Below are 130,898 nucleotides of genomic sequence, written 5' to 3'. Positions count from 1 at the left end.
GCCTCAAGGTTCGACGTGTTGTGTATTCAGAGATGCTCTTCTTCATACCTCGGTTGTAATGAGTGGTTATTTGAGTTACTGTTGCCTTTCTATCAGCTCGAACCAGTCTGGCCATTCTCCTCTGACCTCTGGCATCAACAAAGCATTTTCGCCCGCAGAACTGCCGCTCACTGGATATTTTCTCTTTTTTGGACCATTCTCTGTAAACCCTAGAGATGGTTGTGCGTGAAAATCCCAGTAGATCAGCAGTTTCTGAAATACTCAGGCCAGCCCGTCTGGCACCAACAACCATGCCACGTTCAAAGTCACTTAAACCACCTCTCTTCCCCATTCTGATGCTTGGTTTGAACTGCAGCAGATCGTCTTGACCATGTCTACATGCCCAAATGCATTGAGTTGCTGCCATGTGATTGGCTGATTAGAAATTTGCGTTAACGAGCAGTTGGACAGGTGTGCCTAATAAAGTGGCCGGTGAGTGTGTATATATATATATATATATATATATATATATATAGCATCGGTCAATTAAAAAAAACTAAATCGCTTTTTTCTTAAGACTGAAGCTTGTAATAATGGATATTTAAATGTAAAATCATGGAATGAATGTAGACTCAGCATAAAGGAAGTATATTTAATTGGATAGGATTAGGAACGAGTATATTAGAAGGACAGTTCAGGTTGGACAGTTTGGAGTCAAAGCAAGAGAGGCAAGATTGAGATGGTTTGGACATGTGTGGAGGAGAGATGCTGGGTATATTGGGAGAAGATGCTGAATATGGAGCTGCCAGGGAAGAGGAAAAGAGGAAGGTCAAAGAGGAGGTTTATGAATGTGGTGAGGGAGGACATGCAGGTGGCTGGTGTGACAGAGGAAGATGCAGAGGAAAGGAAGAGATAGAAACGGATGATCCGCTGTGGCGACCCCTAAGACCCAATTTATACTCCAAATGTCGGCTAGCAGACAGATGTCTCGGCAATTTTGACATCATGAGAGACACTTTTTGTGTCTCCCAGGGCTGTCGTGTACACAACACATTTTCTTATGTCGCAGACTCATGCACATTATGTCGCTTAGCTGTGATTGGATAGTTGGATTGAAGGGACGAGGTGTTCGAGCGTTGCCATGGTTTTGCTTGAGAGCGTTGTTTACAACACAGCGTGTTACGCGAAACGTTTCCATAGATACCAGGAGACAGTCAGCGACATTGCGACAAGCATAAATGCAACAACTCGAGAGACACTTTTTTGTCTGCCGGGAGACATTTGTCTGCTAGCCGACATCTGGAGCATAAATTGGGCTTAACAGAAGCAGCCAAAAGTAGTAGTAGACTTGTTTAATAGCATATTTTTATCTTTGAACACAGATTCTCTCATGTGAACTACAGATTTCCAATAAAACCAGTGTAATTTAGGAGTGTAATTTCCCCACGGGGCTCTATAAAGTATCTCAAAATTTAAAAAAAAAAGACTGTCAGCTTGAAAGACTTCTTTTTCTTTTCTTTTTTTTAGATAGTAATAGAGAGAGACAGGAAAGACAGGGGAGAGAAAGGGGATGACATGCAGCAAAGGGCCAGATCCAAACCAAGACCGCTGCGGTAAGGACTCAGCTTAACGTGGTACGCACTCTACCAGGTGAGCCACCGGGGCACCCCAAAATGCATATTTTTTTATATGCAGTTACAGAAATAATAACAAAACCCAGGCCTATATGTTAAAGTACCAGTTGAGTTTCAAAGCCATCAAAATTAGATATCAGCTTAGAAGGCAATAATTTCTTGTATGCGCAAATATAAATGATAATTAACAACAAAAAATGTGTTCCATGTTCAAGTGCCAGTTGAATTTAAAGTGTCGTGAATTCACGATGTTCATTATGTCTTCATTACGTGTTCATGCCCCAATTTCACAGCATAGAATATCTAATATTCTCCATGAGGGGATGATGGCTGGAACAAATAAAGCCAGATCATTCAAGTGTTCATGCCAGTGTCTTCCTACTTAATTCCTGTAAGTTTGCCAGATCCTCACTTTGTGCTTTTTTTCAGTTTATTTATTTATTTATCTATTTATTTTATTTTGCTGTCTGTCTGCCCCACATGTACCGTAGCCTGAATTAGATAGCTTGTGTGTGAACCCAACCCGTGAGAAAACGGTGACAATGGTTATGCACTAACAGCCCAGCGAGGAGCAGAGTGGAGAATAAAAGAGCTTTCCATATGCCAACAAGCAGGAGGGAGAGCGCACAACCAAATGCATCCATATGCCTGTGAAGCCTCGCACAGCCACCACTTCCTAGTAAACAACGCAGTTGCATTAATTATTTTAACGAGTTGAACATTTCAAATTAATTGCAAAAAGTAATGTGTTAATTTTGACAACACTAATATATAATATGAAATGCAATGTTGTCTCAAATCACATTGCATAAGTGTGTGTGTGTCTGTGTGTGTGTGTGTGTGTGTGTGTGTGTGTGAGATGATGATGTGGATGATAGCCCTATAAACCAAAGGTACCGAGACAAGAAGGAAGAGTAAGTAGGTGCATGTATCTCCAGGGGTGGCACATATAACTGCCTAATAGACGATAATAGGCTAATACACGAAGGCCATCACCATAGGTGGTAATGCTAATTGTTGTTCAGTGAACTAGTTCATTGTGATATAATGTGATTGGTGGGATGTAAGAAGAAATAATGTTTAAGATAATCTCAGCAATGGTTAAGCATTTTATACTCCACTATAAAGTGCACCAACCAATTTGAGGTGGACCTGGGTACAGATTAGAACCCGGATTGTTTTTTTTATTTGTTTTTATTTTTTGGGATTTTTTCTCCCCAGTTATACCTGGCCAATTACCCCACTCTACCGAGCTGTTCCGGTTGTTGCTCCACCCCCTCTGCTGATACGGGCGGCTGCAGACTACCACATGACTCCTCCAACACATGTGGAGTTGCCAGCCACTTCTTTTCACCTGACAGTGAGAAGTTTCACCAGGGGAATGTAGCACATGGGAGGATCACACTATTCCCCCCAGTTCCCTCTCTCTCCCGAACAGGCACCCTGACCAACCAGAGGAGGCACTAGTGCAGCGACCAGGACACACACCCACATCCAGATTTCCAACCGCAGACATGGCCAATTGTGTCTGTAGGGATGCCCGACCAAGCCGGAGGTAACACGGGGATTCGAACCGGCTACACTACCTAGATGCCCCAGAACCCAGAGTGTTAATGTGGTCAATTTACCAGTCAACTAAAATAACAAGTTATCACATGTTTCTTATCAGCCATTCACAGTGCTATCTTGGATTAAGGGCAGACGTGGGAACTTATTTAGTGACACATTGTAAACTAGTTTTAAGTTTGAGTGTATGAACAGTTTCCGTCTTGAATAAATTCATGTAGGTCCAATAAATTATTTTTAAAGCCCTTCACATGTTGGCCCCGTCCTACATATCAGACCTCTTGTGCTCCCATCCCACTTGTAGGTCACTCATCTCCTCCAACCAGTTGCTGCTGTCTAGTCCACAGTCTTGATTAAAGCTGTAGGGTGATTGTATTTGTCATGTGTGTTGTGGTTTGTCCTAATTACATAAACTGTTCTCTTTGTCCACACTTATTTATTTATGATGCTTCTCAGCACTTAAGTCAACATTAAATTGACTTGACGAGTAAATGCAGAAAACAGCAATAAATAGAGATAGGTACCTCTCGAACAGTGTTGATTTAGTGCTTCATAATAATTGTGAAAACATCGAAAAATCGTTCTTCATTCAACAGTTCCTTAATCTTTTCAGTTTACCGATGCAACATTGCATTGGCAACACCACCCACCAACACATTGTTGGTGGGTGTCAGACTCCATCAAGGTTGTCCTTTGTCTCCAATTCTGTTTGTGATATGCATGGACAGGATCTCAAGGCACAGCCAAGGTGAGGAGTGTGTCCATTTTGGGATTCTCAGAATTGCATCTCTTCTCTTCACAGATAATGTGGTTTTGTTGGCTTCATCAGAACACAACCTCCAGCATGCATTGGGGCGGTTTGCAGCTGAATGTGAAATGGCCGGGATGAGAGTCAACACCTCCAAGTCTGAGGCCAAGGTTCTCTACCGGAAGATGGGGGATTGCTCCCTCCGGTTTGGGAAAGAGTTGTTGCCTCAAGTGAAGGAGTTCAAGTATCTCGGGGTCTTGTTCACAAGTGAGGGTAGCACAGAGTGGGAGATTGACAAGTGAATTGGTGCAGCATCAGCAGTAATGTGGACATTGTATCGGACTGTTGTGGTGAAGAGTGAGCTGAGCCGGAAGGCAAAGCTCTCAATTTACCAGTCAATCTTCGTTCCAACCCTCACCTATGGTCACGAGTTTTGGGTAGTGACCAAAAGGATGAGATCACAGATACAAGTGGCTGAAATTAGTTTCCTCCATAGGGTGTCTGGGCTCAGCCTTAGAGTGAGGGTGAGGAGGTTGGGCATCCGGATGGAGCTCGGAGTAGAGCCGCTGCTTCTTTGTGTTGAAAGGAGCCAGTTAAGATGTTCACACATCTGATTAGGATGCCTCCTGGGCACCTTCCTTTGGAGGTTTTCCTGGCATGTCCAACTGGGAGGAGACCCTGGGGTAGACCCAGAACTCACTGGAGGGACTACATATCCAATCTGGCCTGGGAATGACTTGGGATCCCCCAGGAAGAGCTGGAGGGCATTGCTGGGGAAAGTGGCATCTGGAGTGCCCTACTTAGCTTGCTGCCACCGCAATCCGACCCCAGAGAAGCGGCTGATGATGACGACATGAGATGAGACAATCAATGAATGCCTCACATTAACACATGCACTCATACACTGGCGGTGGTGTCAACCATGCACAGTGACGACCACCTCGCTGGGGGCAGCTGGGGGTTAGGTGTCTTACTCCAGGACACCTCAACATTTTTTGCAAGGAGGAGCTGAGGATCGAACCAGCAACCCTGCAGTTTCTAGTCCTGCTCTACCTCTGAGCCACTGTCGCCCCTTAGGGGCACTGAGACCTAGTATACCTCTGAACATGCATTGTCAGTGTGGGTGCCTGAATAGTTTTCCATCAACACTACATAAGGCAAGGATAGAGCTAATCAGTTAATCAGTTTTCACTCTGAATAAATTTATAACTGACAGTAATCTTGATTTCCTATGTCTTACTGAAACCTGGCATAAGCCCCTGGATTCACATATATTGATTAACCTCATCTTGAGGGGCAGGGAGGTGATGTTGCTGCTATTTACAGGAGAGACATTAAAACAACCACCATTTACATTCTTGCCACTCATTCTTTAGAACACTTTGCCTTCAAACTCTCTAGTACCACTCCTTTGGTCACTGCGGTTATCTACCCCCCCCCCCAAGCCAAAACCCTCCTCTCGGAGTTCTCTGATTTTCTGACCCAGCTGTGTGCCATATCACCTTCCATTCTCCTCCTGGTTGATTTAATATCCACATTTATGACACTGACTGTAAATATGCCATGGAATTCCTGGGACTGTTAAAATGCTTCAACTCCACACAACATACCAACTTCCTCACTCACAGCCATGGTCACATTCTGGATTTGGTCTGCTCCACTGGTCTCACAATACATCAACTCTCCAGCCTCAACCTTAACATCTCTGACCACTTGGCAGTCACTATGCACATTGAAATCCCTATCGCCATTGCAAAAGTCAAATGCAAAATATCCTTCAGAAATCTCAAATCTATCTCCCCCTCAGCTCTTTCTGCCTCTGTTGCCAGTATAATGTCCCCTCCCCTGCTGTCTGATAATCCCAGTGATCATGTCTAACATAATGACACATTCTCCGCCTGTCTTGATCAGCTGGCCCCCATTAAAACTAAAACAGTCTCATTCACACACTTAACTCCGGGGTGAACTCAGCTCCATCAAATGAACCCCTGTAAGCGCCACCTCAAAAGACTGTAAGAAAACTGATTTAACAGTGCCTCTCTAAGCCTACACAGACAACCATCAACAATATAAAGACACTCTCATCACAACCCTGTCCACCTGCTACTCGCACCTCATACATTCTGGCTCCACCAACCCCAAGGCTGTCTTTCCACAATAAACAAACTTCTTAAACCCAGTGACAATACCTCCAATTCCTTCACAGTTTCTTTTTTTTCCCAAACTAAAATTGACACTATATACAGCAACCTGGCCACCTCATTTTTGATAGCAACCTCTCCTTTCAACACCACATCAATCAAATCACCAAAACTGCATTTTTCCACCTAAAAAAACATAGCTCATCCCCGCCCATCACTTGCCTTCTCTGCTACTGAAACCTTGATCCATACCTTCATCACATCCAGAATTGATTACTGCAACAACATTCGCTACAGCTCATCATCCAAAGTCCAGAAGAAAACTCCACTACATCCAGAACTCTGCTGCTTGCCTGCTGACCCAATCCTACTTCGGTGATCACTTTACCCCTGTCCTCCAGAACCTCCTCTGGCTCTCTGTCCCACAATGCATTCAATTCAAAGTCCTTCCCCTTACTCAAAAAGCCCTCCATAACCGACCTGCTCCACTACCATCCTTCTGTCTCCACCACACAGGACCAAGCACCAGACCTGGAGCGACAGAGCCTTCTCCATAGCTGCCCCCTCCCTCTGGAACTCCCTCCCCAAACACATCAGAGACTGTACTGATCTGTCCATGTTCAAATCATTAATCAAAAATCACCTCTTCAGAATTGCTTTTAATGTGTGATTAATGTTGTGTGTTAAGCATCTTTGAGTATTTTGAAAAGTGCTATATAAATAAAATGTATTATTATTATTGTTGTTGTTGTTGTTATTATTGTTAAGTATGACTTGAGATGGCAACCAGTCCTTCCCTTTCTCTCATTTTCTAGTACAACACAATTTGGGTGCAGCTGATCAGCCAATTAGAGCTGACATAACAGCGTAACAGTTTAGTACAGAATATTTACCTCTGTCACTAATGCAATGTCAAGATGCCCTCTGAACTGTGTATGTAGTCCTTGTGATGTATTGAACGGGACACATACACACTGCATCAATCATCATCTTCCAGGGAGGTGCACAGCCGTAGTTCAATGTCTGCCACCAAAGACTTTGATAAACTTGGGGGAGCTTACCTAACTAGTACAATGATTTCTCTTTTTCCAAAGAGTACTACCCCTAATTCCTATAATAGTTTTTTTAGGGCTTTATGTTGTTGTGTTTTATTTGGCTATTATGGTCTTGCCATTATTTGAGCGCTTGCCTTAATTGCTTGTGTAGTTTGATAAGTTGGTTAAGTGTTACCTAGATATATGATCATATTGATCATCTATCTGTATGACTAGACATACCTACACTCGCAATAAATACTTAAAAGCCTAAATATCTTGGGGCATCCAGATAGCGGGATCTATTCTGCCCTGTGTTACCTCAGGCTTGGTCGGGCGTCCCTACAGACACAATTGGCATGTCTGCGGGTGGGAAGCCGGATGTGGGTATGTGTCCCGGTCGCTGCACTAGTGCCTCCTCTGGTCAGTCGGGGCACCTGTCACTATGTCCCCCTGGCGAAACTCTTCACTGTCAGGTAAAAAGAAGCAGCTGGCGAGTCTATATATTGCAGGAGGCATGTGGTAGTCTGTAGGCAGAGGGGGTGGAGCAGCAACCGGGACGGCTCAGAAAAGTGGGGTAATTGGCCAGATACTGTTGGGAAGAAAAGGGGGGACCGCCCCAAAAAAAGTCTAAATATCTTGAAAAAAAATGGATAAAAGCACAGTCACTATTATTATTATCAACAAACGCAAGTCTAATATGATAGAAGGCTAGTACCACATCAATGTCTTCATATTTAATGAAATGCTTGGTGGCACACCTTAGCAATGCAAACCAGTCTTTAGGTCACTGCCATCCAAATATTTAGCACAGAAGTTTCCAGTCTCGGAAAAGCATCATATGACTTGATGTTAAAGAACATCTCACCCCCCCCTTATTTTTCCACAAAGTCAAGTCAAAGAGTAGTTACTGAGTCTGCCTCCCTGATCAGCTTGTCCTGTTTATTTGCATCTTAATTAAAGACTAAACCCACGCCCCGAGGCGCCACACATGCCCTCTCATGTCTTAAACTCTCCTTAGTCTTTCCTGTATTTGCCATACATCGGTTATTGTTAGGAACCTGAATAAACTAATTGCCATGCTTGTATTATCCTGTTAGGCACCTGATAGCAACCAAGGCCTAAGCCACCAGCAGAGGGTTTCATGGCTTGATGGGGTTTCTCTATAATTTGTTTGGTGGCTTTAGACGAAGTTGCCTGCCCCATATAAATGTTGCATCATAATAATCAATGCAGATATATATGTAATGTAAATGAAGCTTCTTCTTCTTCCTCTTCTTCACTTTCACTCCAGAAGAAGAAGAAGAATATAAAGCTGATGGATTGTGTGGGATTCTAGTTGTTGTCAAAAAGATGGTTTAGTTGCAAGTTGTGCATAACAATGGAAAACGAGTAACATTTTCCATCAGCTTCTCAAAAAGAAGAGTGTGTTTTGGCCCAAGTCTTCATGGAATCAAGTCAGTTATGAGGAAGATGCAGACATACAATAGCAGAAGATATTCTCTTTCTACATGGAGCAAAAAACACAATGTGTCAAGGCATCATCAATAAAACTTTAATGCTGTATTCAGCTCACACTAAATGGATTTAAAACTCCTTTAAAAGAACTGATCATGCCCTTTCAGTCACTAAATACCATTACCTGGCTTTCTTCTTCAGAACCAAGAGAACATTTGTTAGTATTGTATCAGCTCAGACCTACAACCCTGATTGATCCAGGCTCCCTAATGTTCTCCTGTGAAGAGAGCAGTCAATCTAAACATAAATTATCAAAAAATTAAGTTTCCTTTATTAATCTCCAATTGGAAATGTATTTACTGAAAATTAACCCATCCAAGCTGTGATCTGTCTAGCTAGGAGCAGTGGGCTGCCACCTTCATGCTGCGCCTGGGGACCAACTCCAGTTCTTTTACCATTGTCTCGGTCAGGGGCACAGACAGGAGTATAAACGCTAACATGCATGTTTCTTTTGATGGTGGGGGAAACCGGAGCACCCCGAGAAAACCCACCACATACATGGACAGAACATGCAAACTCCACACAGAGGACGACCTGGGATGACCCTCCAAGGTTGGACAACCCCGGGGTTCGAACCCAGGACCTTCTTGCTGTGAGGCGACAGTGCTAACCACTGGGCCACCGTGCCATGGTTAGCGCCATATGCTGTGCCCATATATGCATCTAATGTAAAAACACAGACAAGTTTCAAGTCCTAGAGGAAATTGCCATTGTTCAGAATCAACACAGATCACTGGTTGTCATTCACTGAGGCGGTCCATTGCTGTTCCGTGGGATGGGGAGAAGTTAGCCATACATACAGTGGTGTCTGGTGAGGGAACTTAGGGGTTATATTTGACAGCAAACTTCAAGTTTATTTATGAAAAGTATGTTTACACTTATTCTTGTAATAAAATGCTTGTTTTGCTGGCTCAACACACAAGCGGGAAATAAAAGTATTTAGTATGAAGAGAAATCAAAGTGCAAGAACCAGAGAATATCTGTACAATGGTAAGGTGACGTGCAATGGTATTGCAAACAGTAAACTTGTACAAATGGCAGATTGTGCAGTTGATAACAGTAACTATAATGAGCAGGTACCGTAACAGTGAAAAGTGCAGACAGCAGATGGTGCAGTCGGTGAGAGCAACCATAAAACCACAAGTGTAGAAATGATTTCCACAGCGGCCACATTGACATGAAATAGTAGGATAAACACAGGTGTTACCAATGACGCTAATTAAGGTTCAGGTCCAGCCTTCCCAGTGAGCCAACATGCACAATAGCAGCACTCCGACTCTTTTTGACCTGAATGGAATACAACCTTAATTAGTATGATTAGTAATACCTGTGTTTACCTTACTACTTCATGTCAATATGTGGAAAAAGGTCTATAGTAAGCAGCAAATGTGTGCAAATAGCAGTCTTATGGCTTGGAGGTAGAACTTATCATGAAGTTGAAACATGAAGTCACTGATAGAGCACAAAAGCGAATGAAGCACCCTGGGTCTGATGGGACGATCGGGTATTCACAAAATCAACATCTTCCATAATGAAAGGTGAAGTATTCTCTGTGAAAGGAACATCTTCATCTTCCACAGCTCAAGGAGACTGGTTCACTGGGGAGTCTACAAACTTTAAACCCTGTCTGATGCAGAGATGCCAGTGTGGGCTTTTAACTTCTGGAAGCGCTCTTCCTTAGGGTTCACAGCCTACAGAAACTCCAAGACATCCAGGACTGTGCAGCCAGGATCCTGGTGAGAGTGTCTAAATATAAATGTATTACACATACATCCCATACACAGTGTACTGGCTCCCTGTGTCCTTCAGGATGGAATTCAAAATTCTTCTTCTGGTATTTCAATGCATCCATGGACTTGAATGCCACCACCTGGAGGGAGTGCACTACCCGCAGACCTCCTACTGTGACCACAGATAAATCTACTGCCAACACATCTGTTCCTCTGGATCAAAAGTCAGCTTAAAGGGAAATTGGGCCTTCTGTTCAGTAGCAACTCATATTCTGTAACATGTTTCCTGGTCATATGAGAGCAACACAGATTCTTGCCTCGTAAAAAAAAGGCCTGGAAACTTTCCTGGAAGGCTTTTCCTTTTTTTCGGGGGGGGGGGGGTTAACTCAACCCCCATCCCCACCCAATTTTAGCTACTCCCAACTCCTATTGTAGTTTTTTACAGTCCTTTAGGCCTACTTCACAGTATGTGTTTTTTATGTGATTTTGTCTTTTAATAAAAAGTGAAAAATCAAATGTGTTACTCTTATTTTTCTTATTCCTTTTTAGAAAGCCACTTTATTATTTCTAGAAAGCCACTTTATTTTGTCATTGTATTCCTACAATGAATTTGTTCTCTGCTCTTAACCCATCCTATTGTATAGGAACAGGAGTATTAACCCTAACATGCATCATGTCTTTTTGATGGTGGGAGGAAACCCATGCAGACATGGGGAGAACATGCAAACTCCACACAGAAAGGACCTGGGATGGCCTGGGGTTCAAACCCAGGACCTTCTTGCCGTGAGTCAACAGTGCTTTTTGCTTCCACGTTTCAAGGTTCACAAGTCAAAGGGTGCCAACACTGGCATAACAGACATGGCTCACAGTCAAGTACAGCAATCAACACAGAAATGTTACAGAGGGGCATATTGTTCTTGTTCTCCACCAGGGACAAACACAAAAGAAGCTCGAGTTGCTTTTGTTTTTGGGTTTGTTTTTTTTTTTAAATCTCATACCTGAAATGTCTGTTCAGAGCAGCAGTGAAGTTGTAACATATACTATATTTACAGCACAAAGCTGTAAAAAAAAAAAAATCTCGACTTCAAATATGAAAAAAAACATTTCTCTTATGCTGTCTTTATGCTTGCTCAATAATCCAGGTAAGGTGAAGTTGCAATTGGTGATGGGGTACATTTGATTGTTGATGTTTACTGTCAACCAACACATGCTGATCCGTACTTAAGGTTTGACTCTCATCATCCACTGGAGCACAAACTAGGAGTCATCAGGACACTCAAGCTGACAACATCCCACTAACACAGCGGCTGGGGAAGAGGAGAAATCCCACATTAAACAGGCCTTGGTTAAGTGTGGTTATCCTAGATGGGTGTTTGTCAAAGCCAGGAAGACGCCCAAATAGTGCACCAGCCGATCAAAGAGAGGAGGACACCAGCTACCTAAGTATAAACCAGTGGTGATTCCGTATGTGGCAGGAGTTTCAGAACAGTTGAGACGCGTATTTTCCAAACACCACGTCTAAGTTATCCAAAGGAGTTGAATCAAGTGCAACTGGACTCTTCAACTCCTTTGGATAACCATTATCTGGATGAATGAGAACATTCACAGACATGTCACATCTAAGTTGCTTTCAAACCCCAAAACACTGCGCCAGAAATTGGTGCACCCCAAGGATCGGGTCCCCCAGCACAAACAGAGCAATATAGTGTACCTGTGAAGTGCCAGGAGGATTGCAGTGACTTGTACATCGGGGAAACCAAACAGACACTGGCTAAGAGGATGGCACAACACAGAAGAGCTAACACGTCAGTCCAGGACTCTGCAGTCTACATCCATCTACAGGCCAGTGGCCACTCTTTCAAGGATGAGGATGTGCACATCCTTGATAGGGAGGAACACTGGCTTGAACGGGGAGTAAAAGAGGCCATCAATGTTAAAGGGAACGACCAGCCCTGAACCGGGGGGGGGGGGGGCTAAGAGTACATCTATTGCCATCTTACAATGCTGTGATTGTAATCAATTGTAACCAATCCTATGTGAATAGTACACATGGCCATTGTAACTCTAGCTAATGGTCACGGGAATTTGCATATGAAACTGATCGTTGGTTTTGGTCGTTATGCCACTGTATAACTAAATCTGCCTTACCAGGATGGATGCACTGTTCCATCCATTCATTCATTCTTTTGCTATACCTGCATGTTCAAATAAAGGGTCATGCGGGCTGGAGCCTCTCCCAGCAGGTTAGGGCAGACGGTAGGGAGTCAGCCACTCCATCACAGAGTCCTCATATACAATTACTCACTCTCCCCTTTGGACCTATGAGCAATTTAGAGTATATTGTTCGCCTGACAGCTTTGGATTCTGAGTAGAAAGCCACTCGAACACGGAGAACATACAAATTATACAAAGAAGGACTGTAATCAAACTCAGCATATCCTTATGCTGATAAATGAAATTATTCAAAAGGTTTCATGAAATAAGAGCTCATTGTTGTTTTTTTCCTTCCATCAAATCCACATTTCTATTCCTGTTACACTGTTCTAGGTTTTAGCCCACTGTGTTCTACTTTTAGCTACTTGGATTTTTTCAAACATTGTTTACCCTCGTTCATTTAAATTCACCAAAAATATTTTGAATCATCACACACTTGCCCAAATAATTCAACAATGCTTATGCAAAAACAATAGACAGTTTTGCAAACTGTTCAGGCTTTCAGAAAGTTTGGATCTGCCCTACCATAGATCGCAGTGTTGGCAGTCTCTAGCTCACTTCATCTTACTTTATGAAGAAATGTATCACAGCAAAAATCTATTACATCAATAGAATAACATTTACACAGAGGCAACGTGACAAACGTGAATTTGAGAAGCAAGCAAGTTACAAACACTCTTACAGAGACCAAGCCAGGAGTATGGCTGGTATAGAAAAAAATATAGATGGAAATAATGATTTATTCAATGTTTTGTGGTAAATGGTCACAAGAAATTTTAGTTAATGGTTTAATCCATTCTGTATTTTTTTATAATTTGCACATGACAGCATTCCCCAAATCTAATAATGTATATGTTTATGCTTCTGATCAGTGCCATTATTCCATTTTTAGCCCATATTGGCTGATAAAACAGCCAATATCTGACTCTAATCATGAAATGCGTAGTTAAGACTTGATGAATGCAGATATGAAGACATGAAAACACCCCTCAGGATGGTTAGGTAATGGAAAACAAGCCTTTGATTGGAAATGAGCTGTGACAAGTCTGTCAGCTCTATCGCTGGCCAATGTTTGGTGTAATCATTCGAAAGGACATCTCGTTCCAAAGGATATCTGTTGTGAGCTCTCTTGGTGCTTTTATATCGTCAGACTATGCATGACGGCTAGCATTTGATTTGTCGTTAAAGCTGGCACAATAGTTCACATGCAGACGTCGTTCATTCGCCTTCAGCTGTGTAAGTCACATACAGCCGTCCTAATCTGAGCTTCCCTGAGCTCTCTGAAAGAAGTCTGACAAATGGAAAATTCTTCTGTGGAATGTCATCACCACCCATCGCTGTTTTCTCCATTTGATGTAACTATGATTTTTTTCCCTCCTCCAGAGTGCACTTTCCACAATCACATCCAGTGAATCTCTCCTGCTGTTAGTCATTACCCAACAGTCATGAACGTCTCCCCACTGCAGCAGCTATATGAACCGTGCGTGGGGCTGCTGCTGCCGTGATCAAAACAGTTTTGGAGGAAGATATAGAGTAGTAAATGGAAACATAAGGAGGAAAAGCTTTCTTTTTGCACGAAGATAGAGAATTCTCGAATGAAAGCGATGCCATGTTTCCAGCAGACTCAAGAGGACCTGCAGGTATGCTGTGCTAGTAATGTTTAGAAGCTTTACCGTTGAGAAGAAGTTACAATGAGTGTAGTTACTGACGTGCTTAACTTGATCACATGGAGAGTACCAATGTCCTCTCTCTGGGACTCCAAACTGCACTGCCTCCTCTTCATTTTCTGCCTCCATGTGACAGCATGGCCAGCTGGTAAGTGAAAATACATCTTCATTGTACATCTGTTTTGTTTAGCTTTGTTTTTTTGTTTGTTTTTTTGCTGTTCTTGAATAATATTGGGGATAATCTTTTTATTTCTTAACCTGTTCTGAGATTGTTGCCATCTTTTAAACTAGAGCTCATTATGGTGGTTTTATAGTGCTGACTAATCTGACTGCTATGTCATTGAAATGAGTCATAATCCCCTCACTTCTGCTGTTTGATATTTGTCTATGAAAGCTGTCTTTGAAAAGCTAGAATGTTTACATATGACTACCAATAACACAGTTTATCAGTATACAGCACTCACCGCTTACTCTAAAACACGATCTCAGAGGAATATGTATATTCAAAAAACAACCAGGGAGGACACATGCAAAACTTCATTGTATATCCATCAAAGGAGTCAATCTATGGAACAACTGTACAAAAGAAATTAAGATGTGTACATCAATAAGTAAGTTTAAACAATATATTGAATAGATATAGGTTGGATGAACAAAAGAGGTGGACTGGAGTAGCATGATTTGATACATGCCTTGTTTGACTTGTACCGTTTTGTTTATTTTGATCTCTATGCATTGACATTTCTTTTCTTTTTTTCCCCACTTTTGTTTTGTCTTGAAAGTTTTGTTTTGGTTTGATTTGATTGATAAAGTATAAGAAAGGGGTAGGACCAGAAAAGTTCTTTACTTCATCCTACGCCCTTTTCAAACATGGCCCAGTTATTACTTGTGTTGTTACAGAGTTTTATTTTGTTATTTTAGCATATTCGAAATAAAAGAAACGAAACGAAATTCTGGCCAATCCCCTGAAAGCATGTCATGCAAAGCACAGTTTATGAATAAAGCTGTTAGAACCAGCATATGAGAAACTTTTACACTTGATTTAACACAGTATTCCAATACTAGATGGGTGAAACCTACCGTGGACGTTTAAACTCTGGATGCAATGCATTTTCTCGTTTTGTAAACACACACACACACACACACACACACAAACTCCTTTGGACCTCTTGGCCTTTGGTTTGCACTGCTGATTTTGGTAACTTTAATACTGTGGAAGAATTTTTCTACAGCAAAAATAATTCTCAAAGTCAGCACTTGTCGAGTGAAAAGTTCGGTTTGCTTTAATTTTGCAGTTGCGGGCAAGGGAGACCAGTGGCATAGCTACAGTGGTTCTGATGGGCTGGCTCTCCAAATATAGAGAAGCAATGCTTTTCACACAGTGAATACCAATACACATAGGATATAGTTTAAATTCACTGAGTTGTATCAGTTCCATTCACAATTGAATGATAGACTTCCAAGCTCCAACAGCAAAGTGAAAACAATGTAAATGAATTATCATTGAATACCGTTGTGTTTGGCCTGGCACATGGACCAGTGTGCTTTGCAGAAACAGGAGAAGCTGGCATAAAGGCGAGCATCTCACAGGCTGGGATACACACTCCTCCAGGGAGTACTTATATCAAGTGACACATAACTCAGTAAAGCTCAAATTAAGTAAGCAGTTATGTAAAGTGAGTATTCAGAAACTCGATACCTCCTTGTTGGGAGGAAAGCCTTTTATCATAACAAAAGGGTAAAAAAATATGCTTCCATGATACTAACATGGTGTGATGCATGCATTATATTGCATTGTACGTGTGGTTGAACGTTTGTAAACATTTTACCCATGTTACCATCCTCTGGAGCAATTATAAGATGCACACTGGGAAATTGGGAATGGGTTCAAGTACATATTTATTTCTGTTTTTGTGCAAAACTCTACTCAGTTATTAAAAAAAAAAAAATATATATATATATATATATATATAATATAATGCATTGGCGATGTAAATGCCATCGATGCACATTAGTTTATAGATTTATCCACTATCTCTCCTTTATTTCAACTCCTCAGAAGAGAGAGGAAACAATTGCCCAAGTTCTGAGTGGAGCAGTATGTGTCGGCCATGTTGTGAATATCACCTGATCAAGTGTAGATGTCCTGCACAAGGGTCCCAGGTGGGCTACACTGTTCCCTGCTGCCGCAATGCTCTAGATGAGTGTGATCCCTGCATCATCCACCCAGGTATGACCCTGTCATGGTCAACTCAGATACTCCTCCAAATAACTATTGTAAAATGTAAAACATTTTGCAGCGGCTCTCATTTCAACCATCTATCAATACATATGGGAAGGGGTGGTATGGAAGAAACTTTGTGCTAAGTTACAATCATCTCAATCCAAAACGCAACACTACCTCATATTATAACCGGAGGGGTTGACTGAAATAGGTGTCAGCAGCTAGGATCTTTGACACGGTCACTTTGCTCACCCTCATCTCTTTTCTTTCTCCTTACCAGGCTGTAGCCTGTTTGAAAATTGCAAAAGTTGTCACAATGGAACATGGCAAACCAATGATGACTTCTTCATCAGAGGGAGATTTTGCACAGACTGTAGACAAGGGTGGAGTGGAGGGGACTGCAGATGTGAGTTGCATATTTTTGATTTGGACATTTCAGTAGACATGGAATAATATTCTTAATCCATCATTGTTTCATCTTAAAATATTGATTATGTAGGAAAATGTGAAACTCCGATAATTATGGGATGTTATGAAATGAAATCTTAAACATATTGTGAGATAAGTTATATAACTTATGGATCAGTGAGATTGTGTTAATTGAGGTTGATTGTACATATACTCATATACTCTGTAAAATGGTTCTACATTTCAGTTTAAGGAAGATGCAAGTTTTGTTTTGCACAGCTTTACTCTCAAAATGTAGAGCACATCCAAAGTATTCGACTTACAGATGACATGTCAATTAAATTGCAAATAGAATTTTGCAACTGTAATTTTGAGTGACACAAAAAGACAAATCGCAGCATCCCCAACACTTGTTGCTTTGGAGGATATTTGATTCTCTTTCATCTATTCATACTCATTCCTTAAACCCTAATTCTAACTTTGGTCCTAACTACTTAACAACAACCTCTATCCTAAGTTTAGTCTAACACAAAAAAAAATGTAAATTTAACCTCCAGTCCTGATGTGCCGAGGTCATAATTCCCAAACTTTGCAGGATTTCGAATGTCCTTCTCCTCTCATTCTCATTTGGTCTTCCACATACACACTCACTTCAATCACACATAAAGTAAATAAATAAAATAATTAATTTCTAGGAAGTTGTCTATCCTTTTGGATTTGAATTGCTGATCCCAACTTGAAACAGAAAAACAATTCCTCTATGCTCATTTGCAATGAACATTTCTTTAACAGGACTGTGCATTTGCTGTGTCTAACTAAATGTGACTAATTCTCTTGTTGTCAGCATGTGGTGGGGTTATTCAGCGGGCCCAGGGTCACATTGCCTTGGAAAGTTACCCAACAAATGCCCGATGTGAATGGAGAGTACAAGTGCAGCAGGGCCACAGCATTGAACTACGGTGGGTCCTTCTTTGAAAACCATATTTATTGAGCCAAATATTTTACCTGGAATAAAAAACGATGTTCCAACAAGTCATGAAGATTAATTCGACATGCAGATGTCAGTTTTCTGTCTCCATCTCTTCCTTCAGAGCTCAAAATAGTGCCAGTGTCTTAACCGAGTACAAAGTCAAGAGCAGTGGGTATACTGGATGTGAATATGTAGTCTTGTGTGTGACATGAAATTCCCAGGTATACCCTTTTTGTAAAAAAAGAAAAGAAAAAAAAAGCTGCTTTTGCAGGTCTGTTTTTGGTAGACTACGGTTTGAATGCAAGTTTAATATCCATCCATCCATTGTCTATACACCCAATTCAGCCCCCCCCCCTTTTCCGACCTAGTTGTACTTGGCCAATCACCCCACTCTTCCGTGCCATCCTGGTCGCTGCTCCACTCCCACATGTCTCCTCCGAGACATGTGGAGTCACCAGCCACTTCTTTTCACCTGACAGTGAGGACTTTTGCCAGGGGGACGTAGCACGTGGGAAGAGCACACTAATCCCGCCAGCCCCCCCCCCCCCCGAACAGGCGCCCAGAGGCGGCGCTAGTTCAGCGACCAGGACAAATACCCACATCTGGCTTCCCACCTGCAGACATGGCTAATTGTGTCAGTAGGGATGCCTGACCAAGCCGGAGGTAACACAGGGATTGCCGGTTCGAATCCCCGTATTAGTAGTCAACGGAATATACTACTATACCACCCGGACCCCCCCCCCCCTATTCAGGGTTGCAGTGGGCTGGAGCCTACCCCAGCATACATTACGAAAATGGCCTGGACAGGTCACCAGTCCATAACAGAGCCCAACTCGCATACCATTCACACCAATTAACAATTTAGAGACTCTTATTCATCTAACATGCATGTCTTTGGTGGGAAGAAACCAGAAGGCAAGGCATATTTACAGCTGAAATAGTTGGTTCTAGCAACCACAGCAACTTTTTTTCATTTAGAGAGAATCTGTCATTATTCAGTGTGCCCTTAACTTTAATTCTGTACACAAGGCATCTGGGTGGCATGGTGGTCTATTCCATTGCCTACCATCACGAGGATTGCAGATTGAGTCTCGATGTTACCTCCAGCTTGGTCGGGCGTCCCTACAGACACAATTGGCCGTGTCTGCGGGTGGGACGCCAGATGTGGGTATGTGTCCTGGTCGCTGCACTAGCGCCTCCTTTGGTCAGTCGGGGCACCTGTTCGGGGGGGAGGGGGAACTGGGGGAAATAGTGTGATCCTCCCGCGCACTACGTCCCCCTGGCGAAACTCCTCACTGTCAGGTGAAAAGAGGCGGCTAGTGACTCCATATGTATCGGAGGAGGCATGTGGTAGTCTGCAGCCCTCCCCGGATCAGAAGGAGTGGAGCAGTGACCAGGACAGCTCGGAAGAGTGGGGTAATTGGCCAAGTGTAACTGGGGAGAAAAAAATCCAAAAAAAAAATGTTTTTCTCTACACTAGCCAGTAGGGCATGCTGCTGGGGTGGCAGTGGAGAAAGCAATGGAATGGTGAGCAGTTAGCAGCCAGACAAGTTCATGGCCGAGGGAACGTGATTCATGCAGGGGGTGCTGGTGAGAAATTGGTGTGTGTGCGTGTGTGACCAAATTAAGCCGAAAATGAAACTGAGGAAAGGCCAAGGGTTATGCTGACTGCTTGCAAATGGTTTATAAATGAGGTATGGGCTGGTGCCCAATTAACACTGCACTACTGGGGTTTCTAAAAACTTCCTTTTCCTTCTCTCCTCATTTAACCCCCCCCCCCACCCATAGCATTGTGAATGGCAAGTTGCAGTCTGTGGCTAAATGTGAATATCCCTTCAGAAAGATAAAAACATGTTTTTGACACTTCTCTCCTCCACAGCTAAGGCTGGATTAGTACCCCCAGGGGCCCCTGGGCACTGAAGCTCACCCCCCCACACACACACATACACCACGTCCCAGCTATTAAACCCAACCTTAATTATTTTGAGCTTCCAGTCAAGCTGGCATGTCAAATCCACCAGACCATAATGACACACCTATTAGTCAAAGGCTGAATAACCAGTCCAGCTAAGCAGGTATGCCCACACAGTTCGATAGACCAAGTACTGCCACTTCACTCACAAATCACAAGACAAGGAAACAATGGATTAAATCATCCCAAGGCAGTGTATGACTCTAGACTATGGCAATATTTGTGTTAATGGAAAACCACCCAAGCAGACAGCACACCAGTTGCTACTGATAAATAATAATGTGACCGACTAGATAATAGGCTTACAATGTCATCCTAATGTAATCACACAGTACAGCTGAATGCAGGTTTCAAAATAAGGCTCAATGAGCTAGGCAACTTCACACAGAAATGCAAAAACTATCATATGATGGATTTGAAAAACTGACTCCAATACAATATAGCAGCATCACATCACAGTGATGCAATACATGTTATGCAAACAGCATGTCAAATAAACTCACCCACACAATATACAGCAACAAACAATCACAACAGATACTACTCAACGCAGACAACATAATCAAATGGCTCTTACCTTTAAAAGTTCTTCTTTCTTGACTTTTTCTTTGCAAACTCTGGGAGCAAGTCCTCAAAATCCAGCTCCCTCCCTCCCTTCTCCCGTTTATTTTCGTTTTCCCCATCTTGTTGTACCCCTAGCAGAGGCAGTGTGTCGCTGCTGGAGCTAAATACTTCCAGGCTAACGTTCTCGTTGCTAGCTAGCTGAGGCTGTACCGATGTCAGACGCTTCCAAGTTATCGCTACCACTTACTAGCTCGACATCCTCCATCGTAATGCCCCGTTCTTAACTTTGTTTCGCTTTTTAGAAGAAAAAAAAAACTCTGCTCATTCGAGGGGCTTTTTTTTGGTGGCCGCTTCTTTCACTTCCTTTTCCTTTCTTTTCTTTGGGTTAACGCCGTCCATTTTCTGCTGCTTGGATATTTTTCCCGCACACTTCTCTCTGATACAACCGGACTGATAGCGGCTCATGTAAAAAATAATTCCACTGTTTTTAACCTTGACCTGGCTTAAGAAAAAATTAACTTGATTGATTGATTGATTGATTGATCCTGAATCTGTGCAATGTAAGCCACCTGCTCTCTATGCCCACCCCCCTTGACCGGCGGCCAATCTCTATACAGTGTATTGCCGCTTGCTCACCAGTCACCACTTACTTCCCCAGCCATCTCAGCAACATAATGCAGCGTATTCGGGGTGTAGCACAGGAACCACAGCCGTGACGCAAACCCGTGTCTCCCAACCCGCAAGCGACAACGTTAACCAGTCGACTAAAGGGTCCGACCCGTCAGCCAGCCGCCAACGTATCTACTTATCCGTGCACGTTACAATACCCCCCTCCTTCGGGAAGCGCGTCCCCGCGCTTAAACAGATCCGCTCCTTCACGCCTCTGGGCACATACGCTTCCGATGGCCTTATGATCTCACCATCCCACTCCTAACACCAATATAGCGTATCCGGGGGGCAACCACAAGAACTGCCGCAGCCGGGACGCGAACCCGTAGCTCCCGCACCGCGGGAGACATCGCTGACCGCTCGACTAAAGAGGCAGACCAGTTAGCCAGTGGCCAACGTGTCTACTTATCCGTGCACGTTACAATAATAATCAATCATCCATCCATTCATCCACCCATCCATTATCTTAACCGCTTATCCTGCTCTCAGGGTCGAGAGACTTAATTTTCTTGTAAACAACTTTTATTTCATTAATAATTATCAAGAGAATGGGCAAAGCTTTGTGTCATAAATCTGTGGAGCCCCACATTAAAAAAAAACCACAAAAAAAAACCAAACAACAAACAAAAACGCATACATTGTTTTTTCTCCCATGGCGGAGGGCCCTTTTACGTTTACGGGTTCCTGGGCACATGCCCAGGTAGCCCGTATGGTAGATCCGACGTAGTTCACCCCCCCCCAAAAAAAAAAAAACACAGGCAAAATCACGCCTGCACATAAAGGCCACGGGCACATATACTGGTAATGGAAGATTAACTTTTGCTACTGGATAACGTTGCTCGACTCTGAAACTGTAGTGGTTTGGCATATGGACTGGCTTCACAACAATGTGTCTAGTTCAAATTCAAACTGAAGCTCTTTATTTAATCTGGCGCCTCATCACTGTACAGAGGTGGTCCAGATTCGTTTTTAACGTAGGGTTGACAGGGCTGAAGCGAGTAAATGGATACTGCAGCATTGACAGTCAAATACAAACCAGATAGGAGAATGAAAGACAAGTAAACTCGATTGATTGAATTCAAATGGAAGGATAAGGAAATTATGACACATTATCGTATGTGCATACCAAATAACACAAGAAAAAAATCTCATTAATTAGCACCACACAGTTCTATTAATGATTCAACATTTGCCATTATTAATCAATATATTAAGACATAATCCTTAACCTTTTTCATTCCTATATAGTCAATGGTTAAAAAAGTTTGCTTCCTTTATCAGGGAAAATAACTTACAGTGATACACTGGCTACTGTGATTTTCTACCGTTGATCACTGTGATTTTCCACCAACCAGTAATTTATTTCCCATAATACACCCTAACCCTTCAATTACCTTGGAGATTTCATCTAACCCAGTGCATTTCAACTATAGCTCTTGCATTACTTTATGTAAAAACAACACCCAAGTAATTGAAAAAATAAATAAATAACAGAGTACAAAAATATTCTTCTAATGGTTTTGTTACAGGTTCCCAATGTTGAGTTTGGAGGCTGACCACAACTGTCACTATGACTATGTTGAAGTGCGTGATGGTGCCAGTTTGAGCTCTCCAGTCATTGGTCGATTCTGCGGTGAGCAGGTGCCTCCTCTACTAAAAAGCTCGGGGAACATGCTGCACATCCTGTTTGTCTCAGATGGCTACAACAACTTTAATGGCTTTGTTTTTACTTTCCAGGGTAATTCAGGCAGGTACCAATTTTCTCTCTTTTGGGAGTGACACATTAATGTTCATAATATTTTTTTCAAGATTCTGTTTTAACTTTTTACTGAGAACACACACACACACACACACACACACACTGTTGTGTGTGTGTGTGTGTGTGTGTGTGTATACAGTGTATTCTCAAGGCATAACTGTTACATAAATGTTCTCTTTCATCACGTTTTCTCAAAAAAGATGTATTTAACTGCATTTATTTCTCTCTTTTAGAACATATGTACATCTATATATATTGGTATATCTAGCAATATTTGGATATTTGGAATAAGATTATAACATATACAGTATGGCCAAATATATATGGACGACCCTTCTAATGAGTGGATTTGGCTATTTCAACCACATCCATTTGTTGGTAGATGCATAAAATCAAGTATACAGCCATGCAGTCTCTATAGACAAACATTTTCTGTAGAATGAGTCATACTGAAGAGCTCAGTGACTTTCAACGTGGCAATGTCATAGGATGCCATCTTTCCAACAAGTCAGTTCATCCAATTTCTGCCATGCAAGATCTACCCCAGTCAACTGTAAGTCTGTTATTGTGAAGTGGAAATGTCTCAGAGCAGCAACAGCTCAGCCATGAAGCAGTAGGCCACACAAGCTCACAGAATGGGACCACCAAGTGCTGCAGCATGTAAAAATCGTTTGTCCTCAGCTGCAACACTCACTAACTGAGCTCCAGACAGCCTCTGAAAGCTACTTCAGCACAAGAACTGTTTATCAGGAGCTTCATGAAATGGGTTTCCATGGCTGAGCAGCTGCACACAAGCCTAAGATCACCATGTGCAATGCCAAGTGTCTGCTAGAGTGGTGTGACGCACACTGCTATTGGACTCTGGAGCAGTGGAAACATGTTCTCTGGAGTGATTAATCACACTTCACTATCTGGCAGTCTGACAGATGAATCTGGGTTTGGCAGACATCAGGAGAATGCTACCTGCCCGAATGCATAGCCTCAACTTTAAAGTTTGGTGGGGAATTAATAATGGTCTATTTTTTTTCATGGTTTGGGCTAGGCCCCTTAGTTCAAGTGAAGGAAAATGTTAATGCTATATTATACAATGACATCCTAGAGAATTGTGTGCTTCCAAATTGGGCAACAATTTGGGGAAGGCCCTTTAATGTTTGATCATGACAATGACCCTGTGCACAAAACGAGGTTCAGAGGCATGGTTTGCCAAGTCTGGTGTGGAGGAACTTGACTGGCCTACGCAGAGCCCTGACCTCAACCCCTTCCAACACCTTTGGGATGAACTGATACGCCGACTGAGTGCCAGGCCTTCTCCCCAACATTGGTGCCTGACCTCACATTAAAATAATCTAGTGGAAAACAGACGAGTGGAGGCTGTTAGAGCAGCAAAGGGGAGAACTAGCATCAAATTAATGCCTATGCTTTTGGAATGAGATGTTCAACAAACAATATATGGGTGTGATGTTCAGATGTCCATATATTTTTGGCCATGTAGTGTATAAGTACATATATCTGCATCTAAATCTCTATCTACCTATCTATCTATTGAGCCATCTTTCTGTGTATTGTTCAAAAGTATGCCGTTTGGCCCTGACTTTGCCCTCTCTCAATCCAGTGTGCAGTCCCTCCCCCTGTTTGCACCATGGTACCTGCATCATGGACCCACTTCACTCCTTCCACTGTGTTTGCGTGGCTGGATACACGGGGCATCGATGTGAGAAGAGTGGTGGGTAATAAGCTTTGCTTTTATGCTGTATTCATGGCCGTGGGCAGGAACAAGATTCGTGCGGGGGCTGCTGGTGAGAACCTAATGTGTGCCGACTGCAGAGACCTTTGGGAACATGAGTATACCCTCAAAGTTGCAAAACCTGATTGAAAACAAGTTTTTCCCCTCTTTTACTCTATAGAAAAAAAATCAAATTACAACACACATACCAAACAAATAGGGAAATAAAACATTTCACAAACCCATCAAACTCTACAGAATCAAACATTACAACACAGGTCGACAAAACAGAAAATAGTGAGGTAACCTGTAGGCCTTGGCATGGCTTCCAGCCTACAGACCCCCCCAACCAAATCAAAGAAATTAAAAAATACACAAACCACACACAGTATATTGTTTAACTAAAATCCAACATTACAGTGACCTATTGATTTTTCCTCATAACCATCTTTGGTAAATTGATGCGACTGCTTACACAGTTTTACAACAGCTTCTAACAGGGCTTTGGAAAATTATCTTCAGGTATGTTTCACTCAACTTAGCTCAGTTAGCTAAACCAGTATTTGGAAGTGTCAATGAAAATTAAAGTTAAAAGTTATTACTTGAAATTTCATATGTTTCCAAAAATGGTTGATTGCATCACCGAGCTACTTTCTGGTTCAATTTGCAGGAATGACCATTCTTCTTACCGTACTTAGTAGTAGCCATCAATAAACTATCTGGCCAGTACAATTGACAGATAATATGAAATTATGTGCACAGTCTGATTGAGGGACTAGGGTTATACGGACAGGTTTTTAAAAGATTGTATTCCATGGCCCCATGAAAACATACCTCCACGGAAAATGGGAAAGGATTTCATTTCGGAACCACAGATGCTAAAGAAACATTGAAAGCATTACAGATATTCATTCATTCATTCATCTTCAGCCGCTTCTCTGGGGACGGGTCACGGTGGCATCAAGCTAAGTAGGGCACTCCAGACATCCCTCCCCCCAGCAATGCCCTCTGGCTCCCTCCTGGGGGATCCCAAGACGTTCTCAGGCCAGATTGGATATGTAGTCCCTCCAGCGAGTTCTGGATCTACACCAGGGTCTCCTCCCAGTTGGCTGTGCCCAGAAAACCTCTAAAGGAAGGGACCCAGGGGCATCCTAATTAGATGCCCGAACCACCTCAACTGACTCCTTTTGATATGAAGGAGCAGTGGCTCTATTCCGTGCTCCCTCCAGATGTCCGAGCTCCTCACCCTGTATCTAAGGCTGAGCCCAGACACCCTATGGAGGAAATTCATTTCACCCGCTTCTATCCGTGATCTCACCCTTTTGGTCACTACCCAAAGCTCATGACCATTGGTGAGGGTTGGAACAAAGATTGACTGGTAAATTGAGAGCTTTTCCTTCTGGCTCAGCTGCTTCTTCACCACAATGGTCCAGTACAACATCTGCATTACTGCTGATGCTGTACCAATCTGCCTGTCAATCTCACGCTCCATACTACCCTCACTCATGAACAAGACCCCGAGATACTTGAACTCCTTCACTTGAGGCAACAACTCATCCCCAACCCGGAGGGAGCAATTCACCATTTCTTGACAGAGAACCATGGCCTCAGACATGGAGGGGCTAACATTTCACACTCAGCTGCAAACCGCCCCAGTGTGCGCTAGAGGTCGCACTCTGATGAAGCAACCAAAACCACATCATCTGCAAAGAGCAAAGATGCAATTCTGAGGTTCCCAAAATGGACACTCGTCACCTTGGCTATGCCTTGAGATCCTGTCCATGAATATCACAAACAGAACCGGAGACCAGGAACAACCTTGGCGGAGTCCGGATGGCTTGTAGCAACTGCCCCGGGGTACATGGTCATAAGCCTTTTCCAAGTCCACAAAACCCATGTAGACTGGCTGGTCAAACTCCCATGCCCCCCTCAGCACTTCCACAAGGGTAAAGAGCTGGTCTGTTATTCCACGGCCAGGATATAATCCCAATTGTTCCTCCTGGATCCGAGGTTCGACAGTCGGTCAGAGGCTCCTCTGTAGCACCCTAGAATAGACTTCCCAGGGAGGCTGAACAATGTGATGTCCCGATAATTGAAGCACATCCTCTAGTCCCCCTTTTTAAATATGGGAACCACCACCCCAGTCTGCCACTCCACAGGTACTGTCCCCGACCTCCACGTGACACTGAAGAGGTATGTCAGCCAAGACAGCCCAACAATATCCAGAGCCTTCAGCATCTCAGGGCGAATCTCATCCACACCCGGCACCTTGCCAATGAGGGGTTTCTTAGCTACCTCAGAGACGCCAGAGATATGGATGGGGCTTCCTCTGAGTCTTCAGACTCTTCCTCCTCCACTGATGACATGTTAGCCAGGTTCAGGAGCTCCTCAAAGTGTTCTTTCCACCGCTCGACAACACCCCCAGTCCGTGTCAATAGTCCCCCCCCCCAGCTGAACACAGTCTGAGTCAACCACTGATTCCCCTTCCTGAGTCGCTGGATGGCTTGCCAGAACTTCCTTGAGGCCAACCGAAAGTCCTCCTCCATAGCCTCGCTGAACTCCACCCACACCCAAGTTTTTGCTTCTGTGACCACTGAAGCCGCAGCCCTTCTGGCCTCTCAGTACCTGTCTGCTGCTTTGGAGAAGCGATCAACCACAGTGAGGATGGTGGTATTACCTCTGAGAGAGGCAGTCCACTAACAAAGTCCACAGATACTATGTCTGGCCAGGGGTGGTGTGGCACAGGTAGAGAATGGAAGAGATCCATAGAGGGACGCTTGGAAGACTTGGAACAGGCAGCCACATATGCCTCACCTACTTTCTCATGGCCGGCCACCAGAAGCGTTGACAGATGAAGAGGGTGCGTTTAATTCCAGGATGACAGAGAGGTATGGGCCCAGTGAATGAACTGCGAACGGAGCACAGAAGGCACAAACAATCGATTTGGGGACCTGGGGACCCCCCCCCCCAAGGACCAGAGCAGTCTTTTAAGGCCACTTTAACCCTGGTTTCTATCACCCATGTGACTGCTCCCAAGTAACAGGTAGCAGGAAGGATGGCAGAACTGGCCTTGGGTTCATACTCAGGGAAAATAGTCTGGAAAGATCATCTGACTTAACATTTTTAGACCCAGGGCAATATGATGGAGAAATTAAACCTATTGAATAGAGCCCACCTAGCTTGTTGGGCGTTGAGTCTTGGCAGATTTCAGGGACTCAAGGTTCTTGTGATTAGTCCAGACAAGAAACGGTTGCTCTGCCCCCTCTAGCCAGTGTCTCAACTCTTCCAAGGCTATCTTGATGGATAGTAGTGCCCCGTCTCCCACATCATAATTTATTTCTGCTGGGGAAAGTTATTTTTTTATTTATCTATTTTTTTATTTTTTTATTGTTTTTAGACAGAAAGGCACAAGGGTGTAGTCTTTTGTCTTTAAACAGACCTCAGAGAGGATGGCTCCGACTCCCAGATCAACCTCCATCACGAACTGGAGACCCGGATCAGGAAAGGAGAGAACAGGGGCGGTGGTGAACACCGTCTTAAGTCTCTGAAAGGCGGTTTCAGCCTTTGAATTCTAGGAAAACGGAGACTTGGCAGAAGTTAGGGCATGCAATGGAACAGCAATAGTACTGAAGTTTCTGATGAACTTCCTGTAGAAGTTAGCAAAACCCAAAAACCTTTGTTCCTCCTTTCTTTCGTGATTCACTGCGCAAACCTTCTCCGGTTCCATTTTCACCTCCCCCTCAGACACAATGAACCCCAAAAATGACAGTGGAAACATGAAATTCACACTTCTCAGTTAACGTAAAGCTGATTGTCCAGCAGGCACTGGATCACCTGTCACACATGTCTCTCATGGGGGACTTTATCAGGGGAGAAGATGAGAATATCGTCCAGATACAAACAAAAAATTGGTTAACATGTCTCAAAGAATGTCATTAACAGCCTGATAAACAGCTGGAGCATTAGTCAAACCAAAAGGCATTACAAGATACACAGTGACCACTAGGAGTGTTAAATGCAGTCTTCCATTCATTCCCCCCACCCCCCGATTCTAACCCCAAGTTATAAGCATTGCGTAAATCTAGTTTAGTAAATACTTTAGCTCCTTTAAGGAGCTCAAAACCAGAGGAAATCAGAGGGAGGGAGTACCTGTTCTGTTCTTAATGGTGATGTCTTTGAGACCCCGGTAGTCATTGCAGGGTCTTGTCTTTTTCCCACGAAAAAGAAACCAGCCTCTGCTGGCGAGGAGGAAGGCTGGATAATCCCAGCACCGAATACTCTGTCATGGCCTGTGTCTATGGACCAGCAAGAGAGTACAGTCGGCCCTTGGGAGGGGTGGTGCCAGGCAGAAGATATATGGCACAGTCATAAGGTCGATATGGAGGTAGAGACTTTGCCTTCTACTTGTTAAAGACCTTTAAATCCCAGTAGCATGAGGGAACGCCGGAAAGATCAGGGAAATCAGTCTCTTGATCTTTACTCCCAACATGAGGTGGAGCTGAAGAGTAGCTGGGGAAAACAATATCTCAGGAATTTTTGTAACGGGTCTTAGATGGCACATTACTGTCTGTTGGAATTCAGGTGGTGCTGCTTTGCTGTGTATCGCTGTAGGGGCGTTGTGCCCCGGATGTTGCTCTCAGGGCCAGGGTCCACCTGTGAGCGTCTTGGGCTCATGCATTTTACCATTCCAGCAGACAATGCTGTGGACAATGTTCAAGCCAGGCCCCTGACAAAGCACACGCTGGTTAGCAAATACCAAGATGTTTTCATTGCCCCAGTTGACTCTGTGCCAAGTGAGGTGCATTTTGAGTTGGATGCAGCGATTCGGCTAGTCCAGAGTGCACCTCGCAATGTTCCAGTCGCTATGCATAAAGCAGTGAAGGCACGGCTCGACCATTATGAAGTGGAGGGCCATATTACTCCAGTTACAGAGCCAACAGACTGAATTAGCAATATGGTGATTGTTAAGCGACCTGACAAGCTGTGGATATGCATTGATCCAAAGCACCTCGACCAAGCGCTGAGGCGATCACATTACATCATGCCAATGCGAGAGGATGTACTCTAGAAGCTCCCTAAGGCAAGGGTTTTCACTCTCATGGATGCCAGTGATGCCTCCCTTCAATGCAAGCTTAATGAGCCCACTAGCTACCTGACCACTTTTTTGATGCCCTGGGGTCCAAAATGCTGGTTGACGCTTCCCTCTGATGTCTGTGTCCACAGAAGTGTACCAACGGAAAAAGCACAAGCTGCTGGGTTCAAAGCTGACGACATTCTCATCATGGACTTCGGCGAAACAGATGAAGAGGCAGACCGAGACCATGATACCAAGCTGCTGGCCCTAATGGGCCGATGCAGGCAGATCAAGCTGTGACTTAGCTTAAAAAAATGCTCACATTCAAAGTGCCAGAGGTCTTCTTTCATGGGCACATCCTGTCAGTAAAATCCTAAGTGTTAATTTAACTCAGAGTGTACAAATGGACCCGAAAGGACCCATTTGTACACTCGGAGTTGTGGAAATGCCACCCCCATCAGATATGAAGGATGTGCAGTGGTTTGTTGGATGCGTCTCCTACCTGGCCAAATTCCTGCCACGGCTTTCGGAGGTCTGCGAGCCATTGAGAAGACTCATGGACAAGGACACAGTCTAGCACTGGCCTCCAAAGCATGATGCAACAGTGAAAGAGATAAAACAGCTGGTGACAACAACGCCTGTGTTGTGCTACTATGACATGACATGCAAAGGCTGTCACTATACAGAGTGATTCAAGCCAGCATGGCCTGGGCTGCTGCCTGATGCAGGAGGGTCGCCCTGTCGCATTCGCTTAGACGACCCACACACCAACAGAGCAAAATTATGCTCAAATCGAAAAGGAGTGCCTCAGCATTATGTTTGCATGCCAGCATTTTCACCATTATCTGTATGGACTCGACATCATTACAGCAGAGACCGATCACAAGCCCCTCATCACCATATTCAGCAAAACCCTTCTGAGTGCCCCGAAGCGTCTGCAGAGCATGCTACTGGCTCTGCAAAGCTACAACCGCAGGGTGGTGTATAAGCCGGGGCCAGAGATGCACATGAGTGATACCCTCAACAGGGCCAGTGTCAAACACACATGCAGGGTCCATGCACAACCAGCACGCTGTCTGTAGTTTAGAGACGGAGCTGCTGGATGTGGAGCTCAACCAGGCTGACTACCTCAATGTCACAGACCAGTGACTTGTAGAGATCCGGCAGCACACTGACAAAGACGAGCAACTCCAGGCTGTGAAATCTGTGACTCTGTGCAGCTGGCCTGAACACAGAGATGAAATTTCACTGGCAGCAAGGGAATATTGGGCATTTAAGGAGGCGCTCAGTATTCAAAATGGGGTACTATTCAAAGGTTAAAGAGTCATCATCCCCAGATCACTTCACCCTGAAATGTTGGCACAAGTGCACTCTCATCACATAAGAACCAAGGCCTGTTACAGACAAGCACGTGACACACTGTACTAGCCGGGGATGCGGAGGGAAATCAAGGACTTTGTAGGCAAATGCACTGTCTGCAAAAAATATGCCATTGAGCAACAGAGGGAGACAATGATGTCCTATGAGCTGCCAACACACCCCTGGCAGATTATAAGCCTAGATCTCTTCCAGCATGGTGGCAAAGATTTCCTCTTGCTAGTCGACCATTATTCTAATTTCTGGGAAATTGACCTTCTTCCAGACCTCTCAGCTGAGACCACAATAAAACACTGCAGGGCTCAGGTTGCTCACTATAGTCAGCCTTACCAGGTCATCTCTGATAATGGGCCCCAATTCTCATGCCACCAATTCCAGCGGTTTGCTGCAGACTGGGAGTTTGAACACATCACCTCCTCACCATGCCATCCCAAAGCTAATGGTAAGGCTGAGGCTGCTGTGAAGACAGCCAAAAACTTGTGCAAGAAAGCCCTCTGTGAGGGCAGTGATGCCTGGAAGGCAATCCTGCAGTGGCATAACACACCAACAGAGGGTATGGACAGCAGTCCGGCCCAGTGCCTGATGTCAAGGCGTTTGAAGACCGAGTTGCCTGTGGTCTACAGGCTACTGGAGCCATGTGTGGTGACCTGGGTACTGGACCAGCTGCGTCACAGACAGGTCTCCAATGTGGTCTATGGCAAATCAGCAAGGGACCTACCTGAACTCACGGTAGGCGAAGCATTCTGGATGAAGCTGCTACCAGGAGACCGAACAGGCATCTGGAGACACGGATTCTGTGTACAGAAGGTCGCTCCACGGTCCTATCTGGTAGAAGTAGAGGGATCATTGTACCGCCAAAACAGAGTTGACATGCGGGTGGCAGAGCCAGCACTGCCGCAGAACCCAGGAACTCATCTGGAAAGCATGCCACAGGCCCACACCCCCGAAGAGACTAGAGGGGAAAAAAAAGACAAAATGAAGAGACTGGCTTAACCCCCTCCATCCCTGCGTGCCATGCCAGCCCAGAGATGCTGAGCGAAGAGCCGAGTGGTCACAGAGAATGCGCTGCTCAGAGTTGTTCTGACGTTTTGCCTGCCCATTCTCCTGCAAATACCCTAGCAAGGCCCTTTACGCAGTTGCGGTCTGGACGGCTGTCCCGGGCACCTGTTAGGCTTAATTTGTAGTTGAGTCGGACTGTTACACCAATATTGTTGTTTTAAAAAAAAGGAGGGGGGACAAGTTTGTTTAATACTGACAACAGCATTTTTTTTAAATAATCTTGTCAGCATAATTTTTTTTAGATTGATTTGTAATATTTGTCCTGTTCAGTAATGGAGGGCTAAGTACGTAGTACACAACTACATAAGTACAGTTTAGTTCTGGAACTTAATGAACTTATTTCAGAAAAGGAAAATGTTACAGGTCTGAGATGGCACGTTACTGCCATCTGTTGGAATTCAGGTGGTGCTGCTTTGCCGGCTGGGTATCGCTGTAGGGGCGTTGTGCCCAGGATGTTGAGTCCGAGCCCGATAAAAAGAGTACGTTTGCACTCATGACTTTGCTCGTCATTTTAACACCGAAACAATTTTCAAACAGGAGCAGTCTCTTCCTTCAGGGAGCCGCAGTGAGAACAATCCCCTCCCAATTCAAAATCTTACCAGTAGACCAATTAATCTGAGGTTTGTGAAAGACCAGCCAGCGGTGCCCCAAAATCAAGGGATGTTGGGGAGCTTGATAGAGGTGAAAACTTAAGTTCAGTGTGAGCATCATCAAAATGTGAGACTAATGGGAGGTGTTACATGGGTGATCCTGCACAATAATCTGCCGTCCATAGGATCAGATAGAGGCTGAGGAGACAGGTTCAATCTTTGGGCGAGTTTAATGTCCATAAAGTTGGCGTCGGCCCCGGAATCCGCCAGGACTGGCTGATTAAGAGTGAGGAAGGCAGATATGGGCCACTGACGGAAGCGAGCGAAAAAAACTTGGAAAGTAGGGAGGTTTGACACACCACCTTGTTCCGTCTCTTGTGTGCCTCCTCTCCTTACTGGGCAGCTGACTAGAAAGTGTCCCAGTTGAGCACTATAGACTCAGCGTCCCTCATCCATCCGCCGCTGTCGCTCCTCAGCCGACAGCCTCATTCTCCCGATCTGCATCGGCTCCTTAACCGAGGAGGCTCAGAAACCTGGGTCTCGGAGGAACGCCTCCAGGAGGACGGTGGATGACTGGGAAAGCCGCTGAGGAGGAGATGCACTGGTGTTGACCCGGTACCTCGCCTTGTCACGTTCAGACAAGTCTTCGGTCGATCTTAGTAGTAAGGGCAATGAGTGCATAGAGCTCAACAGGCAGGTCCAGGGGAGCCAGTTGATCCTTCAGGACTTCAGAAAGACCGTTAAAGAAACCATCAGAGAGCAGATTGATTCCAGCCGCTGTCGGCTGCGAAACTCTATGGCATAGTCTGTAACACGTCGCTTACCCTGCCTTAAGGCGACGAGGGACCTGGGAGCCTCCCGACCTGGCGATGTAGCCTGAAATATCTGGGTAAGTCTTAATAACAGCTAGTGAGTTACAAACCGCTGAACCCCGGCTCCACTCCGCTATGGCCCAGGGCTCCGCTCTGCCCGTGAGAAGCAATGCAATCTTGGCTCTTTCAGAGTGGAATGAAAGGGCTTGAAATTCAAAATGTAACTCATTTTGTGTCGAAAAGGCTCTGCAGTCTCCGGAGAATCGCTCTGGTTTGGACAAGTGGATGGTGGCGGCACAGGAAGAGCAGGATCTGTACTCACTCCAACCCTGGAGCCAACAGCTTTATCATTGAAAGCAGGAAGTGTGTGTGCATCTTTTGCATCTGGTTGGCTAAAAAAGGTCATCTGGACACGCAGACAATAAACTCTTGTCGGTCTGTCAGTTGAAGTTGTAGCACACTTATCTGCTCCTCTTGGTGATGAATCCGCTGTCCTCGAGCTTGCAGAGCAGTACGAACCGGGTCTGAGTCTGTGGAGTCCATATTGTGGCCAGTTCGCACTATCGGCCTCACAATGACGAAGGACCCACACAGCAGACTGGCACAGGTAGTCAAAGTTCCAAAAAATGGTTAATCAGGCTGAAGGGTGGGTACACGGGATACAATCAGATCAGGCAGAGGTATCAAAAACTTCAGGCAAAAGGCAGAGTCACAAAAAACAGGCAATGGTCAAAACATTCACTGGGAAGACAAGAATATAATGCTGTGACGCTCACACGGCGCTAAAGACGAACTGCAAACATCAGGGAGCAAACACGTCGCTTAAAATACACACATGGGGGAGACGATGACACAAGTGTGGAACACATTGGGGGGGGGGGGTAGAGGGAATCTTGACAGGAAGAGACATCTAGGATCGGGAGCAGGTCATGGCACGTGGAGCCTTGACAGCGTGGGAAAGCCGAAATGATGGTCACACTTCATGCTTGGGAATTTTTGAATTAACATGACAGCATTAGAAAGAGGGAAGAGCCTAGTAGGAATGCCATTAGAAGAGTGTAAATGGGGCAAATGTAAAACGTATGATCTTTTTTGTTGACTTTTCACATAAGGTTAATTTCCAAAGAATGGAGCAGACGTGTGTTTGTTTTGACATTTGCTGTTGGTACATCAACTTTTCAATCTTTCACAACCAGAGAGTTTCTCGACAGCTCCAATAACCGGGACCCAAGCCTGCGAGCCTCCAGAGGAGCCGGCGAATGGACATTTCCTGCCAGTATATGGAGTGGAAAACCAGCTCATATCTGTGAACTATTTGTGTCACCCACCTTACAAACTGATTGGCAGCCAACAGCGGATCTGTCTGACTAATGCTACATGGAGTGGCTCAGTACCCACTTGTGTTAAAGGTGTGTTTCCTTCTTTTTACTATATAAAATGTTTACATTTCCATTGTTCCTCCATCCATTCAATAATGAACCTACAGTATGAGCATATCTGTTTTGTTAAAGTGCCTTTATGCAAGCTCATCATATCTTTCTATGTCTTCTTTGTCCAATCCATCATGTTTATTCTCTCTCCACTCCCAGTCACTCTATTTTTTTTCTTGCTGTGCTCTACCTACTTTCTCACTATGCTCTCTTTCTCTCTCACTCTCTCTCTCTCTCTCTCTCTCTCTCTCTCTCTCTCTCTCTCTCTCTCTCTCTCTCTCTCTCTCTCTCTCTCTCTCTCTCTCTCTCTCTCTCTCTCTCTCACACACACACACACACACACTCACACAGTCAACAGGAAGGACAAAGTAAGCAGGAGGCGTTGTGCCCCACTACCAAAAGTGCCTAATGGCTACTACAAACCTGCTGCTGCCCCAGCTGGAGGTGACACGATTGAATTCTTCTGTAAAAACTCTTACATCCTGAGTGGAAACCACCTCAGCACTTGCCTTTTAAATGGATCCTGGAATAGCAGGCCACCACAGTGTGTGAGAGGTACCGGCTTGAAAAAAACTTGGATAACTTGGTTTGGGGAAATGCTGTGAGGCACAAATTATCTCAGTTTCTATTGAAAAGCTTTGCGGACCCTATGAAAGTCCAGGAATAGTTCATGTAGTAGTAAGGAGTACTAAGTCTTATCTGATCTGATCTGATCTGGGAAATGAGTGACATGATGAATGACATAGTTAATCAGGACATTTGCTTGTTAATATACATTAGTAATGGGTTTGTGGTGTCTAAAATAAACTACTCGACTCTTTAATTTTGTATTTCTTACTCACTAACTTCATTATTTGCCTCCAATTATTAACGAGAAGCTGATCATATTACTGTAACAACTAACTGATAATCAGCTGGTCGCTTTGCTTCTACAGCCTGTCAAGAGCCAAAAGTATCTGACCTTGTGAAGCAGACGGTTGTGAAGCCTCACCCGTTATTAAGGTATGCACCTGCAAAAGTCTGATGGCGTGTTTTTGTTTCTTCAATATTATTGAAACAGCTACCCAGTGAATCTTAACAAATCAAGATATGATATTGAGCTTAGACCCACATGGTGCAAGACATCAGTGTGTACGTCGATGCATGTGTAAAGAGCAATACATGTAATTAGTATCTCTCCACCACAGGGAAAGACCAGACCTAAGACCCAGGCATGAATTATATGATTTTCTGGCACCAAATTTTAATCCACTTACATTAGATAAGCAGCCTGAAAGAGAGGAGGCTGCTTTAGAGGAATTGTCTCGTGGGTTTCATCATCTCTACACCAGCATTGAATACAAGTGTGCCTCTCCACTCTATCAACACAATGGCAGTCCCAGACGCACTTGTCTGAAGACTGGCAGGTGGAGTGGACGCCATGTCTCCTGTTCACCAGGTGAGGGCAGCAGTGTTCCAGCTTCAACTTGCTAGCGACGTAGTTGTAGGGCTGTGTAAATTGCTTGTCGAATGAAAATTTGCACGCAGGTTCAGTGATGATTTGTGTCCTGTCCATGTCCAACAACGTGGCACTGTAACGCCTAGTGCAAATACAACAATAGAAAATACAAACAAAAACATTTAAAAATGAAATATTTAAAACTCGATTTAATGTGCATTATTCTTCAGAAGAGACCAGATTTTAATGTTTTAGTCTAATACTCTCTCTGCTCTTTTCTTCTCTCTTTGATGAATCGTCAACTCCTCGCTGACTTCACTACAGTGTGTGGTAAAGTTTCAAATTTTAGTGCACAGAATCTTACAGAGACTCATTGGCCGTGGCACGCAGCTGTATATATCCGCTCACCTTCTGCTCCCGGTGACAATGCCCAGAGAGATCATGTCTTGGCCTTCTCAGACAAGCAGGGGGCCACAGAGGAGTCAGCGTTCTGGTACTTGGCCTGCAGTGGGGCCCTAGTCACCCAGCGTGCTGTTGTGGTTGCAGCTCACTGTGTAGCAGAGCAGGACAAGCAGCACCCGCTTAATCCGGCTCATGTGAAGGTAGTCTTGGGCAGACAATACCAAACCTCCCAGGATCAGACAAAAGACCTGCAACGCCTGAGGGTATGGCACTTTCCAACAATCCAATGCCCTATTTTCTAGAAATGAATGCCAAAAAACATGAAGATGTATCTTACATGCTTAGAGCGGCAAAACATTGTAAAATGCAAAACCTGGAACACATTTTTAATTACTGGTTGTACATCATGTCCTGAGTGTTTTCACACCTTTGAAAACGAATATTCAAACTATAAAGGATATAGCTTATTGGTTGGTAAATGGGTTGAACTTGCAATTCCGCTGTGCTGCTCAATGGGGGTAATGACAAGTGATATACAAACTGAGCTGAAATTGCTTTACTCCAGAGGAGGATGCCAAAATCAAAATCAATCTATCCTCATCGCTCCGTGAGTGCTATTGCCTATGATGAAGTTGTTTGCTAAATCAAAAGTGCTCTCCAGAGTCATTCTACTCATATGGGAAGTGTTTTGTTATGGCCAAAGTACAGTACATGTCACTTGGGTGCTTCTGTCCCAAACAAGAGCAATTTATAAAACTGCAAGTGCAAGCATTATTTCCCCCGCTTTGGTAGGACCAAAGGCAGTGTAAAACTCTTATTTTTACTAAAGCAAAATCTATTAAGGAGGTTATTTGATGCTACAGTAGAGACTCTTCATTAAACAATTCTCACCTTCTGGCAGATTGTTGTTTAGATAAAATGACTACAGTTAATCATGAAATATGGGTGCTGGACGGTCCACTTGGGGCATTATGTTTTACACTTTAAGCTTTGTTAAAATCCCACCTAACTTAGGCACAAATATATGTGACATAATATAAATATCTGAGCTTGCTGCATACTTGATTGATCTTGTAATATGCTCCAATAGCCTCTGTAGAGGATGCCTTACTTGCAAGACAAGATCGAGCTTTCTCAAACAATTACTTTTTACCAAGCTATGGCTGCAATTGTCCTCAACATGACAGGTTTTGGCATCTCTAACGTCCCCCTTTTTTTTGCCCCTCTAGGTTTCAAATATTTTGGTGCATCCCAATTACTATTCCTCACTGGACTCAGATCTGGCTGTGCTTAAACTTTTGGACAAGGCTAAAATAAGTGAGAACGTGCTGCCAGTGTGTCTACCCAAAATGCAAGGTGGAGAGATCACAGCCCAGGAGGCCTATGTTGCAAACTGGATGGCAGTATATCACCATGAGCACCCAACCCACTACCTATATCAAGGAGAGACAGAACTTGTTGAGTTGGGTGATGTTACTCATTGTGAAAGACAACTTGCTCAAAGAGGAATTCATACCGGAGTTTTTACTGACAATGTAATGTGTGTTATCCGCAAACCTGCTGGTGCCGACATCCCTTGCCCGACTGTTATCTCTGGCATTACAACCATACCATCTGTTTCTCCCTCACAAACACCTGCCACCAGACTTACCAATAACCACCAAGCCCCAAGCACCGTCTGGGAATTGCTTGGTTTGGAGAGTTTCAGCTATGAGCAAAGGACCTGCCATCCAGAAACTTACACAGGTCAGACACGGGTAGTCAACTTCCGAGACTGGATAGAGGAAAACATGAAATAGCTGTCTACATCAATAATGCAGCAGAAACCATATTTTCAGCTTTTATCATCTCAATGGGTCCTCTATTTCTGACTGCAGTCAGTTTGCACAAGAAGGATCTGGGGTCTCAGTGATGCTGGAATTTATTAAGGGAGGTGGCCCCAGTCTTGCGTTTCCCTGCTGGTACGTCTTCCATGGCTTCGATATGATGTTTGAACACACCAGTTATCCTCGTTTTACACTTGCTATACATGTTGTACTCTGTGTGTTTGTACCATGTGTACTGTGGTGTAAAGCATATCTACAGAAATTATTTTCTGGGGGGGGGGGCAGGCGGGGGGAGGGCATTAAATCCATCTAATCTAACCTTGAGAATTAAGATACTGCATTTTCTTTGATTTTCTGCTGTCGCACACTGGCCAAAATTGAAAGGGATTTTAATCTTTCATGTTTTAGTAAACAAATTATGATGAGCATCATCATCAATAATTTTTTTTTGTACAGCACTTAACCAGCTCTTAAGGACACTTAACTGAGTAAATGTGCAGTGCAACAAAGTTGAAGAGAGCCCTAAGAGAAAAGGACAATAGCCAGACGTAATGCAAAATCAACAGATCAATAAAAACATTACAATAATAAGCAATTGAATGACCATGTCAAAACAATCTATTTGACTGAACACTAGGAATAAGAGAGGTTAAAAAGGAATGGTTTTATTAGTTTTGATGTAAAACCAACACAGAAAGGTCAATCACCATGAGTGTAATTGATAATAATAACGGCGATAACAATAATATAATATTTAGCATCAACTGCTTGCAGGGTCATCCAGTCCTTTAACAAGGTGATATGTATCTATGCCTCGTGTCAACAGGAATCTGCTAATTTACTAAATCCCTAACAGCTCCAAGGGCAATGTTGATCCCTCACTCTCACCTCCTTGGCAGGGATTAGACCGGGAGAATTTCCCTACAGTTATCAAATAAGTATCACATTCTTATATTCATTATTTAGAAAATATTAGAGAGCCAAGTGTAGAAGAGAACTTTCTGCAAAGTAAAATGCACACTATACATACAGGCATGAATAACTGTCTGGATTAATCTATGGAAAATCCTTGACACCTTATCTATTTCCCCTATTTAGTTTCCCTTCGTGATGAGTAAGAGATGTGGATGAAGTTTAAACAGGAGATAGGTCAAAGAATGATTTTTAAGTTTTGAGAAAATCTGAGACCATAAATGTGCAGAGGTAGTACAAATCAATATTGGCTGGATGTGCAAAATGATGTATAAACTCATGAAACACGTTTCAGATATGTATGGGGGACTGTTTATAGATTTGCAACCCAATTATTTCAGGTTTCAACTTGAACATCATGTTAAGATATGCAAAGGGAAGATTATTCAGCATGCAAAAAAATGTCTTTATGTATGCATTTCAAAGCTGTACATGCGTGCACATGCATGGATGTACTCTGTGTACAAGACTGCATGTTCATCTGTCACTCAAAGTAAATATGTACATGTGGCTATGGTGCGTTCGCATGTGAGGTCATGTGTTCGTGAGTTTCCCTGCAGACTGTCCAACGTGTGCTGTCATTGAGAGACACTCTGAGAGGATTTACTAAAGTTAGCACCTACTCCTGAGACGCCGACACCCACTGTGTTCACCCTCAGCTTTGCTCACGACACCTTTTAAGCCTGGCCAATGAAACAATGCATGGGACACTGCTGAGTCTCGGCAGCTTGCAGACTGCTAGACAGTTGGTAAATGGCAGCCCAAGGTGTTTATTGCTTGAGTAACAAATAATAACTTCTCACTCGCAGAAGTTGAAGGGACTACTATCTACAGAAGACAAGAAATTGAATTGGCAATACGTTGGCAATTTTATTGCACACCTCAAAATAAAAATAAATGGTAATCAATACAATATAATAAGCCTCTGTTAATGATGCAAATGCATGTGAAATTGGTGTTGTTCATATTTGCTTGTGAACATGGCTTATTGCCCTGCAGCTGGTTTCCATTGTGATTAAGTATAAGGTTCCACCTTGGTGTATAAAGTATTGATACTTAAAACAGTTAGCTTGTTAATCTGTTGCTATCTAACTGAGAGAACACCCCCCCCCCACAACCTGCTTCATACCTGAGAGGAGGTGTCGCCTTTGGATGTCTTTGTGTACTTTTGTGTATGTGGGAGTGGAGGGAAGCTTGTGTGTGTGGTGTGTTACTGTGTTTGGGTTTGCAGGGCGGAGGTGAAAGGATTTTCATCCCTTACAGTAGCAGATGAGAGGAGGAACCTGCTACGAGAGCATTTTTTTCTTTCAACACACATTTTAATATAATCACAGAGAATTGCAGCAAACATTTATGCTGTTTTGATCTGAAGGAGAGCAATCTTTTTTTTTCCCCAAGTAAGAAAAAAAATCGAGAAGAAAAGACATCCACTGGTGAGCAATGTTTGATTAATATGATAAATATAACCATCAGGGATAATCACACGATGAACTTAATACTTGTTCAAAAATAGTTTTTCTTTTTCTTTTTTTAGTGTATTTTAGCTGCATAGACATAGGTACGTGTAATTTTGAATTTGAAGCAGTGCAATCTAACTCTTAAAGTAAGGTTCTTTATACTGAAACTGTGCTGCAGTTTTTTTTGGGGGGGTTTTTTGGCGGGGAAGGAATTTCTACATAAACTTTGACTGTCTTGAGGAGGGTTGCCTGTTAATCTCAATGGGAAGAATGACAGCGGTGTTTGTTCAGCGTTGCTCGTGTTGAACCGTTACATTTCTACTGGTGCTGTGGTCCCTCCCAGCAAACAAAAGAACGCCTCCGGCACGTCCCCTAAAGGTCCTCTCCGAACGTCCAATAAATGCCATTGTGTAGGGTTTTCATTATGTCATTTTCACGCTATTTTCACGATGTTTCATTGACGTCGGGGACGTTACTGCGAGACGTTCGTCCCACAATAACATCCCGTGACGTCCCGGGGACGTTTAGTAGACTTTCCCCTTACGTCCCTGTAATGTCCTCGGGACCCACAATAACGTCCCCGTGACATCCCGGGGACGTCTGGAGGACTTTCCCCTAACGTCCCTGTAATGTCCTTGGGACGTTCCCGCGATAACGTCCCCGTGACGTAATGAAAATGCTACACAATGACATTTATCGGACATTCGGAGAGGACCTTTAGGGGACATGCTGGGGACGTTTTTGTTTGCTGGGATGTCACGGGTCATGGCATGGTTGGTGGGGTTCTTGGTTATAAACTCTCTCTTCCAATAATAATAATAATAATAATAATAATAATAATTATTATTATTATTATTATTATTATTATTATTATTATTAAGGGCGGCACATTGGCGCAGGGTTAGCGCGGTCGCCTCACAGTAAGAAGGTCCTGGGTTCGAGCCTCGGGGTAGTCCAACCTTGGGGGTCATCCTGTGTGGAGTTTGCATGTTCTACCCGTGTCTGCGTGGGTAGAACATGGGGGTTCCGGTTTCCCCCCACAGTCTAAAGACATGTAAGTCAGGTGTATCGGCCATACTACATTTTCCCTAGGAATGAATGTGGGTGGGTGTGTATGTCGGCCCTGTGTGACAGTCTGGAGGCCTGTCCAGAGTGTCTCCCCGCTTGCCGCCCAATGACTGCTGGGATAGGCTCCAGCATCCCCGTGACCCTGAGAGCAGGAGAAGCGGTTCGGAAAATGAATGGAATGAAATGGGTTATTATTATTATTATTATTATTATAAAATCTGCGAAGAATTCAACATCAACACAAAAGAAAAATGGTACGAGCACGAGCCCCAAACAGGAACGGAAAAAGATGACATCACAATCTTATGGGACATGCCAATACAGACAGAAAGTGAGATAAAGGCCAACAGACCAGACATCCTCACCAAGGACAAAAAAGAAAAAAGCTGCCTACTCATCGACATGTCCATCCCGACTGAAAGGAACACCTCAGTAAAAGTAACTGAAAAACTGTTGAAATATAAAGACCTTGAAATCGAGATTGAACAAATGTGGGGAATGAAAACCACAACAATATCAGTAGTGATAGGAGCCCTGGGACTTGTAAAAAAAGGGGTGGAGAAATACACTCAATGGATCCCGGGTAACATCAGAATACAAGAACTACAGAAGATCGCACTACTTGGAACATCTCATATCCTAAGAAAGGCACTATCCATCAAATAGACTTCTACCTTATTCTAACCCTAGGCCCAAGGAATGGGCCCGGTTATTATGTTGTATTATGGCATGAAGTTAAAGGAAATTTGTATAATAATAATAATAACTTTATTTATATAGCACTTTTCTAAAACAACATCAAAAGTGCTTCACAAAGAAATAAAACCGGACAAGGCAAACATAACAGTAAGACCAAATCAGTAAGAGTATGAATAAAAACAGTAAATAAAGGCCCAGTGATAGCCTGGCGGCCTGTCCAGGGTGTCTCCTCGCCTGCTGCCCAATGACTGCTGGGACAGGCTCCAGCATCCCCGCGACCCTGAGAGCAGGATAAGCGGTTTGGATAATGGATGGATGGATGTATAAACAAATAAATAAAAACAAATTTCAAATGTAAAAGCGTTCAATAAGACAAAACTCGTCTCATGTATTATCACAGTTTGATCTTTTACTGACTGGCGCAGTGAATACATGTGTGTACATTTTAACCATACTCGTCACTTGATTCTCCTGTGCTGAAGGTTCACGGCTCAAGCCGGGTGATTAGCAGAATGTCTGCTAGCACACGTCATCATTGGACAGATAATTCAGGCAGGTATACTTGGGTCGACCAGGCTACATTTTGTGTTTGCATCCCGCACATAGACAAGGTTTGAAGAGTTCACCTCCTAGTAGATGCAAAGGTTTATAACACTCATTTGAGATACTCAGTCACACATTACAGGGCTTCTCAGCGGGGCTCTTGTGTTAGGCATCCGCGGTTAAAGATATTAATTTACGGAAGTGAGGATGTCAGAAATCAGGGTAGCTTCAATCACCCACCGCTGTTCCACAGTGAATCAGGATAGTCTACTGCAGACCCTTCACGCTACCGCGCTGCTCCCCAAAGCTAGCTAGCGCTGTAACATAGCTGGTACATTTAGAAGTATCTTTTAAAAAGAAAAAAGCGTCCGGGTGGCGTGGCGGTCTATTCCGTTGCCGGATGTGGGTATGTGTCCTGGTCGCTACACTAGCGCCTCTTCTGATTGGTCGGGGCGCCTGTTCGGGGGGGAGGGGAAAGTAGGCGTGATTCTCCCACGCCCTACGTCCCCCTGGCGAAACTCCTCACTGTCAGGTGAAAAGAAGCGGCTGGCAACTCCACGTGTATCGGATGAGGCATGTGGTAGTCTGCAGTCCTCCCCGGATCGGCAGAGGGGGTGGAGCAGAGATCGGGACGACTTGGAGGGGTGGGGTAACTAGCCGGATACAATTGGGGGGGGGGGGAAAGAAGAGAGGGGGGGAAATGTCGTTTAAAGGAGCATCCCAAAGATAAATCGAGAGGAATATGAATGAGATTGGTCTCACCTTTTTCCTTCTTTGTAAGTGGAATTTTACTATAAACAGAACAAGGCGTTGTGTGTTAGTTAATACATTCAGTGTAATCCGTTTAAGGAAATAATTTTAAATTACTTTTACACCACTATAACCCATGTTTGCTTCATTTTTGACTTACAAATACAAGAAGAAAGGGTGAGCAGGAATGTGTGACGCGTAAGAATTGCCATTCATGCTTCTATGATGCAAAGTTGCTGTCAACCGGTGAAAACATCCACTTTTAAAATTCTGTTGTATTTTATCTGTCCCTGTTATTGTATTTCAGTTTTTCCCTGCACTCAGACAAATATTTTTGCTCCATCTCACATATGCAGTCGAGAAATCCTTTATGAATTTAGACCCTAATTACCAAGTAAAAATTTTTAACAGTGAAGCCAATTTTGTCTTACCAGTCAGATGTAAATAAACTTTGATTGCTCTACCGTGTAACTCAAACAGAAATGCAGAAGCGCTCCTTCACATCAAGAGACAGTTAATGCTTTTATCTAACGTATCTTATAATTGCTACAGTTAGATTGTACTGTAAAGCGAGAGATCTAGACTGCAATTTATTTTTGCAGAAAATACAGAACATCACCTTCACATCTTCAAAACTTAGATCATGTCCACATTTGAACCTGGTCTTATGAAAGTTATTGAATTCATACTGAGGGTCATATTTACGAGGAATTGTTTTGTGGAGAGTTTTATTTCAGCAAAATAGCATCTTTCCACATTTAGCAAAGCTGACACAATATTAAATCTTGCTGTTGAAATGACAGAAAAGCTGTATTATTCGAATGTATGTTTTGACAAATGACCCATGTATTTTTGGATGCTCTGATGCAAGACTGGAAGAATTTGCTGTAGTAAATTGAGATTTATTCATATATTCTTGCATATGGTGATTTATCATAGCTGGTGGCCTGTTGTGACATGGGTAAATGCATCCGAAAGCGTTAACTTAGTTACAGACACCAGAGCAGACATGGTGGCTGTGTATTTTCTCAGGAGCAAACATCGTAATCATTGTGGTGCATTAAGTTTGCGAATGGAGAGACTGTTTTCAAACGTTTAGACATGTTTCAGGAGAATATCAAAAAGAAAAAAAACGTTTTGCTATAGCTTTTGGATGGACTTGAGGCCTAGTACCACGTTTAGGCACCACACAACCTCTGTCATGACCATTACTGCATTTTATTGCCTATGTCTCTTGAGCTCACGGTGGTGACATTAAGTGCCGTGTCATCGGCTACGAGTCAATATACTTGAATTCCAAATTCAAATACAAACTGCAGATATTGGCTATTGACATACGTATCCTTAAATTGGTGACAGTAGATTTTTAGCTACACTGGGAACGTGGTTGTGCAATGTTTCATGTCAAAATTGCAACAAACTGGCCGTCCAGGTAGGGTAGCAGTCTATTCCGTTGCCTACCAACACGGGGATCGCCGGTTTGAATCCCCGTGTTACCTCCGGCTTGGTCGGGCATCCCTACAGACACAATTGGCTGTGTCTGCGGGTGGGAAGCCGGATGCGGGTATGTGTCCTGGTCGCTGCACTAGCGCCTCCTGCGGTCAGTCGGGGCGCCTGTTCGGGGGGGGCTGGGGGGGATAGCGTGATCCTCCCACGTACTACGTCCCCCTGGCGAAACTCCTCACTGTCAGGGGGAAAGAGGTGGCTGGCGAATCCACGTGTATAGGAGGAGGCATGTGGTTGTCTGCAGCCCTCCCCGGATCGGCAGAGGGGGTGGGGCAACGACCGGGACGTCTCGGAGGAGTGAGATAATAGGGCTCCGCGGTGCGAATTTCCGAAATGCAGGGTGGCAGGGGAAGGCTCATTAATATTCATAAAATAACCACTGCCTGATTGGCCTGTGAAACGTTGCTGCTCGCTCTGACGTTTGCGTTGCTCCTGTCAAAACATCCCGAGGAGATGAGCACTCATCGCCTCAGGATGAGCGTAACATTCAGCGCCTCAGGATGAGCGTAACATTCAGCTCCTCGGGATGAGCGTAACATTCAGCTCCTTGTTAATGGATAGTTATACGAATACGAATTTTGCAAGCGTTAAGACACTAATGTTTATGAACTGATAATGTTCTATGAATAAATGGTTAAAACGACAAAAACTCAGGTCCCCCGATTAAATAAATATTAATTACGTAAATTATGTGTTGGTATATTTATTTATTATAAACTTGCAGCAACTTTGCAAGAGGTTTGCCACAGGTGTTTGCCAGAAGGCTTTTTTTGTGAGGGAATGTATTATAATGTTTGTGTTACACATATTTCACAATTATTGTAGGTGGATGCTCATACTTCCACTCTCTCACTACAGCACTCATAACGTTACTGAAGCTGATGCATCATCTTTCTAACCAATACTAGTCTGGTGTATTGCGCCTATGAAGATAATGGCGAAAATAATGAAGACATTTTTTGAGTATATCTGTGGCGGTGATGAGATTACATTAATATATGGATATAGGACAAGTAGTTGTTTTGATGAATATGTATAGTATATGGATGTAATGGCGAAGATCGGTCATAACCTATGCTAGCTAACGTAGCTGACTAGCCAAGCATTGTCAGGGCAACGAAGGAATCACGTGCTTTGACAGTCGCAACGCGAACGTCAGAGCGGCAACGTTTCACCGGCCAATAAGGCAGTGGAGCCTCCAGAAATTTTTGATAGGGGTGGCAAAATGGGGCCACTGAAAATCTTGGGGTGGCACACCAAAACCAAAAGCCATGACTGAATTTCGGGAATTCTATTATGCTGTTGTAGTATACTGTATAGGCTAGTTGAAAACTGTCAATATGAGAGTTAAGAAAAATATACATTATTCTTAACTCTGATATTAACAGTTTTCAACTGATATTCTACATTAGGTGCTGTTTATTTAAATCAATAATTATTGATTTAAATGAACAGCACCTAATGTAAAATATCAGATAGAAGCATATTATGCATATTCAGAAGCATATTCTGCATATGCGACTCGTGGCTGGGGGGGCCAGCGGGGGGGCCAGGGATAGTATTAGGGTGGCCGTGGCCACCCCTTGGGGGCGCCACTGCAATCAGGTAGCGCTTCTTGATTCTTTTATGAATATTAACGAGCCTTCCCCTGCCACAATGCATTTCGGGAATTCGCCTCCGCGGTGGTTATGTCACGGAATTTCGCACAATGCAGCTTGGGATCGAAAAGCGGACAAACAAGCCAAACCATTACGGGCAACACGCCTTGCTTTCATACGTTTCAACACAAGAATTGAGTGAACTAGAAGAGTTTCGTCGTTATATACTTGCAATAGACGGTCTGTGTAGACTTATGGGATAGCAGGCATCGTCCTCGCCATCGTCAGCCCCGACTAACATGGAATTAGATTCTTCAATTTGTGATCCTTCTGTTGAAACACGGCCAGCAGTAATTACTTCAGACTCAAGTCGTTCCTTTTGACTTTAGAAGGGCCCACAATACGGCTTTCTCGGGCTTGCTTCGTTCTTAATCGTTTTGTTGCACGAAGAGCACGACCCTCTATTTCTTTCTCGGTAAGAGTGGCAAGAATAGGGTCAAGATTGTCCCCCGTAGGACCCTTCTCCCCGAAGAAATGTAAACTGCATGTGTAAGTGTCCTTCTTAATGTCCGAAAGACGACAGAAGTCTTTCCTTCCACATGCATGAAGCCACCGCTTTGCTTTTTCTGTTTTCGCCTGTTCGCGTTTCTTTTCTCACTCTGTTAGGCCATTTTTCACGGTTCCTGACTTTGGAAATCTCAGAAGTTCTATTCCTTCAGGCAGCCTTTCATTGTATCGTGAATCCGATCTACAAGTTCCCCAGCAGCAATGCTTTGTGGCACCTTTTCTAGATTGTTTGGCTCCCTCTATGACAAGGTTACCAGCCATCGTAAACACAAATCTTCTTCAAGACCGCTTTCGCACACTACGAAACGAAGACCAGTTTGTCCGCAAATCAATCCCATGATTCAATGCGCGCTCAAGCCTGTTCTATTTTTAGAGTCGCAGTGGAGCCCTATGGACGGGTACGGTAGGGGAGAAAGGGGGGGATTTAAAAAGGGCAAAAAACTGCTTGTTTAGAACATCTGATCCTTACATGGGTACTTATTACACCTTACTATTAAAACAGGAATGCAGTAATTTGAAGGAAAAAAGTAATTGCTTTAATTTATAATCCTGAAGATTTACATGTAAACAAATGTCCTTTCAACATCTTTCACTGGTGCTAGACAATAGCTAATACAGCAATACCTAAAGGATCCAAATGAACGTTTTGGTAATTGTTCATTTTAATGACTACCATTAATATTGAAGACGTGACAATTTTTACGACACAGCAGCCAAACGTGTTGTTACTCTGCCATTTGGAGTTGTCAAACACTACTGAAATTACTGAGCATCACCACCGGGTGTCAGTAAACAAAAACAATGACCTAACCCTTGAAGATTAACATAACTTGGGCCGCTCTGATGGCCGAGCGGAATAACCCGCAGTTTTTGCAACCCGCTCGTCATGTGGCTGGGAGGTTCGTATCCCAGACTCGCCGTAACCTGTCACGGCCAGCGCGTCCACGGGGTAAGGCATTCATTAGGCCACCCTTACCCGAGGGATAGTGGGTGTAGATCGGTGTAGTGTTCGGGGACTCGTCGTTCTCCAGCGACCCCTCTGGCCCACCTGGGCACCTGCAGCCAAGCAACTGAAAGCGTTCTCCCTACGTCTTCTTTGCGGCCTGAGGATAATGCAATCCATGCGAGGCTTCAGCGTGTAAACTGGTGAGAGCAGCCGACACGAGTTTGAAGGAAGCTGGTGTTACGACTATCTCCTTCCTGTGGAAACGTGAGCCAGGGGAGTTATTCGACAAGAGTTCCGGCCATATGCCATTGGGTTAATCGGGTGGGATAAGGGGAAAAACTAGAAATAAATGTATATATAAAAAAAGATTAACTTAACTTTAGACAATTTTAACGAGTTTTCTGACATCTACAGTTTAAAAATAATCCAAAGTTTAAAAAACATGCCAGGCTGGTCTTGGTTTTCTGTGATTTAAGTATAGCAGGATAAACACAGCTACAGTTAATGAAGTTAATAATGGGTCAGTTTGATTTAAGTCAAGTCAGCTTTATTTTTATAGCCCAATATTACAAATTATGATTTGCCTCGGGGGGCTTTACAGCAATACATCCTGTTTTTAGACCCTCGCATTGGATAAGGAACAACTCCCTAAGAGACAGAAGTCAGCAATAATAAACGTCAATAGCACTTTCAAAGCTGGTTCTTTGGCACAGCTAAATCAAACGGAACCATAATTAATGTCATTAGCTGCAGCTGTCTTTATCCTGCTATGCCAACATCACAGAGTACCAAGACCTGCCTGCCATGTTTTTAACCTTTAGGTGATTTTCAACCTGTGGGTGTCAGCAAACTCATTAAAATAGTCTACAGTTTAATTACTCCTTAAAAATGTATTTTGTTTTACCTGAGGACATTGTTTTGTTTTGTTTTTGTCTTGAAAGAAAATCTAATATTTTCATATATGCTGCTCATAAAACAGCTCATGATGATTCAGCCATGTAAAAATGAAGGTGTGGGTCTGACATTCTGTTAAAAGCCAATGTGGGCAGTATCATAGGCTGTAAAACTGTAGTTTGGTCCTTTTTATGCATTTTGCAGCTCTTTGTGGTATAATTTTTAGCAAGAATAATACTTCAAAGGCTATATGAATATGACACATTAAAAACTTGAACTGAAATGAATCACCTTCAACTCAATTCCCAGCTCTAAAATAATTACATATGTATGCTCAGTGTACATGAATGAAGCCTTTGTGAAAATGTCAGTGTCAGTAGTACTCTACTCCTTTACTTTTCCCAGCAAACAGTCTGAAGTATTTATATGCTGTAAGGGAGAAACATACAGTGTGACGCTCTTTAGTGGAAATTATCTTACAATCATTTTTCTTCTGTAAATCATTCTACAACATAATCTTTCTGACCGGGAATATGCATCTCCCTGTCAAATGAATAGGTTGATTATGTTGCAAACCATGTATGTCATTTATTGATTACAATTATTTATTTATTGTATAGATACCCCGTGGCGCATTGTGCAGACATTTTGTCACCTCATCTATGGCAAAATCTAGCACAGGAACACTGTCAAAATTCTGTTTTACTTTTTACACTTGGGCTCATTAGACCCTGAGAACTTTTTTTTTTTTTTGACGGAGGCTCTGACTTACAGCCTTTTTTCCACTGACAAACTTCCAAAGCTGCCGTGTCCATACACTAAATCACAATTCTGTATAATATATTGACTTTGTGCATACAAAAAAAGTATCCATGTTATGTAATGGTCATTAACGCATGCATATAAATAATAGATAAATAATGGAAAATAATGGATAAATAAATAAATAATGGGTGCACATACGAAGTGTGACTACGCATAAGAGACAAGGTAATACTTTTTTCCTTTGTCCATGGACAATATTTATGATGTTCAACTGGATGCAACATTGTCACACTTTGTATCTCAGATCATGTACAAGTAGGTCATTGTAACTGAGAGGATGGAACAGTTGGAGATTAGCAGAGAGCACAAACAACCATCACAGCCATCAGAAAGATCAGACCAGTGGAGATGTGCTTTATGGACATATGTCATAAAATGTCTCAGCATGTCTTCTTTTGCGAGTAAACTTGTGTGTCTTGCGCGACTCTGTGTGTATGTGTGCTGGATTAGAATGGCTCAGGACAGATTAGTTAATTATAGACACCTGCTGTCTCTGCTGTGTGTGTTGTCAGGTGGTGCAGCATGAGGTCAGCTCAGTGAAAAGGCTGGGCAAGGTGTGGCGTTGCATGAGTCAGAGACGAATGGTTTGCCATGTGCTCTTAGATCCTTGCACTTTCCCCTTCAAAGGACTGGAACAGCTCAGAAAGAGTGAACGTTGAACCAGCATTTTCCTAGCATCCCCATAGGAGCTATCAAAAGTCTAGGACCAGTCACAGAAATCCATGATAAAAACAGGCCCATTTATTACATGGGAAATTTTGTCATATTCCAATAGCCATCCTTTGTGTGAATTGGCATTATGCTTCCAGCTCTCTTCTGCGCAGCGATTAAACAATACTACCGATTCGCTATTGTAAGAGATAAAAAGGCCAAGCTTTCCCCGCAGCTTAATGTTATGATGTCTGCCCAGTCATGGATCTAAATAGTGCCATGGTCATGCCATCAAAATGATTAAATAGTATTATGTCACTGGGTCATACGAGACAATGCTGGATCATGGCTGGGAAGTTATAGATGATGAAAAAGCATTAATCTCATCGATCATACTTAAACAAAGTTGCAGCCACTTTATCATAATGGCCAAATAGATTAAGTGATCTTATCGTAATAGTTTGTATTATTTTTATTTTAAAGCTGAATTTCTGAACTATGTCACCTCACCCACCTAACTGGAGGGAAGAAGCTGTGATTAGCATGAGTTAACGCCCTTTGTTTTGAATATAGGAGGATCAAACCCTCTCAAAACCCACTAGAAGGTCTGTTCTGTGCACTCCACACCTATTGCACGTCTGTCCGTCGTGGAAGAGGCATCCCTCCTGTGTTGCTCTTCTTGAGGTTTCTTCCATTTATGTTTCCCTGATACATTTTTTTTCTGGCGGTGTTTTTCCTCATCAGAGTTGATGGTCCAAGGATAGGGGGTAGTCTAACATTGTACTGATCGTAGTTCTTATTGTACAGCCCCATAAGACACATTTGTGATTTTGGACTATACACATAAACTTGACTTGACAAGAATAAATGTTTCATTAAAATCCATTATTGCATTAAATTTACTGTAATTTACCAAATATCCATAAGCGTGGTAAAGGGGGGGGTTAAAATAAGTCCATAAATGTATGTCTCTCAACAGCATGAATGAAGTATGAATATGAACTTAGCTGTACGCTATGATGCAATGCTATGGATGCTAAGGGGCTCTGGCAGTATCTTGATCTACCTGGCAGACCTTTCATTTGTCTATTGTGTATAGCATATACAGTGGTTATAGTAAGACACAAATAAGTGATTACAAATACATGTTTGTTTTTTTTAGTTAAAAATACAGTTGGAAAGCTAAAGCAGGAGCAAGTTTTGTTATTTGAACAGAAAATGACAATTCCATTTCAATTAGGCTCGCCCAGTTTTTTCCTCTCTATTTCTGTTATTTAGCTTAATATGTTGCTTTATGGCAAATGTGTTAACGTCATTGTTTCTGACAATGTCAATGCTTATTCAATGACACTTTTCCCATCACAATACAATGAGGTGTTAGAAATTGACTGCAGGCAACTGCCTTAGTGGTTGACAGTTGTGAGCATGGGGCCAAGTTGTTTCAGAACTCTTGCTAAATTTATGAGAATACTGTACAACACCCAAGCTCTAAAGACTTGTATACATTTGTTTGGGGCCCTCGCTTAGCGTTTCTATGTATGTGTTGCACATGTACCATTTGGAAAGGTGCATAAGTAATACACTGTATGGCTATGAGAAGTCTAAAATAGTCCATTCCCAGCTTCCCACCAGGACTCATTTCAAAGTCTGTTTTTTATAATTGGTTTTGTTTCCATAGACCTCAATACTGCAATTTTGATTGGTTGTGCAAAATATCAAAAGCATAACTGTATTTCATATTGGGGCAAAGTAACCTATTTCTCCTTTGTATGATCTCTGGATTTTTCTTCAGAGCCTTGAGAGTTTTGATCTGGTTTTGCACCCAAGGCATTCAGGGCCATTCTTTTGGAAGGATTAAACAGTGAAGTAGAAAAAAAAAAGAGCACCAAAGATTTCCTATCACCTCTTACAACTAAGCTGAGCAGGTAGACTCCGCCCTCTTCCTCTGGGAGACTCCTACCAAAACTCCCAAGTTAGTCAGTTTACCTTTCCACAGGTGGTTGGATGAGCAGGCGTCTGTCACTGTGGATATCACTCATTGTACTCTGGTTAGAGGGTTGACACTGGACGCAAAGGAGGAGCCTCTTGGTTTTGACTGAACTGTTATTCAGATTTTTCAAGGTTCCAGAACCCTTTCCAAAGGGTACAAAATACTTTGTCTTTTCTTTTCTTTCCTTTTTTTCCTGCAGGATTCCAGCTGAATTTACAAATGGATAAACCATGATTTTGCTACATTTTTTACTAAAGCCAATAGCAGTGTAGTTACTTTTCACGAATACATTTTGAGCTCAAGCAACGTACTGTGCCCAATATCTGGTAAGCAAAAATTGGAGTGCTGCAGTAACTCCTGATAATGTTAATGTCGTTTGTGTGGTTGATTTAGCGCAGTATGCTGCTGGCAACGTGTCAGCGCATTGTTCAGCATCTAATTGAATGGGGTGGGTGCATAACTGATGTCCTGCTCCGTTAAAAAAAAATTGTTGGAAGATTTAATTTTGTTAAACAGCTAAGATGCCTTTTTTTGATGCAGCAATGTGTGAATATCGACAAGGTGTCACAAATAACAAAATAAAACATGTTTTATATAATTTGTAATGCCCTGTTACTGACACATTTGCAACTTGAAAAGATAATCAAAGAAGGTTGAATCAGTTCATTTAGATACGTTTATTGACAGATACCTTTCATCACTCAACTAAGTGACATCTTCAGTCTAAACTGACTGCAGGTATGATACCTGCAGGTATGATATACCTGCAGTCAGTTTAGACTGACGATGTCACTTAGTTGAGTGATGAAACGTATCTGTCAATAAACGTATCTAAATGAACTGATTCAACCTTCTTTGATTTTCTTACCTGGATTATTGAGCATGCATCAAGACACATTGAAAAGATAATGTCTCAGCAGTGATGATTTAATCCAAAAAAAAAGAAGATAATTCATACTTGTCTATTTTGCTCAGAGCTAGTGGTAATTTCTCTTTGGGAAGAGCATGCTTGTACAACCTGATCCTGTTCGGTCCCATGACCCCTGCCTGTGAAACCATCCTGCAAACAGCTTGCCAGGCTTGGTATTGCTAATTAGGAGCCTAGAGAATATCCTGTGAGACTCTTAATGGTATTAAGAGATAATTATCCAATCAACCCTCAAGAGAAACCTTAACCGATCTAATCAACTGATTTCATTCAAGCATTGCTGTTGATGACTAGTGATTTATATAAACCTTCCACTTGTCTTGTACGATTCGTGGTGACTTTGGACTTGTTAAAATGTACAGAATAACTTATCTCGACTCAGCCAAGTACAATGACTGACTGAGGGGACCATGTCTCCCCGGCCCTGTTAAATCAGATGCGTAATCTCCCTGCCTTTAAGTGCGTAATAGTTATTTGGTGGTGACACCTTGACATTTCATGGGAAGCCCCTTCACTGTTACGTAATTCAATCACTTGTGTGCTTGACGTGCTAATTTTATCCTCTTTAAAAGGCTTACGTCTCATTAGAGCACAGTGTATCAGACAGACCTGATTGACTTGGCAGTCGCTCTCATCTCAACTTTTCCCTGCTCCCCTTGCTTTTCTTATATAAAGTAGAACTGTAACAATAAAGTACCAACAATTTTTTAAAACCACCAAGGAAGGGTTAAAAAAAACCCACCATTCACAACCCTCTATATATTCTTCCAGAAAAGATAATTGCAGTATAACATAAACTTGTGATTGAGGAAACATGTTGTTCAACCTGTGAAAGTTATGAGAGTTTCAACACAGCTACAGACACTTTAAAGTTGCACTTGGTGGTTACAAGTAGGAAACAACATAAAATGGGGTCCAACTAATAATGTCCAGCTCAGACATATGATCTGGAGCAATAAGTGACAACACCGTGCACAGGACATGGGAGTGTCCAGATGACAGGGGCCCTCAGCGTTACATAACAGCACAGGGTTGTGCTTGGCAGAGGATTTAGAGGGCACCCAGGGGAGGAGTGATCTGTAAGTCAAAGAGCCTTTAAGCCAGACCACAACAAACCTAGGATGCTTGTTGCTTTGGTGATGTGATGCAGCCGTGAGATGAAGGAAAGTATAGGAGAGTGAAGGGTGAAGGAGGGATCACCTGATATTAAGTTCTGGGATCTCTAAGGAGGAAGATTACCTAGAGACTCAATCGCTGTCTCTGTATTTTGCCCACAGAACACAAGTACAAGTCACTGACCTTAGACCTCAAACATGTGCACATGCACACATGCACACACACACACACACACACACACACATAAATACATTTACAAAAACACATGCTCCGAATAACTACTATAACTTCACTGAAGACACAATGTCTTGCAAATTTGGAAGCTCCCACCAGAAACAGATCGTTCCTTTTTTTTTTTGGATCCCCCCCCTCCCCTTTTCTCTCCAATTGCATCCAGCCAATGGCTTCTATGCATAACTGTAGACCACTCACTTCTGGTTTCTACTGCAGCGGTCATACCAGTTTCCTGTTTGTTGGCGTGTGCTATTGACAATGCCATATTTTCCGCGATGCCTGCAAGATTTACCATGGATAAATATCAACGACATTTATGAGGATGGGGATACTCATCCTCAAAATTGTGGAGGTAACTTGATATGTACAACTTGAAACTTTTCACTTGTTTGCTGGTAGGTGCAGGTGAATGTTTTTCGACAATTCTGTGCATATCGTTGACATTTGTCCATGGTAAATCTTGCAGGCATCGTGAAAAATATGCCATTGTCAATAGCACACACCAACAAACAGGAAACTGGTATGACTGGTGCTGTAGAAACCGGAAGTCAGTGGACTACAGTTATGCACAGAGTCCATTACCCCACTCTTCTGAGCTGTCTCGGTCACTGCTCCACCCCCTCTGCCGATCCGGGGAGGGCTGCAGACTACCACATACCTCCTCCAATACATGCGAAGTTGCCAGCCGCTTCTTTTCACCTGACAGTGAGGAGTTTCCCCAGGGGGACGTAGCATGTGGGAGGATCACGCTACTCCCCCCAGTTCCCCCCCCCCCGACATGTGCCCTGTCCAACCAGAGATGGCGCTAGTGCAGCGACCAGGGCGACATACCCACATCCGGCTTCCCACCCGCAGACACGGCCAATGTGTCTGTAGAGACGCCCGACCAAGCCGGAGGTAACACGGGGATTCTAACCAGATATCCCCATGTTGGTAGGCAATGGAATAGACTGCTACGTAGCCCGGATGGAACAGATCATTCCTAATTGTGTTTGATTGTTGTTTTTGTTGTCCATGGCACCCAGTATAAAGTATGAGAATGTGTGAAGCATTACATTAGTAAATTGACCGAATAAAACCAAATTGTAAGCACTGGGAATGTACAATATAGGAAAGAAACAAAAACAAAAACACGCATACACACAAAATATGAACAGGAATTTGCAAACATTTAATATCTCTAGTTGTGTTTGAGAGGATATGCACTCAGGTTTTCTAAAATGTGTGTAAGTCTAGTCATCTGTTAGTGTATCTATGCATGTGTATGTCACTATATGTGTATTTGTTCAACATTTAAATCACTCAGTAACTGGTTGATCTTGATTTGCCATGTTTTATTGCTACTATTTCCCACAGTAAAGCAGCAGTAGTAATACCAGTAGTACTGGGATGAATTAGCATTTTGTGAGATGCAAAGAAACTGAATTGGCCCGTAACACAAAGTCACATCATGTGCTTATGCTATTGGAGGTTTAAATCCAGTATATTGCCTGTTTTGTATGACATCCACTCTTCCCTCTTTATGCTGTCAATCTCTGCTTCACATTTACTCTCCAAAACTAGGGGAGTGCACTCAGTAGCGTGCAGATCTCTGCCAGGCGTACCAATCTTCCCTTCTCCAGTGCTTGGACTTGGCGACAAACCTTTTTTTTTCTTTTCACCTAGGACAGAAAAACCAGTGTTTCTCCTGCCATTATAAGACTTTTGCGCTGTGCCCGAGTCGATTGAATGGGTAATATGGGAACAAAAAGTTGTTAACATGTAGTGCTCAAGCTATAGAAAAAGCTACCTAATAAAAACATTTTGCCTGTCAGTCTGTGGATGTGCAGCCTCCTTGGCAGACCGTCACACGAACGCAACCAAGTCTGACATGAAATGACAGAGATCAGACTATCATAATTTCAAAGCCCTTATTAAAAGATGTCAAATGTGTTTAACCATCACGCTTTTCATGATATTAAATGAATGAAGGCAAATGGCTGCCCCTGCTGATTGACTTTCATTCATAAAACATCCATCCATTCCATCCATTATCCGAACCACTTATCCTGCTCTCAGGGTCGCAGGAATGCTGAAGCCTATCCCAGCAGTCATTGGGCGGCAGGCGGGGAGACACTCTGGACAGGCCACAATGCCATCACACACACACACCTAGAGACAATTTAGTATGGCCGATTCACCTGACCTACATGTCTTTGGACTGTGGGAGGAAACTGGAGCCCCTGGAGGAAACCCACACATGCACGGGGGGGGGGGGGGGGGCGTGCAAACGCCACACAAAGGACAACCCGGGACAACCCCCAAGGTTGGACTACCCCGAGGCTCGAACCCAGGACCTTCCTGCTGTGAGGCGACCGTGCTAACCACTGCGCCACCGTGCCGCTATTCATAAAACAATGGAAAGAAAACATAGCTCAGCCATGGGACATATTTTATTGTAGCTACTGATTTCCAGCTGTGACTGTGATTAATCCTACTCTTGAAACTGTATTTTTATAGTGAAGTTTTAAAATTGGAGACACTTCTGCGTGATGGCAAGGTGAATAAGATGAATTATTTTTGGTTCATCCAGTGTTCCTCCAGCTTCCTGTGCTGAGATCAGCAGTGAATGATTTTCTGGCTTGTGAAATATGATTGACTTCTTACTCACCCATACCTAAATACATAATGTTTTGGGTTTGACACTGTCACTGCCCAATCTGACTCACCTGTAGATGTGAGTTATGCATGTGCACAGTTGACTTAGAGGGAAAAGGTTGTAGGGCTACTTCTCATCGACATGTCAATTTCAAGAGAATTCACCCACACCTGTTTTTGTTCACTTCAAGTTTATTTTCATATGCATTGAAAAAATACACAGTGCATTCCAATGTGTTGTCATTGCAGTTTTCCCAACTTTAAGCTAATTTCCAAAGAAATTATTATTATTCAGTAGACCTGCATGTTTATTCACTCAAATATTGATTGCTTTCCACTAGTGTTAATGGCTTAACACTACCTTTTGGAATGCAGGAGAAACGGAATCAAAATTTATCTTCAAATTAACACTCCTTGTCAAATGATGACCCTTGTATTGTCTGTCCCCCTGCTTTAGTGCCAACAAAATGCAGAAGCAAGTGGAAGTCAGGATGCATGAAAGCCATTTGGAGCCAATAGTTGACGCACCCGAGCCTCCATGTTGGGGAATATGTGATAAAATTATGAAGAACATGGTTCTGACGCTCACCATACTTGGTAAGCAGAAGTGACTCCATTTCTGTAAACTGCTGCAGTTAAAAAAATAAAATAAAAAAAACCTACAAAAAAACCCTTTGTCATTTAAAATATTGTTTTCTCAGGTGTGTTCCTGGGTTCCATTGCTGGGATGCTGCTGCGACATATATCACCACTCCCCCCTGACGTTATAATGATTATCAGCTTCCCAGGAGAAATTCTTATGAGGATGCTGAAGATGCTTATTTTGCCTCTGGTTGTTTCCAGTCTGGTCACAGGTGGGTGAGACATAAAAGGGAATCCCTCCAGGAAGTCAAAATCTTTCCTACATCTGAGTTAAGCTCCTTTTAGATGAATGAATACCTATTGCTGGGCATCAAGGCACTTTACGGCTCAAATCTACCTGAATACCTGTACAACTGAGGTCACTTTAATTTTGGCTATGGGTGACGGTAACAGCATAATAGCGGAATAATTACTTTCTCCCTGTTTCCCTTTTCTTAAATGTATTCAGATATTTTCAAATCCTTCCTCAGGCATATAGATGTTATATTTCATTTCCCTGAAAAGTTAATTTTAAAAAGTAGTCTCCAGGCCAGTTCATGACTTACAAAAAAGATGAAAGATAGGACTATGAAATTTATTATACAAAGTTAAGCCACAATGTTTTGTGTCTGCTTGATAAGCCATTGCAGAAAACGGGGAGCGTCCCTGTTGAAATGCTTAAGTAAATATTCTATTTAGAAATGGAATATTCAACTTTCACAGCACTGGTTGTACCTGCTTTAGGGAAATGGAAAAGCATAAAGCTTCCTTCCTTCCTTCCTTTCTTTTTCTTTTCTTTTTTTTTTTTTAGATTCTATGTCAGGATCAAAATAAAATGGCCGTGAAAGAAAAATCTGTCTCCCTCCTTGTGTGCCTTTCATCCCCCAACCTAGAGAATGGTATATCATTCCCTTCATATTCGTCCTCTTCGTCATTCCCTGTCCATTCTTTTCAGCCTTTGGCAATCTGCCACACGAAGCAATGTCGAGAGCAAGCAACACTCATCAGCTGGCATATAGGAAATAGCTAAGATATGATTCTCTGGGAGCGAAACATCGAGTAGAATAAAACATAAAACTTCAATTTTCTGATAACGCTAAATGACAGACAATTTTAATTGATTAATGATAACCTCAAACTATAGATTTGTTTAAAAGCTTAATGACCCTGCACTCCTGCTTCTTCTAAATCTTCTGAATCATGTTTGTGTAATTTGGTCAGGTACCTGGTTAGTAAATCAGGACCTTAAAGAGAGACTGACATGTCTTTTCTGAACACATGTTTTAACATTGGGAGTTTGAATCATAACCGAAAGTATGTGCGGTTTTATGAATTCAAAGCTATTGGCTACTGTTTTCGTGTGGGTGGGGCTCAGTACCAATCGTCACTTGCCGTAGAAACCATGGCATGGTGGTAGGCCTACTGCACGGCAGTGCAATACAACTTGGTGAATAATATGTTCAATGATACAAATGTTAACTGTTAGATAGATAGATGATAGCTATTTAGATAAATAGATGGATAGATAGATAGATAGATAGATAGATAGATAGATAGATAGATAGATAGATAGATAGATAGATAGATAGATAGATAGATAGATAGATAGATAGATAGATAGATAGATAGATAGATAGATAGATAGATAGATAGATAGATAGATAGATAGATAGATAGATAGATAGATAGATAGCAATATGTCATAGCAAGATCAACAATAAAGTCTCAGAAAATAGCCCCAACTCGAGCCAAGTAGCTAGCAGGAGGGGGTGAAAGAACGGCTTCTCTGTGGTTTTATAGCATCTCGCTATGGACACACCCTATATGCAAACTGACTGGTGTCTACGTATGCACCGGCACAATTTGTCATTGGACACCATCTACAGCCAATCACAGATCTCTCTGGAGCGGCCGCAGACGTGCTGTTTTGGCCACTGAATTTCTCCGTGGTCACATTCCAACTCAGAACATAACAATTTTCAGATTTTGATGTCAGTATCACTTAAAAATTTGAAATGTATTTGACTACAATGTTTCATTGACAACAACATTTACCACACCAACAGGACTTGCTGGTTTGGATGCCAAGTCCAGTGGTCGGTTAGGCACCAGGGCCATGGTTTACTACATGTCCACAACAGTGATAGCTGCTATTTTGGGGGTGATCCTGGTGCTGCTTATCCATCCAGGGAACCCAAAACTGAGAGCAAATCTTGGACACGGCAAGAAGAATGATGAGGTTTCCAGTATTGATGCTTTCTTTGATCTCATTCGAAATCTCGTTCCTGAGAACTTGGTGCAGGCCTGCTTCCAACAGGTGGGTGTCTTCTAGAACAGTGGTTCTCAACCTTTTTGGGGTCCTGGACCCCCTGCGTATTTTTGATCTACCCTGAGGACCCCTCCACCTGATCTTGGGGGAGGGGGGTTGCAATTTGATAGAAACAGTAGAAACTGCATTTTAAATTGCATTATAGCATTTATTCACTCTTTGGGGCAAAAATAAGAGCTTTCAGTTGTAACTTAGATATAGTTAAAAAAACAGAATTCTTATGCAATAACTTTCAGATATATGTAACAAAACAGAATATGTATTCAGTAACTTTCAGATATATGTAACAACAGAATTTTTATGCAGTAACTTTTAACAATGCAAACGGGAGTGAGATCTCTTATTAAAATACAATAAATTACACTTGTGAAACAGATGTAATTAGAGAAAAAGTCCTGTTATCCTTTATAGTTTAGGTAGATAAAGGTCTCAGTCACATTTGAGTAAAATAATCCTATTTCTATAAATGTCATAGGATCTTTTTTTTAAAGATATTTTATTTTCACGGACCCCTTGCAATTACACCACGGACCACTAGGGGTCCGCGGACCCCCGGTTGAGAAACACTGTTCTAGAATATGAGATTCGAGATCATGAGCTTCTTGTCTGTGCTTCTAGGATATGCGTGATGTTCATCGTTAGCCATAACGTTTCATCTGATTTTGAAATTTTCCCTCATTTCCAGATCCAAACCGTATCAAATAAAGTGCCAGTGCCTACTAACAGGACCAAAGCACCACCACAGTTCACGGTCAAGCGGTCGCTTCAGTTCAAGAGTGGAATGAATGTCCTCGGTTAGTGAAAAGAAAAGAAAGCAGTTTTTGGTTTTCTTTTCAATAATAACATAGATGCATTGAAAATTGCACATATTAGTCCCTTATACTATTTTGTAGCTCTTGCTTAACAGTAAGTTTTTTTATGTATTTAGATGCACTTCAACAAGTCCACAATAAAGTAGGCTAGTGCATTTGATAGAATATTAATTCAAATATGTAAGTAAGCATAATGTTTATTGTATGAGTGCTGGACTTTGCAGCTCTTTTCAAAACTCTCCTGCAACTTGGACCCTTGGCAATTCCTTTGCTGTAGATGTTTACATAGCCATCTCAGCTTTTTAAAATGGTTTAGACACATATCATACATAATGCTTGAAGAACAACATAACCAGATAATCTGCACTTTTAAATAACTGATAGATTTGAATGTTTAAAACCTGTATAGGGTAAAGGGCAAAGTTATAATTTATTTTCTAAGACTCTCAGCTATTTGCCACTAAATATTTTATGTTCTAACATTTGGAAAACTTATCAGTCAGGCTAAGAATTAAATTATATGACAAATTGCTAAAACATCTAATTACTGGTTTCTTGTTTCATACTGTGTGCTCTTTATTTGCAGGTTTGATTGGGTTTTTTGTTGCTTTTGGAATCATCATGGGGAAAATGGGAGAGAAGGCCAAACTGATGTTGGAGTTTTTTAATGTATTGAATGAGATTGTTATGAGGCTGGTCAGCGCAATCATGTGGTAAGTTTTGTTAGACACCCCTAATTGTTTTACACTTCCTCCTTTCTGTAATGGTATCCATGCAGAATATTATGTATGCTAATCAGGAAAACTACTCTTCCTCAAAGTGATGATATTATATACATTGAAAGTAGGAAAAAAATGCCGCACACTCTGGCTCCATATGCATTTCTCTTTTATATTTCTCTTTTATTTAAGATTATGTTTAAAAAACAAACAAACAAACAAACAAAAAATTGTTTAAAGCGGTACAACGATGTGGAGGAGGTTTTGCGCCTCTCATGACCGTGACACCCATGGTAGATACTGTTATTGTCGTTTCTTGGAAATCATTGTTATTGCGTTCTTTCTTTTTGTTTTTGTTGTTTTGTTGTTTTTTATTGCTTTTATTATTTTTTATTGAGTCGTTGTGAGATAGTTATTGAGAATGACATACTCTAAAAACTAAGCTTATTGTTTAGGTTTATTAAATGAGCATTAGCAAGGGGCAAGAAATTATAAGTTGTAACTTCCTCCTGCTCCATTTTTTTTTGGATTTCCCCCCTTTTTCTCCCCAAATGTACTTGGCCAATTACCCCACTCTTCCGAGCCGGCCCGGTCGCTGCTCCACCCCCTCTGCTGATCCGGGGAGGGCTGCAGACTACCACATGCCTCCTCCAATACATGTGGAGTCACCAGCCGCTTCTTTCACCTGACGGTGAGGAGTTTTACCAGGGGGACGTAGCACGTGGGAGGATCATGCTAAACCCCCCTCTAAACCCCTAGAACTCAGTCTTTTAAGACTGTTGCTCATGAAGCCCTTGAGAATCTATTACAGAAAGGTGAAATTTCTAGAAAAGAATATGACTTTATAAAAGTTGAACACCATATCGTTCCTATTTATTATACACTACCAAAAATACATAAAAGTCTTGAACATCCTAGAGGCCTGTCCATTGTTGCCAGTATTGGCTCGCTTACTTCTAGTTTGTCTAACTTTGTGGATTATCTTATCAGACCATTAGCCGAGAAACTTTTATCTTTGACACAGGACACATAGTAAAAATTATAGAATCCACTAACACTTTCTTAGATGAGGAGGAAATTCATTCAGTGTATTATTTATGTGAATGCTTGTCCGCGGTGGCGTAGCGGTCTAAGCATCGGCTTGGTGTCGATGCAGTTGCCCACTGGGGATTGGGGTTCGCGCCCCGGTCTCGTCAGATCCGACTATGGCCGGACTCGATGAAGCAGCAATCATTGGCAACGCTGTCTTCGGGGGGGGGGGGGGCGGAGTCGGCTTGTGTTCGTCATGTGAATGCGTCTCTGTGTGTGTCGGAAAAACAGTGGTTCGGCTTGGATTCGCCTTGTCACGAAAGTGGGGAGGCGTCTCCTTCGAGACTGCCGGCCGGAGAGATGCAGTTGGCGAACGCATGCAATACGAGGGTGGGTGTTTGAATTAAAATAGGGATCAATTGGCCACTAAATTGGGAGAAAAAAGGGAAAAATCAGAAATAAATTTAAGAAATTTTTTTTTTATGTGAATGCTTTGTATACATCCATACCACATGATGGAGGTATTGAGGCCCTGGAATACCTCTTTTCAAAACACAATTCTATCAGAAGTCCCTCAAAGAACTGCCTTTTGAAATTGGCAAAGTGGATTTTAAAACACAACTATTGTATATTCCAAGGTACCTTTTATATTCAGAAACATGGAGTACATATGGGTAGTTCCTTTTCACCCTCATTTTCTAACTTGGAAAGGGGCTTGTTTGAAGAGAAGTTTATTTACTCTAATCATGGCTTCAAGGAGTATATACTCTTATGGAAGAGGTACTTGGACGGTGTACTTTTTTTGTTTAAAGGTTCCAAGATCCAGCTAGAGTCATTTTTTACATACCTCAACTCATGTTCTCAATTTCTGTCATTTAGCATGGATTGTGGCTATAAACGCATCAGTTGTCTAGATTTGAGTCTTGATTCGCTGAAGGACTCGTGATTGTTTTTCTCACCCTAATGGTGGAACATGAATGTCTAATCACCATCAGATTTGTGCCCAGGGTGTGGCCTACATACCATCCTGGCCTGTGTCCTACTATTAGTGTTGATTTTGAAGAAGGCCTGAGGACCAAAACATTGAAATAAGAGCACTGGCGTAACATATTTATTATGGGCCCTGGTGCAAGCAACCCTCGTAGACCGCCCCCCCTTCTCTCTCTCACTCGCTCACACACACACACCACCACCACCACCATAGGTGGGTTTAGTAAGTAATTTTAGTAATTTATTTGTAGCACCTTTCACAGATAAACGATCACAAAGTGCTTCACAGCATAAAATATAACAAATAAAATAGAAATAGCAAAGTAACAGACAAAGTTTACACAGATTAGTTATTACTGCTCTTTAAGAAAAATCCATCGAATTTCTGGAGTTTTGCTGTTCTTTCTTTTTTTTTCCTTGCTCTTTCCTCTTTTTATATCCACTTTTATGTGTGTAACTCATGCTTGCTTACTTGATTTTATTTTTCTAACGTTACTTAGGTAGGCTAGATAAATAGGTAAATGGTATTGCGCGCGCTAAACAAACTATCATCACATGCTCAAAACAGACACGTAACATTGGACTAGGACAATGCATGCAGAAATATTGACGAGCCCCCCCCTAGCGACGGGCCCTGGTGCCACTGCACTGGCTGCACCACCTATATTTACGCCAGTGAATAAGAGAGAAATTTTAAAATTGAAATGCATACGGAGCCAAACATGCAACACTTTTTTTTTCTTACTTTCAAGTCTACTTCCGGTGATCAGCACCTCACCACAACCCTTGATGTGCATTACTTTTTTATTATATATTATATACACATTTATTATTCCCTATAGTTCACATACAAATAAACAATAGTCCTGCAATCAAGTTTAAACCCGCCCCCCCATAAGAAATCTCTCAAGTCATCATGACTCTTTCTATTAACAGGTACTCACCTATTGGTATCGCCTGCCTAATCTGTGGGAAGATCATCTCAATTGCTGATTTAGAGGTGGTTGCAAGACAACTGGGGATGTATATGGTGACCGTGATAGTGGGCCTCATCATTCACGGTGGCATTTTTCTGCCACTAATATATTTTATCATAGTCAGGGACAACCCCTTCACGTTCTTCATGGGTATTTTCCAGGCTTGGGTCACAGCGCTTGGAACAGCATCCAGGTATGAGAAATTACTTATTTAGTTTTTTTTTTCATAGGGATGTTATACGCGATTATACTTGAGAGCACAATATAGCTCTTTCATTTACACTTCCCCTTCAATATGAGGCTTCTTTTTATTAACACTGTAATTCCTCCCCAGTACACAGCTATATGCTATAAACTTAATGAATGCTCTTTTCATATATATACTTTCTCTTATTTTAGGTTTAGATAACAGGAGATACTAATTTTACAAACATAACCTTTTACAGTTTCCCTCTGTGGATTGTCCTTTATTTTGTTTTGCTTTGCACATCTCCTTTACTTTATGTTCTTATAATGACAGAAGATACTATAATCATTTTTTTCCCAAGGTGAGCGCAGTTCTCTCAGGTTCCTGCTCAAAAACCGTTGTATGATCTAACAAGAAGCACTGTTAATCATTGGACAAAATGAACAAAAGAACTGCTGAGTCACAGCTGCCACTGTTTTCTGTGATTTCCCTCTGCATGTTAAATTGAACCAATATGAAAAGTTCTTTCTTTCTCATTGTAATGAAGTTCTACTTCTCAAAGACTTTAGCTTATCTGCAATAATAAACCGATAAGGCACATATTGACACATTTCATGAGGAATATTATAATTAATGTTGAACCTATTCAAGCACTGATAACGTTGGTCCCGTCAAATAAATTCTCTTCAGCCAGTCTTTGTGCATTTTCACAAGTGCTTATGATGTCTTCAAGATTTCAGTGTAGAACTGGGACCATAAAAAAAATCTAATTTGGGATTTCCTTGCATATTGTACATGAAAATTTAGAATACGCTAAATCATTTTTTTAAAATATGTTTTATTTTTAGTGCTGGTACCTTGCCTGTCACATTCCGTTGCTTAGAAGAGAACTTGGGCATCGACAAAAGAGTTACACGTTTTGTGCTCCCAGTTGGCGCCACCATCAACATGGACGGCACAGCTCTTTATGAAGCTGTGGCAGCTATCTTCATAGCTCAGATGAATGGCATTGACCTTGACTGGGGCCAGATTGTAACTGTAAGGTGAGACCTCACATTGCATGGTAAAGTTTGGCAATAAATCTATCAAACATCCCTTTCTCTCTCTCTCTCTCTCTCTCTCTCTCTCTCTCTCTCTCTCTCTCTCTCTCTCTCTCTCTCTCTCTCTCTCTCTCTCTCTCTCTCTCTCTCTGTCTGTCTATCTCATCGATGGATGGATAACAGTCTAGCTCTTGTACTCTCATATGACATAGTACTTTATATGAAGGCATTTTTTTTCCAATTATACCCATTGGTATAACCAACCAGATTGTTTGAGCTTCTTTTTTAGTGCATTAACTCTTTTTATGTTCAGTGTCCTATGTATTGATACATTTGGAAAATATGCATTTTACATTCTATGAGTAACTTCATGTTAAGGATTGTACTTGTCTCCTATTTAGTATGACAGCCACCTTGGCCAGCGTTGGAGCAGCCAGTATCCCGAGTGCTGGACTGGTTACCATGCTTCTGATTCTTACAGCGGTCGGGTTGCCCACCCAGGATATTAGCCTGCTGGTAGCAGTTGACTGGCTGCTGTGAGTTTCCCATTTACTGTCTAGTCTATTCAGAACATTACTTTGAGGTCCTAAACTAAAACAAAATTGAAAGAGCAAATCAACAAGGCCATTTGTGAAATTTTATTTTTTGAGGTATTTACTGAGTTATTTAAGTTTTGACTTGTGCCGGTGGGCAAATCACAGTGCTGATAGTGTCTTGGTGCATGCTCAATAATCAAGGTAAAAAAATCAAAGAAGGTTGAATCAGTTCATCTGGATACAACATTTATAAGATGACTGAAGATGTCACTTAGTTGAGTGATGAAACGTACGTATCTGTCAATAAATGTTGTATCCACATGAACTGATTCAACTTTCTTTGACTTGTGATAGTATTTGCAGTAACACATAAGCTCAAGCATTCTACTGCTTCTAGAGTTTTACTTTGTAAGGAAACGAAACCCATAAACATTGTTTGATTTATTTATTTTTGATATATGGAGTTTCTTCCACTAAAACAAATTTAGTTCCACCATAGGTGGCTTGTTTCTATGCAACCAAGTAACATGGTCACATTCTAAAGAATCTAAACAATTAAAATTGAAACAAATATGGCCAGCATTTATTAAATTAGCTTATTAACTAGTAACACTTATAAATAACAGCACTGACAAAATAAATAACAGCACAATAAACATAAACTCAATGAGAGCATTGGTAACCACTTATCTAGCTTGCAATGTTTTAGGTATATAATTTCTTTTAGGTATTTATTAATATGTAAACTGGCGCCATCCATTGTGCAGTGAGAGGAGATGTGTGCTGATGTGTGTTAGCATCAGGTAAGCTTGCTGGTGGTGCATCTCTGTGTTTTGAGCTGGGCTGTCTGGATTTTTAATGAACATTTTGAAACATATCCACGGCTGACAGCCGTTGAAATCAGCAGTCGATGAAAGCGGCTGTTAGGGGGAGAATAGTTAAGGGATAAGTAAGGTCAGTGGACTGCGATCAAGTGAGCCGTCATTTACGAAAGCCTGGTCAAACCAGCCGCTCGTCTGATTTTGTTGCGCATCTACTGGCGGTGTTACGGTAGGGGTGCTTGGAGCGGACAAAAAGGGCGAGGAAAGTCCGTATTTCAGCAATTTCAGCAAATAAAATAAAATAAATGAATATAATCATAACAATAATAATAATAATTATAATAATAAATGGATTTATGTAGTGGAAGACCCTGGCTATGTTCATTGCAAGTTTCATGTGATCTTATTGTACAGTTTTTGAGAAACTTAAAACTAAAATAAGCTCAAATTATATTATACTGTGGTGATACACAGTTGAGGGTAGCTTCACCAGGGGCTGCTGCTCTTAAGGCAGACGTTCAGCGTGTTGACGTAGCACTGCTTAGAGTTTCCGGGGTGGAGCCATGTTTGAAGCAGCCTAGCGGTTAGCTGGTTGGCACGAGAGATTGTGCTGTATCGGTGTCGTTTTGTGTGGCGAGTAAACGGAATTGACTCGACTCTACTCGATCTCCGTCTCCTCATTCCTTCACTCCCACAATACTACATTAATAATGTCCACATATTTGAACTGTATCAAAAAAATCCTTAATAGTTGACAGAACTTTCAATTGATTCATGGAGTGGACGACCCTGCCTATGTCCATCACAAGTTTCATGTAATTTTACTGTACAGTTTTTGAGAAATTAAAGACAACATAAACTCAAATTACATTATAATACATTGATAATCTTGTCACATTTAAACTGTAATAAAACAAATTCCTACTGGCAGCAGCTCTTTACTAGAAAGAACCAACTTGTAATCTTGACAAAATTGGATTAGGTGTTGACCAAATAATTGTTAGCTGAGATATCAGCATTCATGTATATGCACTTACTCTAATAAATGCACTAATAGAAGCGAGCCTAATAAGATATTCATCCTCATTTTAGTAATATTCATAAGGAGTGTAAACATTTAAAATTATAAAGACATTCTTATTATGTACAGCTTGGATTGCTATGCACCAGTCCACCTCCAATCTAGTCATAGTGATCACTGGATCATATTTCTTGTGCAAGAGAATGCCCCCCCCCCCCCCAGGTATTCTGCCCCGCACTATCCCCATGGTAGGTACTGGCCGCTGCATACCGGGAACACCCCACAAGACCTGCAGTTTTGGAGATGCTCTGACCCAGTCGTCTAGCCATCACAATTTGGCCCCAGTCAAAGTCACTTAGATCCTTATGCTTGCCCATATCCTGCTTCCAACACATCGACTGTTAACTTACTGCCTAATATATCCCACCCCTTGACAGGTGCAATTGTAATGAGATATTATTCACTTACCTGTCTGTGGTTTTAATGTTTTGACTAATCAGCACACACACACACACACACACACACATATATATATGTGTGTGTGTGTGTGTGTGTGTGTGTGTGTGTGTGTACATGTATATGTAAATATACATATGTACATATGTATACACACACACACATATATATATATATATTTATACACACACACACACACACACACATATATATATACACACACACACACACACACACACACACACACACACACACACACACACACACACACACAAAGGGCAGGTTTAACAGCTTTAAGTCAAGTCCTCTCCTTCGTTCTTTGTCATTCTCAAAGTTTTCATTTAATATATTCTTTTGTATCTATCATTTACCCATCTTTTCCCTATTCTTCCCTGTCAAAATGCAGTGATCGATTCCGTACCTCTGTCAATGTGGTAGGGGACTCTTATGGAGCAGGTATTGTGTACCACCTTTCCAAAGATGAGCTTGACACCTTCGATGCCCAACAGACCCGGGCTGATGATTTTGAGATGGCAAAGACACAATCCTACTTTGAAAATAACAGCAACCAGAATGTATACGCAACACACCACAACTCAATCTTGATAGACGACTGCAAGGTACATTTCGCATTAACGGATATAGAGACTTGTATGTAGAAACTCCCCCTCAGTCGTTAATCTGTGCTTGTCTTGTATACCTTGTGTGTGTTTGTCCTTCTTTTGTGTGTGTTTTCGTATATTGACATACATGCTTACATGTTAATATACAGGTTCATAGTTACATAGTTTCAGAAAAGGTTGAAAAGGCAAAATGAATATTTTAATAATTATTTATTCACCTATTTACCAAATGAAAAAGCAGTTTTTGTGATACCATTGTAATATTAATTTTAAACAAATTCAAATTATTTATTTTTGTTTACAATCTTATTTACTTTTCCTCTGAGAACACCTTTGAGAGAGCTGTTGACATGAATCTTTTATCCACTTTGCTAAGCTGTTTATACATTTCTAAGCGTCAACTTTTGTCTTTGTATTAGATCATATTTTGATTTGTAATTTGCTTTGGCATGTCTTAATTCATTTTCTCAATTTTTTTTATCATTATTTCTTAATTGGACATGTATTTGTGGCAGCCCTGACCAAATTACATTTTTGGGTTTTTGGTCAACATTTTCTAAATTACTTTTATTTCTAGTGGTATGCATAAAGACTGCTGTTTCACCATGTCTAATCCAAACTGACGCATCCATTCCTGAAATGCCTATTTAAAGTTCTGTTTTTCTATCTATAACTTAGGTTGTTATCCAAACAGATGAAATCAAGAAATATCAATGATGTAATTTTTAGAATATTATATTTGATTTTAAGTATATGGTTTTTAGTATATTCCATTACCTCATTGGAGCAAACCTATGGTAATTCGGTTGGGCAGAGGATCCATAAAATGCATGGCCAATTTAAAAATTCTCACATTTGTGTGATTTTCTACTGTCACTGGCAAAACCACGTCACAGTCACATGAAACCAAATCAAAGAATCAGCATATCACTTTCACAGAGTAATACTTGTATATATTTTGGGGAAGCAGCATTGGAATTCCATCCTGTAAATTCATATTCAAGTTCAATGGCCTGATTAACGTCAAAGCACTGGTTTCTCTGCCCCAGCCTTGATGGTTTGCATGGTGCCTTGGCCCTATAGTTAGATCTCCTTGATAATTGCTTACAGGTTACCATGGGCAGAAATGGCAAGACATCAGATTTCTCTCTTGTTGAGGAGGAACCTTGGAAATGCGAGTAAAGCAGATCCCAGATGCTGCTGCGCCTTACCCTGAGTTCCACCAGCTTTTCCTTTCTGCCGACAAAACAAAACAAAACAAAACATAGGAACAATCTAACAAACAATTATAGTAATTAAATCAAAGTTACCAGAGCAAACTATTTGCTCTGTGAAACCAAACTCTGGTTGAACAGTGTTATCGTCCTTGTTACCCAGATTGTAGACATTGGTTGAACAACTGATGATTCACCAGCTTTTACTAGATTTGGCACTTGCTCTGGTTATATTCAAGCTAACTGTCATTTAATGGTGCATTTCAAGCACATTGTACGAGAGCGGGAAAAAAAACATACATTTGACAACGTTCAGGGCCTTACTTGGTGCTGCCGCATGCTCTCCGATATGTAAAGAAAGAAATATTTCTATATTTTGCATCATCCTTTGTCTTGTATTGATTTTTTTTTTCTGTTTCTAAAGGCAGAGTTGATTGTGTCTATATTCATGGGACTATGGCCTTGCACATTAAATACAATAACCACAAAGATTTAGTTTGAAATTTGATATAAATTGTCCTAGATTAATTGTCAGATAATGACTTTCTAATGGGTCAGAATTTTTAAAAAAAAATTGTTTCACAGACTTTTGTTGATGTTTTTTTTTTTTTGGAATGGTTGTCACTATTCAGTTTCATGTATTCCCATGATTTCTGGAACCTTCTGCCTTCTCATCTCAGTTGTCACATTTAACCAATTCTGCTAAAATCATGGAAGTTTAGTTCATGGGGACAGAATATTAATCAATTGAAACACTGTCCCCTGTGTAGTATGCTGAAAGAACGGGTCGGGTAAAAGACTGCATTGCTTTTGATTGTATGACGTCTGGGATTACACCCTGTTGTCGCCACACATGGTCAAGCCTAAGCGTTGGAGCTTAGCTCTGGACTTAGACCATAAGAGGGATGGGCACAGCCTCCATATGTGGCAATGTATTTATAAGCAATGACTGACGTACATACCGCAGGGCATGTTGCATACAGACCACCTAGGGGCAGTGAGAATACTTGTAAGATTCCCTCCCACGTGCAGGCTCAACATATCAGGATTCTGTTTTTACTTTATAACTATTGATCATGTGTGTAACTGAGTTTTGTTTGCTGGCAAAATGTGTGTTGAGCGTTGGAATGTATGTGTGTGTGTATGTGTATATATACACATATATATATATATATATATATATATATATATATATATGTGTGTGTGTGTGTGTGTGTGTGTGTGTGTGTGGTTTTGCATGTGTGTGTATCCATGTCTGTGTGTTTAACAAAGGGTCAGCGAGAGAGAGACGGAAGAAGATAAAGGGAAAGAAAAAGAAAAATGATGACGATGTAAAGAGAGAATGAAGGGTTTTCTCTCTAACTCTGTGGGCCTGTGCATTGCTCTGTGTTTTGTCTCAAACTGTTTATTCCTTTGCTAAATGACAACCTTGCCTTGAAGATGTCAACTGCAAAGTGCAGTCAGTATGATGATAATGACATTGCTGGATAAAATTAAGTCTATCCATTTCATTAGACTTTTAGGACTGACGTTGGATTAGATGAGTATAAAAGGTTTGGTTCTCTCTCCACCAGCCAGCTTTATTATACACTTATGGTGAGGAAGGCTGGGCCTTCCTTATGAAATCTTCTTTGGCTTTTGCTGTAACTGTACTTGGTTTCAACACATTAATATAAAGAAAATTAAAGAAAATTGCGGATGAGTCTAGGATTATTCATGTATTGGCATGTCTGTTTGGTAGTTCACACTAAATTCTGCCTCCTGGACCTGAACAAATCTGATGCCGAAACAAGATGGTCATTGGATATTTGTCGAATCTTTGCAGGTCTTTGAGTTGTATATAGCAACTTCGTTTCTAATTTAGCTGAAACAACTGGATGATCATTTTTTTTTCTTTTTGCACCAGCTTATATCTTCATGTTTAAAGTGCCTCCTTGCACTTTGTCTTTATATTTTATCTAGTACAAGTGTATGATTCAAGTGTATAGTACTTTTTTGTGAATTGAAATCACTTTTTTGTTAAAAAGTTTCTATGAAAAAAATCACCATATAACAAAATTGTAAATAGAACAATACTGATTGTCCTTCTATTGGTAGTGATCCTGCTAGTTGTCTCTAAAATATTACAGACAGTAACTTTGGTCTGGAGAGAGAGAGAGAGAGAGAGAGAGAGAGAGAGAGAGAGAGAGAGAGAGAGAGAGAGAGAGAGAGAGAGAGAGAGAGAGAGAGAGAGAGAGAGAGAGAGAGACGCTGTACTTTCACCAGCACAGAACAGTGTCCAAATTTTCTGCAGAGAGGATACATAAAAGTCCAAATGCTTTTCACTTGTTTGATAGTGAGTGAAGTGAATGCTGTGACTTCTTACTTTGGTTATTTTGCATGGTTATAAGTGAATGAATTCTCAGTGTAATTAATGCAAGTTTGTGGGCATTGGTGTGGTGGCTACATCTAGCAAGCCACTTTTTATCTCAACTCTGCCTCTTCCAAATGTTCCATCATCTGTGATTATCATCACCTCCTGAGCTGATACGACCCTCTTTTCATTCACAATTATTTCTATCTCCTCGTTTTTTTTTGGGTCATATTTTGTCCTAGACCCTTGCTGTAAATAAAAATATATTCTTAGTTATCAGACCAGGATAAACAAGGATTATAGATTTTTGTATGAATATATATGTCAAAATGTATATTTAGATAATAAAGCATTTATTTTCTATCTCTCTTTTTGATTCAATACACATATCGGTCCAGAACTTTAATATTAATCTTGTTTGACACCTTCATTAAAATTAATTGTTGCTCTATATGTCCTTTGATGTTGCGTGTGTGAATGCGAGTGGGACTGAACAGGGTCATGTATGGTTAAATAAGCCCTAAAATAAACAACAATATCTGTCAGACAAATGGACTAAAAGTGTGGAAACATTTCAATACCTGTGTGTAAATACTAATGGAAACAAATAAATGTGCATTGACGAGGTGCCTTTGTGATTATTTGTCAAATGGGCAGATATGACACAGTCATGATTATAACTGTATTAAATGTTTCTAAGCCCAGCGTTTCACACATCTTAATCAGCTGTATTGTGGTGATAATCAGGAAATTACATTCAAGACATGTTGCTGAAAACAACTAAAGACAGCTAAAAAATAATTGCATATAAAAATTTCTAAATTACAATGCAGGCTGATGGCATGTTAAGATACAAATGTTACATTTTTGCTTTATTTACAGTGTAACAGTGGGAAACGAAACAGTGCAAAGACATTTCAAGTGCATTTCAGTTAAATGTGATTCGTGGTTCTTACATGACAGTTTTTCAACATTACATTGCCGGAAAATGTTTACAAGGAAATACATCAATAAATACATAGTAAATACATACTGTAGATATCTTTGAAAGTTTCAAAGTAAAAGTTAGGAACAACAAACGGTCTACTACTCTTATGCTGGCTGGGCTTGGAGCCCTGAGAAACCTGAGGAACCAATGAAGCCTGTCGTTCGACAGGCTAAGCAGTTCTGTTCCTCTGAACACATTCATCCGATCAAAACACACTCATCCAATGATGAGTGTCAAGCCTCTCTTTGCTCAGGATTTGTCTCAAGGCAATGGCTCTTTCTCTGGAAGCTCATTCAGAGGGATGATAGTGTACTCATCTCCATGTTTGTTCTCTGTGGGCCTTTCCTGACGCAGGAAAGTCTCCATCTCCATCTCCCTTTTCTGGCTGCTGGAACTGTCCTTGGTATCCTCTTTTCTGGAGTCTTGGCTTGGTCCATACCACCTAAGAAATGTGTGATGGTGAACATGATAAAGATGAAAGGTCAGGAGAATACATGCTTCAAAAGCAGTTTCAGATTTAACACGAGTATTTTATTTTGTATATGGTCAGCAAATAAAATCTCACTTGTCTCTGGTAGCGATGGCAATGCAGACTAATACCATTGCTGCCAAACCGACAACAAAACCAAGGATGATCATCCAACCTGGGGATATGAAAATAGGTAGAATTAGCTACATCCAATTTCGGGCTCTCTAAAACTATTAATGCTTGATTGTGTAAAACTTTTTTTAACCAGATGTTGAAAAAAAGGCTGTCAGCCCCACAGAAATTCCTTGTTTTTTGACTCACTTGGTGTGCTGTGTCTATGTTCCTTGTCTGTGTGAGCATGCCTATATTTTTTTTGAGAAGCCTCTTTAAAGAAGAAAACAGAGAACAGTGAGTAAGCAAAAAATATTCTCTCACAAAGAGTAAATCAATGTTAAAATTATATGATTACAACATTAGGAATAATCATTAGGATGAGTCTTAAATATTTACCATCAGTTCCATGATACACCTTTATCTGTTCATTTTCCAATAGTTTAGGGGTCAGTGTTTGCTCCTCCTCTTCAGTGGGAGCTGCCACCATTGGTACATCTGATAGTCCTAAACTTGACCCTTCCTCTTCCGTGAAGATGCTTTGAAATGTTTTAGTGGCAACAGCAGCTGTGGATGAGGGCAAAGTGGTGCCAGGCTTTGTGGTGCTGTGGTTATCTGCACTAGAAGTTGGGCTGGTGCTAAGCGTTGGACTGGAGGTAGTACTAGCACTTGTGTCAGAGCCAAGGGCAAAGCTCCCTTCTTGTACACCCTCTGAAATGGGGCTGTGACTGGGGGTGGCAGGAAAAGCTGAGCTCAGGCTCATGGTGGTCAGGCTTGAGTCATGTGAGAAGACAACAGGCTCGGTGTGTTGTGAGACAACGTTCTGGCTAGGGGCTAAGCTCGATACATGCACAGTTTGCGTTGTTTCCTCAACGAGTGGATGACCTTCCTCAATACCCCGTGTCGATGTAGGGCTAAAGCCAGAGTGAGTGCTTTGGGTGGAGTCCACATTTGAAATGAACACATCTCCATCTGTCAGGAATGAGGTGGATGTTGAGCTCTGTGTAGGCCAGACACTTGGATTTGGATAGAGATCCCCACTGCCCTCTAGAAATCCACTGGCCTCTGTTGTATCAGGTTCACTGGAGGCAAAACTAATGGTAGTACCCTCTGCAGACATAGCAGTGAGCTTGTGTATGGTGTCTGATAGCGGTACAGTATTGTTACTTTTGGATAATTCAGTTGTGATTGAAGGTAAATACGAGTGCTCCATGATAAAACCATCTGTTATGGCCTCTCGGAGAAAGTCATCCTCAGTATTGGCAGGTATTCGGGTCACCTCTAAGATAAAGGGAAAAAAAAGAGATTCAAAGATCATTAAAAGTGACACTCCTTTAAGTGGCATGCCCTGACCTGACACAGGAGGAAATTCACTGAGCTTTGAAGTCTTAGAATAACAGAACACCCGAGTGAGTTTACAAACATCTTCCAAAATGTCATGTGTGAACTTGACTGTGGTCCGATGAGGCTTTTGATGAGGTGTGGTTAAGAGACAGGGTGAGTAATGATTAACTTAAGTGACTAATAGTTTGTGTCTGAGCTTGTGTTAACAAAACCGAGGCGGCTTCATCAAATTATTCTTTTTCATCAAAGCATACCACACAGTTTTTGACACACCCTAAATGAGTAAACCATGACTGTTCAGTTCTGTCTATCTGCTCAGATATATGGGTGTCATGGCACCAAGCTGTTGATCTTGAAAGAGGAAGTAAGGTACAAAAAAGGTAAAAGTGTGTTTATCAGACAACCTCCTCACCAGTGGAGATTGTTTTGTTTTTTTTGGTTTTGCAAAAATTAAATCATTGATCATCATATCATTATCACCCTTGCATTTGAAGACCAGTTTTTTCCGTATCTTTAGTGAGGCAATTCTTCCAAAAAGTTTTTTTTTCATACAATGTTACAATTTCATTTAGCAGATGCTTTTATACCATGATGTGTGAATTTTCTCATTTCTTTCTCTTGGAGGTTAGCAGAACCATTTGCATTTTCTCTTTGTGCTGTACTGCATAAGAACTGAAGATATTCATGAGGGGTTAAGGAAAGTTAATATATTGAAATCCGAATCGCTTCAGGACCACACGGCATGCCTTTCTTTCCAGTCATGTTCACTACTGGTGATCACTATGAAGCTACTGTGTCTTTATACTTGTACAACAGGATCCCCACTGATCCCCTGTTTCACCTTAGTCAGGATATACGCATTAATGCACCTCCTGGAGAAGCTCAGCAAATTTCTACAAAGGCTTCTGTGTGCATCTAGGAGGGTCAATGAAATCTGTGCACCAAAAATGTAACAGTACTCGGGAATCCTTCAAGACAGAGTTGAGGCCACGAGTCGGGCCTGAAACATAAGGAGTATCTTAGGTGAGGCGGAGAGAAGTGCTGGCTCATGGGTTAAGTTAAAGGACAGGCTGGGAATAACTTAAATTCCAGAAGCCTATGTAGATGAGTTTCTGGATGTCGACAACACTGTCTGCAAAAATCAATGACTAAACCTTTCATCAAATGATTTCAGTAGTCATCAACATTTCAGTGGCAGATAGATATTTTACTGACCAAGACTACATTCCTTTGTATGGAACATCAGCAAATGAAAGAAGAGTCCCCAGTAAGCAACGAATCATCACATTTATTTTATTGAATTTGAAAATAAAAAAGAAACAAAACACCTAGATAGATAGATAGATAGATAGATAGATAGATAGATAGATAGATAGATAGATAGATAGATAGATAGATAGATAGATAGATAGATAGATAGATAGATAGATAGATAGATAGATAGATAGATAGATAGATAGATAGATAGATAGAGAGAGAAAGAGAGAGAGAGAGAGAGAGAGAGAGAGAGAGAGAGAGAGAGAGAGAGAGAGAGAGAGAGAGAGAGAGAGAGAGAGAGAGAGAGAGACAAAGACAGAGACAGAGATGGAGCAATGGAGAGAAAGAGCGAAAGAGCAAAAGAGAGAGGAAGGAGAGAAAGAAAAGGAATGAAGAAGACTACTGTCACTTACCATCAACAGGTAATGACTGAACCTGGGTCAGAAGTCCGAAAATAACCCCAAGAAGAAGGGTCCTCATGTTGAGCCAAGAAACTGGTGATGGAGGGATCAAATGAGGATTCATGACGATAACTCCGCTGCTCTGTGATTCAAAGACTGTGAACAATGTTGTGCTTGGACGGGGGAAATCTTTACCGCAGTTTTTATAGTGGTACGTAGTAGGAGTCACATCAGCGCAACAATGGTTGGTGACACATGCAAGGGGGCTGGCACACCTGCCCACACACCCTCCTTCCCAAAGATTTTCTCACACACCTGTCTTTTGCAGCATTTGCTTTTTTCCCCCTCAGACACTCAGAGCTACTCACGATATCCACACAAAGGTTATACATCAGTCAACATGCAAATTAAAAAACAAAAACAAAAACAAAGGCTGTTCTGCCCTTTGGTCATTAAAGGGGCTGGGGCAATGTTCTCATCATTTATTGACTTTTCTATTCCCCATCAATGGGAAGGCTAAAAGAAGCTTTCAGACACAGGAAACACACACAACAGTCCATATTAATTTCACTGTAGCGCAGCAGCCAGTAGTTGTATGGCAAGACCTCTGCGACATCTGACAAATCTCACCTAACAAGTGACTTCAAAGTCAATAGGTCTGGCACTGTAAAATACTGTGGCAAGCTGTTAGGCAAAAGACTAGGATTATAGGGAAACATGAAAAAAGATCATTATCATCATCCTTCGAACAGTCGAGGTGGCATTCACAACGTAATGAAAAAAGAGCCTTGCTACAATAGCTCTCAATGGTAACTTTATTAAACAGAGTGATGTTTTGAGCAAACGTTGTTCCTCAGTTTTCAAGATTAGGAATGTCCCCCAGGCCTTTAAAAGACCCCCCCCCCACACACACACACACTTGAATAAATAGAATAACATTGTATGGCTCCAATGAAAGCATCACACCATCTCTCATCAACGTTTTATTTCTATATCTTCTATGATGTTCCCCACCACAAGATTGATTTAGACAAAACAATCATCTTGATTGTCTGGTGTATGTGAGTATGTCTACATTTTATAATTAACTCATAATAACCCAGGTTCTATGTAGAATAGAGACGTGAATAATAACATAGATTTTTTGGAATCCTTCAGGAACTGATGTGTTAAAACACGAGCACAGCTCTTGAATACAACTTGAGATTTCAGGTCAAGCACAGGTATCTATGCAATACGTCACTTATGACTCAGAGGTAATGATAACAATCAAATACGCAGAATATGTGGGCGGAAACTTGTCCAATCTTGCATGCCACACCCATGTGAAACTCACTTTTGAATTGCGCAAGGCAGAAAAAGAAAAGGTTCAAGGTTCCAACACACAAATCCTGCGCTCATCTGCACTGAAACGCAATAGCCAGCTTTCAATGCCACGACTTATTCAAGGCTATTCAGGGTGATTCAGAGTTCTGGTCATCTGCACAATGTGGATGTCAAACAAGATTAGTCTGTAGACCAGGGTCCACATCTCATCCTCTGACATCAAGGACATTTTTTGTGGAAAATATACGAGGAAATCATATCAATTATATTTTTGAATTTAAAAAAAAAACAAACAAAAACACAAAACAAAAGAAAATGAAATGTTTTTTTTTCTCTAGTAAAAGTTCACTCATAGATTTTCTATCCAAGGGTTGATGAGGAATTTCTAACTATGTACATTTATCAAGTACTACATTTAAGGAACATTTTCAGATAATATTTTGTTTTTTTAACAATTTTTGATTTAGGAGGAATATTTTGGATTTTTCAGTAACTTAAAAAGCTTTAACCCTTATGTACTTACTCACATTATTGATGATAAGGGCTGTGGCTCACAGTCACTTTGGCAACAGTAATGTATTTCAGTCATTACCAATTAGATTGACATAGCCCAAACAGTGAAGGCTAGAGTACTGTCAGAGTTATGCATGATTAAGGACTTATTCATTAGTGTCAGCAGAGCCAGAGTTGGTTGCAGACTGGAAAGCTTCAGTTTCTTTGGAAACACATAGTGCCTATCAGTTATGAAAAGGACAACCATTAATTTCCTTTGCATCACTGCATGGGTCCTAAAAGTTGTAAACAGACAACGTTTGGTCTCTTCCAGCTCAAATGCTTGAGATCTTTCTTAGTACCACCACACAACCTGTGGAATGTTTACTTGTTACTTTGTAGAAAACATTTTACCCATCTGACCATTAAACTCCTGACAGCACTAATGGTAACTGCACCCCCCTAAGCAACAACAATTCTACAAAGCGTATCCAAAGGAACTGAATCAAGTGCAATGAGAGGCGAAACGTCTTCACGGATATATAACCAAGTCCAGTTGCACTTGATTCAATTCCTTTGGATAACTATGACCTGGATGAATGAGAACATTCACAGACATCTACAAAGCGTAGTATCCACATCACATTGTAATCACAAAAGAATCTGGCCCAGTCAATCAGTGCTGGCCTTAAATCAGTCTGGGAGATATAAACCACACTGTGTTAGTTTCATGAACTACTAAGTCACAGGGTTCAAGGTGCTAAAACATATCTCTTTTCATTTCATCTAATCATCAGCTGCTTCTCCGGGGTCAGGTCGCGGTGGTAGCAAGCCAAGTAGGGCACTCCTTTGCAGTTTCTGGCTTCCTCTTCTTGTGTCCCCCCTCTTCTTCTGTTTACGCTGTTCGAATTCCGGGTCAGACTTGGCGCGCGGAAAGTTAGCGCGTGCGCAGATCGCCTCAACCAGCTCCAGTCCGACTAAGGTGTATACATGCAGAAGTAAATCGACTTCCAATCGCATTATCTCGGTGTGTTAGTCCGATTATTACAACTTCGATTTCAGTCGAGCTAACATGTTTACATGCATTTTAAAAGTCCGGTTTTAGTCGGACTAACGCAATAATTCGATTTTTTAAGTGTCGTGTTGTTAGATAGTGGTGTAGTGGTGCATATGCACTTAACAGAGTGGCATGGCATGCTTTTGCTAGGGGGATACAGAGGGTAATTAGCCTCTCACTTAGTCCAGTGGGTGTTTCAGTGAGGCTGGATATAATTCTGTTCTTAATTGCCAGTCCAACACCATGCTGATGTTGTCCGTCAGAGGGATAGCCTCTCCAGAAAAAGATGTGCCCTCCTTCCTCTCTCAGGGAGCCTTCACCCAGGAGCTTGGTTTCGCTGAGAGCAGCGATTTCCACATCTCAGCTACTCAGCAATCAACGCAGTCCTTCAATGTGGCCTGTTGCCATCATTATCAAGGAGAGTCCTAACATTCCATGTTGACAGTTTGAACAGGATCATTTTCTTGTTTTTACTGCAGGATGGGTTTCGCGGTAGGCATGGTAACCTACCCAGGAGATAGGTTGAGTGGACAATTTTTAGGCCACCTTTTTTAGGCCCCTCCCCAAATGGGGGTGAGCAGTGTGGTCCCTTAATAGGGCTGCTCAGTCACACAGGGGTCTGCCGAAAGCAGCTGCCACTCAATCTCAGCTGCTACCCATGCCGTTGATGTGCAGGGCTCTGACTAGGAGCTCCCATGCCAATTCTACCCTGCTCCCGTTGCCAGACACCCCAATGCAACCAAGCTTCAACCGGATATAAGGCCGGATATTGTACCCCATGGTCAGAGGTGAAGGCCTACCCAATGAGGTTTTTACAGTGCCACAGGGGGTGCACAGTGCTCAGTAGCACTGTCTTTAGCATTACAGGTTGGTCCTGGTGGCAAGGGCTTAGACCCAGGAAGACCAGTCACCCATCATGACTGCAGGAGGCTACTGGAAACTCCAGACTGTCGAAGAACTGCCTAATGTGTGCCACCAAACACGTTACTTTTTTCTCGGACTGTGCTCCCCTAGTCTTTGTCTCAATAGACTTCCCACAAGGCAGCAGGGCAGTAGTTGGCCATGAACAGCCTCTGGGGACCACTGCAGCTCCGAGATTCCCTACCAAATTTGCCTGAGGCTGAGGGGTGCCCAGTTACCATGTGTGGCCACAAGGACACCTGGCAGAGGTCTTGGTGAAGGAGAGGCTATGTACTGGAGGGGGAATGCTTACACACTAGGCTGCTTCCTTGTTCACCACAAGGGCTGGCCAGCGGCAGCAAGCTGTAGGAGGCAGCATGGCTCAGGAGGTAGAGCGGGTTGTCTAGTAATCAGAAGGTCGCTGGTTCGATACCCATCTCCTGAAGAGAGCGTGCTGAAGTGTCCTTGAGCAAGACACTGAACCCCTAACTGCTCCTGATGAGCAGGTTGGTGCCTTGCATGGCAGCCTCCACCATTAGTGTAATCAGTGTATGAATGTGTGTGTGAATGGGTGAATGTGAGGCATACATTGTAAAGCACTTTGAGTGGTTGGTAGGCTAGAAAAGCGCTATATAAATGCAGTCAATTTACCATTTAAGCTAGAGGTTAGAAAAGCAGGCGGTAAGCAAACATGCATCTTTCCTCTAACTACTGCACTAGACACACCACATCACTTTGTGCGACACACACGCACGCACGCACACACACACACACACACACACACACACACACACACACACACACACGGCTGCCACAAACTATGGTATTCAAAGGACAAAAAGTAAAACATAAATATTGCCCCTCCAGCATAGGGTACTTTCCTCTGGTGAGCTCCAGAACATCAGGGCTAGGACTAAAGAAGAAAGAAAGTCGCTTTATTTTGTTATTGTATTCTTAAAACGAATTGTATTGTTACAATGACATTTGTTCTCTGCATTTAACTCATCGTGTTGTATAGGAGTAGCGGGCAGTTGCAGCACCCAGGGACTAACTCCACCTCTTCTTTCCATTGCATTGGTCAAGTGCACAGGCAGGAGTATTAACCCTAACAGTATTAACCCTAGTCGAGCCATGGGACAATTTCTCGCCAAGATGACTTCTAAAGAACCTGACCTCTATATCCCCTCAGATGCAAACACCGCGACAGTCTACTTTGCTGCACACCAGAGAACATACTCCAGACACATAAACATTCAATTGTAGAGGAGCTCAAGCAGGAGTCGTGACAACTTTCTCTTTCGGCTACACAACATGCACCATTTATTCCTTCCACCATTACAACAACAACAAAAACCTGCGCAGCGGAAGTGTATCACTGTAAACACGAACCGAGAAAACAGCAGCTGTAAAGCAACATTCCTACCAGCTCAACAAGGGGAATTATGTATCCCCATAACCGCTACACACGTCCCCCCAGAATTCGCCTTAATACGAAAAGTCAGTGTGGCGAGGGGGGCGGATCTCTCTGCCCCAACGGCTCCGCTGAACAGGAGCTGGGGGCTGGTTAACCGCAGGCAAAGCAGCAGAGTCCTCACAGCTGGACCGGGGAAAGGGAGGGGCTGGGGAAGCAGGGGGCAGCTCGCCAGGGGAGGGGGGCAGGGCCAGACCAACAGGGCGGTCTAAGTCCAGGTGAGCAGGCTTGAGGCGGTCCACAGAAACCCGCTCCAGCCTGCTGCCAATCTCCACCACAAAGTGCTTATCTCCAGTGTCCCGTCCCCGAAATGGGCCGTCGTAGGGTGGCTGCAGGGGACCGCGGTGCGCGTCGTGACGGATGAAAACATATTCCGCTGACCGCAGCTCCGTGGGGACATAAGACTGAGAGCCGCCATGCTGAGAAGTGGGGACCGGTGCAAAAGCCCTGGCTTCCTCCTGCAGCGCAGTCCGTTGGCAGCTGGCGGACAAGGGAGCTGTGGCGGTGGGAAGGAAATCCCCCGGGACCCGAAGTGGCTGTCCGTAGACCAGTTTGGCAAATGAGGACTGGAGGTCCTCCTTGGGGGCCGTCGTGAGCCCAAGCATGACCCAAGGCAGTATGTCGACCCAGCGGTCGTCCTTGAGGGTAGCCCGCAATGCGGCCTTCATCGAGCGATGGAACCTCTCGACCAATCCATTCGCTTGAGGGTGATACGCTGTGGTGCGATGGAGCCTCACCCCTAAACCCGCGGCGATCTCCTCCCTGAGCGCTGACGTGAATTGCGGCCCTCTGTCCGAGGAGAGGTCAGATGGGGTGCCAAAGCGGGCGACTCAGGTTCCGATGAACGCTCGGGCAACCTCAGGCGCTGTCGTGGACGAAAGCGGGACGGCCTCTGGCCATCGCGTGGTCCTGTCAACCATGGTGAGCAGGTATGTGAAACCACGGACGTGGGGGGAGGGGACCTACCAGGTCCACATTCACGTGGTCGAACCTCCTCTCAAGTACCGTGAAAGGTATCAGGGGCGCCTTGACGTGCCGGAGCACTTTGGAGCGTTGGCACTCCACACAGGTGTCAGCCCAGTCCCTCACATCCTTTTTGAGTCCATGCCAAACAAACTTTGCCACCACCAACCTCTGTGAAGGCTTTCTGCCAGGGTGAGACAGCCCAAGGACTGCATCGAAGACCTGCCGCCTCCAAGCAGTTGGAACGACGGGTCGGGGCTGACCCGTAGAGACGTCGCACAGGAGCATGGCGTTGTCGAAAGCCACATCCTCCAACTGCAGGCTTGTGACGGCGTTCCTGCATGCCTGCACTCCTGGGTCGCCGGCCTGGTCAGCCGCCATCTGGCTGTAGTCGAGTCCCAAATGGGCGGCACCAGCGATGGCCTGGAAGAGACAGTCGGCGACTGGGTTGGACTTCCCAGCGACATGCCTCACGTCGGTGGTAAACTCTGAGATGTAGGCCAACTGTCGCTGCTGGCGGGCTGACCACGGCTCTGCCACCTTGGCCATCGCGAACAGCAGTGGTTTGTGATCGACGAAAGCCGTGAACTGACGGCCCGCCAGTAGGAAACGAAAGTGCCTAACAGCGAGGAAAAGGCCAAGCAGCTCACGATCAAAGGTGTTGTATTTGCGCTCTCTCAGGTTCAACTGCTGGCTGAAGAAGGCAAGTGGCTGCCACGCGCCGCTCACCCACTGCTCGTAAACCGCACCGACAGCGTAGTCCGAAGCATCTGTCGTGATGGCGATGGGCGCTACAGACACAGGGTGTGCCAGCATCGCCGCATCAGCCAGGGCGGCCTTCACATCCTTAAAAGCCTCGTCCCTCTCTGCAGACCAGTCCACGGCGTGTTTGGGGGCTGTGCCCTTCAGAGCCTCATATAGGGGGCGGAGGAGATTGGCAGCCCGGGGGGATGAACTGGTGGTAGAAGGACACCATGCCAATGAACTCCCGGAGGGACTGGGCCGTGTGTGGGCGTGGAAAGTCTGCGACGGCCTCCACCTTAGATGAAAGGGGTGCCGCCCCGTCCTTGGTGACCCGGTGGCCCAGGAAGTCGATGGTGCTCAGACCAAATTGGCATTTGGCCGGGTTAACTATCAACCCGTGCAGGCTGAGCCTCTCGAAAAGGGCTCTGAGGTGGGACAAGTGCTCGGACACGGAGGTGCTAGCGACCAGGATGGCATCCAAGTACACAAAGAGGAAAGGCAGGTCCCGCAACACTGAGTCCATGAGGCGTTGGAAGGACTGTGCGGCGATCTTGAGCCCAATCGGCATGCGCAGGAACTCGAACAGTCCGAACGGAGTTGTCACAGCCGTTTTGGGGACATCAGCGGGATGGACGGCACCTGGTGGTATCCACGGACGAGGTCCACCTTGGAAAAGATCACTTTCCCAGTCAGGTGGACGGAGAAATCTTGGATGTGAGGGACCGGGCAGCGGTCCGGTGTTGTTGCGTCATTGAGCCGACGGTAGTCACCACATGGACGCCACCCACCGCCAGGCTTAGGCACTATGTGGAAGGGTGAAGCCCATGGGCTGCTGGAGCGACGGATGATGCCGAGGCGCTCCATGTTCTCAAACTCCGCCTTGGCGACAGAGAGCTTGGTCGGGTCGAGGCGCCGAGCTCGGGCGTGCACCGGCGGGCCAGTGGTGACGATGTGGTGCTCAACCCCATGTTTGGTCGTAGATGACGAGAATGTGGGCTGAGTGAGGTCAGGGAACTCAGAGAGAAGATGGAGAAACACGTCCTCGTTGGAGAGCATGCTGGACAGCCTGACGGAGCCTGTATCGCTGAGTGCACACGCGTGTGAAGCGAAGGTGACGGCGTCAATCAGGCGTCGATTCCTGACGTCCACCAGCAGCCCATGAGCACAAAGGAAATCCGCACCGAGGAGGGGAAATGCCACGTCGGCAGTGACAAAATCCCAGCTGAACCGCTGTCCGTTAAAACACATGTCAATGTGCCTCGTGCCGTACGTACGGATAGAGCTGCCGTTAGCAGCTTCCATGGGAGGGCCGTGAGCGCCAGACATGGCGTCCACACTCGATGCAGGTACGACACTCCTCTGCGCCCAAGTGTCGCATAGGAAACGCCGCCCCGAGATGGAGTCTTGCAGGAAAAGTAGCCTGTTGTCCTCCACGCCGACGCCCATGGCCACTAGTGAGCGCCGGCCTTGGCGTTTCCCGACGAGCTGAAATTGCACGGGGAGTTGCACTTTTTCGCCCTGGCCCCGAACTTTGCATGGTAAAAGCACAGGCCGGGCTCCTGTCGCCGACCGGGGGTTGCCGCGGCGACCACCATTGAGTCACCAAGTGGTGGCGTGTAGGGGTGGGCAGGGGTGAGCGCGGACGCGCAGTGCTGCTGTTGGCTGGCCAGGAAGAACTTGTCAGCTTCTTCAGCTAGCTTGCGGCAATGGGTAATGCTGGTGTTAGCCAAAGCGGTCCGCACCTGAGCAGGCAGTTGTCGCAGAAACAGTTGGACAAAGAGGAAATCAGGTGTGTGCTCTGGTCCCAGCAGATTCAGCATTTTGTCCATGAGCTCGGATGGCCTGCTGTCACCCAAGCCTTGCAGAGAAAAGAGACGGTGGGCCCTCTCGGCGTCGGAAAGTTCAAAAATCTTCAAGAGGCGGTCTTTGAGCCCCTTGTATTTGTCTGCCGCCGTAAGGAGACTCACCACTCTAGTTGCAGTCGAACACCCGAGCACCGATACCACGTAATAATATTTAGTAGCGTCATCTGTTATTTTGCGGATAGCAAACTGCGCTTCCGCCTGGGCGAACCATGTCGTTGCCGATGACTCCCAGAACTCTGGCAATTTGAGAGAAACCGCGTTGATTTCGTCAACCATGTTCGTTCGAAAGATTGTCTCTGATAACTACCAAGAGACAAACGTCGGGGTCACCAGTGTAGAGGAGCTCAAGCAGGAGTCGTGACAGCTTTCTCTTTCGGCTACCCAACGTGCACCATTTATTCCTTCCACCATTACAACAACAACAAAAACCCGCGCAGCGGAAGTGTGTCACTGCAAACCCGAACCGAGAAAACAGCAGCTGTAAACTAACGTTCCTACTAGCTCAATAAGGAGAATTGTGTATCCCCATAACCACTACACAATGATACTTATGTCTCCACAAACCTTTTTTAATGACACTAACTTGTATTTGGTTAACGGACAATGTCCATTGTGAAACTGTGTGGACCATTGAGTATACTGAACAACCCCTGTTCACTATATGCAATAAAATGTTATCTTAACGTTCTCCAAAATCAAAACGGGAGAAAAAATCCTCACTATCACGTTGCAGCTTTGCGCTTTTAAGCACGTGTGAATTTGTGTCCGTGTATGGACGGACAGTTACACGTGTACAATTATGTACACGGATAATTATACAAGGTAATTCAATTATGTGACACGCAAATACGTGTCACATAACTGAATTGCCTCGAATCCCCATTTGTAGGTGTGAAAGCTATTTTAAAAAAAATTCTGTGCGTCTCAACCACTGAACAATCCTTGAACTTCTGCATTTACGTGCAGAACATGAGTGTGGTTCAAGACAACGCTGAAATAAATTATAAAACTTTACACAGCAGCTTGTTAAATAACCGGTATTAGCCGGGGGTTTATAACAGAGTTAACACGGAAAACTGTTTTCTTTCAGGCCTTTTTTTTTGGCCATGGGGTCCTTTCAGGTCCAGTCGCATATTGATGACGAGTTGTTAGCGGAGCACTTGCTCTAGCGGTTGTGAAGTTTCTCTGCATATCTCATCAAAATTGTGGTAAGGCGTTTTGAGCTTTCATTTGCTTTCATGACTGTACGAATCGTGTCCAAGTTACAGTCGACATGTCGTAATGCAATCAATTAGTGGATGTGGTGCTGTCTGACATCAAACAAAGTTATGGGGTTTCCAACTAGCCCAAATTATGTTAGCCGTAACTTGGATTTTGCTGTAAAGTCTACACAGCACTCGACGCTGGAGTTGTTCTGATGAACTTATTGACCAACTGATATTTCTTAATTACAGTAGTGCAGCGATGGTACATCATTAGCCTCGGTGTGCTAATGTGTTAATTTTAAGTAAATTATGCTAAATTTCAAACTAAAGGTAGCCGTGAGGACATTGTTGTTGTTGTTGTTGTTGTTTTTGGTGCGCCGCAAATGTGAATTGGGAATTTGAATTAAAAACAACAGATGCTTGTTTGATCGAATGGATGAAAGCCAAGACATGGAATGAGAATTTGCGATTCCGTGTCTGAATTCTTGGCTTGTGAAAAAGGGTAAAAACGTTAATTAAGTCCAGAAGATGTAGATTTTGACATGCAATCCTATGTGATCCCTCCTCCATTTATTATGAGATGATGGCCTGAATCTGGGCTGGTTAATTTTAGCTGTTGATTGTCATTAACATCCTAATAGATGTAATGAAATACCAGTTAACCAGTTTATGCATTAGAGACAAGAAAGAAAGATGGGAATTTTTGTAGCTAATGTTGACAGACCTGTAGGGAGATGATGCCGTAGGACATCGCTAAACCTGAATGATCACAAAGTGTAATCTTAGACTCATGTTCTTAGACTCATCTTAACTGGATCCTGCCCAAGGCAAAGACTGAAAGGCCAACTGTCTTTAGATTTTTAATGAGTGTGTGAAGTTGTGTACGGTCATATTCTTACTTTCCTTATTGCTTTACTTTTGCTTATTACAAAAGTATGAGGAAAGTAATAGTATGAGGCAAAACGGACTTGGCCTAAAAGATGTTTTTTTTTGTTTTAACAAGAAAGGGGTGGGGGGGGGGTTCATGGAAAACGAAACACCGAAGCCTTTATTGCTACACCAAACTCATTTATGCTTCACAACTTTTTTCAAATATTTCTTTATGAACACCCTAATACCACAAATTTTGGCTTATGTAAAACTAAAAATAATGTGAAATATCCACTTTTCAGCCTCTTTTTGCAATGTGCCTTGCCTTTTAAATTGTGTTTTTTTAAATTTTTTTTAGGATATGTCTTCAGTGTGTGGTACAAGTAATGGTTACCAAGATGGAGGCCAAGAGACCGCAGAGAAACAGGCAAGCTTTAATAGGTGTTAAAAGTGAGTCATCTAGTGATGTCTCAGGGGGACATTCTAAAATACATTGTATTGGGCGCTAGTACACCTGCAGATTATCAACTTGATTTGACTGCATTATCATATACACATAGGTTGTAATCCAAAACAGTTCTGTGTAATAGGTACAATCTGCAATTGATGTAAACGGTAGTTGTCTGCCCCATTTCTGCTGTTGTTTTGGTCAGACTTTGGAAACATTGTTAGTTTTATTACTTGCGAATAAGAAAACCAGCCAGTACACATTGTTTGAATTTCTTTTTAGGCTTATTGACCCGATGGCGAGACTTTTCATGTTTGTTGTGGTCAGTAGAGCGCTCGTGTTGTTGCAGTAGTCTACATTGCCAGGACGGCGCATGCCGTTAACGGATTGTACCTTCAACAGTGGTCATTGTTACCAACAGTGTAGTACTGTTGCAGTGACCCTTTGGAAGTTTATGAAACCGGAGTAGACCATATATATATATATATATATGTATATATGTATATATATACACTACCGTTCAAAAGTTTGGGATCACATTGAAATGTCCATATTTTTGAAGGAGAAGCACTGTACTGTTCAATGAAGATAACTTTAAACTAGTCTTAACTTTAAAGAAATACACTCTATACATTGCTAATGTGGTAAATGACTATTCTAGCTGCAAATGTCTGTTTTTTGGTGCAATATCTACATAGGTGTATGGAGGCCCATTTCAAGCAACTATCACTCCAGTGTTCTAATGGTACAATGTGTTTGCTCATTGGCTCAGAAGGCTAATTGATGATTAGAAAACCCTTGTGCAATCATGTTCACACATCCGAAAACAGTTTAGCTCGTTACAGAAGCTACAAAACTGACCTTCCTTTGAGCAGATTGAGTTTCTGGAGCATCACATTTGTGGGGTCAATTAAACGCTCAAAATGGCCAGAAAAAGAGAACTTTCATCTGAAACTCGACAGTCTATTCTTGTTCTTAGAAATGAAGGCTATTCCATGCGAGAAATTGCTAAGAAATTGAAGATTTCCTACACCGGTGTGTACTACTCCCTTCAGAGGACAGCACAAACAGGCTCTAACCAGAGTAGAAAAAGAAGTGGGAGGCCGCGTTGCACAACTGAGCAAGAAGATAAGTACATTAGAGTCTCTAGTTTGAGAAACAGACGCCTCACAGGTCCCCAACTGGCATCTTCATTAAATAGTACCCGCAAAACACCAGTGTCAACATCTACAGTGAAGAGGCGGCTGCGGGATTCTGGGCTTCAGGGCAGAGTGGCAAAGAAAAAGCCATATCTGAGACTGACCAATAAAAGAAAAAGATTAAGATGGGCAAAAGAACACAGACATTGGACAGAGGAAGACTGGAAAAAGTGTTGTGGACGGATGAATCCAAGTTTGAGGTGTTTGGATCACAAAGAAGAACGTTTGTGAGACGCAGAACAAATGAAAAGATGCTGGAAGAATGCCTGACGCCATCTGTTAAGCATGGTGGAGGTAATGTGATGGTCTGGGGTTGCTTTGGTGCTGGTAAGGTGGGAGATTTGTACAGGGTAAAAGGGATTCTGAATAAGGAAGGCTATCACTCCATTTTGCAACGCCATGCCATACCCAGTGGACAGCGCTTGATTGGAGCCAATTTCATCCTACAACAGGACAATGACCCTAAACACACCTCCAAATTGTGCAAGAACTATTTAGAGCAGAGGCAGGCAGCTGGTATTCTATCGGTAATGGAGTAGCCAGCGCAGTCACCAGATCTGAACCCCATTGAGCTGTTGTGGGAGCAGCTTGACCGTATGGTACGCAAGAAGTGCCCATCCAACCAATCCAACTTGTTGGAGCTGCTTCTGGAAGCGTGGGGTGCAATTTCTCCAGATTACCTCAACAAATTAACAGCTAGAATGCCAAAGGTCTGCAATGCTGTAATTGCTGCAAATGGAGGATTCTTTGACGAAAGCAAAGTTTGATGTAAAAAAATCTTATTTCAAATACAAATCATTATTTCTAACCTTGTCAATGTCTTGACTCTATTTTCTATTCATTTCACAACATATGGTGGTGAATAAGTGTGACTTTTCATGGAAAACACAAAATTGTTTGGGTGATCCCAAACTTTTGAACGGTAGTGTATGTATATATGTATATGTATATATGTATATATATATATATGTATATATATGTATATTTCATATATATATTTCACTTCTATGTTGTGAACCAGGAAAATAAGGAAATAAGGAAGAAATGTATTGATTAGACACACTGTCAGGGTGAGGCAAGGGAGGAACAGTTACTAAAAAATAAATTGAAGTAAAAACACAGTTTAAAGTTAGTAATTTAGCTAATGTTCTTATTGATTATTGTTGGGCCACTAGGGTAATACTCGATCATTAATAAGTCGACAGTTTCATTTGTTCCACTAGCTGCCAAGTGCTGCCCTGGTCTTAATGGAATAGGTTGTTATAGTAATGATTAATTTAATTTCTGACCTTCCAAAGTTTTATTTCCTGGTGAGTAGCAGGAAAACATCAGTTTCAGTTAAATTCATATCAGAATCAGAAGTTGCAGCATAATAGAGCTGGAATTTGATTCAAGTATTAGTTTGGGTTTGTAACAAGCCTGTGTGGTCAATCATGATGATCACCTGATTTAACTTGAAGTCCCCATTGTCTAAAAAGTGTTTTGTTATGGAGGCAGTAGGAAAAATGCCATTATGTGAACTTTCCAATTTTCCTTATATTTTTTTCATTATAATTTTATGTATTATCCTAACATTTTTATCTTTACCACATCAAAATGACAAGATAATTGCTTTAAGGATAAAATCAGAGGACTCCCCGGGGTTTCTTGCAAACAGATAGTGTTTTTGTTAGCCTAAACTTTTGTTTTAAGTTGCAACCGATTACGTCTTTCTAAATGGTCACACTCATTCTCATTCATGTGTTTGTTTCAGGACAGCGAGCATCCTCGTGTGCTCATCCCTGAGTTATGCCGACTCTTCTACCAGCTTGGATGGGTGACGGGCACAGGTGGTGGGATAAGTCTAAGACGGGGGTTCGTATGCTTTTTTAAATCAACCAATTATTTATTATCCCCGCCAGGTCGATAGCCCGGTGGCGATATTGTGTCTGGTCGTTGTGTGTCTGCGTGCGGATTTGTTTCTGTCCGTGGCTAATCTTGCATACTACTAGGCCTGTCAGCCTATTTTTTTTTTTTTTTTGTGCAGTTATGACTGTATAATCAAGAACTTTTCATGGCTGCAGTGTTTGAAAACCTTTGAAAGATGTTTGTTCTTGCTACCACCGCTCCCTCTATTCATTCACTCTAGTTCACTCGAACAACAATGCTTTCTGTCACTGCCCGATCTAAGTCAGCCATGTGCATGCGCGACTCACATCTACAGTTGACCTAGATCAGAGAGTGACATGATCAAAAGTTACTGAAAAATTTTGATAATCCAAAAAATGTGTAGGTTATAAAGGAACAAGGTCCGTTAGGTTTTAGTTAAAACAGGAAGTATTGCATATTCTTGTTACTGCCCAATCTGAGTCAACCATAGATGGATGGATGGATTGCATTTATATAGCGCTTTTCTAGCTGCAACAGCCACTCAAAGCACTAATGTGAGTCGCACATTCATTCATTCATTCATTCATTCATTCATTCATTCATCATCATCAGCCGCTTCTCCGGGGTCGGGTCGCAGTGGCAGCAAGCTAAGTAGGGCACTCCAGACGTCCTTCTCCCCAGCAATGCCCTCCAGCTCCTCCTGTGGGATCCCAAGGCATTCCCAGGCCAGATTGGACATGTAGTCCCTCCAGCAACTTCTGGGTCTACCCTGGGGTCTCCTCCCAGTTGGCCGTGCCCGGTAAACCTCCAAAGGAAGGCGCCCAGGAGGCATCCTAATCAGATGCCCGAACCACTTCAACTGGCTCCTTTCGACATGAAGGAGCAGCGGCTGTACTCCGAGCTCCCTCTGGATGTCCGAGCTCCTCACCCTATCTCTAAGGCTGAGCCCAGACACTCTACAGAGGAAACTCATGAGTCGCACATGTGCAAGCATAAGCAGTTTACCCAGCTTTATTATACTATTAAAATAAAGACAGTTAGGATTAGACCAAAATGGTTGCATAGCAAACCTTTTCTTTTTGGAAAGTGCAAGTTCATATTAGACTTGGTCACATTGTCACGTTTGTGTGAGGCTCTGCCTAGGAAGCTGCACATCCACAGACTGACAAGCTAAACATTTTTATTGGATAGATTTTTTTAGCTTGATCACTGTATATTTAGCACTTTTTTTCCAGATTTGCCATTCAATTAACTTAGGTGCTGCTCAAAAGTCTTATAATGGCAGGAAAAACACTTCTGTGTGAGTGTGCATGTATCTGTCCGCTGCTAACCTCGCATACTACTGGGCCTGTCAGCCTAATAACTTTTGTGCACAGTTATGACTGTATGATCAAGGACCTCTCATGGTTGCGGGGATTCAAACCTTTGAAAAACCTGTTTCATACCACAATTGAGTGCTAACTCCTCAGCTGCTGTTTTGCCCAAGTCCAAGCCTCAGATAAGGGGAGATACGTATGCCTGGAGGGGATCTGCACTCTACTGAGTACACTCTTCTATCTTATTTAGTTAAGTTCTTTTGGGAAAGCAATTTTCCATTTCCAATAGCCAACAATGACCTTTTATCATCCTTGAGAATGTTAGTTTTATCCTCATCAAATCAGTCCTAAAAAGTATTTCTAAAAAATTAGTGTCTTAGGCGTCCAGGTAGCATAGCGGTCTATTCCGTTGCCTACCAACACGGAGATCGCCGGTTCGACTCACATGCACACATCTACACCCTGACATCCTACCACCTAACAACTCCAAAGCTACTGCTTAAATTCTCCCTTGGAGTTGATCAGCAGCATCCAAGTTTAGGCTGCACCACTGTGGCTGGGAAAGCCAACACTTGGTAACAACTGAGATGCAACTTGATTGATTGATGATGGGACAAATGCTGTGTTCTCACCCACTTCATCACGTTTTTGACTATAATGTCAGTACCCAACAATTTTCATTGTTTTCTGTTTTTTTTTTTTTTTTTTTTTTTTTTTAGGGGAAAATAAATTGTGTGGGCAAAAGTGTTTAAATTATTACAATCAATATACATGAATGAATTTATGGTGTTTTAGGTCATCTTTGAGCTGAAATTCTGCTGAGCAGAGATATTGAATGAGAAAACCCAACAGTAAAAAAAAAAGATAAACTGGTTAAATTGCAATCAGTTGCCAGTTAAGTTAGCAGGTTTAGGCTAATTGATAAGAATGAAAACACTTAATGGGAGTGAAATACTAGGCTTTGAAATTTAATAGACTGATTAAGAGTGAAGTTGAATTTTACTTTCTTTACCATTGGATAAGCTGTGAACACAATCAAATCGAGGGAAACATTCTGCTTCACAAAAGTACAAAGACAGTCTAGCAGATAATTTTTTGCAGACAATGCTCAATTTTATTTTTTTCAGTTATATGGCGTTATACCTTAGATTCAGATAGAAATTACTATACAGTTCCATACTTTGCTCTGTCTGTGCCACACATTTCACAGAAAATTGTCACAAACTAAATCTTTCTTGAAAAGCAGCTTCTATTGTCCCCAGTTGCTGGTTAGAAATTGCATTATCCACAGTTTTGCATTTTTCACCCTCCTGAAACATGCACACTTGCTGTATTTTTGGCTGTACCTTTGTCTATGTGAAGGACATTCCTGCTCTGCTCAAAACTAAGAACTGGTTTAAATGTTCATGAGAGCCTTAATTTGTGGCAAGTTTGTATTTTTGGGCATCCATTTGAGTTGGTGTCTCTTTTTGAAGAAAACAAAAAAAGACACTTTGTTTCCCTACTGTTGCATTGGCATGGTTGAAATGACACTGAACCTGGAATGGCCAAACGAAGACTAATTTGTAATTTGTGATATTGGACTATACAAATAAAATTGACTTGACTAACAGTGGAGATCAATACTCTGATTATCATCTGAGATGAGGGATATGATGCCACTTAACAGAGAAGTAAATGCCGTTATCCTCTAAGGTCAGTGAGATAATATCAAGGCTCAGGACTTTTAGAGAAAAAAGAGCATTTAAGTGCTTGGCCGAGATCAAAGTAGACTTAAGGTTCATTTACCTACGAAAATACATATTTTCATTTTAAACGTAACCATCATAGCCCACATACTTCCATGTGTCCTTTACATTGGCATGGATGTTAAACGATACATCCACTAGAGGGCAATTCGGGGGGTCAAAAGTTTCTGACAACAACAGACATGGCGATGGTGGAGGAGGTCAAAATGCACCTGTGCGTTATTGTCCCTGTGCCTGGTAGACGTAACATATGTTTAAAATTTCTAACCAACTTCACAACCTCTCCTCAAAGAGTTCTGCCATTTTTATTTTATTTTTTAAATTTATTTCTGATTTTTCCCTTTTTTCTCCCAATTTAGTGGCCAATTAATCCCTATTTTAATTCAAACACCCACCCTCGTATTGCATGCGTTCGCCAACTGCATCTCTCCGGCCGGCAGTCTCGAAGGAAAGCGCCTCCCCACTTTCGTGACAAGGCAAATCCAAGCCGAACCACTGTTTTTCCGACACACACAGAGACGCATTCACATGACGAACACAAGCCGACTCCGCCCCCCTCCCGAAGACAGCGTTGCCAATGATTGCTGCTTCATCGAGTCCGGCCATAGTCGGATCTGACGAGACCGGGGCGCGAACCCCAGTCCCCAGTGGGCAACTGCATCGACACCAAGCCGATGCTTAGACCGCTACGCCACCATTTTTATTTTTTAATGTCTTCGTCGTGTTTCGCTGGTCTCGCTTGAACTACTGGTTACATTGCCCTCACGATTTCTGGTGGTACTGCTCAGTTTCGGTATCCATAAACTTTCACCGTGCACAAATACGGACGAAATGAACACAGAGTACAGTTCTGTCCGTATCCATATTTAACTTTGAGCATAAATGAGGCCTTAAGGTGCTTTATACTGTAATTTTAAGGATATGTTCTTGATCTCGAAATTGTTGATTTAAAAAAAAAAAAGGAAAGATCTTATCACCAAGAGGTAAGATTGATCCTACAATGATCAAACTGACAGCTATCTAAAAGTGAAGGAAGATGTGTGACAAACCTTAGAGATCTGATTACCTAAACAAAACAAAAAAAGAGAAGGGAAAATGTGAAGGGAAAACCATAGCCCTGGACCCAAATGTTCGACTATTCCATTACTTTGTTGGGTAGGTATTAGGTTTTCAATTTGGGGATTCAAGTTTTTTATTTTTCAATTTTTATTTTTTGCCTTAATGTAGGCTATCAATGAGTGCAACTGCAAAATAAATTTTGTCAGCACATTCTTGTGGTATATTTATATATTTTTTTAATTGCACTGTTAAAATGTGCAATTAAAACGAATTTTACTTGGCGTTATTGTTGCAATTAAGAATACAAGAAAAGTACAGTCTTGCATAAAATAAAATAGTGACTCCTCAGTGGCTGGGTTTATATACACTACCGTTCAAAAGTTTGGGATCACATTGAAATGTCCATATTTTTGAAGGAAAAGCACTGTACTTTTCAATGAAGATAACTTTAAACTAGTCTTAACTTTAAAGAAATACACTCTATACATTGCTAATGTGGTAAATGACTATTCTAGCTGCAAATGTCTGGTTTTTGGTGCAATATCTACATAGGTGTATAGAGGCCCATTTCAAGCAACTATCACTCCAGTGTTCTAATGGTACAATGTGTTTGCTCATTGGCTCAGAAGGCTAATTGATGATTAGAAAACCCTTGTGCAATCATGTTCACACATCTGAAAACAGTTTAGCTCGTTACAGAAGCTACAAAACTGACCTTCCTTTGAGCAGATTGAGTTTCTGGAGCATCACATTTGTGGGGTCAATTAAACGCTCAAAATGGCCAGAAAAAGAGAACTTTCATCTGAAACTCGACAGTCTATTCTTGTTCTTAGAAATGAAGGCTATTCCATGCGAGAAATTGCTAAGAAATTGAAGATTTCCTACACCGGTGTGTACTACTCCCTTCAGAGGACAGCACAAACAGGCTCTAACCAGAGTAGAAAAAGAAGTGGGAGGCCGCGTTGCACAACTGAGCAAGAAGATAAGTACATTAGAGTCTCTAGTTTGAGAAACAGACGCCTCACAGGTCCCCAACTGGCATCTTCATTAAATAGTACCCGCAAAACACCAGTGTCAACATCTACAGTGAAGAGGCGGCTGCGGGATTCTGGGCTTCAGGGCAGAGTGGCAAAGAAAAAGCCATATCTGAGACTGACCAATAAAAGAAAAAGATTAAGATGGGCAAAAGAACACAGACATTGGACAGAGGAAGACTGGAAAAGTGTTGTGGACGGATGAATCCAAGTTTGAGGTGTTTGGATCACAAAGAAGAACGTTTGTGAGACGCAGAACAAATGAAAAGATGCTGGAAGAATGCCTGACGCCATCTGTTAAGCATGGTGGAGGTAATGTGATGGTCTGGGGTTGCTTTGGTGCTGGTAAGGTGGGAGATTTGTACAGGGTAAAAGGGATTCTGAATAAGGAAGGCTATCACTCCATTTTGCAACGCCATGCCATACCCAGTGGACAGCGCTTGATTGGAGCCAATTTCATCCTACAACAGGACAATGACCCTAAACACACCTCCAAATTGTGCAAGAACTATTTAGAGCAGAAGCAGGCAGCTGGTATTCTATCGGTAATGGAGTGGCCAGCGCAGTCACCAGATCTGAACCCCATTGAGCTGTTGTGGGAGCAGCTTGACCGTATGGTACGCAAGAAGTGCCCATCCAACCAATCCAACTTGTGGGAGCTGCTTCTGGAAGCGTGGGGTGCAATTTCTCCAGATTACCTCAACAAATTAACAGCTAGAATGCCAAAGGTCTGCAATGCTGTAATTGCTGCAAATGGAGGATTCTTTGACGAAAGCAAAGTTTGATGTAAAAAAAATCTTATTTCAAATACAAATCATTATTTCTAACCTTGTCAATGTCTTGACTCTATTTTCTATTCATTTCACAACATATGGTGGTGAATAAGTGTGACTTTTCATGGAAAACACAAAATTGTTTGGGTGATCCCAAACTTTTGAACGGTAGTGTATATATATATATATATATATATATATATATACGTACATACACCAATGAAGTTATAACAGCAAATTTCTACAGCACCTCGCCCCTAAAAGGGAAATCGGGGCCCCCTCCTGGGAAGGGAGCTCGCCAGTGAGCATCTGGTGGCTGGGCTTTGGCCCTTTGGGCCCAGGCAGGCCCAGCCCAAAAAAAACAACATGGAGCCACCACCCCGTGGACCCACCACCCGCGGGGATGAGCATTGGGTAGGCTGCAGTGCAGGCCAGGCAGCAGGCAAAAGCCGGGACCAGGGCATGCTGACTTCTGGCATCGTAGACTGGTTCTCGGGATGTGGAATGTCATCTCTGGCAGGGAAGCAGCCTGAGCTGGTGCGGGAGGTGGAGTGGTACCAATTAGATATAGTTGGGCTCACCTCCACACATAGCATGGGCTCTGGTACCAAACTCCTGGAGAGGGGCTGGACTCTTTACTTTTCCAGAGTTAGCCAAGGTGACAGGCACCGGGCGGGTGTGGAGATACCCACAAGTCCCCTGTTGAGTGCCACCGTGTTGGAGTTCTCCCCGGGAATGAGAGGGTCACCTCAATATGACTGCGAGTCACTGGGGGGAAGGCACTGACTGTTGCGTGTGCTTATGCACCGAATAGAATTGGAGTATCTGGCCTTGTTGGAGTCTCTGGGTGGTGTCCTGGATGGGATGCCACCTGGGGACTCTATAGTCCTGCTGGGGAAATTCAATGCTCACGTGGGCAATGATGGAGAAACCTGGAGGGGCGTGACTGGGAGGAACAGCCTCCCCGATCGGAACCCGAGTGGTGCCTTGTGATTGTACTTCTGTGCGAGTCATGGATTGGCCATAACAAACGCCATGTTCGAACATAAGGTAGTTCATAAGTGTACTTGGTACCAGAGCACCTTAGTCCAAAGATCAGTGATATATTTTGTGGTCGTATCATCAGATCTGTGGCCGTATGTTTTGGACACTCGGGTAAAGAGAGGAGCAGAGCTGTCAACTGATCACCACCTGGTGGTGAGTTGGATTAGATGGTGGGGAAGGCTCCCGGACAGACCTGGCAAACCCAAATGTGTAGTGAGGGTGAACTGGGAACGTCTGGTGGAGGACCCTGTCCGTGACGTCTTCAGCTCCCACCTCCTCAAGAAGTTCTCGTGTATCTCGAGGGAGGCTGGGGAAAAGGAGTCTGAGTAGGCCATGTTCAAAGCCTCTATTGCAGATGCGGCAAGTAGGAGCTGCGGTCATAGGGTCATTGGTGCCTTTCGAGATGACAACCCCGCTGGTAGACACCGGCAGTGAGGGAAGCCAGCAGGCTGAAGAAGGAGGCCATTTGGGCTTGGTTGGCCCAGGGCTCTCCTGAAACAGCAGAAAGGTACCGGCAGGCCAGAAGGGCTGCAGCTTCGGTGGTTGCGGAAGCAAAAACTCGGGTGTGGGAGGAGTTCGATGACTCAGGAAGGTGAAGTAAGGCTTGACTCAGGCTGTGTTCAGTCGGGGAGGGGAACTGCTGGGGGGATGTTGTTGGGCAGTTGAAAAAACACTTTGAGGAGCTCCTGAAACCGCCTAACATATCCTCAGTGGAGGTGGTAGAGTCTGAAGACGCAGGGGAAGCCCTGCCCATATCCCTGGCAGAGGTCTCTGAGGTAGTTAAGAAGCTTCTTGGTGGCAAGGCACCGGGTGTGGATGAGATTCACTCTGATATGCTGAAGACTCTGGACATGGTTGAACTGTCTTGGCTGACATGCCACTTCAGTGTTGCATGGAGATTGGGTACAGTACCTGTGTAGTGGCACCAGTTGTAGACACCAAAAAAAATATCTCCTTTGTAACTATAAGTAAAACGTCTTTATTACCCCCCCCCCCAATTAGATGATACACATATGACATTTATTAGTTTTTTAAAAATATTTTTTAATATTTTAACTGCCTGTCCTTCCAACTGTTCCCCAACACCACCCCACTATATAATTCACATAAATTACCTTATTATATTAATGTACACCATTTCAACAGTGCCCTGGTCCCTAAATGCTTTTCAAAACAAGCCCCAGTCCCTTAACCCATTGGTTGTGATATTTTCTACACCTCCATTGGTTGCTGTGCATCGTAAGTACCTACCCCATTGGTTGTTATAGTTTGAATGTTTTCTCATCTGATTGGTTGCTGTCCAACCGAAATTAGGGGTGTGATGCTGAACAAACTAAGCTGTATGATTCTTTGTTGAACCACATTAGCAGCTGATGAGTGCACGACACACGAAACAAAACAGGCCTGTACTGCTATGCATTAAAACTTTTTTTTTCCTGTATTTTTGTTGATATTCCGCTCCTCCTTAGTTGAGCATTCGTAACACCATTGACGGTTTTGGAAAAAAACGATATATATATATATATATATGTATGTATAGGCGGCGCGCTGGCGCAGTGGTTAGCACGGGCGCCTCACAGCAAGAAGGTCCTGGGTTCAAGCCCCGGGTAGTCCAACCTTGGCGGGTCATCCCGGGTCGTCCTCTGTGTGGAGTTTACATGTTCTCCCCGTGTCTGCGTGGGTTTCCTCTGGTGGCTCTGGTTTCCTCCCACAGTCCAAAGACGTGTCTGTCAAGTGAATTGGCCGTACTAAATTGTCCCTAGGTATTAATGTTTGTGTGTGTGTGTGTGTGTGTCTCGGCCCTGTGATGGCCTGGCGGGCTGTTCAGGGTGTCTCCCTGCCTGCTGCCCAATGGCTGTTGGAATAGGCTCCAGCGTCCCCACAACCCTGAGAACAGGATAAGCGGTTAAGCTAATGGATGGATATATATATATATGTATGTATATAAACTTAGCACAAAAAGTAAGGAAATGTGTGTTTGGTAGATTATTTCTTTGTTGTAAAAATGCTTCTTGACAATAAATCTTATATCAGGCACCTGATTGTCAGCACCTGGGGTACCAGAAGCTCAAAACAAGAGTCAATAGCAACAGCAAAATAAGCTGTTTGGCATTGGCAGAGAAGATTTGGCAAATTTTTCATGGGCGCAACCCACATACTCAGCTGTGCTGTTCATCCCACAAATATATGTTCCTTACAAATGTGGCACCATTTAAAAGATAAATAAACAGGCGCTCCAACGGGATAAGATTTATGGCCAAGAAGCATTGTTACAACAAAGAAATAATCTACCAAACACAAATTTCCTTACTTTTTGTTCTAAGTATATATACATATATGGGTGGAGCTGCTGGAGTACAGTGGCTGATGATGGCTTGGTGGTTTGGGGGGTCCAGTCTAAGCTGACCCTTTGTTTTTCAAAATGACCGTAGGACTCATTCAGCTCATTAGCAAGTCTAGAGTCATTAAGCATGGAGAAAGGTTTGTGTTTGTAACTGGTGATCTTTTTCAGTCCTTTCCAGACTGAGGCAGAATCATTGGCTGAGAAATGCCATTCCATTGCCCCCCCTCCTTTTTTTTCCTCCTCAATTGTACCTGGCCAATCATCCCGCTCTCTGAGCCTTCCCGGCCGCTGGTCCACCCCTCTGCCGATCTGGGGAGGGCTGCAGACTGCCACATGCCCCCTCCGATACATGTGGAGTCGCCAGCCACTTCTTTTCCCCTGACAGTGAGGAGTTTCGCCAGGGGGACGTAGCGCTTGGGAGGATCACGCTATTTCCCCCCAGTCCCCCCCACCCCCCGAACTTGTGCCCCAACCGACCAGAGGATGTGCTAGTGCAGCGACCAGGACACACACCCCGATCCGGCTTCCCACCCGCAGACACGGCCAATTGTGTCTGTAGGGACGCCCAACCAAGCAGGTAACACGGGGATTGCCGTTCCATCTTCACTGAATACTTCCGTTTGGCCTCATTCACCACCTTGCCAAACCTGTATTTTGCCACTTTAAACCCTTCCTTGTCCCAGCTCCTAAATGCCTCCTCCTTTCCCAAACGAAGCTGTCTGAGTTTGACTGTGAATCAGGGCTTGCCATCATTAATTACTCATTGTGGTGTGTGTTGGTGTATAGTTATCGTCACAGAAGCTGATGTATGATTTCACAGCCTCTGCGTACTTGTTCAGACTGTCAGTGGCCATCTTAACATCCCCCAATCTATGCTGTCCAGGCATGCACACGGATCCTCCACTGCGTCACTGCTCCACTTCTTAGTTTTCCTCACAACAGGTTTCGGCAGTTTTACTTTCTGCCTGCGGGGATCAGGTGAACCAAGATGTAGTTGGAGTTTCCCAGCACAGGGCAGGGAACAGCACGATATGTGATGTGTACAGTATGGTGTTGCAATGGTCCAGAGTGTTTTCCTCCCTGATCAGACTGTTAATAAGCCCCCTGTATTTTGGGTGTTTGTTCCCCTTATTAAAGTCCCCGAGGACAGTAACAAGGGAGTCCGGGTTGTTACATTCCACATCAATTAATTGTAAAATGAATGGGTGTCATTGGGGGAATTTCACAAATTGCACATTAAATTCACTTCTGGCAGAGAGTGTTTGCAAAAGAAAGAACAATGAAAGGGATAACAAGTGACAAATTTTAGTCAAGGACTCAATTTTTGGCTGGAATAACTAAAACAACATTAACTACCTTGCAGAATAGCAAACCAGCATTAGTGGTGGTACCTGGGGACTGGACTGAAAGCCAATAACTTAAATTTAGTCACTTTTTACATTTAGCAAAGTACCACTTTTACATGAAACTGAGGGTGTATTCAGACGACATCTGAAATCTAATGTAATTCCAACCTTTCTTCAAATGTGACACAGATTAGATATTTGTAAGGTTTAAACAAAAGAAATAATGGAAGTGCATTGTTTCAGCTGTCACACAAGTGGAGTATTAGTGGTGACATGGATATAGTAGAAGCTTTTAGTATGAGCTGGTACACTTGGAGTATTAGAGATAAGGGACGGCAGACTGTCCGTTGGTGCATGTGTATAAACCCTGTGTTTTCAAGACAATGCGTGCACCTCAAGTAATGCCTCAAGTAACCTATGTGGACTGTGGATTAGCCCTGAGTCAGAGGATTTAAGGGACCTAATGGTAGTGTGCAGGTCAGAGGAAAGACAGCAAAGTCACTGATTTTAACTTAAATCTTAGGGCTGTGGCGGACACTAGGGGCTATGCCTCTCACCCAGCAGGACTGTGAGCTGGGGGCGTGGTTTACGTTCCCGGGCTCGCCGGTGCAGGGTTGTTCCTGCTGCAGTTGGTTTTTGGAGTTGAGGAATAAACATCAAACTCGCCTTGGTCTCCTGTGTTTTTCCTCATTCCTGCCACAGGGCATATATATATATATATATATATATATATATATATAGTATTGGAGTTGACCAGTGTTTGAAAAATTGCCAGTGAAGAGGTTGATTTTGACCAAAAAAAATGTAATTGATGTTTATTTGCACATTGAACCATTTCGGGGTTTTCTGTTTGCATTGATTTCTGATATTGGTTACATTAAAAAAAATGGAAGTAAGCAATGAAACAAAAAAAAAGGAATCTGATCAAAAAGTCCAAAATGAGCATAAAAGGAGCTTTCACACACAATGTGGTGTGCACACTGCTTGCCATGGTAAAACTTGATATGCCCTTGATATGCCCTACACAAAATAGGGATTTTCTAAAACAAAAAAAAAGATTTGAAATGCATGTCGGTGACTTCCTTGACTTTACACCTGTCCCTGACTCAAAGGAAATACCTAGCCCTACCTTTGCCAACGAAGGGCAGCATCATGGAAGCAGAGCATGGGTGCATGAAATCTTAAGGTTTAGAGAGCAGTTCAGACCCATTTGGGGAGTAGTTTACCCATTACATAGGCTTGCCTAAGGATATCTGTCATGTCCTATATTTTGGTTTCCAAAAACGATCAATGGCAGGTATTGTAGAGACACTTTTTTATATATATATATATATATATATATATATATATATTTTTTTTTTTTTTTTTGCTTTTTTTTTTTTAAGAAACACTCAATGGTAGGGAAAGTTCTCAACAAATAAAGAACAACATAATCCAGTGTCCCAAGTAAATTCTTTGAGACAGTACAATAACTTACATATATATATGAATATAAAGCTAAGGTCAAAATTATTAGCCACCTTTATGAAATCAAACAAAACCCTTAACTTTTCCATGGAAATGACCATAACCAAAAGTGTTTATAGTTCAATTGCTTCCAAAAGAACAAAAACAAAATCTCCACTAAGCTTGATTAAGATAATTTACTGATGCGATGAATTGAAACAAGAAAAAACAAAAATGACAAGGCCAAAATTATTAGCCCTCTTAAAATTAATAGTCAATAGTGTAACCTTTCTGACCCACAACTGACAACAACCTCTTATGGTAGTTCCTAACTAGGTTGGCACATGTCTCTTGAGGGATCTTAGCCCATTCTTCCGTGGCAGATTGTTCCAGTTCATCCAAATGTGTGGTTTTCGAGCATGGACATTAACCTTGAGCTCCCGCCACAGATTCTCAATAGGATTGAGATCTGGGTCCTGAGAGGTCCACTCCAGGACCTTGATTTTGGTTTCCTTCAAAAAGTTTTGGACCAACTTGGATGTATGCTTCGGGTCATTGTCTTGCTGGAAGACCCAGCAGTGACCTAAAGCTAGACTGGCAGCAGATTTCTTTACATTATCCTTCAAAATGTCAACATAATCTTCTTTCTTCATGATCCAATGTACCCGAACAAGGTTCCCTGTGCCTGAAGCAGCAAAACAGCCCCACAGCATTATGCTCCCACCACCATGTTTAACTGTGGCAACTGTGTTTTTAGGGTTGAAGACCTCTCCCTTCCTTCGCCAAACAAAAGCAACATCCATGTGCCCAAACAGCTCAAGTTTAGTCTCATCAGACCAAAGGACAGACTTCCAAAACTCATGCCCATGTTTCAAATGTTCATGGGCAAAGTTCAGTCTGGCTTTGATGTGCCGCTGTGTGAGCAATGGAGTTTTTCTTGGACGATGACCTCAAAGCCCACCACGATGAAGAGCCCTCACAACAGTCTTGCTTGAAACATCAAGTCCAGAAGAGGCCAGTTCAGCAACAATCATCTTGGCAGAGATCCGGGGAATGTTGTTGACATCTCTTAACTATTTTCCTCAACAAAGTTTTTGAAATCTTGCACTTTTGACCACGCCCAGGTCTGTTCTAGACACTGTGAAACGCTTGGAAATGGCAGTATAGCCTTCCCCCTTAAGATGAGCATCCACTATCATTTTCTGAGTTCCAGACTGATTTCTTTACTTTATGGCATGATGAAATTACTTCTTACCAAGAATTTAAGAGTAGTCCCTCTCAATCAAGTGTTCAAGTGCTACTAGCCCTGTTCATTGGAGTCCCTTAAGTAAAGTTCAATGCTGATTGATTGCTCAGGTGTGCTTTGAAAGCAAAAAATCACATGGGGGTTAATAATTTTGACCACCTCAATTTTCACTACATTTGGTATAAAGCAAACCTGAAGATTTATTTTACATCCCAAAATGTACCATATAGGGGCCTTAACATTGATGAATGTTTTACTATGTAAAGTGTTATGAATGATGTAAACACTGGACAGAATTTTAGGGAAATGTTCCATAGTTCCTTGGGGGCTAATAATTTTGACCTTAACTGTATTTATATACACACTATGTGTACAAACGTATTGAGACACCTGGCCATTACACCTACAGGAGCTTTTATGACATCCCATTCTAAATCCATAGGCATTAATATGGAGTTGCACCCCCCCCCCCTTTTTTTTTTTGCAGCTAAATCAGCTTCCACTCTTCTGGGAAGGCTTTCCACAAGATTTTGGAGTGTGTCTGAGAATTTTTGCCCATTCATCCAGAAGAGCATTTGTGAAGTCAGGCACTGATGTTGAACGAGAAGACCTGACTCGAAATCTCCGTTCTAGTTTATCCCAAAGGTGTTGGATGGGGTTCAGGTCAGCGCTCTGTGCAGGCCAGTCAAGTTCTTCCACACCAAACTCACCCAACCATGTCTCAATGGACCTCACTTTGTGCACTGGGGCACAGTCATGTTGGAACAGAAAAGGGCCCTCCCCAAACTGTTCTCACAAAGTTGGAAGCATAGAATTGTCCAAAATGTCTTGGTATGCTGAAGCGTTAAGATTTCCCTTCACTGGAACAAAGAGGCCTAGCCCAACCCCTGAAAAACAACCCCATACCATTATCCCTCCTCCACCAAACTTTACAGTTGGCACAATGCAGTCAGCCAGGTAACGTTCTTCTGGTATTTGCCAAACCCAGACTCATCCATCAGACTGCCAGATAGAGAAGTGTGATTTATCACTCCACAGAACACATTTCCACTGCTCCAGAGTCCAGTGGCAGCGTGCTTTACACCACTCCATCCAACACTTTGCATTGTGCTTTGTGATGTAAGGCTTGCATGCAGCTGCTCGGCCATGGAAACTCATTCCAAGCTCCCGGTGCACAGTTTTTGTGCTGATGTTAATGCCAGAGGAAGTTTGGAACGCTGCAGTTGTTGAATCAACAGAGCGTTGGCGACTTTTACACAGTATGCACCTCAGCACTCGTTGACCCCGCTGTGTGACTGTATGTGGTCTGCCACTTAGTGGCTGAGCTGCTGTTGTTCATAAACACTTCCACTTTTCAATAATACCACTTACAGTTGACCGTGGAATATCTAGCAGGGAAGACATTTCATGAACTGACTTATTCCGAAGGTGGCATCCTATGACAGTACCATGCTTGAATTAACTGAGCTCTTCAGAACAACCCATTCTTTCACAAATGTTTGTAAATGCAGACTGCATGGCTAGCTGCTGGATTTTGTACACCTGTGGCAATGGGTCTAAATGAAACATCTGAATTCAATGATTAAGAGGTGTGTCCCAATACTTTTGTACATATAGTGTGTGTGTGTTTTTTGCTCTTTTTTCTCCCCAACTGTATCTGGCCAATTACCCCACTCTTCCAAGCTGTCCCAATCTCTGCTCCACACCGTCCGCCGAGCTGGGGAGGGCTGCAGACTACCACATGCCTGCTCCGATACATGTGGAGTTGCCAGCCACTTCTTCTCACCTGACATTGAGGAGTTTTGCCAGGGGGACGTAGCACATGGGAGGATCACGCTATTCCCCACCAGTTCCCCCTCCCCCCAAACAGATGCCCTGACCGACCAGAGGAGGCGCTAGTGCAGCAACCAGTACACACACCCACATCCGGCTTCCCACCTGTAGACACGGCCAATTGTGTCTGCAGGGATGCCGACCAAGCCGGAGGTAACACAGGGATTTGAACCCACGATCCTCATGCTGGCAGGCAACAGAATAGACCGCCACACCACCCGGATACATGGAGGCAAATAAAATTAAGATACGTTTGCGAAAGTTTGTCAATCTGTATTTTATGCCCTCAATTTGCTCGCCTGATTGGGAGTATGCTTCCATGTATCCTCTTTCCTTCCAGTGCCCGTTTATTATTGCATTTTTTTGTTTTTTATTTCAGGATATTAAGAGACCACTCAAATCAAGCATTACTCCACCTTACCTTTTTTTTTCTTTGTCTTCTCTACATTTTTGTTAGATGTGTGGTATTATGTTACAGTGTATAGAGCAAAAGTTTAAGTTGGTTGGATTGTGGGCACAAGCTCACACTGTACGGAGCAAGGGATGGATTTCATTTTTCTGTGGTAAGGTCACTTAAAGGGAAAATTCACCATTTTTGAATCTTACGTCTGTCTATCTGTGACAGGTATAGCACATGAAAAACACCTGCAATTTTTCCTGATGGATTCTGCATCTCTGGGAGCAGCAGTGAAATTTGAGGGCTTTTTTTTTCTGGCTGCCAAGTGACGTATCGTGACATGAGTTGACGGCCGGAAAAATTAAAAGCCTAGCAGGGTTTCTAATACTCTAATCTACTATAACAATGTTGTTAAAAAAAACACTTCCTCATTCTTTCGACTAAGCTGTGTTTCCGATGGAAATGTTGTCCCACAGCCCTCGTGCAGAGGATTTTATGGACGACGATACAGTGGCTTACATGCAATGCTTTTTTATTCATGTAGGTGCTGTAGGAAAAACTGAGCAGGACAACACCGATTTCTATGTCAATGCAGTACACAGTGAGGGTTTTATTGCTTCACTCAACAACATTATCATCAGCACTGATTGCACATACACAAAACAATCAGTGAAATGTCCCTTTAAGACTTGCAGCCTGAACAAGGCCTGAGACGAGGACTCTGAATTCAACATTTGAGACATTGTCCTCATGTCTATATAACTTTTGATCATACTAATATACACTTGCTCACTTTATGACCTACAGAGACCAGCTCTACATAGCACCTTCTGGGGTCCAGAAAGAGAGAATCCAGGTGAGGTTGAACATTTTTTATCCATAATATCCCATTTTGTTTTTCTCAGAAGGATTGAAGATAAGAATTTCTGAACAAGTGGAGTTAGGGTTAGATTTACATTGTGAGGGATTTGGCACCAGTTCCATCCTTGACTCTGCTTCTATGTCACACAGCCAGAGGACATGTTTGTCTGTGATTTGGAGGAGAGGGACATCAGCTGTCCACCTGCCTGGAAGAAGTTGAAGAAGAGCCAGTGTACCCCCCTCTTTATGAATGCCTACACTATGAGAGGTATTAAGAGTGATAGTAGAGAGAGAGTGTGTGTGTGTGTGTGGGTGGGTGGGTGCGCGCGCACGCACACACTCAGTTTTCACATTGTCTCTATATCCGTTGTACGGAAAGAGAACAGAATATGCTGATGTACTTTGTTTAGCAGTTCAACATTTCAACAAATTACCCTTTTACATTTTTTTCCAGTTATTTTTACCATGATCAGCAAAATCATTCTTCTGTACTTAAGTGTGACCAGAGCTGATATTTATTATATTGATTTAATATTGTTAATTTTAGCATTTGGATTGATGGTCTAAACCAAATAATTTTTGTACAAAAATGATTGTTATGAAATGTAGGGGCGAGAATATTTCAGAATCTCACGATTCGATACAATTTTAAATCTTGCCGTCACGATTCAATTCAAAATCAATTTTTGATTCAACAGGATTCCCGATTTAAAATCAATTCTAGATTTGGTACATGGGGGTGCTAATTTCAGGATCTACTCCAGTCCGCTGTCTGCTAAGAAAGGTGGTGTGGCAAATTATCGCATGAAAGCAGACTAAAGTGTGTGTAAGATTACGTAGTTTTTATATTTGAAAAAGGTTTTATCAATTGATTGCAATAATGTGAACACACAGAAGCAAACCTAACCTTTCTCAGTAAAAAAACGACGCTATGGTGTGTTGTACTTTGGCTCAATTGTCTGGATCATAACTCTAAAGCCTTCATTGTCGACTACGCTGTAGGGGTGCAGGTCTTTTGAAATGAAACAGGCGATGGATCTAGTTACTTGTTTGGCCCGTTCCAAATTGGCTGGGAGTTTGGTAAAGTGGTGCAGTGTGCGTTGGTTGTTTGTTAATGTTGCTGGACGTCGTTGTTCCACTTCTTTCAACTCTGGGTGATGATGTGTGATGTGAGACCTAACATTTGTAGTGTTTCCAAAATATTTTCGTTTTGCAAATCTTGCATATTGAATGAGTCATGTCAAGCTCCTTCTTCCCCGGGAGATTGTGAAATCCAAAATGCGCCCAAACGCTTGCCTTCAATGATGATGGGACTGGCTGAATTTTTTGCTGCTTTTTTTAGAAAGCTACCAAGAGCTAACGTTAGCAGCGACTGACTAGCCACTGTTGTGTTTTGCAGGAGCCGGGACAGGTGCGCGGCAAGTCAACATTGCCAGCAGCGAGAAGGCTACTTAAGACTGAAAAAAATGTTTTTAAAAATCTTATTTTGAAATTTGTGACTCTATTCAGAATCATAGAAGATAAGAATCGCAATTCTGACGTGAATCGTTTTTCCCCTACCCCTAATAAAATGCAGACAAACCTCTTGCAACGTCTACAAAATTGGAGTCTCCCATTCATTGTAAATAAACCAAGTCTCCATGGTGAAAACATGGTTGTTGTTGTTGTTTGTTTTTTTTTTGTGTGTGTAATTGCACACAACTCACAGGTGGCAAAGAATAGACCTAAAAAGAATAAATGCATACAGCACACACAAAGCTCAATCTAAATTTCCCATGCTACATTGCAGGGGCACAAGCTGTTATCCACACCCACTCCAAGGCTGCTGTCATGGCAACACTGCTGTATACTGGCCAGGAGTTCAGGATAACGCACCAAGAGATGATCAAGGGGATTTGTAAGGGTACCTCAGGCACCAACTATAGGTTTGTGATGTAGTATGGAAGTCTTTAGGCATCAGCTAGATTTAAAATAATAGTTTCGTAACAATGCTCTCTCTCTCTCTAGTAATGTGTGTGTGTGTGTGTGTGTGTGTGTATCTTTTTTGTTTTCCTTTTTCTGCTCACATACCTGTAAGCATAGTGTCTGTGTAGGGTCGAAAGAGTTGAATTATTTCCATTATAATTTGATTATACACAGCTTTCATTTATTTTCTTTTTTTCCCCCATGCTAGGCGGATAGCCTGGAGGGGATATTGCATTTGGCCGCATGTGTTTGTGTGTGTGTGTCTTTGTGTATCTGTCCGTGCCAATCTTGCAACTGCTGGACCTATCAGCCTAAAAACTTTTGTGCACAGTTATAACTGTAAGATGAAGAACCTCTCATGGTTGCAGTGATTCAGATCCTTCGAAAAAGGTTTTTCCTCGCTATTGCTGCTCCCTCTCTTCATTCCCTCTCTAGCTCACTCGACCAAAGCTGCTCTCTGTCGCTGCGCGATATGAGACAACCATGTGCATGCATAACTCACATCTACGGTTGACTTGGATCAGGCAGCGACATGATCAAAAGTTATTAAAATAATTTTAGTAAGCCAAAAAATGAGAAAGTTATAAAGGAAAAAAAATTCTCTGGGTTTTAGTCAAAACAGGTCAGTGCCATATTCTTGGCACTAACCGATCTGAGTCAACTGTAGATGTGAGTCGTGCATGTATGAGCATAAATGGTTTACCCAGCTTTATTATATTATGAAAATAAAAATAGGGTTAAGGTTACACCATAATGGTTGCATAGCAAACCTTTTCTTTTTGGAAAGTGTAAGTTCATATTAGACTTGGTTGTATCCATGCGAAGGTTGGCCTCAGGCTGTACATTCACAGACCAACAGGCAAAACGTTTTTATTAGGTAGATTTTTTTTTCAGCTTGAGAGCTGCATATTAAAAACTTTTTCCCCGTATTTCCCGTTCAATCGACTTGGACGCTGTGCAAATGTCTTATAATGGCAGGAAAACACTGGTTTTTCTGTTTGTGTGTCTGTCCGCTGCTAATCTCGCATATACCACTGGGCCCGTCAGCCTAATAATTTTTGTGCAGTGTTACGACTATGATCAAGGACGTCCCTAGGTTGCGGTGATTCAAAACACCTCTTTTATACCGCAATTGAGTGCTAAATCCACAGCTGGTTTTTCACCCAAGTCTGAGCACTGGAGAAGGAGATACACAGACAGTGCCTCTGTATTTTCCCTTCTCCCAGTAGGCGAAAAAAGGGGTGATTTGTCACCAAGTCCATGCACTGGAGATGAGGAGATATTCCTGGCAGAGATCTTCACTCTACTGAGTGCACTCCTCTAGTTTAGCATTAGCTTTGGTTACCACTGCATACAAATTAAAAGAAAAAAAATAATAGGTAATTTTCCTAATCAGGTATAAGCAAAGGGACTGATCTGACCAATTTGAAGTTCAAACTTAACCTTACTGTAAAAGCACTAAAGTTCTGCGTTCGTATAAAATCTACTACTACTTTCGGCTGCTCCCGTTGGGGGTCGCCACAGCGGATCATCCGTTTCCATTTCTTCCTGTCTTCTGCGTCTTCCTCTGTCACACCAGCCACCTGCATGTCTTCCCTCACCACATCCATAAACCTCCTCTTTGGCCTTCCTCTTCTCCTCTTCCCTGGCAGTTCCATATTCAGCATCCTTCTCCCAATATACTCAGCATCTCTCCACACATGTCCAAGCCATCTCAATCTTGCCTCTCTTGCTTTGTCTCCAAACCGTCTAACCTGAGCGGTCCCTCTAATATAATCGTTCCTAATCCTGTCCTTCTTCGTTACTCCCAGTGAAAATCTTAGCATCTTCAACTCTGCCACCTCCAGCTCCGCCTCCTGTCTTTTCGTCCGTGCCACTGTCTCCAAACCATATAACATAGCTGGTCTCACAACCATCTTGTAAACTTTCCCTTTAACTCTTGCTGATACCCTTCTGTCGCAAATCACTGCTGACACACTTCTCCACCCACTCCAACCTGCCTGCACTCTCTTTTTCACCTCTCTACTGCACTCCCCGTTACTTTGGACAGTTGACCCCAAGTATTTAAACTCAAATGCCTTTGTCACCTCCACTCCTTGCATCCTGACCATTCCACTGTCCTCTCTCTCATTCACGCATAGGTATTCCGTCTTGCTCCTACTGACTTTCATTCCTCTTCTCTCCAGTGCATACCTCCACCTCTCCAGGCTCTCCTCAACCTGCACCCTACTCTCGCTACAGATCACAATGTCATCCGCGAACATCATCATCCATGGAGACTCCTGCCTGATCTTGTCCGTCAACCAGTCCATCACCATTGCAAACAAGAAAGGGCTAAGAGCCGATCCTTGATGTAATCCCACCTCCACCTTGAACCCATCTGTCATTCCAACCGGACACCTCACCATCGTCACAATTCCCTCATACGTATCCTGCACCACTCCTACATACTTCTCTGCAATTCCTGACTTCCTCATACAATACCACACCTCTTCTCTCGGCACTCTGTCATAAGCTTTCTCTAAATCTACAAAGACACAATGCAACTCTTTCTGGCCTTCTCTATACTTCTCAATCAACATTCTCCAAGCAAACATCGCATCTGTGGTGCTCTTTCGTGGCATGAAACCATACTGCTGCTCGCTGATCGTCACCTCTCCTCTTAACCTAGCTTCTATTACTCTTTCCCAAATCTTCATGCTGTGGCTGATCAACTTTATACCTCTGTAGTTGTTACAGTTCTGCACATCGCCCTTGTTCTTGAAAATCGGTACCAGTATGCTTCTTCTCCACTCCTCAGGCATCCTCTCACTTTCCAGGATTGTGTTAAACAATCTAGTTAAAAACTCCACTGCCATCTCTCCTAAACATCTCCATGCCTCCACAGGTATGTCATCAGGACCAACTGTCTTTCCACTCTTCATCCTCTTCATAGCTGCCCTCACTTCCTCCTTGCTAATCCGCTGAACTTCCTGATTCACTATCCCTACATCATCCAACCTTCTCTCTCTCTCATTTTCTTCATTCATCAGCCCCTCAAAGTATTCCTTCCACCTTCTTAGCACACTCTCCTCGCTTGTCAGCACATTTCCATCTCTATCCTTGATCGCCCTAACTTGCTGCACATCCTTTGCAGCTTGGTCCCTCTGTCTAGCCAATCGGTACAAGTCCTTTTCTCCTTCCTTAGTGTCTAATCTGTCATACAACTCACCATACACCTTTTCCTTTGCCTTTGCCACCTCTCTCATTGCTTTACGCTGCATCTCCTTGTACTCCTGTCTACTTTCTTCATCTCTCTGACTATCCCACTTCTTCTTTGCCAACCTTTTCCTCTGTATACTTTGCTGTACTTCCTCATTCCACCACCAAGTCTCCTTGTCTTCCTTCCTCTGTCCTGATGACACACCAAGTACCTTCCTAGCTGTCTCCCTCACTATTTCTGCAGTGGTTTTCCAGCCATCTGGCAACTCTTCACTACCACCCAGTGCCTGTCTTAACTCCTTCCTGAACTCCACACAACAGTCTTCCTTCTTCAACTTCCACCATTTGATCTTCGGCTGTGTCTTCACTCGCTTCCTCTTCTTGGTCTCCAAAGTCATCCTACAGACCACCATCCGATGCTGCCTAGCTACGTTCTCCCCTGTCACCACCTTGCAGTCTCCAATCCCTTTTAGATGGCGCCTTCTACATAAGATATAGTCCACCTGTGTGCACTTTCCTCCACTCTTGTACGTCACCCTGTGTTCCTCCCTCTTCTTGAAATATGTATTCACCACAGCCATTTCCATCCTTTTCGCAAAATCGACCACCATCTGTCCTTCCAAATTTCTCTTCTTGACTCCATACCTTCCCATCACCTCCTCATCACCTCTGTTCCCTTCACCAACATGTCCATTGAAGTCCGCTCCAATCACCACTCTCTCCTCCTTGGGTACCCTCTCCACCATGTCGTCCAACTCACTCCAGAATTCTTCTTTTTCATCCATCTCACACCCAACTTGCGGGGCATATGTGCTGATAACATTCAGCAATAAACCTTCAATTTCCAGCTTCATACTCATCACTCTGTCTGACACTCTCTTCACCTCCAGCACGCTCTTGAAATACTCTTCCTTCAGAATTACCCCTACCCCATTACTCCTCTCATTCACACCATGGTAGAAGAGTTTGAACCCACCTCCGATACTCCTGGCCTTACTCCCCTTCCACCTGGTCTTGCACACACAGTATGCCTACCTTTCTTCTTTCCATCATGTCAGCCAGCTCTCTCCCTTTACCAGTCATAGTGCTAACATTCAAAGTTCCAACTCTCACCTCCACATGCCTACCCTTCCTCCTCTAGCTGCCTCTGGACATGCTTTCCCCCTCTCCTTCTCCTTCGCCCAACAGTAGCATAGTTTCCACCGACACCCTGCTGGTTAACAGTACCGGTGGCGGTCGTTGGTAACCCGGGCCTCGACCGATCCGGTATGTAAGTCTTATTTATGATCCGCATATTTGATTTGGCAAAGATTTTACGCCGGATGCCCTTCCTGACGCAACCCTCCCCATTTGTACGGGCTTGGGACCGGCACTAAGGATGCACTGGCTTGTGCATCCTCAGTGGCTGGGTTTGCGTTCATATAAAATACAAACCCCAATTCCAATGAAGTTGGGACGTTGTGTAAAACATAAATAAAAACAGAATACAATGATTTGCAAATCCTTTTCAACCTATATTCAATTGAGTACACTACAAAGACAAGATATTTAATGTTCAAACTGATAAACTTTGTTTTTTTGCAAATATTCACTCATTTTGAATTTGATGCCTGCGACACGTTCCAAAAAAGCTGGGACAGGGGCATGTTTACCACTGTTGCATCACCTTTCCTTTTAACAACACTCAATAAGCATTTGGGAACTGAGGACACTAATTGTTGAAGCTTTGTAGGTGGAATTCTTTCCCATTCTTGCTTGATGTATGACTTCAGTTGCTCAACAGTCCGGGGTCTCCGTTGTCGTATTTTGTGCTTCATAATGCGCCACACATTTTCAATGGGAGACTGCAGGCCAATCTAGTACCTGCACTCTTTTACTACGAAGCCACGCTGTTCGTAACATGTGCAGAATATGATTTGGCATTGTCTTGCTGAAATGAGCAGGACGTCCCTGAGAAAGACATCGCTTAGATGGCAGCATATGTTGCTCCAAAACCTGTATGTACCTTTCAGCATTAATGGTGCCTTCACAGATGTGTACGTTACCCATGCCATGGGCACCAACAGACCCCCATACCATCACAGATGCTGGCTTTTGAACTTTGCGCTGATAACAATCTGGATGGTCCTTTTCCTCTTTAGCCCGGAGGACACAACGTCCATGATTTCCATAAACAATTTGAAATGTGGACTCATCAGATCACAGCACACTTTTCCACTTTGCGTCAGTCCATCTCAGATGAGCTCGGGCCCAGAGAAGCTGGTGGCGTTTCTGGGTGTTGTTGATATATGGCTTTCGCTTTGCATGGTAGAGTTTTAACTTGCACTTGTAGATGTAGCGATGAACTGTGTTAACTGACAATGGTTTTCTGAAGTGTTCCTGAGCCCACGTGGTAATATCCTTTACAGAATGATGTCAGTTTTTAATGCAGTGCCGCCTGAGGGGTCGAAGGTCATGGGCATTCAATGTTGGTTTTCGGCCTTGCCGCTTACGTGCAGAGATTTCTCCGGATTCTCAGAATCTTTTGATGATATTATGGACTATAGATGATGAAATCCCTAAATTCCTTGCAATTGTACGTTGAGAAACGTTGTTCTTAAACTGTTGGACTATTTGCTCACGCAGTTGTTCACAAAGTGGTGAACCTCTCCCCATCCTTGCTTGTGAATGACTGAGCCTTTCGGGGATGCTCTTTTTATACCCAATCATGACACTCACCTGTTTCCAGTTAACTTGTTCACCTGTGGAATGTTCCAAACAGGTGTTTTTTGAGCATTTCTCACCTTTCCCAGTCTTTTGTTGCCCCTGTCCCAGCTTATTTGGAACGTGTTGTAGGCATCAAATTCAAAATGAGTGAATATTTGCAAAAAACAATAACGTTTATCAGTTTGAACATTAAATATCTTGTCTTTGTAGTGTATTCAAATGAATATAGGTCGAAAAGGATTTGCAAATCATTGTATTCTGTTTTTATTCATGTTTTACACAACATCCCAACTTCATTGGAATTGGGGTTTGTATAATTTCCAGACCCTGGAAAAGTTAAAGAAAATTATATTTTTGTAAAAGTTTTGGGAAAGACAAGAAACTTTTGACTAAAGTGGCATCAACTCAAAAGATTGATTGGCTGATTTTATATACATTAAAAAAAAAGGGAACAGCAATTGAAACCATTGAGGCAAGGTTTTAAAAATGCCTTTATGTGTGCATTAGTTTGTCTCAGTATGCTAAAACATCTCAGCTGGCTAGCTCTAAAAAGTAACTAAAAAATAGTTGCCTTTGGTCATGGAAATTAAGCTAAAAGTTGTGGAGAAGTCATGGAAAACTATTAGTGAAAAAGTGTTTGTACTTTGAAAGTTGATTAAGGGTCCCTAAAGCCATTTTTTATCTGCCATTTCCTTTGTCCCCTAGTTTATCTGTTCTTAGTCTCAAATGGCTTTACAATCGTATATTCCACTAATTTGCCTTTGGGACAAATTTGTGTTTTTGACTTGACTTAAACACCAGACTTGTGTTTTTTTTTTTTTTTAATTTAGTGAGATGGGACATGTTACAACATTATTCAGTGTAAGAGCTAGTTATGTATGGTTGGTAAAAGACGATGAGTTCTGTGCTTGCTTCAAAGCATGCTTTTTTATCATATAGAGGATGATCCCTCCCACATTATTGTTAACCTAATTCTTACTGAGGGTGGAGTTGCATGTTTTCTGTTTTTATGTTTTACTAACATCATATTCATGTTTTTTTTTTTAACAAACAGGTATGACGACACCCTGGTAGTGCCTATCATTGAGAACACCCCAGAGGAGCGAGACTTGAAGGAGCGGATGGCACGGGCCATGGAGAAGTACCCTGAGTCGTGTGCAGTCTTGGTCCGCCGCCACGGTGTCTATGTATGGGGAGAGTCATGGGAGAAAGCCAAGACCATGTAAGCGTTTGCCTCCAATACTAGTACCATAAAAAGACCATCCATCTGGAGAACCACAAGTTTTCCTAGTTGGGTGGTTGATCTGTGGGTCTATGGTGAGCCAAGCAACAGTGATAAAAAAAAGAGGGAAAAAAATGGGGTGGGGCCAGGGTCACTGGTTCATTTCTGGTCTGTTGTCCCCCTACTCACAATCTATTGGTCCACTTCTTTTTTTTTTTATTTCCATTCCTTTGATCTTCTAGCATACTTTCTGTTTTTGTGTACTTAGTAGTAATGCGCTGGTCGGGGTTTTTTAATGCCCGCACCCACCCGACCCGACCTGTTATGCGAGCCACACTGCCCGACCCGTTGAAATATGCATTAATTAACCATCCCAACCCGACCTGAACCGCAAACCTCCAAATTTAGCCTAGGCTACAGCAAAGTGAGCAATGTTGTACCACTTTGTTTTTTGTTTTTTTTATAAATTTATTTCTGATTTTTCCCTTTTTTCCCCCAATTTAGTGGCCAATCGATCCCTACTTTAATTCAAACACCCACCCTCGTACTGCATGCGTTCGCCAACTGCATCTCTCCGGCCGGCAGTCTCGAAGGAGACAGCCTCCCCACTTTCGTGACAAGGCGACTCCAGGCCGAACCACTGTTTTTTCCGACACACACAGACGCATTCACGTGACGAACACAAGCCGACTCCACCCCCCTCCCGAAGACAGCGTTGCCAATGATTGCTGCTTCATCGAGTCCGGCCATAGTCGGATCTGATGAGACCGGGGCGCGAACCCTAGTCCCCAGTGGGCAACTGCATCGACACAAAGCCAATGCTTAGACCGCTACACCACCGCGGACTGGCTAGAGGTACCACTTCGTTTTTGAGTGGTTTGCCCAGCATAATACACTGATTGGAAGGCATAGCCTATTGTATTTTAGCCTAATAGCGTCTGGGTCTAGGCTACTAAATAAACAGACCAATTGTTCAAAAACAGTATTCTTTATTGTTGAACAGCAGCAAAACAAGTAAGCCTTCATTGAAGACATGAACTCTTTCTATTGTTGGATAGCAACAAAACAATCATTGAAAGTTGAATCCAGATGAACTGATTCAACTTTCTGTGATTTCCTTACCTGGATTATTGAGCAGGCATAAAGACAGCAGCAAAACAAGTAACTCTTCATTAAAGACATGAATGCTGTCTCTCTATTTCTCACTCACACACACAAACACACACACACAAAAGCTTCTTCTTTATGACTGAAAAGAGTTTTGGTGGTGTAAACAAAAGCTGCGGGAAAAAACCTCATAGGTGAAGCCTCAGCACTCTAAAACACATGCATTGACCAAAACCAAAATTGCAAATTGATGATAAAGCTCTGTGTGTGTGTTTGAGAGAGAGAGAGAGAGAGAGAGAGAGAGAGAGAGAGAGAGGAAGAGAGAGGAAGAGAGAGAGAGAGAGAGAGAGAGAGAGGAAGAGAGAGAGGAAGAGACAGTGGACTAGTAATGCACAGCCCAGGGGTGAGCAATCTTACCCAGAAAGGGCCGGCGTGGGTGAAGGTTTTTGTTCCAACCAAACAGTTACACACCTGATCCCACCAAACAACCAGTAGTCTTTGCTGAGGAACTTGATTAGGAGAGACAGGTGTGTAACTGCTTGGTTGGAACAAAGACCTGCACCCACACCGGCCCTTTCTGTATAAGATTGCCCACCCCCTAGCCTATTGCACGCAGTGTTTCTGTAAGTTATTTATAACGTACTCAGAATGCTGCTTTGTCACTTTTTGACCCTAGAATATAATAAAACCCCACTTAACACTGATGCAGTTATGTCTCCTAATGGCAATTAATAAGCCTTTTCACTTGACCTAACCTTCAATAAGTGTGGTGAAAATATTAGTGTAGACCACAAAAAGTTATTTGGGGCTCCTTTGGCCGAACGCCTCAAATTAATTAATTTATTTGGTCACACTAAAGTTAACGGTTAATATAGTAAATATCAGCTCTGCTCACATTAAAGTGTAAAAGAATGATTTTGCTGACTATAATAAAAACAAACTGAAAGAGTAGAAAAGGATGATTTGTTGAAATGTTTACCTTCTAAACAAAGTATATCAGCCTATTCTAAAAAGGCTGGAATAATTAAAAAGATTATATAAGATGTGCTCTGGTGTTGCTTTGTTTTACATGCATTTGCATTATGAGGAGCCTTGGTCAAAAATCATTGCCTTTCATTTTATGTTTGTTTTTGGATATATTTTTTTCCAGTCGTCCCTCCGCTAATACACTTTTAGGACCTTGTTTATCTACACTATATGTACAAAAGTATTGGGACACACCTCTTGATCATTGAATTCAGGTGTTTCATTCAGACCCATTACCACAGGTGTATAAAATCAAGCAGCTAGCCATGCAGTCTGCATTTACAAACATTTGTGAAAGAATGGGTCATTCTGAAGAGCTCAGTGAATTCAAGCATGGTATTGTCATAGGATGCCACCTTTGCAATAAGTCAGTTCATGAAATTTCTTCCCTGCTAGATATTCCACGGTCAACAGTAAGTGGTATTATTGAAAAGTGCAAGCATTTACTCACACAGTAGGGTCAACGAGTGCTGAGGTGCATAGTGCGTAAAAGTCGTCAACGCTCTGTTGACTCAATAACTGCAGAGCTCCAAACTTCCTCTGGCATTAACATCAGCACAAAAACTGTGCACCGGGAGCTTCATGGAATGGGTTTCCATGGCCAAGCAGCTGCATGCAAGCCTTACATCACCAAGTACAATGCCAAGCGTCGGATGGAGTGGTGTAAAGCATGCTGCCACTGGCAGTGGAAATGTGTTCTGTGGAGCGATAAATCATACTTCTCTGTCTGGCAGTTTGATGGATGAGTCTGGGTTTGGCAAATACCAGAAGAACGTTACCTGCCGGACTGCATTGTGCCAACTGTAAAGTTTGGTGGAGGAGGGATAATGGTATGGGGTTGTTTTTCAGGGGTTGGGCCAGGCCTCTTAGTTCCAGTGAAGGGAAATCTTAATGCTTCAGCATACCAAGACATTTTGGACAATTCTATGCTTCCAACTTTGTGGGAACAGTTTGGGGAGGGCCGTTTTCTGTTCCAGCATGACTGCCCCAGTGCACAAAGCAAGGTCCATTAAGACATGGTTTGGGTGAGTTTGGTGTGGAAGAACTTGACTGGCCTGCACAGAGTCCTGACCTCAACCTCATCGAACACCTTTGGGATGAACTAGAACAGAGATTGCGAGCCAGGTCTTCTCGTCCAACATCAGTGCCTGACCTCACAAATGCTATTCTGGTTGAATGGGTAAAAATTCCCACAGACACACTCCAAAATCTTGTGGAAGGCCTTCCCAGAAGAGTTATAGCTGCAAAGGGGGGACCAACTCCATAATAATGCCTATGGATTTCGAATCTACTACTGCTACTTTCGGCTGCTCCCATTAGGGGTCACCACAGCGGATTTAGATTTAGAATGGGATGTCATAAAAGCTCCTGTAGATGTAATGGTCAGGTGTCCCAATACTTTTGTACATATAGTGTATCTACCTGACTGTACAGTCTATCTGTGCTTTTTAAGGTGAGTTATTGGAAATATTTCACACGCCTTGTGATGGCCTGGCGGCCTGTCCAGAGTGTCTCCCTGCCTGCTGCCCAACGATTGCTGGGATAGGCTCCAGCATCCCTGTGACCCTGAGAGCAGGATAAGCGGTTTGGATAATGGATGGATGGACACATGAAATATTGTTTCTTTCATGAAATGCATTACTACTGTGTTCTCTGTAATTCTCAAGGTGCGAGTGCTACGACTACCTATTTGACATCGCTGTACAGATGAAGCAGTGTGGATTGGATCCTTCAGCCTCCCCCACAGAAGAAAAACGGATTGTGTGACCTTCACTGCTGCCCATCAGAGACATTTTGTTGCAAAAGTGTTATTGGAATTAATTTAGGGGAACTCAGAATACTAATTTGCCTTTCATACTCGTTCAAAACTCTTGGCACATAACAATAAGAGCAGATTCAGTCTTGGAGGAGATTTTATCAGTGACTGTATGCCAGAAGCACCTTGAGGAAGGTGTGTGTGGGGGGTAACCATGAGTGAAGGGTTGTCCCACCAATGTCCTAAGATTCACATGCCCTGCTATTCACCTATGAATAAACCGAATCCAGCTCTCTGTGTATGTCATGCATGAACCAGGTGCACATCCTACCGGATCTACTATGCAGCCTCCTTTGGTTTGATAACTAAAAATCGATGCAATGCAAACAATGTCGATCATAAGATGTTAATTAAAGATCCTTTTTATTATTACCCAAGGTTTTTGCCATCCTCAAAAGACGTGTTTTTGTTCCTATATTTGCTCGTTCGCAGTGGAAGAGTCGAGCTTTTTTAGATGTTTTGCCAGTCGTTTGAAAGATGACCTCACCATGCTTGGCTATGCCCGTCGTATTTTGTGAACCATTTCTAAGTTCTTTGTAATAAAACATTTAAGTCAGATCCATTTCTGTTAAGTTTAGTTTCTGCTTGAGCAGAGTTGGAATGCTAAAATTAACAATTAATACAATGAACAGCTCTGCTCACATATAAGCTGGTTTCTCTTGTTTAATTTGACTTTCTCAAAAGTCAAAATGTGCAATTACATGTTTTCATTCGTGCATGATTTTTTTTTCCTGAAAGGCAGAAAGAGTGGCTTTTTTGTGGAAGCTATTAAACTTTCCATTATTTTGAAAGTGCAGAAAGTTCTGTCGTTTTTGTTGATCAGAAAATGTACTACATACAATGTATTGCCATATCTAGGAAGACTGAGTGAACTTTCTTAACACCCTTTTTTCTTAAATGTGATCTTAAACTCACGTGACCTCCACTTTAATCAGATTGTATTTCAGAAACATTGCATCCACAAAACCATTCTACAATGTAGGAGAGTATTGTCAATCGAACTGGAAGGATTATTTCCAGTAAAAACTCTCCCTTGTATAGCCGAAACGGACTCCCGCGGTTCACACCCTTATCCTTTCATTCTTTCACCAGGCTGAAGAATGAGCCGCTGGCATCACAGACCGTGCCTGTACATCTCTCCACGGCATGCTCCAGTCTCCTGCATACTCATCTACCATGAAAGCAGGAGTTATTCTTCTTTTAACAAGCTCCCTCTGTTGCCATATCCCTTTTCCTCCTCCAGTGTGTTCGCTCAGATACAGCGCAGTCAAATACGCCACGGGGTTCTTTGAAGAACCAAAGAAAACCCTTCTTTCTTGCTGAACTAATACTGCAAAGCTTTCCCGATTGTCTGCCTTCTAAGGGATTTTTCTGCTTGTAAATTCCCTTGTAAATGTCTGGTCAACATAAGCCCCACTACATGAAAATAATGTTGTAGATCATTATTAGCACACAATCATTTGGTTTTAAAGGACTACACAAAATGATGGTGTGCTTTGACTGAGAAACTAACAGAAACAAAATATTTGAAAGCTATTTCAGAGAAAAGAGGTAACATTCTAGTCCGACTGATAATGACTAGCCTGAACAAAATGAAAAAAAATTATGAATGAAAAATGCAATAATGTTAAAGATTTTATTCAGTTACTGTTCAAATGAAGTAAATTGAAATAAATCCAGTAGGCACTTCAATGACCGGGGATACAGATATGCCAAAATGCAGTCAGGTCAAGACCATACTGGCAATTAGAAATTATTTGCTTGTGCAAAGTAACAATTTCATCGAAGGTCCAGTTGGCTGGTCTCAGACTATTGCATTGTCTTAGAAGCTAGATGTGGAGGGTGCGGAGCTGGTTTGGTTGTGGCCTGCGGCTGTGAGGCTGTTTCACTGCCAAATTCTCTAGAATGACGAGGCGGTTTGTGGTGAGGAAATGAACAATAAATGCTCTGGGAACAGCTCTGGCAAACTTCCTTGTCGTCAACATGCCAATTGCACGTTATGTGAAAATTTGAGACATCATTGGTGTTGTGTTATGCTGTAAAACTGCACATTTTAGAACAGACTTTCATTGTCGTTATAGTCATGCTGTGTAATGAGCAACTTGATATGCAACACCTGACAGGTGGATGGGTTATTTTGGAAAAGGAGACGTGTTCTGTTGTGTATCTACAGGATAACTGAATTATACAACGATCAACGTGTATATTGGTCTTCCTCTTTTATTAGCTAGACCGTAGTAACATTACAAAACGACTGTGTTAAGCAGGCACGAAAACACGAGTGACCCTCTTGCTCTGTCTTCTTCCAAGGGCGCACACCAGAGTGGCGCACTTACATTTATACAACATACACAACCAATAGACATCAAGGGTCAGAGGTCAAACATAAAATACATATTACTGCAAATAAAAAAATTTGCTTTCGTGTGTATCTCCATACACTACACTCCTCCCCTGAAATCTGAACCCAGTACATTTACAGTACAACAACATTTCATGTTTTTTAATTTTATTTTTTTTTACATCTTTTCAACATTGCATTGTTATAAGAACAACTGGGTTCTCACAGATTTAATCTATCAGGCGGCTTCACATGCCACTGCGGCCTCTGGACACCCTCTGCAACTGAGGAGGGAGCAGTTTCACTGGATCCTTGCTGCACAACCCTCTCAGTGGATTCTGGAATGTTTACAGGCATTGCTACGCATGCATGTGATACATTTGGAACAACCCTCAGATCATCATGAGATTAATCTGACACATTACAGTTCTCAATATCAGCATTGATCATTTGATTGACATGTCTCTTGTACACCTTTCCATACACTTTCACAAGATATGTGACAGGACTAAGTGCCTTTACAATGCACCCAGGCACCTATTTAACACCTTCCCCTCCCCTGTGGTTTCGAACCAACACCTTCTGTTTTGGTAGGAAGTGGCTGACTTGTGCCAACTTGTCTGCTTGCATGGACTGTTGACTGTCCTGTCTCTGTTGCATGGACTCTGTGAAATTAGGTTTGGTGAGCGACAACCTGGTTTTGAATTGATGTCTGAGAAACAATTCTGCGGGTGTTTTCCCTGTAGTATGTGGTGTACTCCTTTAACAGAATAGGAAATTGTGTATGCAGTGCTGCAACGCCATATTGCTACTCTTTCCCTTTTCAAGAGCTGTTTTCAGGTTCTGCACCAAACGCTCTGCAGCCCCATTAGAAGCTGGGTGGTAAGGAGAACTCTTAATGTGTTTCACCCCATTGTTTTTCAGGAATGTTTCAAACTCAGCAGATACAAATTGTGGTCCATGATCAGACACAAGTTCATCTGGAAGACCCCAAGTGGCAAAGTATCCCCTCAAAACTTCTATGGTCTTTTCGGATGTAGTGCTACTCATCAAAGCTACTTCTGGCCAACGTGAATAGCTATCATTGACCACTAGGAAGTTGAACTTTCCCTTCTGAGCGTAATCTATGTGTATCCTCTGCCAAGGACGGTTAGGCCAGCTCCAATTGTGAACAGGAGCTGTGGCAGGTTGGTGTCTGTTTAACTGGCATGTCTGGCAACTGTTTATCAGTGACTCTATGTCAGAATCAAGGTTTGGCCACCAAAAGTGACTATGGGCTAATGCCTTCATCTTTACCATTCCCTGGTGATTTTCATGCAATTCACGTAGCATCTGTGGTCCTAACACCTCTGGTATGATTACCCGGAAACCCCACATCACACAGTCAGATACAACAGTCAGTTCAGTGTTTCTTATGAAGTATGACCTTAACTCATCTTCATTCAAATGCTTTGGCCAACCATTCAGTGTGAAGTGCTTCTTTCTCTGTAGTACTGCATCAGTCTTTGTCTGTTTTGCAATCTCTTGTGAGGACACTGGCACTTTATTCAAGAATGAGACCCTAAACACAGAACTATAATCTGAGTCTGCCTCTTGAGTCTGTAGTGGTAACCGCGATAATGCATCCGCATTTGCATGTTGTAAGGATGGTTTGTAACGTATGTCATACTGGTATGCTGCTAAAATTAATGACCACCTCTGCAGCCTAGCTGCTGCCAATGTAGGCACTCCAGTCTTGGACCCTAGTATCTTTAGGAGTGGTTTGTGGTCTGCAAGAAGAGTAAACTTTCATCCATACAGATAGTCATTAAACATGGTCACCCCAAAGATGATACTAAGTGCTTCTTTCTCTATCTGAGAATAGTTTACTTCTGTTTTAGTGAGTGTCCTAGACACGTAGGCTATAGGTTTCTCACTGTTGTCTTGAAACTGATGTGAAATCACAGCACCTATGCCGTAAGGCGAAGCATCACATGCCAAAATTACAGGCAGTTTAGGATCATAATGTGTAAGCACTGGCACGGCTACAAGTTGTGCTTTAGTACGCTCAAATGCCTCTAGACATTTTCTTGTCCAATGTTGGAGCTCAGTCATAGGCTTAATCTCGCTGGACAGGTTTGGTATAAATTTGCCATAGTAATTGAGCATGGCTAAGTACGACCTCAATTCTGTCACATTTTTCGGCACAGGAGCTTTATCAATAGCCTCAGTTCTCTCTTTAATTGGGCGCACACCCTCGGCATCAATTACATGCCCGAGGTAGGCCACACTGTTCTGAAAGAAGGCACATTTCTCTTTGTTAAGCCTAAGCCCATGTTCTTCCAGTCTCTGTAACACTTGTTTAAGATTGCGCAGATGTGTGGTGGTATCTGTTCCTGTTATCAAAATATCGTCTAAGTAGCATACCACGCCATCAAGCCCTTGTAATACTTCATCCATAGTGCGCTGGAAAATAGTGGACGCGCTAGCGACCCCATATGGCAAGCGGTTGCATACATAGAGACCTCTGTGCGTATTGATGGTGAGAAACGGCTTACTTTTCTCATCCATGTCGAGCTGAGTGTAGGACTGCATCAAGTCAAGTTTAGTGAAATGCTTTCCACCTGCTAAAGTGGAGAATAAATCCTGCGGTTTTGGAAGTAGGTACTGATCTACATCAAGCCACTGATTTACCGTCACCTTATGATCTCCGCAAATGCGCACTGATCCATCTTTTTTCGGAATGCACACTAGCCGCGCAGCCCATTCACTATGCTGCACAGGAGAGATAAGTCCCTGTTGTTCGAGTTCGATTAACTTTTTATCCACGGCTTCATGCAGTGCATAAGACACTGGCCTCGTTTTGCAAAATTTTGGTATAGCATCCGGTGCTACACGCAAGGACGCAGTGGCGCCTTTTGCACGGCCTAGCTCTGCGCTGAAAACTGTTCTGTGCTCTGAGCACATTTGCTCCTCTGGGTCGTTGGAGATGCGGCAACGCGATTCACTTTTGACCAATCTAAGTTGAGCACTCGAATCCAATCACGCCCCATCAGCACCGGTGCTTTACCACGGGCCACTAGCAAGGGCAGCTGTAAATGCTGCTTCCCACATTGCACATTCATAGGATTTTACCCAACAAAGCTAACGGTTGGTCTGTGTATGTTCTCAATGTAACGTCACATGAATGCAATTTCGACCCTTACAGTTTCGATTTGTACAGGCTCTCTGAGATAACTGACATTGCTGCCCCGGTATCTACCTCCATGTACATCCTAACACCACAGCATTTTACCATCACCTTGTAAGGTTTCACATACTCACACTCAGTCTTTACTGAATACAGTCTCATATCCGTTCGCTGTTAAGAATCAGTCCCTGAGTCCGGTTCGCGAGTTGCGTCTGCTTGGTCCACAAAGTTCACCTCCGGGTCGCCTTTGGTCCAAGGCGGGCGGGCAGACGAATGTCCAACAGACCGCATCCCTTGGTCCCTACCGGCATCGGTGCGCTTGTTCCGACAGGCTCGCTCCAGATGTCCGTTCTTTCCACATCCGCGACACTGGAAGTCTTTGAAGCGACAGCTCCCCGGTCCGTGTCCTTTCCCGAGGCACCTGTAGCAGGCCTGGTGGCTGTCGCTGACCTCCCTCTGGTTCCGCGCAGTCCTGGGCTCTCGGTGTCTCTGCACTCCGACATGATCCGCTCGCATATGCACAGATGACTGTCCCTTCTGCATGCTTTCTAATCCAGAAGTCGTGCATTCGGAATTGTTCGTTAATTCCACCATTTTTTGCCATGTTAATTCCTCGCCAATGGCGGCATTCAGTAACTTTGGACGCAGCTCTTTGTTAGCTGTCCCACACACGAGCTGATCTCGGAGCTGCTCCTCGAGGCTCGCGCCAAAATTGCATGTAGAAGCTAATCCTTTCAAGCTAGCAATGTAACCAGCAAAAGTTTCTCCAGACTGTTGTCGACGGCTTCTAAAAGCAAATCTTTCCGCCAATACGTTCTTCGTTGGCGTGTAAAAATCCCGCAACGTCTGTAGCAAGGTTGCAAAAAGCAACTTCACTTAACTTTTTCGGTGATATCAAGTCCTTTAGCAAGGCAAAATTCTTCGGTCCAACCATGGACAAAAATACGGCTCTTCTCCTTTCTTGCTCAGTTTTGTTAGCAGACAAGAATTGCGTAAGCCTTTCTTCAGAGTTGTCGAAGGTTTCTGCCGTTTCGTCGAACTGCAGTCATATATCTGTACTATACAGTGCTCGCGTACGTTAGCTGCTAAGCTGCTAGCGTTGTTAAAAAAATTAACGGTCAAGACGGGAACAATCCGTTACACATGAAAATAAAGAGGAAAACCCCATCCTCGTCACCAAAACTTGTCGTGTATCTACAGGATAACTGAATTATACAACGATCAAGGTGTATCTTGGTCTTGAAGTGGTTATGGGGATACATAATTCCCCTTATTGAGCTAGTAGGAACGTTAGTTTACAGCTGCTGTTTTCTCGGTTCGGGTTTGCAGTGACACACTTCCGCTGCGCGGGTTTTTGTTGTTGTTATGGTGGAAGGAATAAATGGTGCACGTTGTGTAGCCGAAAGAGAAAGCTGTCACGACTCCTGCTTGAGCTCCTCTACACTGGTGACCCCGACGTTTGTCTCTTGGTAGTTATCAGAGACAATCTTTCGAACGAACATGGTTGACGAAATCAACGCGGTTTCTCTCAAATTGCCAGAGTTCTGGCAGTCGTCGACAACGACATGGTTCGCCCAGGCGGAAGCGCAGTTTGCTATCCGCAAAATAACGGATGACAATACTAAATACTACTACGTGGTATCGGCGCTCGGGTGTTCGACTGCAACTAGAGTGGTGAGTCTCCTTACAAATCCTCCGGCGGCAGACAAATACAGGGGCTCAAAGATCAACTCTTGAAGATTTTTGAACTTTCCGACGCCGAGAGGGCCCACCGTCTCTTTTCTCTGCAAGGCTTGGGTGACAGCAGGCCATCCGAGCTCATGGACAAAATGCTGAATCTGCTGGGACCGGCGCACACACCTGATTTCCTCTTTGTCCAACTGTTTCTGCGACAACTGCCTGCTCAGGTGCGGACCGCTTTGGCTAACACCAGCATTACCCATTGCCGCAAGCTAGCTGAAGAAGCTGACAAGTTCTTCCTGGCCAGCCAACAGCAGCACTGCGCGTCTGCGCTCACCCCTGCCCACCCCAACACGCCATCACCTGGTGACTCAATGGTGGTCGGCCTGTGCTTTTACCATGCAAAGTTCGGGGCCAGGGTGAAAAAGTGCAACTCCCCGTGCAATTTCAGCTCGTCGGGAAACGCCAAGGCCGGCGCTCACTAGTGGCCATGGGCGTCGGCGTGGAGGACAACAGGCTACTTTTCCTGCAAGACTCCATCTCGGGGCGGCGTTTCCTATGCGACACTGGGGCGCAGAGGAGTGTCGTACCTGCATCGAGTGTGGACGCCCTGTCTGGCGCTCACGGCCCTCCCATGGAAGCTGCTAACGGCAGCTCTATCCGTACATACGGCACGAGGCACATTGACATGTGTTTTAACGGACAGCGGTTCAGCTGGGATTTTGTCACCGCTGACGTGGCATTTCCCCTCCTCGGTGCAGATTTCCTTTGTGCTCATGGGCTGCTGGTGGACGTTAGAAATCGACGCTCGATTGACGCCGTCACCCTCGCTTCACACGCGTGCGCACTCAGCGATACAGGCTCCGTTAGGCTGTCCAGCATGCTCTCCAACGAAGACGTGTTTCTCCATCTTCTCTCTGAGTTCCCTGACCTCACTCAGCCCACATTCTCGTCATCTACGACCAAACATGGGGTTGAGCACCACATCGTCACCACTGGCCCGCCGGTGCACGCCCGAGCTCGGCGCCTCGACCCGACCAAACTCTCTGTCGCCAAGGCGGAGTTTGAGAACATGGAGCGCCTCGGCATCATCCGCCGCTCCAGCAGCCCGTGGGCTTCGCCCCTCCACATAGTGCCTAAGCCTGGCGGTGGGTGGCGTCCATGTGGTGACTACCGTCGGCTCAATGACGCAACAACACCGGACCGCTACCCGGTCCCTCACATCCAAGATTTCTCCGTCCACCTGACTGGGAAAGTGATCTTTGCCAAGGTGGACCTCGTCCGTGAATACCACCAGGTGCCGTCCATCCCGCTGATGTCCCCAAAACGGCTGTGACAACTCCATTCGGACTGTTCGAGTTCCTGCGCATGCCGTTTGGGCTCAAGAACGCCGCGCAGTCCTTCCAACGCCTCGTGGACTCAGTGTTGCGGGACCTGCCTTTCCTCTTTGTGTACCTGGATGCCGTCCTGGTCGCTAGCACCTCCGTGTCCGAGCACTTGTCCCACCTCAGAGCCCTTTTCGAGAGGCTCAGCCTGCACGGGTTGATAGTTAACCCGGCCAAATGCCAGTTTGGTCTGAGCACCATCGACTTCCTGGGCCAC

The 130,898-nt window shown here is 43.0% G+C and overlaps 4 protein-coding genes across 8 annotated transcripts; 3 read left to right on the top strand and 1 right to left on the bottom strand.

The window, feature by feature from the left end:
• Positions 1-14,111: 14,111 nt before the first annotated feature.
• pamr1a (peptidase domain containing associated with muscle regeneration 1a) lies at positions 14,112-38,789 on the top strand. Of its 4 annotated transcripts, none has more exons than XM_056278968.1 (12): positions 14,112-14,379; positions 16,291-16,461; positions 16,736-16,861; positions 17,708-17,822; positions 22,568-22,671; positions 24,410-24,520; positions 34,629-34,841; positions 35,214-35,417; positions 35,798-35,864; positions 36,050-36,300; positions 36,625-36,965; positions 37,932-38,789. In XM_056278968.1, the coding sequence occupies exons 1-12, from the start codon at positions 14,256-14,258 to the stop codon at positions 38,499-38,501; spliced, it is 2,397 nt and encodes a 798-aa protein (XP_056134943.1). In that variant the 5' UTR covers positions 14,112-14,255; the 3' UTR covers positions 38,502-38,789. The 4 variants fall into 4 exon arrangements, with proteins under 4 accessions (XP_056134943.1, XP_056134942.1, XP_056134941.1 ...); XM_056278967.1 differs by having other exon boundaries at positions 22,568-22,785; positions 34,644-34,841; XM_056278966.1 differs by having other exon boundaries at positions 22,568-22,785.
• Positions 38,790-58,345: 19,556 nt separating this feature from the next.
• LOC130111144 (excitatory amino acid transporter 2-like) lies at positions 58,346-71,252 on the top strand. The gene is made up of 10 exons (XM_056278193.1): positions 58,346-58,506; positions 58,611-58,763; positions 60,597-60,847; positions 61,545-61,653; positions 62,258-62,384; positions 65,346-65,579; positions 66,422-66,616; positions 67,015-67,149; positions 69,854-70,067; positions 71,181-71,252. The coding sequence occupies exons 1-10, from the start codon at positions 58,377-58,379 to the stop codon at positions 71,250-71,252; spliced, it is 1,620 nt and encodes a 539-aa protein (XP_056134168.1). The 5' UTR covers positions 58,346-58,376.
• A 3,219-nt stretch (positions 71,253-74,471) lies between these two features.
• Positions 74,472-78,356, bottom strand: LOC130111145 (mucin-2-like). The gene is made up of 5 exons (XM_056278194.1): positions 78,220-78,356; positions 75,605-76,486; positions 75,416-75,478; positions 75,191-75,269; positions 74,472-75,067 (listed from the first exon to the last, which is right to left on the bottom strand). Exons 1-5 carry the CDS (start codon positions 78,329-78,331, stop codon positions 74,887-74,889), a joined length of 1,317 nt encoding a protein of 438 aa, XP_056134169.1. The 5' UTR covers positions 78,332-78,356; the 3' UTR covers positions 74,472-74,886.
• Positions 78,357-88,167: 9,811 nt separating this feature from the next.
• On the top strand, positions 88,168-122,895 carry apip (APAF1 interacting protein). Of its 2 annotated transcripts, none has more exons than XM_056278628.1 (8): positions 88,168-88,233; positions 89,459-89,527; positions 92,501-92,601; positions 109,010-109,058; positions 109,214-109,331; positions 110,853-110,988; positions 117,990-118,157; positions 121,958-122,895. In XM_056278628.1, exons 2-8 carry the CDS (start codon positions 89,462-89,464, stop codon positions 122,055-122,057), a joined length of 738 nt encoding a protein of 245 aa, XP_056134603.1. In that variant the 5' UTR covers positions 88,168-88,233; positions 89,459-89,461; the 3' UTR covers positions 122,058-122,895. The 2 variants fall into 2 exon arrangements, with proteins under 2 accessions (XP_056134603.1, XP_056134602.1); XM_056278627.1 differs by lacking the exon at positions 121,958-122,895 and adding an exon at positions 118,662-119,240.
• Positions 122,896-130,898: the final 8,003 nt, after the last annotated feature.

The sequence above is a fragment of the Lampris incognitus genome, chromosome 4 (assembly GCF_029633865.1).
Source record: "Lampris incognitus isolate fLamInc1 chromosome 4, fLamInc1.hap2, whole genome shotgun sequence".
Lineage (NCBI taxonomy): Eukaryota > Metazoa > Chordata > Actinopteri > Lampriformes > Lampridae > Lampris > Lampris incognitus.
This window is presented reverse-complemented; position numbering and strand designations above follow the sequence as displayed.

Bases quoted from the DNA above. Each gene is read 5' to 3' on its own strand.
- apip (XM_056278627.1), top strand. From the start codon at position 89,462: ATGTCTTCAGTGTGTGGTACAAGTAATGGTTACCAAGATGGAGGCCAA. The intron at 89,528-92,500 runs GCAAGCTTTAAT...TGTTTGTTTCAG, and splicing joins AAGAGACCGCAGAGAAACAG to GACAGCGAGCATCCTCGTGT. The intron at 109,059-109,213 runs GTGAGGTTGAAC...TATGTCACACAG, and splicing joins TCCAGAAAGAGAGAATCCAG to CCAGAGGACATGTTTGTCTG.
- LOC130111145 (XM_056278194.1), bottom strand. From the start codon at position 78,331: ATGAATCCTCATTTGATCCCTCCATCACCAGTTTCTTGGCTCAACATG. The intron at 76,487-78,219 runs GTAAGTGACAGT...CCTTTATCTTAG, and splicing joins TCAGTCATTACCTGTTGATG to AGGTGACCCGAATACCTGCC. The intron at 75,068-75,190 runs GTGAGATTTTAT...CACATTTCTTAG, and splicing joins GCCATCGCTACCAGAGACAA to GTGGTATGGACCAAGCCAAG.
- LOC130111144 (XM_056278193.1), top strand. From the start codon at position 58,377: ATGCAGAAGCAAGTGGAAGTCAGGATGCATGAAAGCCATTTGGAGCCA. The intron at 62,385-65,345 runs GTAAGTTTTGTT...TTCTATTAACAG, and splicing joins CTGGTCAGCGCAATCATGTG to GTACTCACCTATTGGTATCG. The intron at 65,580-66,421 runs GTATGAGAAATT...TTTTATTTTTAG, and splicing joins GCGCTTGGAACAGCATCCAG to TGCTGGTACCTTGCCTGTCA.
- pamr1a (XM_056278966.1), top strand. From the start codon at position 14,256: ATGAGTGTAGTTACTGACGTGCTTAACTTGATCACATGGAGAGTACCA. The intron at 14,380-16,290 runs GTAAGTGAAAAT...TCAACTCCTCAG, and splicing joins TGTGACAGCATGGCCAGCTG to AAGAGAGAGGAAACAATTGC. The intron at 36,966-37,931 runs GTATGGCACTTT...TTGCCCCTCTAG, and splicing joins AAGACCTGCAACGCCTGAGG to GTTTCAAATATTTTGGTGCA.